At 39.4% G+C, this 119,174-nt stretch overlaps 4 protein-coding genes and 1 long non-coding RNA gene across 6 annotated transcripts; 2 read left to right on the top strand and 3 right to left on the bottom strand.

Moving 5' to 3' along the window:
- Positions 1-13,158: 13,158 nt before the first annotated feature.
- On the bottom strand, positions 13,159-22,888 carry IMPA1 (inositol monophosphatase 1). Its single transcript, XM_032696551.1, has 8 exons — positions 22,586-22,888; positions 21,141-21,274; positions 19,331-19,435; positions 18,078-18,123; positions 17,834-17,942; positions 17,002-17,110; positions 15,383-15,534; positions 13,159-14,954 (listed from the first exon to the last, which is right to left on the bottom strand). The coding sequence occupies exons 1-8, from the start codon at positions 22,646-22,648 to the stop codon at positions 14,836-14,838; spliced, it is 837 nt and encodes a 278-aa protein (XP_032552442.1). The 5' UTR covers positions 22,649-22,888; the 3' UTR covers positions 13,159-14,835.
- Positions 22,889-23,387: 499 nt separating this feature from the next.
- LOC116795407 lies at positions 23,388-37,887 on the top strand. Its single transcript, XR_004360045.1, has 4 exons — positions 23,388-23,421; positions 26,460-26,548; positions 29,132-29,321; positions 37,598-37,887. It is a non-coding gene; the product is annotated as an uncharacterized LOC116795407 (long non-coding RNA).
- Positions 28,195-38,333, bottom strand: ZFAND1 (zinc finger AN1-type containing 1). Its single transcript, XM_032705101.1, has 8 exons — positions 38,229-38,333; positions 37,137-37,179; positions 35,453-35,492; positions 35,009-35,136; positions 34,832-34,923; positions 33,909-34,033; positions 28,835-28,990; positions 28,195-28,692 (listed from the first exon to the last, which is right to left on the bottom strand). The coding sequence occupies exons 1-8, from the start codon at positions 38,281-38,283 to the stop codon at positions 28,522-28,524; spliced, it is 810 nt and encodes a 269-aa protein (XP_032560992.1). The 5' UTR covers positions 38,284-38,333; the 3' UTR covers positions 28,195-28,521.
- A 1,049-nt stretch (positions 38,334-39,382) lies between these two features.
- Positions 39,383-54,149, top strand: CHMP4C (charged multivesicular body protein 4C). The gene is made up of 5 exons (XM_032710656.1): positions 39,383-39,664; positions 46,762-46,939; positions 48,184-48,298; positions 51,685-51,793; positions 53,985-54,149. The coding sequence occupies exons 1-5, from the start codon at positions 39,469-39,471 to the stop codon at positions 54,047-54,049; spliced, it is 663 nt and encodes a 220-aa protein (XP_032566547.1). The 5' UTR covers positions 39,383-39,468; the 3' UTR covers positions 54,050-54,149.
- An 11,597-nt stretch (positions 54,150-65,746) lies between these two features.
- Positions 65,747-95,813, bottom strand: SNX16 (sorting nexin 16). Of its 2 annotated transcripts, XM_032696739.1 has the most exons (8): positions 95,757-95,813; positions 91,001-91,464; positions 86,690-86,776; positions 81,619-81,767; positions 76,030-76,099; positions 70,734-70,870; positions 67,512-67,628; positions 65,747-67,242 (listed from the first exon to the last, which is right to left on the bottom strand). In XM_032696739.1, the coding sequence occupies exons 2-8, from the start codon at positions 91,370-91,372 to the stop codon at positions 67,137-67,139; spliced, it is 1,038 nt and encodes a 345-aa protein (XP_032552630.1). In that variant the 5' UTR covers positions 91,373-91,464; positions 95,757-95,813; the 3' UTR covers positions 65,747-67,136. The 2 variants fall into 2 exon arrangements, with proteins under 2 accessions (XP_032552630.1, XP_032552634.1); XM_032696743.1 differs by lacking the exon at positions 67,512-67,628.
- Positions 95,814-119,174: the final 23,361 nt, after the last annotated feature.

Below are 119,174 nucleotides of genomic sequence, written 5' to 3'. Positions count from 1 at the left end.
TTCCTGGCAGATATTTGTCTTATGTCTTGGTAAAAGTCTCCCATGATAAAGCTTTTCACAGATTTCCTCAGGCAATTTATTCCAGTGTTTAACTACACTCACTCATTTTCCTAATGTGTAATTTAGACAGAACTTATCCTTAGAGAAGAAAGAAGTATGATCAGAGAAAGGTAATATTTTATTTATCTCTAGTACGACTGCCATAAGAGAGTGACACACACTTAAATGTCCTGAAAGTATGAACCCAAAGAGACCTGTGTATATACATTTGTGTATCTGAGCATGACAGCAGTAAACCTGACAGGGAGTTCTGCAAATTAGGTGGCTGTAAGTGCTGAGGTCTAACATTTTACTTAAGTTCCTCCCTCTCTGGGCCATTTATGTCCGAGCCAATGCTATGAAGTGATGTTTTCCTCCATGCAGGTTTCACAGCTCTGAGTCTTCACCTAGAGCCTCTCCTTTGGCATCAGATGCAGAGCTCATTCTCTTTCTTCAAAACAGATTGGCAGGAGGAACAAACTCTCTTTATAAATCACTGTAGTGGAGCACTCATGCAAGATGAGGAAAATTGGTTCAATGTCCTCTTTTGCCTAGTGAATGCAGGCTCATAATTTGCACTGAGGTACCTTGCCTCCAGATTGTTCACAGTTTTCCTCTTTTGCAATGCCCTAATTGATGTGAAAAAGAGTTTCATTGCACAGGAAAGCAAGACTGTGACTTTTAGTCTTGCAATTAGCTCCTTATGTCAAAGCTTGGAACAGTCGGTTTGGGTCTGACCACAAGGATTGCATAAATATTTTATGCAATATTTGTTTTATGCAAAATGCATACACAAACTTTGGCTGAAAGAGCAAGCATGACTCTCCATCCCTAACTGCTTTTCTCAGGAATCGTGCTTACTTTCTGTGACTCACTGAGCATTCAACTTTTCCACACAGTGAAACAAGTTCAGCAGGTGAAGCAGAGCCTTCCCTGCCCTCAGTTACACACCCTTTGGAAGGTGAGCAATGGTGGTTTGAATCTTTTCTCACAAAGAGAAGAGCAAACCCTGTAGCACAGTTCTTGATGGTTGCTGCAGAGCATTTAACATTTTGCCTCCATTTTGGAGGAGAGCAGCAGCTTCCATTGGGCTTTATGCAGATCCAAATTTGAGAGCTCAGCATGACCTTACCCACAAGGCAGGCAGGAGAGTGTCTGGAGGGATACAGACAAGGGAGACCAGGGGCTGAGCTACACATGGCCATCCCAGTGGGCCCAGAAATGGACTTGCAGAATGGAGGTCATGGCAGAAACCTGCCTCCCTTTATGGTGAAGTACTAATGAACAAAGATCTGAAGCATTAAACAACTGGAGTTAAATTTAAATTGTCCTCCCAAGAACATGCAAGAAAACTATCGATCTGGAAACTCCTTGTGTCCTGGTGCCATGAGCAATCTCCCAAATGAAACTCAGTCCTATTACACCAATAATGTGTTAAGGGATGTTGACTCCTTTTAAAGTTGTTAAATTGCATCTTAGAGAACAGGGCACCAATTAATTAACATAACCTTCTTACTACTGTTCATCAAAGAAATTTTATCTAATTATGATAGTTTACTACAAACTTTTCCCCAGGGAGTTTCAGACTGTTGTATTGCTAGGTGTGCTCCTGGTCGACAGCAAGTTAAATATGAGTCAGCAGTGCCCTGGCAGCCAGGGGGGTCAACCGTGTCCTGAGGGGCATCAGGCAAAGCATCACCAGCTGGTCGAGGGAGGGGATTGTACCACTGTGCTCTGCACTGCTGCGGCCTCACCTGGAATATTGTGTGCAGTTTTGGCCATCAGAATATAAGAAAGGTATTAAGCTCTTAGAGAGTGTCCAAAGGAGGGCAACAAAAATGGTGAAGGGCCTTGAGGGGAAGTTGTATGAGAAGTGGCTGAGGTCACTTGGTCTGTTCAGCCTGGAGAAGAGGAGACTGAGGGGAGACCTCATCACAGTCTACAATTTCCTTGTGAGGGGAAGAGGAGAAGCAGACACTGATCTCCTCTCTGTGGAGACAGGAACCAAGGGAATGGCCTGAAGTTTTGTCAGTGGAGGTTTAGGTTGGGTATTAGAAGAGATTCTTTATCCAGAGGGTGGCTGGATTCTGGAACAGGCTCCTTCAGGAAAGTGGTCACAGCACCAAGCCTGACGAAGTTCAAGAATTATTTGGACGATACTCTTGGGCAGCTGGTGAGACTCTTGGGAATGGTTGTGTGCAGGGCCAGGAGTTGCACGTGATGATCCTTGTGGGTCCCTTCCAACTCAGTATATTCTGTGACACTGTGAAAATAAGGATGCACATTTCTAATTCAGCCATTCAGGAGCATTGTAGTGCCTAATTCTCACAGGTTTTCTTATCTCTGTTGTTTTAATTTCAGTTGTCACTAAGTTAATTCTGTAAATTACTTAACAACCATTAGAGAGAATCTGATATTGACATCAGCTTGCATGAAAGTTGCCAAAATAAGGAGAATACACAGTTAAGAAGTGAAGACAAAGGCTGACTGGCAAAGCAAAACAATAGACCTTGGAAAAGGTAGATTTGACTAAATTCAGGTACTGCATCACTAAAATTTCATGGGAAGTTGATGAGAAGGAAGGTTAAGCTAAGGAGGATGGCTGTCACTCAAAAAGGAATGATAGGAAGGACAGATGCAGAAATATTCAGCCAGGACACAGGCAGCTTGCCTCTCTGTCATTTCACCTCTGTCCTCAAATGCAAAAGAAAAAAAAAATGGAAAGGAGGTCATATTCATAGTTGCAAGAAAAGAAGAATGAGCTTGAGCAATTAGGAACAGGATACAAAAGACCAAGGTATAAGAAAAATGGCAAATAACAAGGAATTTCGCTAAAAAAAGCCTTAGTAAGGGAAGAACCAGGCAAGAAGGTGGCCTCTGCTTCATTTGCAAAACAGCTTGATGTGGAGAAGGTCAAAACATTCAGTTCTGTTTTTGTTTAGCTTTCTGTAAAAAATTCAATGATAAGCATCTCTGTAATAATTAATACCAGTTAAAAAAGTGTAAAATTTCAACCCAGAGTAGATGAAGGATGGGATAGGGAGATCTTGGAAGGTAAAATTCTTAGATGTTTGATGTTTCAGCATGCCTGATAAATTGTCCAGTATAATATTTAAAGATAGGCTGAAGCAACCTCGGTGGAGAACATACAGGAGGGGAACAAGAGTTCAGGGAAAACACCTGCCTTAGGGGAGAGGGAAAGAATTGGAGAGGAGATAGGGAATAACGGGTTTACTAACAACAACTGGAAAACTAATTTTAAGTATCTGAGTGTTGAAAAAAATTCTGGCCAAGACAGATGTCAAGAGCAAATTATGTCATTTCAACTGTATATTCTTTTTCAAAAGGATAATTGGTCTTATGGTTAGGGAAGAAGTAATACACTATCTGTCCTGATTTTAATAGGGGCTTCTGACACTCCCTTTCAATGCTCTTATGGGGGTGTTAAGGAAGCACAGATTGGATGAAATCAGAAGAAAAGCACAAGAAAACTCTCTCTCCATGATTCATTGTCAAAATGGAAGGACTAGTTTTTCTATTCATCTGTATCTTTTATTTTCATTTCTAACAGCTGTAATAATAATTAAATTCCAGCATTGCTGTTGTGGTTCATGTTAAAGTTTCTTGCTTTGCAGTGGTATGGCTGAGACACCTAATAGTCTCTGGCGCTGTTAATTAAATGATGAACATTCATTGCAGGGAATATAAAAAAAGTGTTTGTTGTGGGAGAGTGAGTGTTAAACAGAAATACAAGCACTTATCAGGAGAAGCAGTAGCAACATGGAGAAAATAATTCCAACAAGTGAACATAACAAAAGAGCACTTCATCAGGTGCAGTTGTTGAAAAGAAATGCCAGTGTTGCCTCCTCAGCCTCAACATGTGCACTGGTGCCTGCTGGGATGGAGGGCTCTGCTCTAGGAACACCCTCCAGCCTTTGTATGTCCTGATGTGAACAGCCATAAAAGTGGCCTGCTTGAAAGGATGAAAATTACTTAGCAAAAGAAAATGTTTTGCTGAAAAATACTGTCAGAGAAAAGCCTGCCATCCTGAAACTGTGATGTGGAAGACTAGGTTGGGGAAAGAGAAACAATCTTGAGCAGTGCAGCTGACATCTTTGAAGTACAGCTGGGTACCTGGAAACCGGAGACATCCTGAGACATTATCGATAAGTCCCAAAATAAGAAACTGTAACAGCAACTTAGTGTCTGAAAAAGTGCACACAGTTTGGGAAAATAAAATGGTTCTAAAGGAACAGCAAACAGCATCATCTGTTGGCTGCTACATGTGAAGAAATGGAAATTAACTGTGTCTGTTGACTACTTGAGGTGATGATGTCTTAAAACCCTTATGCCTCTATGATCTAAGAGGTGCTTTTTTCCAAGATGAAGCCCTTCTCTCCAAGTACTTTCCATGCTTCACTTGCTTTTCCTTTCCTAAACAGAGGAAATCCCACAAAAACTTTCAATGAGAACTTGAATGCTCACCAGGGATACCTGGCTGACTCCAGGCTTGGTGACACAGATCATCTCCAAAGCAAAGCTCTGCTTAACTATCTTATTGAACTCCCTTTGAGCACAGTTTTGGGGGATTGTCCCACCACCTCTGGGATGGCTGAGTACCCCTCTGGGATCAGTTTGTCCTCTCATTTGAGGTGGTTTGCCCCTTCTGAAATCAGTGTAATTCACTTGATACTAGCCAGTTTATATACCCATATAAGTAATCTATTGTGAGTGTATCTGCTGCTGTACTGTTAATAAATTGCTTTACTAATTACGCTTGTAGTAACCTGTAATAGCATATACCCTTCTTGTTACTGCTACACAATTGGCTGCTGATATTATTATCTGCTATATTAATGATTGATACTGTGCTATTGATTGTTTATCATCATTTGTAATAGTTTGATATATATATATATATATTCATTAGTCATAGGTATACTTGCTATTGTTGATTTTTTTGTGCTATTTGTGCTAATCTGTAATAAGGTATAGAAATTTAGAGGATAAAAGCCTCTGTGCCTTTGTGTACTACAGAGTCCTACAAACCATGGTCATGATCCCCACCCTCCCACAAGCCAAGTAGCCTGTTAGGTTGTGACATATTCCCAGGCATGTGCTTAGTTTCCCTAAGTATACTGCATGGTGTCATTGGGACTACAAGTGAACCTGCAGGTAAGCACATGACAAAATGTTTTGCTGGATGTACATGAAGCTGTAAAAACCAATAACATCCCACCACAGACAGGATCATGTAGGAGGTTCAAGGAAAGGAAGATACACCTGCATTAATCAAATTATCATCCACCAAAGATGTTTGAGAACATGCTGCTCTCTTACTTCAGATCTGTGGTGTTGCAGGGTCAGGCTGCTGAGCACACAGCTACTGGCCAGCTGCTGCTGAAGAAGCAGATGGTGATCTGAACACTTGTCCTCTCAGAAGCTGGGGAAAAAGGGACTGTTCACCATTACCACCTGCTCCTCTCTGGCATTTTGTTGTTTTGTCACTGCTAAAAGTGACTGCTCAGGGGTGTAAAGTATTTCGGCGGTGACGAGCAGAAAATATTTGGCACCAGGTGTCCTAAGCTTAGCCATGGCAAAGCAAATTGATGAGTACAAGTTTAATTAGCATTTATCAAGTTAAAGTTGAAAAATTTAAACTTATCATACATGGGTTTAAACATGAGTTTATACAGGAATTTTAGCTTTTCCAAACCAGAGTTTTTTTAATGTATGTGGACACTGGCAAGGTAATAAATATGTATAATATAGATGTATGGATTTTGGCGGAATACCAAAACCATAACATTTTATCATGATTCTACCAGGAGTCATTTCTGTGGCTCCTAAATATGGCAGCATGAAATCAGTGGAGTTACACATAGACCTACTTTTCCCATCTAGGTTTCCTCATCTACATTCAGTCACCTAATTAGCTCAAATTGCATCAGCTACAATCTGGTTTAACATGACAAAGTACCTGCTGTATGTCTCTTCAGGCCCACCTACGTACCTGCTGTAAATGTTTCTGCTTTAAAAAGCCACTGAACTAAGAGCCAAAATTAAACTAACCCAAGCAATTTCTGTTGCATGCAGCTTCACTTTACCCAAACATCTTCCCTCTAGTGGAAAGCTATTGCAAAGTGTCCTCTCTACTATTAGCTTGTAAGATTTCTGTCACTGTAAGACAGACACCCCCTTAGACGCCCTTTTCAAAACTAAATGCATCGTCTGTAATGGTGTTGCAGTCTTGAGTTCATTAAGTTCATGCTGCCTCTGAAGAAGACATTGCAACAGGGAGGGTGGGAGTGAATTTACATTTGCTGCACTGTGTATGGAAGTGCTAGGGATAAATTTCACAGGCTGTAATGGAAGAGTCACACATCCCAGATGCTGCCTCTGTGTAACATCATGCAAATGTTGGAAGATATGAAGCAAGTGGGGGGAAAAAAAGCCTTCAAATGAAAGAAATTTTTAATGAGCATGCTCAGGTTAAGATGAATAGAGGAGAAAAATCTAACATTTTATTTTATTTGCTGTTTACACTATCTCACCGGCTGTAATTTGATTTGGGGGTTTTTATTGTAACTGATGCCACCCTTAGAAAATCATTAGTCTCTTTGTAGATTAAAACCATTAGTGAGTTTTTCCTTCTTACTTATCTTCTGTTCCATCTCTATGCAGATGGTGCCTTTTCTTGTAAAGGTTAAGCCAATGTAATATCTTTAAATATTTGTGGAAAAAACAACTGATTGCTTCTTTTCCTAGATGTTCTGCTGAAATAAAATGATTTTTTAAATAGATGCAAATATGCACTTTCCAGAGAGAGCACTCTAAGAGCTTTGTTATGGATTACATCAGGTCCGCAGGGCTCCGTGTAGGTCAGACCCTTCTGGAGCAGAGCCATGCATGGAGTTGGAAGTAGCTGAGGTTAGTGTTCATTTCAAATACATCAAGGGAGATACTTTTATGGTCCTATTTTTTTTTAAACTTCCAGAAGTTGTGTCACTCTGAAAAGGAAGAGAGGAGGGTATTCTAGCCTAAAGAAATCAGCACTCCAGTGAAGAACACGTGTACCTGAGAGAGGGAATGGGGTCATGAATTCTGTTTCTGCTTCCCAGCCTTTGTACATTTTGTCTGTCAATCTTTCATTTAAAATGAAAAAACCTAGACAATCAACTCTCTATTCTGGATTCCCAAGGAGACATAATCCACTTGACTTCAGTTGAAATGCAGTGAGGATTGCAATGAAAACTTTAGGAAGAAGAAATAAACACTAGTAACAGAGTCTGCTGAGCTGGAGGAACTAACTTGAGTATAGAGTTGGGTTGGCATTTCCTAAAATCTCAAGTATTAGGCTTAGTAGTTGGCAGGTACACAAGAGGCAGAAAGAAATGGTTTGACAGAGTCTACTAGTTATTAATTTCCCACGATATTTAAATAAGAGATAGGAGAAATAAGAGAACTGGAGTGCACACTAGTGGAAAACATTTTCTGTCTTAATTGATCCAGCTGACTGCACAGCAGTGTTTTTCAGTGTCAACTACACAAATGACTGTTGATGGGAATCATTATGTCTGGGTTTGCACTTCCTTTCAGTGGAAACTGCTATTAATACCTAAGTGGCTACAGAAGTAGAGCTTTTAACCTCTCCCTGCTATGACGGTTTGTCATTATGAATTCCATTTCAACATAGTGAGCTGAACAAGGTGCACAGATGAAGTGAGATATAATTTACTTTTACACAGCTAATACATGGCTAATTACAACTAAATAAATATTGAAACAGGAATTTCTAATAACATTAACCATTACTCTCTTTTAAATGTGTTTTGCTGGAGAACTGTTGAGAACTGTAACCACAATTTCAAGTATAATCAAGTAGAAATAAAGGGGGCTTTTATTATTTTTAGCTTTCGGTAGTGCGGTGAAAATAATGAGTATTTTTTATGTTTGCCTACAATAGGTCAATGCAAACATCCAGTAAAGTGGAGGTTTCTGCCATAATAAGAAAGGCATCCTGATGAACCTTTATACCTGAATTTATTTTTTTTATTCTGGAAGAACTATAGAAAATTGAAAATCCCTACAGAGGCTTTCTATATAACTGCATAGAGGAAAAGAATGACCTTTCTAAAACTAGAGGCATTCCCTGCAGGTACTAATATAAGCTGGTACCAAACTACAACCTACTCCCTGCTGCTGTTGTTCTACTCTGGCCAAGCCCCTCTCCTACCTTCCCGAAGTTCCCAGCATTCCCCAGGTCAACATATTTCATCTGGAACTCTCTTTCTGCAGCTATTTGTCCTTGGCCAAGGCCCCCACTGCCAGAAACAGCATTTGGAGCTTTTCTCTTGTCCAAAGGTGTCAGAGACTGAAATGGTTAATGATTTACGCATTCTAGGAGACTTTTGCAGGCTTTCGACCTCTGATGGGCAGTTGGGCCCATCCCTCCCTCCAGTGCTGAAGGTGTCAAGCCCTGAAAAGGCAGAAAGAACCGAGTTTATACCTCTGATGACCCATCAAAGCCCATCCCCCCCTCTGTCAATCTTGAAAGGTGGGAACCAGACCAGACACAGAAACTCTGCACAGGCCCAGGGAGAGTTTGGAGGCTCGAGGCATGGCCCGTGACACTAACCATGGGTATAATAACTCATAACTTCTTGGCGTATGGGGGCTTCCCTCCTTCACCCCCAGCAGATCAAGGCCACCACTTCAACTGACAGACATGGAAGCGGCAGCTACCAAGTGTCATCACTGGACCCCGTGGGCGGTGACTATATACGTTTTTTCCACTCTCATCTTTTCGTTTTCCTTACTCTCCCTTACTCTTATCCTGTCTTTCTCTCCCCTACGCATTTTCTCCCCCCCTCCAAAGGTTATCTCTATGTCACATTGTTATATGACAGCACCCAAAATGCTAGCATACCTGTTGATGCAAAATTGTTAAAATAAACCTTACCAATATATGTTTTCAGACACCGATTATTCAGTGTCGTTTCACTCTAATCCACCCCAAGGGAATTATTGTTAAGAACCTGGGTTACCCCCCTCCCCTTTCTCTGGGGTGGGTCGTAACAAAAGGGAATTTGAAACTGAGGACAGCAGAAGGAAGGAGAGTGTAGCTATCTTGCAACACCATAGAGAAGTCAAGTCAGTAGAAAAGAGTTGTATCATGCTGATCCATACTAGAGTAACTTGATCATTTTAAGTGACCCCAATCTGTATGGAAATGGCATTGCAGACAGTTCACAACATTTTGTTACTTGCTATTAGGAAGCAGAATACCTTGGGGCCTGCCCAACAGGCTGTGCAGATGTGCTCAGCAGTGTCCTTACACTGGAAATGTTTTGGATGTTGTGCTCTAGCAGGGCATCTCTAGACATATTGCAGGCAGGGCAGGAAAGTCTTTTCCTGAGAACAGTGTTGAGGCAAATCTTAACCAGTCACATTTTGATAAAGAATGATCCTTTTGTCAGTAATGAGTTCGTACTTAATCTTTAGGCTGCTACTTTCCTAGGCAAGGTCATAAATACGAAAAAACATTTTATAGGATGTAGCAGACACCCATATTGAAATAAGGGGATGAGTTACCTACCCATGCTTGAACAGATTCTGAAAAATATAGTCTCAATATGCTATACAGTCTAGGAACAGTGCAGACACAGCTGATAAAGTTCCTTCACATCATCACAACACATTTGGAGGCAAAATATTGAGCTTGCATTCTCTTTGGAAAATAAGACAGTTATGATCTCAAAGATCATAAAGACCTGTTCATTTGTGTCTGGTTTGTTGTCCCAGGGCTGTTGCACCTGTGTACAGATTAATACATCCTTGCCCAGAAGATTATCTGGTAGGCCTAAAAAAAGTCTTCTAAAAAGCCATGTCCTAATTAGCAAAAATCTAGGGGAAGTGACTAAAGCCTTAAATGTAGTATGGTCTGAAAACTTGTATATCTTTTAACTTATTTTAGAATTCAGATTTTTGTTCTTGTGATAGATACCACAATCTTCAACATACATTGAAAAGAAGGGAATGTTAATGCTGCTGGCACAAGTCCTTCTCAAGTCACAGAAACACAGAGCTGAAGTCCTCAAAAAATTGTGATATAATTATTCTGAATAGTTCTCAGCTCTCAGTTATTGTATCCAACAATAACTACAGGGAGCAGGAGGAGGATGGAAGGGAGGCGTGGAAAAGGGAATGTTCTCTAAAGAAAAGGAACCCCGAGTCCCCCGTTGTTTCCCTGGCTCCGGCTGCCATCTAGTGTTCTGCCGGGCACGGTGAGGGGCGCGGCTCTTCAGGAGTTTGTGCATCTTAGAGATCGACCTCCGCCTACGTCCATGGGAAGGATAAAATAGTGCGGAACCACCTCTCCGAGGGACAAACAGCAGCAGAGGAAGATGGAACCCAGTAAGCTGAGGAAGAGCTCCTATGAAATTAGTTTTCAAGTCTTTGTGGTAGAATCACTTCTGAATTAGTGTTTCACATGGTTTTAAACGTGGTCTCTGCTAAGGAGAGACAAAACCTAAACCTTAATCTTCCACTGCATAAAAAGGAGGGTTGGCTTCTCTTCTTCCTTGTTGCTGTGGCACAGCCATTGCTGTTGTATTTTGGGCTTCTTTTCCTTCCATTTATTTAAACGGGAGTACAGAAGGCCTGAGGCCCAATTAATGCAACTTTGGTACAGGGAGAGTCACCTCAGCATAAAAATCATAACTGTGACAAAGCAAGAGTATTGCACACAATGCATGAACTCAAGCTAATGTACCGGTCACCAACATAGGTTATAAGCTTCTCCAACAGGATGTACACTCACCCTTATATTTAGCGTTTTAATAGCTTGAATTGTGCTAGGAAATTAGTTCTGCTCTACTGTGGGAGATCTAATCTATTTTCCTTCTCAAACAGGCAAGAGTTTGTAGCTCTTTCATACAGTGCCATAATGTGCTCTCAGCTGAGCACAGTCCTCCAATTTGTTTGTTCTGGATGCTGCACATGGCTTTGAAGTGTGTCAGATTTTCTTTGCCCTGTTGTGGTAGCAGGCAGACAGCAGATAGTGGGCACTGAGGACATTTCAGAAGCTCCTGTTGACCTTTGAGAAGCTGCAGATCTTTGTGTGAGGATTGTCCAAATTGGAGAGTGATGTGACAGACTACATTCACTATCAGTTTTGGTACTGGACAAGTGATAATCCAGGTTGAATGGATTATGCCATTTGGGAGATCTGGCTGACACTCTTGAGATGTTACATCACTGATGACATCCTTCTGATGCTTGGAGTTTGTGCAAATAAAGGCAGTCATGTCAGCTGCTATAGATCCAAAAACAATGTGGTGCTGAGAGGTTGCCTGCCAGCACTTCAGCAATAGGATTAGACTTGTGAAGGAAGCAATTACCTCCCTCACAGGCAGCTGCTGAATTAACAGCTGGCTTTGAGAGGATGGGAAAAAGCTCAGGAAAAGAAAGATCTCCTGTACTGAAAATACTTCATACCAAGGCCACAGGACAATATTTTATATCTAGTCAGAATGTCTAGTTCACACCCAGACATCAGACTGTGCAAAATTAAACCACACCTTTGGGTCACAGGTATTATGAGGAATAGGGGGATGGGGGGGCAGAGAAGGGATTTTCTGCAGGGCTGCTTAAGAGGGCTCGACAAGAACCTGAAGCCTTTTATGACTTTGGCAATATTTCATGCTGGGAAAAGCTCTGAAGGATTGAATATACTGGAATAACCTGCTTTGCAGACAAAGCTCTGCAGGTCGTCATAGAAAACAATCACAAACTGTCATCAAATCAATAAATGGAGAGCATCAGTGATGGATGATAGCCAGGATGGTAGACTAAGGTTACCTCCCCTCTTTCATACCTCAAATATAGTTTATAATACAGGTTATATATAATATAGGTTTATAGTCAAATTCTCTAAGTAAAGGCCAAGGGACTGGTGAAATTTGCCCATATGGCCTTTAATTTCCAGTAGTATTTATTGGAGTTTTTCACTTGCTCCAGTTGCTGACTCTGTCCACTTGGTCTTCTTCTGGCACCTTTAAGTTTTGAGTGTTCTTCACTCAGAGTTGAGGTTCAGATCATGGTGGAATTCACCAGCTGAAGTCCCGAGCTGTCCACTGAAAAGCTATGCAAGAAAGCTTCCTGTACACTGGACTGTTATGTCTTCATGAGAAGTATTCTTGATCTTAATTTGACACTGTTCAATTTGTGGTAACTGGTTTTCCTTCCCAATTGTCTCATTGCCCAGCAAAAGCTATCTTGGAAATACATAATTTTATCTTAGATTTTTTTTTTAAAGAATTTAAGATGATTAACTCTGCCACTCCATATTTCAAAGCAACAAACCCACACATTTTGTTTTGAACATTCAGAGATTACTTCATTCATACTCTCAAAAGCATTTTGATTACACAGCAATCATGACTTCTGTTTTACTACAAAAACTTGTCAAAATTACAGGCTAGCACAGAAACAAAATGCCTTTGAAGTTAAATAATTACATTTCAACGTCCTTTCACATGATGAAAGAAGCATTCATATTAAATGAAGCGGTATCTGAGAAGATAATACTTAGCAAAGTGGCAAACTGGGATTTCTGATTCTCCTAAAAGGGTGGCTGAAATTAAAAAGAAAACAGTGATAAAAACTGCCATTTAGAGTAAAAAAAACCCAATCAGGCTGGTGTCCAACACAAATAGAATGAGAAGGCCAGGATAAGAAACTCATATAAATTTTTCCTCAAATAGCATTATTAGAAAAGCTAATAGTGAGAAAGCTACATGCTTCAACCAGCTGATGGACCTCCAAAACAAATAACTGGCAAGATAATCCATAAAGTTGGAGTCTGAAGTTGGAGATGATTAATGCACCATGATCTCCTCGGAAGGGGTCGAAATATTCACTCAAAACCCCAACTGCAGGTGCAAACACATAACCCCACATCCAAAGGCACAACGGTTTATGATCTATGCACATCAGAGGCCAAGAAGAAAAGAGTGTTCCTATCAGATGAAGTTTGAGGTCCCCAAATCCAGCTTTTTGGGACGTAGCATTGCAGTCTGATGAATGCTAAGAAAGGAAGCACACCAGAAGCCACTACTGCTAAAGTGTATTTATTTCTAACATGTTCTCCCATCTCAAGTATTTTTTAGACATGTCTCCATTTCACAGATAAAGTTATGCTGAATTTGTTATATAAAGGCCACAGAAACGTTACAGAAGACATAATTCTCAAAAATGATGATGATCCCACATTGTTTACAGCAACAAAGTTACAGTGAAATGCTCAAAAGATTTCTGTCCTTGTCAATGGGAATTTAAAAAGTAAAATTCATGTAAGTCTGGCTTTTTGACAAGACCTTTAAACAGCAGGCTGACCTCATTAACAATAATCATCTGGCATTAGATACAACTTAATATTAAGTACTTCTGCAAAATCTGTGAAAATCTGTGAAAATCAACTGATATAAAAGACTGAAATTTATAATAAGCAATCTGTTGAAACTTCAATAGAGTAAACCATTTTCCAAAATAAAAAGTGGGACAGCAGTACCAAAAGTCAGGTTTTCCAAAGCATTGCTGTGTCTTGACTAACCAACCAAAGAGACAACTTATTGACACAAAAAAAAGTCTAAAAATCGTTTTAAGTTACATCTTTAAATTAAAGTGCATTAATTATTTGAACAGTGCACTGATGCCTTTAACAATCTTAAATACAAAAATTCAAAGAACCAGTATAGTTTTCAAAGTTTGGAACAACTGAGACCAAGAATTAAATCACTAATATTTCTTAGACTTATAGAGTTTAGGTTTAGATATGTATATTCTTTTGTGTCTGTACACTCTACAACACAAGAGAAACCCAGTCCTGGTTGGTCATTGTTTTTGTAACTTACAGATAATTATGCAAAAAATATGGACTATAGGCTTATTTTTTTGCCATCTGAGTTATTGAAAACTCTCTTGGATTTAACTAGTCCTTAGACTTTGAAACACACTGATCCATGAAGAAACTCAAGCAAAATTAACAAAATGCAAATCATACTTCATCTTCATTTAGAGTAAGAATATTTGGTGATAGAAGGTGTGCTCAGAACTTCTGTGAGACACACGTATTTTCTGGCACAATATCTCTTACTTTTGCAACTGTAATAGATCTGCAAGTGTACTGGCCATGTACAAGGCTAAAGAAGAGATTGTGTTTATCTACCATAAGAAAGGGAGAATGATGCCTACAAAACCAATGACTGGTAAGTAATAAAGTCTTTAAACTGGAGCCAAAACAACAAGCAACTAACAAATTTGGAAATGTGTGGACCACCTCTAAAAAAACTGCAACAAAGTAAGGAAATGGATACACTGCAGATCAGATAAAGACTGGATAAACAGTAATGCCTTCATCTTTTGGGTTCAAGATCAGATGTGAGGTTGTGGTGTAAGGACAGTGATTTTTTGTTTTGTCACTCACAGAACTAGAGATCTTTATTTATCTATACATCAAAGAGTCTCTTGCTATGTCTTCCAGTGTAGTATAAAACTTGAAAATACTAGTTGCATATATTTGCTTCCTTCTTTTTCTTGATTTTTATCTAATTGTGATGTTACATAAAATAGTCAACAGTTAAAGCTTACTCAGAATGTTGTTCCAATCTCAAAGCTCTACTTAGCAGTCACACCAGTACTGAAAGACTACCATCTATTCAAGGTGTAGAACAAGCACCACGTGGGAATATGAGACAACATTATCTAATGACATTTCAGGTGTAGCTTTGGTATTCAATTAGCTGCATCATCTCTTCTCAGAGGAATTACTTGAAGTGCTTTGGCTATTCTCTCTCCTATAGCTCGACTACTTGCTGCAATTATTCTTCGAGACATCAAATCAAATGGTCCACCTAGAAACCAAAGCAAACAAAGAAACCAGCTTATATATGGAGAAAATTAAAAGTTGGTAAGAAAATAAGCATTGAAAAACAATCAAGTGTAAATTATACATTATTATTTAGGACCAAGTTTGACTCTAGATAAAAATGCATTCAACACAACAGGTGTCTTGTATGAGCTACATTTAAATTCTCTTCAGTGTATATTTACTGCCTTTTTTCACTCTTCCACATGTGCAGCCAAGGGATTAAAGGCTGTCTTGTAGCTTAAAACATACAATTGTCCCTCTCTTTGTCTATTAATGAGATGGGAACTCTGTTCAGTGGTAGCTTGAAAAGAGGATTGAAAAGAACTCTTTGCCTTCTAGTTTCAGCTATATTTTGCTCCCAATTAGCCATTTAAAAGGACAAGAGAGTATTGTGCAGGCTCGTGTATCTACCTGTTACATCCAGCAGTACTCCACCAGCTTCAGTAATGATGATTCCAGCTCCTGCCATATCCCAGCAGTGAATCCCCATTTCATAATAGGCATCAGCTCCACCCGTTGCCACAAGGCACATGTTCACAGCTGCTGTACCAACAGCTCTAATCCTAAAGGAGATGTAGTTGTTGTTTTAACTGAGAACAGTTTATAAAAAAGCTACAATGTCTGTGTACACTGCACAGAGAACACAAGAAGTGTCATGTGCAAAGCGAAATGATATAGAGAAAGTGTGACGGAATGCTGCAGTGAAACTTGTAAAGAAATGGGAATTTCTTCAAGTAGCTTGAAGAGTTCTCCAAACACAGCAAATTTCCAGAAACTGTATTTACAAATTCTGTTAGTCAATTTTGTTTTAAACATATATTAAACGATTTCTTAATCTCAAACATATTATGGAAGATAATCTACACATGAAACAGTAACAGATATTCTACTTTGCTCTTTGAATACAAGAATTCAAGTAGAGCATACGCTACTCAGAGCTGAAAAACCAGTTATTTCAGTTTCTCTGGTGATGCTCAGTAAACATCTCTGACTTATAAAACCCTATAACAGTTAACACAAAAAATAAATTAAACAGCATAAATTTTGTCTGGATAACTTCATCAAACTCTTGTGTCACACATTTCAGTTTCTTTTGGAAATGTGGATGCACTTACCAAGTGTGGTTTGTACAAATAACTGCTGTTATTTCAATTATCAGTAAAGCGTACATTAAATTGTAACTGGTAGTAGCTGAGTTACTGCAAGAACTGACTTTAATCAACTCCAATCTCAAATTACTGTTTACAAATAAAATGCCAAAGTAGAACTGACAACACGCCTAAAATGTGTTCCCTACTTACAACTTTGCATATATTCTTTAATGACATCGGAAGACTTCTGGAGGTAGAAGAAAATCTGCATGTTAAGTGAATCCTGACAATCTCAGCACAAAACTACAAACCCTTTTAGTTCAGAAACATGAATACAGTTGAGTAACAAAAAAACCTATCTGATGAAACCTCCTTTAACTGTCAAATGGTTTGTGGAAATGCAGGCTTTGGCTTATCTGGAGGAGAGGAAGCAGGGAATGTAGCCAAAATAAGAGCAGTATATAGACAATTCCAAGTGCTTGGACAAATAAAAAAAGTTTACAGCTTTGAAAGATGAAAGAGAGATGTACATCTGTCTCCTAATATATATAAAAAAACCCCAAAATTTTCATTACTGTGAGGAAAGGAAACTAAGAAATATAATAATGCTCCATCCAAGTTTTACTCTTTGCGTGTTTCTAGGGAGGAAAAATGGCACAAAATTATACTTCAATTTTTTAACTTGTAAATACAGTACTTTGTAGTCCTACAAACCCAAACATGCTTAGGGATTGTTAGGTTCTCTTACATATGTCCCAGCTTGAAAAAGTTAAACACAATTAGTTTCTCTGCAGATGCTACTAGACAGAAACATTAAAATTATGTTTCACATTTAAGGTGTCAAAGGTAATGCAACTAATCCTTCCTAAAAATGATCATATTTACAACATTAATCACTGTCAGTATATATAAATATATATAAAAATAGAAGTATCTTACCCATGAATAGGAATACTGAGAAGTCTTTCCATGTTAGAAAGAATTATTTTTATAGTCTCTGGGTCACGATTTGATCCCAATTCTGTTACTAAAAGGGATTTTGTAATGTCTGGAAAAGAAACAAAACCTCACTCTTCCAACAGCACAATTTAAACAATAACAGTAGCTAGCAGAGTTTACTTAATTGCTTTCTTGCAAGACTGAATAAAAGGTATCTTAATAAAATATTACATATATTAGAAATATAAAAATCTGTTCTTACTTGGAAAATGGCAGGAAAAAATAAAATACAAGGAACAAAGCATGATTTGGTGCATATACATTCAAATGTGCATATACAGTAATCAATGCTATTAGTAAATAAAATTCTATTGCTATAAAAATTAACACAATCCTGAGATCTTTAAAGGTCCCATTTGAAGTGTGGATTTTACTTTACATGGGGTGTAAGCATATAAGAGTGCTACTGACTTCAACCACTAGGTCGCACCTGGGAGAAGCTGAATTGTTTGGCAGATTTGTTACAGACTCTCATAGACAGATTACAGACAGGCAGGGAATTAAAAACAAAGAAACAAACTAACAAAGCCCCAACACAGACACCTGGGGAACAAAATCTTCAATTGTTGAGTCCTGATTTTGCACAGATCATGTTATATGTATCAAAGAGAACATAAGAGCTGTTTCTCAAAACTAAACAGCCCATGGGCAAAGAAAGTCTTGCAAAACAAAACTATGACCTAAGAAACAGCAACATATTCAGGTGTAAAACTGTTGCTGTCTTATTTGCCATCTGGCAATTACCTGAAACAAGCTACTCAGTTCAGCTTACCTTCTTGGCCTGATACTTGAAGTTTCTGACCATTGCAAAATGCACCTTTTCCTTTTCTGGCAGTATACATCTTGTCTTCTATACAACTGTACACAATTCCAAACTCCATCTGCAAGAAAAAATAAAAATACCTTGAGGTTTTTTTCCCCTCCTTCCTATTTACTGTGAAATCACAGAATTTAGTTGCAACTAGCAACAAGCAATTAATTTGGATTTGATTAGATATTAAGTAAAAAAAGTATACCTTTTTGTTTACAACAAAGCCAATTGAAACTGCCACAAATGGAAACCTACAAAACAAAACATTTCACTAATTTATAGTGAGATACTACACTTCTTCAATGACAACGTTTACTCTTAATATGTAAAAGTTAAATGTAATCTATACTTCAAAAAGAAACTTGGACTATAAAGAAAACAGTTTTCTGGAATTTGCACAATTTAGTTGAAAATAGACCCAACACCACTAATTACCATTTAAAGCACAAACTTTTCCACCCACTGAAACTACCCCCTGTCACAGCTGTTACAGGGACTGTTGTTTTACAACCCCAGAACACAAACAAGCCTCTGTGCTACTGACCCTTCTCAGAAGGAACAAGCAGGCCAAAATGGTTCCAAAAGCAGGTTACCTCTCCCCCCACCTCCCCTTTCTCCATCAAAAGTGAGATATCAGAGAATGCAGGAAGAGTACAGACAGTGGGAATATATAGGATATGGTGGGCTGCATCTCAGTCTAAGTTTCAAACATTTGCTTTTATTACTATCTGCAAATAATAGACTTTTAAGCCTGAATATCCAGCAGAATGGATTATTTTCTCAGTGCTTTTTGAATATGCTATTTAGCAGAAATCAGCAGCTGTTTGAAAGCCATGGGGCACATAACAGCAGTCATTTCAAAACTGTTATCAAGTAAACTCTGAAAAGCTCACTGGGGTCAAAATACATCTTGTTTCAAAGACTATTCCTATAAGGAACAGGCTGTCAGCATTACACTGAAAGTCCCCTCCTCATCCTAGTATAAAATACCACTGACAGTTACTGGTGGTATTCTGCTTTCTCTTACAGTAGAGGCTCCCAGATCTCAATGGATTTAAAATTTCTTAGAAATCATCACTTGGAGCTGTTATTGCCTCTCTGAAGACGCTGCAACTCCTAATTCTGAGTCCTGACCTTTACTTTTGAAATCTGCACACCTCTCTTTGGCATCTGTGGCAAGACTGCTGACCCCACTATATAGTATAGGCGTCTCATGGAACAACTGGTGTTGGTTACAGAGTGAGACTACTAAGACACTTACAGAAATACTAAAATGCTTATAAAAACTGCCCAAGGGCTCTCAATAAATGCAAACAGCAACCTGTAACTATTAACAAGTTCATAGTATCTCTTTAAAAGCAATTTAAAAGTTAAAAACAACCCTACTTTCATGGAACTGGAGAAAGAAAGAGAGTAATCAGTTGAGGTTGCTAACAGAAAAAAAAATGAAAGGTGGACCTGTGTACGAAGTTGGTAGTTCCATCAATAGGGTCTATAATCCATGTGGGGTTATCTGTCAGAATGCTGCCCGCTCCAGCTGCAACAGATTCTTCCCCAATAAAGCTAAAGTAGCAAACACATTTTAAAGACAGAAAGAAATTGATTAAAAAGTCTGAATTACAACACTGTCCTTAACACTAAAATTCTTAAAAGTGTGATGAAGCTTTTTGTACCACCAGTGATCATATGAAAAAAAAATGAGAAATACACTGTTTATCTGAAAAGCACCAACCACATCCAACCAAGCTTGCATCGATATTTGTGATGCCAAAGATAAGCACAACATGTGGGGAAAAGAATTTTGTGTTTCAATATACATTACTGGAATTTAGCATTAGTGACATTTAGTTTTACAAGCATTACAAAAGTAACATGGTGAAGGGAGAAAATCCAAACAAGAGCTGCTGAAGAGTCCATGTGGAGTCCATGTGGAGTCCATGGTCAAACATAGTACTAAACCCAAGGGACACACAGGCACAATGCCACAGGAAATGAAATTTCACACTTTTGCTGCTCACAAAAGCATTTGTTCTGAATTGCAAAATTATTAGGATGAAGTGGGTGGAATTCTCTTCTACACCTTTTCCATGTTGTTACAATTTATCATGTTACTCAACCCATGAGAAGCTTGCACCAAACATATGCTTTCCTCTACAAATACGTAAAACGAGAGGAAACAAATAAGGTCTCTTTAATATTGATTGGGAGTTTTATGATTAACTACAGAAGTGAAGATGACTAATCAGAAAGGAACAGCATGTTTCCAAAAAGCAGCAGATCTTCACAAAGAGATGAGAGACTGAGTAATTATTTAGGTGGATGAGTAATTCATTAGAAAGAGAAGTTTAACACCGTTATGACTAATGAGACACCAATTATCTAAAATAAAAAGCAGCTAAAATATTCTAAAATGCTTATCAAGGTCACAGAAACTGTTACTTCAAGGTCATTCCACAGGTCTGTACGCTTACAGTAATTTGGTTAGGTTACTGAACTTTTGCATAACTTCAGCTGTTCCAGTTCTACATATATTTCCTACATTCCATATATATAGCTACAATAACAAAATCTCCAAGAAAATGAAAGAAAAAAATAGCAAACCTACTTTAAGGAAACAGTACTAATCTTGAGCCATTATGTCAAAATAGGAAAGAAAGACCATGTAAGTGAAATACCTGTAATTCATCCTTCAAGAATAAATTTTTCAGGGGTGGGGAGGAAGGGTGGAAGAGAAGAGCAATGTAAAAAATCAGTATTTTATATGACAGACTTTCAGTTATGCAGAATCAGAAGATCCTGCCTTCTTTTAGAGACGTTTAATGCTCTCGAACTGTATGAGATTTGCCAAAGGCACACTCAGTTCCATGGGCCCCATCCAACACAGCAAAGGCACACTAGTTTCAACAGCAGACAAGAAATGTTGATTCTGGGTATCCTGGGGCCACCTTTGATTCTCCAACACAAATAACCAAGAACTTACTTACAGCTGCCTCAACTGGAAGTGACTTTCAGCATTAAGCCTGGAGCAAGACTGAGCTCATGTCAGTAGACCTGCAGACACCTTGTTTTGTTACTACAGCCCTGGGCAAAACCTCAACCTACTACTACTCTAAACCACTGAATTTTATTGAAGGTATTTACTGAATGGTACAACTTTAGAGCATGCCAATTGTAACGAAATTTTACCAGGCAAAATCATAAACTTTCAGTTTTCTTCTTCCAGTCACCTCTCCCCTTCTGTCAAAAGTGTACTCATAAGAAGCCGTACCTGTGAGATGGATACTTTTCTTTTATCAAAGAAATAATGAAGTTTTCTACTTTTTGATCAGTTTCTGTCACCAAATCTACTGGTGAACTTTTAGTCATAATAGATATTTCTTCTTTGAGTGCTCCACGGATTATCTGTTAAAAAAAAACCAAAATAAAAATCTTTCTCCACTATCAGTATGGAAAATATTAGTTTTCCCCAAAAATTTGAGCATAATTTTTACAGTTATTTTCTATACTGCACATACAAAACACAAAAGCAAGCAGTGACAAAATCTGGACTTAACTGCAGGAGCTAGGACTTAGCCTTGCATCTCCAGTCCCTATTCAGCACAAAGTTTTACATGATCTTAAATCTAAGATCCAGGAAGATCCACTGGTATATGAAACCAGGGTCTGTTCTGTTAGGACAAGTTTTAGATTTATAAATTTAAATACCAGAGTTGAATAAACACCTAATACTGAGCTCAAGTTTGCTATTTCTAGCCACACTCTGCATTTACGATCTTAAAACTATCAGAATCAGTTTAAGCAAGAATCCATACCTCACAGCCCCCAGATTTTTTTTACTATAACTCAGAAAGATTTTCTGAGGGAAGATTTTAATGAGGTCATTGCACAGACAATTTTCTGCAGATTCTGCAGCTCCAGGGGACAGAATTAGTACATGTACCATCTTGCCTGGCTGCCACAGCATTCAAATGTACCAAGCAGAATTACTAAGAACTGAACATTTGGTAACCACTCATGCTGAGGCTCTGCCAAGATGTACAAACTCTTTCTTGTTCCAGGACATCTTAGATCACAAATGGGCAAAGTACCATCACTACAAGGGATATATACTGCAAGCAAAGCAGTCTTCATGAAGAGAAACACAGAATCATAGAACGGCCTGCGTTGGAAGAGACTTTAAAGACCATTTAGTTCCAAGCCCCCTGCCACGGACAGGGGCACCTTCCACTAGACCAGATTGCTCACAGCTCCATCCAACCTGGCCTTGGACACTTCCAGGGATGGAGAGAACACAGTATGGTATTGTCTCCCAACAAGAGGCCACTGTATAAAGCTGATGGAGACATTCACAAGAAAGACTGTCATCAGCTTTCAAGTGGTAAAATAAGGTAGATAGGAGTGGTTTAAGGTGGAAAATTGACATGATCTTTGTTTACCACGATTCTGAATTTTATTTTTTTAAATCACATTTAAGGAACAAAAGTTACTCTTAAGTCTTTAATCAGAAAACTGCAAAGTTGTTTTCTTAAATTAAACAAGTTGCAAACATAAAAGACTCTAATTTTGAACTTGTACATCATGAATGATTCTGCTAATTTATGTTTTCGACAAAACACTCTTTAGAAGAAACTTCTACATTAACCTCCTTCAAAAACCTACATACATACTAGACTCAATACATAATGCTAATATTTATAAAGAGTTAATACATACCTCCCCAGCTTTCCTTGCTAAACCAACTGCATAATCCATACATTCTTGCCAGGGATCTGCCATCTTTTCTGAGGTAAACAGCCTAGCAAAAGGAAAGATTAACGCAAAAATTATTATGGCTATTTTTTTAAATTTTTTTTTTTCTTTACAAAATCCAAGTTTCTTGCTGAGATACAGCCTAGCAATCGAGGAAACACCGGGCGAGCGCGCCCCGCCACGCTCCGGGGCTGTGCGGTCCTGCGGGCTGCGCCCGTCCCGAGCGATGGCCGGACGGCGCAGCCCCCTCACGGCGCCCCGAAATGGCGGCCGCGGGCGGAGCCGGAGCCGGAGCCGCGAACGGAGCTGGAGCCGCAGCCGCAGCAGCAGCCGACACTCACCGCCCCCACCCGCCGTCTCCGCTGCCGCCGCGGCGCAGGCGCGGGACGAGCCCGCGGACCCGCCTCCTCCTCCCGCCGCCCGGCGCGGCCACCGCGCCTGCGTGTGAGGGTTCGGGCGCTGCTGCTTCGGTGGCTGAGCTGTCAAAATGCACGGTGAGGGTGTTGAAATTAGCCTTTGATGTCGACTTCTTGTTAATAATTGGACGCGGCGGCGTGGAGGTAACCGTAAATGCTCTCCCATGGAGCACGCGATTGGAGTTTATCATAGAATCACAGAGTCGTTTGGGTTGGAAGGGGCTCTAAAGATCATGAACAACCCCCCTGCCGCGGGCAGGAACATATTCCACTAGACCAGGTTGCTCAAAGCCCCATCCATCCTGGCCTTGGACACTTCCAGGGGTGGGACATCCACAACTTCTCTGGACAAACTGTTCCAGTGCCTCACCATCCTCACGGAGGGTGAGTTCACAGGGTTCAAAGATTTTTGAAAATAATTTACAGTTCAACTGGTGCATTTCTAAGATTAATTAAAATCATATAGAGGAAAAAAGCTTTCCAAGCCTGAAGCTTTCCTTTCCAAGCCTGACTGATACCACTTTCTTTTTTTTTTACTTGTGGTGTTTTGACCCTATTGTCTGTAATCAAAGCAAAACACTGAGGAGTTGTCTTGTCTTCACAAATTGCAAGTGATGTAACTTACTGTCATATGTAAACCAATGGTCTGCTGTAAACAGGACAAGGGTTGTAGTTTGCTTTATGCTTAAAATAATCGTAAAATATCTACATTGCCAAAAGACACAGTCTTACCCCATGTCCCTAATGGCAATCCAACCCACAGCCAGGTGCTTTCCACATCAGTGAAGATACAGTATCCACTGCCGGCAATGCTCTTGTGTCGGACAAGTCACTGTGCCATTTCACTTTTCCTCCTTCTCTTCTCATAAACAGGAATAGTGATATAAGCCTGCTTTTTAAAGGATGTGTAGTCACTGAAGAACTACGGAGATGATAAATTGTGTTTTTACTAATTATTTTGGAGGTCATTCTTTATGAGGTTGTATTAATAGCACACAGCCAGTTGAAAGAGGCACTTTGTTTCAGAGTTGGGTTTTATTGAGGGAAGCTGCCAAACATGCCTCAGTACGACCTATATAGGACTGCACAAGTATTATGGAAAATGGCTTCTTTGACATTGTTAATAGTATACTTAACATTACAGCAAGGGTTTTACAGGAGATTTCAAATTCTGCATTGATCCTAAAATCAGAAGTAAACAGGAATGCCTAATAAGTGAAAGAATTTCCCTAATCCAAACCACAGTTACCATTCCAGCCGAAACAAAATTTTGTATTTCATGTAAGAGGCTACTATGAGGAGAACTGAGCTGCAAGGAGATGTATTTTCAATTGACACCTGATAAACAAGATGAACAGAGGTGATCTATTGATAAAAAGTCTTCAGACTGATCACACTCCAGAGCACATACTTTTCTAAAGCAGACACAGAAATGGAAAACGCTAAAAATAAAAGAGAGATTACTTCCTGCTTTCTTAGTGTGATATATTGTTTCTCGTTTACTACAGCATTGCCCAGCTGATCTAATGGCTCTCATATCCAAGCAGAATTGAGCTCTTAGTATTAAATACAACCAAACTGTTGTTTCCGAACTATGTTCTGTATATTACAAATTTATGCCAGGCAACTTTGTAGCAGTGTTTGAACTGGAACAAGGCTGGGAGCTGCTACCAGAAGCAAGTTTGCAAAGCCTTGACCTTGTGCATTCTCTAAAATTATTATACAGACAGAACAACCAAAAAGCTTGATATTGACCTATTTTAGTAGTTTGGCTGAAATACTGTTTATTATAAAATCATTAAGTATTTCTTTTGACAAATTCCTCTTCTTGTTTAAGCAACTTTGCATACATTTTCTTTGTAACTACTAGAAGTGAGTTTAACATTTTATTTATTAACTTTGAAGTGAAACAATCCAGCACATTCTAAACACAGGCCTGTAAAATTAACAGCAGTTTCAAATGTCTCCTCCAAAGTGTTTTATAATTTTTTTCAAATACAGTTGTTGAACTTTCCCTATGAAAATGTGCTAAGATAATAAACTGTAGAAAAAACCCAAAAAATTATATATGCTAAATAAAGATATGCTAGAGTTTAAACAGGTAAAATGTGAGCAATCCTAGCCTAGGCAAGATACTGAAGCTCTGAGAAAGTTTCTGCTTTTGTTCCTAGTATAATTGTTTAGGGTAGAGTTTTCACCTCTCCTCAATTATTTACCTGTCAGACTAGCTTAATTTGGTTTTGCTTCTCAGTTTCTGAAAACTAAGTGGAATTAGCTTCTATGTACAATCCCAGACACATTCCTGGAATAAGATGAATGTCAAAACTTTTTGGAGTCTTATCAACTGTGACTTGCCCTGTTAGTATTGTCATTACAGGCTGCTAGCTCTTAGCAATTACTGGCGATTGATGAAAGCAACCATCCTGGTAAAACCTTTGAGGTCTCCCCAAAGATTTATTTGCTGTATCCCAAGTCTATCTTCCCTTTATCCAAAACAAATGTTATTTCAATTATTTTGCCTTCAACTGCTAAGGCAGAAAAATCAGGGGCAGGAGAAAGGGTGTAAGCAGAGAATGAAGATTTTTCTGCTGGAAAAAAAAATGGCCCTGTTGTGTAGCAGCATTTTCTACTTGCTTGTGTAACAACAGTGGGGGGAGCAAGTGCTGTTTAGGGCTCTTCCCAAATCACTAGTCCCACAATGATGGTTGGCCTCTTATTGCATTTTCCATACCACAGCAGCCTAAGATGCAAAGAAAGATGAATGGAAAATTGCAGAGGAAAGGGAGGAAAAGAAATAACAAGAGAGAAGGGAACTGTTCCTCTTGTACTGGAAAGGATGATAACAGCAGGAGAGACAGGCCAGAGAAATGCTCCTATAATTTCTGCTGCCGGGAAACAAACATTTAAGAAATATCCAGCCACTGAAAACCTTTCCTTGATGGAAACCAGAAACATCTTCCTTTTTGTGACATTCATACCACATCCAGTAAAATAATTTATCAATTCCCAAGTCATGTTAAAACTACAGTAAAGAGTACCATAAAGCAAAATGAGAAACAACTAACAGTGACATGCTTACTGAGATCTTTTTGGGTTTTTATGCAAGTCAAATCCATGCATAATAATCCTACAGATATTCCTAAATTGTTACAAAGGAACTATTACTTGGTGGTAATGAAAACCACAACACTTTACAGCCAATTGAATGTTCAAAGACCACATTACTGTTCTACCAATGGGGAGAGTAGCTTTGAAAAAGATGCCAGGGAGACTCCCCTTACATTGGGATTTTTTTTTTATTGCAGCTGTGCCTAGAATGGGTATGTCATACATGTCTGTTTGTCCTCAAACTGGTATAAATGAACCACAATCCAACATGGACATTGTTGGATTTTTGGACATTGTTGGACATTTCCCTTTAGGCAAACACATACTGGAGGAAAACCTGGACTCTTTTTCTCAGTCAGTGAATGTGGTAACTGAATGAGCCCAACAACCAAATCCAGATTTGGTGAATGCCCAAGTGACTGTGGTGAATTGTCCTTCTCCACTTGCATGTCTGCGTCGTACATCTCTCCGCCTCATGTGAGCCCTCTGAACTGAAACTCCATTTCTCACAGGACTACCAATATTCCTTAACCTTATGTCCTCTGCCCTCTTCATAGAATTTTTCCCCACTTCTGTGTACGTCCTGCAGTGGCAGGACAATGTCCTTGGGATGCATCATATTGACATTTTTGAACAATGTAGACATTCATCTCCCTGTGGCCCAGTTACACCTCCAGGTGTCACTGAGTACATTCAGTCATGGTGCACGTAGAATCTGGAACATCCTTACAAACATGAGAATAGCACACGAAGATAGTCGCCTGAAAGAAAGTGCCCCATTGTCTGAAAAAGAAAGGTAGCTCTTCCCTTTTCAAACCTATTTAAAAGTGAGTCACACTGATCTAGCAGTGAGTCAGGCTGTGAAGACAGAGATTTCTCCCCCTTGGTCTGAATACTGTGCTCTAATCACAAGCCACTAGGTCATTTCAGTAGCAATGGATCACACCTTCCATGCTGCAGCTGAAAATCTTGCTAAGCCTCTTTAGTATCCAATGAATAGGTTTGCTTCAGTAGTTCTTCCACTCTGCACAGCCCCACAGAGCAGCAGAAATACACTACAGCTTTGCAAATAAAGCTTAGGCTTGTGCTTTCCACTGCTCTGTTCACATCTGTTCATCCACTGTCATTTTCTTGGAGAATAGTGACAGAATAGTTGTAAACAGGTGAAAGCAAATTGGAAGGATTAGTCTTGAAAGGGTTCTAGTCCTCTAGCTTAAACAGAGATAGGTTCAAGGCCACTGGAGGACAAGTTTATGTTGTAACAGGTCTGTTCAGAAAGATAAAGCAAGGCTCCTTGGTTATATATCAGGAAGATGTATATACAGTTAGAAGAGCGCTGGCCCGACTATTTGTGTGCCACATTATGTGGTTTTGTGTTTCAGCAATTCAAAACAGCTGTGACTGTGATAAAAATGATCTCATGGTTCTTACTTCCTATGTTCACTTTGAATTTTCAATCCAGCTTTGAAAGAGATCCAAAATCTGGAGTACATCAACTACTGATATTATGAACTACCTTCTTAGTGACCAACAAACAGGACACCAACAACTGAGAAAGTCATTGTATAGGTCATTCTTATTCACCCAGAGGTGTAATTTCTTTATGTACAATCACTGTAAATAACCACTTTAAAACTTAGTAAATCACCTTGCTGACTGGTGAAGAGGATTTACCTACAGCTGGAAGTGCCCAGATATTCCAAAGTGTTAAATGCTACCCTTTTAGTTAAATTATATTTCTTCCTCTCTGACCATATTTATTGCTCTTTTACACAGGAATTAGAAAAGGATAATTTCAAGTTCTCTTTTTATCCCCCACCTAATCATACAATGAGATTTGCAAACACAAGGAAGACATCTGTGTGGATTTACTCTTGCTTCAGAACGCTTTCCTTCTAAACGTCTTTAAGCTATTAAGAGAAGAAAGTGTGGACCTGGGATATGGACAGTGCTGGTTTCCAAACTCAATGAAATCTGTTCTCGTAGACAGAAAAGATGCTGCAATAGTGTAATGTGTTTCTTTCCTTCAAAGAACTGGTACACTGCAAGTTTACATTTCCATTATTTATTAATACATACTGTCCCCACCATTTATAAAAAATAAATATAAAAATTAAGAAAACATTCTTGATATTTTACAGCTCAATAGAGGAAGAAGTTATTCTAGAATGTAAATATCTGTAATATTCGTTATTATAATAACTAGTTTTCCTTTCAGGACTTTGTTCTTCTGTCAGTCAAGCAACTTAGAAATTGATGGGAACTGTGTCTTTAAAACTGAGGAGAGATTCTGGCATACCAGTGATTTTAAAAGAAAACTGGACCTGCTCAAATACCATGCTTCTGAAAAATCTTATTTTTTTTGGTGATAATTTACTAACTAAAGTATGACTCTGTATCTTCTATAAATAGAACATCATTATCAAGATATTCCAGAATTATATTTCCTCCATTGTACAGTGGATAGTCTTTATCAGATAGCCATGTTTCCAGTGTATGTTCAAATGGCAAGGCTTCTCCAGAGACAGTATGGCATAATCTCAATTTCTGTAAGACAAATAGCACAGAAATTAACATCAAGATCTGCCTATCCAAGATGAAAGACGTGGGGTGGAGGAGGGACAAAAGGCTAAAGAAAACTAAAATCAAAATGCAATAACCTGGAAAATGTTAGTTATTACTGATTTACCTGGGATGTTGATTTGTTGTTGTCATTTTTAAGGCTTGCTAAGGAAGCTGCAAAATCTACTACTTTGCCAACACTCCACTTACTGCAAAAGAACATAGGTTTGCTTTTCTCTTTGTTCCCCTTTGGTAAAAATACTTGAAAGTAAATTCTTTCTGCCTAGAAAAACATGAAAAATAAAACAAAATTATTCGCAGAAGAAACAACGTAATTCCAGTCATACACATCTAATAGTTTTTCAGTAAAAACCTTAAACTTCAGCCCCAAAATTACCAACTGAAACTTGTTCTATTCCATCAGGACCATTTTACTGCAGAATATAAATGACTGAGAGACTGAGATCATCAAATCCAATCCTCTCCCGCTGCAGGCACATAGATGATGGACTGCAAGTCTAAATGGTGAAGAGAACATCTTTTGCCGTGAGTCCCACAGCTACACTGTTATATACAGACAGACAGGAAAAGGTGTCTGCCCTGGGGAGAAAAAGGTGAGCTTAAATCAGCAGTACTGGCTTTTGGCAGCAGTACAGTGTCTCAAATTGGAATGCAAATTCCCTGAACAAGAATCCGGTCATAGTCAGCTAATCCTTTACCTGGTTTTCCTCCTTTTATGTACTAAACACTCTTCCTCCTAGACTGAAATATTTGTATAAGAAATTTCAAGAGTAACCTATGAGAGAGAGATTTTGAACAGGACTGGGACAGTCTCTTCTTCAGGTTTATTTCAAGAGAAGACATAGAGCAAGCACGACTGCTACATTCATCAGGTAGGACTGCCCTTGCTGAAGCCAAGCCAGACACTATCAAACAAGACAGAAGGCTCTTTTTAAAGGTTTTATTTATGCCTTCCCTAGAAACATATGGAACTACCTCAGCTATGTTCATAAAGCTGAGTCTGAATTTCAACCTGTGCATTTTCCTCAAAATTTGAGTGTGCTTGAGAAAATCTTCAACATCCATTAATATTACAAAGAGGCAAAGGAAGCAGGACCTGAATCTTGCTCAAATGTAAATGACCAGAACTTGTAGAACAGCCAACACAACAGCCCTCCTATTATGGACACATGCTGACATCAATCAACTGCTACCTGTGCCTCAGCACATTCCTAGTTCGTCCTCCAGTTCTAAGGATGATAAAATAGTTTCCCACAGTTCACAGGAACTTAATTCCCAAAGCAGTTCATTCTACTGTTGCATCCCTGTAACTACAGGATATGCCTCCTGGAATTTCTCTGTCATATTCAAGAAAATACTGATTAATCAGGGACACAATGACTAACAGTTTTGCAGCATGGCCCTCCTGTTTTGAGCTGGTCAGTCTCCAGAGAGATAACGCTCATCAGGTCCGACATCAAAAGAAGCAATCACTGGCAAAAAGCTTATCTAAACAAAGAGGCTTGGAAATGATATTTCTAAGATAGGAGGATTTTCCTGAACATAGAATAAGAAAGGTCAGGAAGGATGCTCTGGTGTCACATGGTCCAAAATCATGCTTAAATCAGGGGGAAATTTAAAGCTGGACCTGACTAAAAAGGTTGGTAAGAGGTTGCTCCAAGTCAGATTCAATCAAGTTGTGAACATCCCAAAGATGTAGATTCCACAAATTTTCAGAACAGCTTGTTCTAAAGTCTGACCATCCTCACTGTGTGGTTTTTCTTCCTAATTCCTTAATTGGAATTTCACACACATTGCAGTTCTGTGCCCATTGCTCCTGTCCTTTTGCTGTGCACCTCTAAGAAAAATGTGTCAGTCCTCTCTACATAGTGATGAGAGAACTAATATGCCTAACAGGCATTCCAGAAACCTCATATTTAAAAAATCTGTCATCAAAATAGAACAATCTGAGCAGAAAAAGGCTAAAAGGAGTCTAGGAAGCAATGTAAATAGACAGGTGCTAAAGGTTAACATGCTTAATTTATCAGTGTTAGAATTATTGGTATTCTAGATGATTAAACAATTAATATCCAAATGAAAAAATTGCTGGTAAGAGAAATTATCATACAGTAATTTGTGGTACACTATTTAGTTTACTGGATTTAGAATTAAGAAGCAACTTTAAATTTTTTCTTATATAAATTGAGAGTGGTTTTTAAAATTATGTTTCACAATATTTGAAATTACTCGGTTTCCCTCTAGCCCATATTTATTACAGTGGTACTACTTGTGAAGAATGCTACCAGCAGGTCTTTGTATTATGACATCTTCCTAAACAGAGTTATGTGGTTTCTAAACAAGTATAAAGAAAGAAATTCATAAGAAGACTCAGCAATCAAATAGCTGTTGTTGCCTTTTTTTTTTTTTTGATAATTAAATTCCAGTGTATCTGGAATTCCAGAGTATCTGGAAGTGTTTAAGGCTGCATTGGATGGGGCCCTGGATGGTGACATGGTGGAAGGTGTCCCTGCCCATGGCAGTGGGCTGGAGCTAGATGATCTTTAAAGTCCCTTCCAACCCAAAGCATTCTATGATTCTCTGATGTTATGACATATACTCTACTAGGATAAACCCTAATAATACCATCATATAGAATGTTTTCAGTATTCTAAAAACCAGTATAAGAGGCTTAAACTTGGTGTGCTCCAACATAGCAATGTGGTGAAAAAGCAATTTAAATACAGTTGTTTTAAGAGGATGCATAAGTACAGATCTAAAGTGAAACCCTTGATGAAAGAACCAAGGTTTTTCTAAACCCAACATAATCTTTGCAAGTGAAAATACTTGAACACCAGGTGTGACTGACCTTGATAGTGAAAAGCAATAAGGAAATCTGTGAAAAACTACAAGAATCAAAGAAAGTAAAGGCTTCATGGTTTGCCTACCGAAAAACTACAGTTGCTAGTGAAGGAAGGAGAAAAGGAGGAAAAACTACGCACATCTCTACCTAGTACTCCTTCCATAAATGGAAACCCCTTTAAAACAAAGATATCCCGACTTATCTCTCCTATTAGAGATAAGTATTAGAGAGCAGTATCAGGAAAACTAGACAAAGGGATCAGACTGGTGGAGGTACAAGTGGCCCTACTCTCTGCCACTTGAGGACTGAGTCCCATCCTTTAGGCCATAGTAAACAATAAATTAAAGACTGATTTCTTCATGGATAGCAGAGCACAACTATTCATTATTAAAGCAGAATCCTGTCCTGGAGCTATCCCACTGAAACATCAGAAAATATTAGTAACTTGAATAAATGGAGCTTTTTATTCAATTGCTAAGGTAAAATTAGAACTTCCTTTTGTCTCCCTCTGTCCCCCAAAAATAGCAAATGCAACCAGGAAACCTAAATAAGTTTGGTATGGATATTCTGTGGGCTGGATTCAGAGCAACACCAACTGGGCTACTGAAACAACTGATGAAGAAACAATGCTAGGGCCCCAGATGGGAGGTCACCTTTTTGGGGGACCAAATGGATTGTGGGCAGTAAACAAGTCCTCTGGTCCACTTGGCAAATTGATTATGTTGGACTTCCCCCTGAACATCCAAGGGTGGTGTTATATCCTTAGTGGAGTTAAAATAATGAAGTTTTTCTTGCTGGAAAGCTGATGGTTTTACCACTCTGGCAGGATTTGATCTATGGTTTGCTGACACTCCCATGCCCTCTGTGCAGTCTAATAATGGCATTCATGAAAAAAAAATAAATTTAAAAAACAGGAATGGTGCGAATACCATGGAGTTGTCTGGGTCCAGTTCCACCTGTCATACAGACCTCAAAATAACGGTGCAGTTGAGAAGTGGAAAGGTATACTAGAATGAGCTCAAGGATAGAGTTTACATAGAAGAAAATGCAGTAAAGTCCTACTTAAATCTGTTTGATGCTTAAGTAAGCAGACACCCACCAGATGCCTGGTAGAACAAGCTCATTTTCTTGCTCTTTAACCCTGTCATCCCATTGTTTTTCTCAGGGTGACAATGTTCTTATTAACTACCCTATGATGGTTAAAATATCTGTCACTTTACTAACTCCTTGAGTAAACAGCACATGGAAAACTTTCTAAATGCAGACTCCCTTTAACTTTCACTGAGGTTTGGATAGTTCTCAAGAATGAGAAATTTCTTAATGTTTTAGGTAATGAACGATACTTGGTCAGATTCTTTAGCCTGAACAAACCTGGAGTGTGCCCAAGGAATCATGACTTCACCTTTGTAGAACCCTCAGCTGTAAAAAGATAACACAATACCCACTGTACTTTACTGACCTTATTTGTTCCTTCTTCCTCTCTCTTTCAAGAACGGGATGATAATCGTGTCATTCAGTTTATGAAGTTCATTTCTCAAATGGGTTTTTTACACATACAAATTGTATTGTTTACAACACCCTGAATCTTCAGATGCTAATTCTGGATGGGTAGCTGAACCTGGTCCTGAAACACCTTGGTACCAACCTAAGTTAAAGTACTCACTCCCCAGCCCTCCAAATTATCAAACTCAAACTTCTAAGGCACATTCTTATGATAAGAACGCATGGTGCACTGCAAATGCCCCAACATATAAATTCAGTCTGGGTGGGAAAACCAAGCAATTACATGTTTCCAGTCTAGATGATCACTCAAATATTAAAATAACAAGCCAAGTATTTGACCCAGTGACCCAATCTGCAGAGGGTCCAGGTGATTAGGAACCATAAGCAGCTAAGATGTGCTATACAATTCTGTGCTATGCCACCTACAAAATTGTGTTACAGTGATCCTAAAAATCATGTTCTACTCTAATAACAAAATTCTGATGATCATCAAATTCTGCTAAAATAATAAAGTTTTAATGCAACTTAGTGCTGTCATCATTCTGCCAAGGAAAAGAACCTGTCTGTCCCCACAGTGTTGGGTGACAGCCACGTAGCAGGACAATACATTTCTACTATAAAATAAAAAAATTTGACCCAAACTCCACACAGACATCTTATAACACACATGAGACTAGTGAGATTGCTTTTGGGGACCAGGCTGAAATATATATATGTGATTGTAGGATTTAAAAATTAAATCCAGAACCGAACTGAGGGAACTAGGTGAAGATCAATAAATTTAGAAAATTTTCCATTTCCTTTGAGAATTCAGTTATTGAAAACAAACATCACTGACCTGAGGCAAGGACTTGTCCCCACATGCATGCATTTTCAGTTTCATTAATGCCACTTTTGCTGCAGTCTCACTGTTTTTTGCTCCTCTGCGTTTTTTGCTTTTTGCTTCCTCACTTTTTTTAGAATCTGAGAACAATATTATTCCTGTTAGTGCGATGATTCAGACTGTTTCCTGAACATATCTTAGAATTAGCCTATTGGGCCTCATTGTATCTCCAAGGTTCCCATCCCTTTCATGTCCCTTCATGTCCTCCCAAGGTCATCTACCAGATACTTCTATTCAAGAATATTTGGAATTGTTACAGTTCTAGCAGAACTCCTTTACACTGAAAAGTAGATGAACATTATCATGACAGGCTGCAAAAGCCAAATAGATATAAATTAAAAAATTTCAACAACTGTGGCCAGCACAGCATTCATATGACAACAGTTTCAGGTCCTCCTTTCTACAAAATCTCACTGTCCAGTTGGGCAGTTTTGTTAATTCTCTTTCCCATCCTAGAACTTGTTTAAAATCTGCAAAATATAACATTATAGAGTGACTTTTTTTTTTTTGCCATTTTGGTTGTGTAGGTATAATCCTAACAGACTGGCATGCACACCCAACGCAATTGCATTATTTGCACATGAATCAACATGTAAATAATAATGACTAGGTACAGTTCATTACATTATAGTATTTATAGAATAAGATAATACTTCTGAAAGAAACTTGAGCCCTATTTAATCTTTAAAAGTTCTCTTCATACTGTTGCCTTGTCTCACCATAGATGAACAGTATTACATGTCACATGAGTTTAGGGCTATTTAACCAAGGAACCCCTATCTTTTTTTATTTGGTTGAACCTGACCCCTTCAAAGGAGGTCAGAAGTTCAAATAGTCTTCTGAAGAAAATTGCAGAATGCATATCCTGCTGTACTTGCCTATAATATGTTTAACTAGCTGCTGGGTAGCAGCCATTCGAGGTTTTGGCGTGTCCAGCTTCTCACATTCATGGTCTGATTGATGGCGATGTCTGTAAACAACAGCATAAAACTTTTAATACCTTTTCCGTACACTAATGAACGAGTATTCATGTTTAAACACCCCGTTCCACTCACCTTAGACAAAAATGTTTTCCACAGTAGGGACATAAAACTGGCAAAAGCTCCTTTCCATTGCAGTCCTTGTATGAGCACGGATAAGACCTGTGCTGATCAGGTTTCACAGAATTGTTTCTTATATTCACCTAGGCATTAGTACAAAATATTTTGTGTAAACAAACAGATACTACAGATACAAGTCACCACACACCTTTCCCAAAGAACTGCCCTAGCTCTCCATTCTATTTTCCTACTTTTGTCCTGGTTATGTTTAGCTCAGAGTTAGAAATAGAACCATCATTCTATTCAAACTCAATTTACTTCTGAGAGGCTGAAAAAGAGTAGATTCATTTTTTTTAAGCTTTTCACATTCACAGTTAAATAATGCATACTTATGTATATATTCATCTAGCCTGAAAACACACAGCTAATTTTAAGGCAGGTCATATATTATTAGATTACCTCAGAACATCCATGAGCATCTCGGCTCCTGTGCTGAAGGCTTTGTGGAAAAAGAAGAGACATTTCAGGAAAAGAAAACCATTTGTGAAAACATTCAACTATTTAAAGAGTGATCTGACTACTTTTATCTTGGCAACACTTTAATTAGATAATGAATCTTCTACAAAGTTTGTCCTAACCTATGCATTTCACGTCTTGGATGACTGACTAATCATACTCTTCCTCAGTTTGTAAAACATTTAGCTCTTGGAACTTTTGCCTCAAGAAAACAAACCACTTCAAGAGAATAAAGACATTAGTATGCTTAAGAATTCAGTTCAAAGCAACTCGAGTTTGTCCATTTCAATGGATTTTCAATCACCATCCACAACAGCAGAAATCCCTTGAGGGCTTACAATGTTTTAGAAGTTAAATCTGCCCTCAGCCTACCTGAGTTTAACTCAGTTGCCCTCTGCCTATCTGAAGTGTGTAAATCAAAGTGCAGGCCCCAATTTCAACCTTGGAAGAAACTTCAAATTTTTTTCTGGAACTAAAAATACCCAGCTACCTTCTTTTATGACAAGGCTACTCATTGATTTGACCTTGGGAAGCCCATAGATGTGGTGTTTTGCATTTCAGCAAAGCTTTTGACACTGTCTCTCACAGTGTCTTTCTGAACAAAACATCCTGTACACAGTTAGGCAAGTCCATAATACAATGGGTGGCTGATGGTTTGGGTTCAAAGCGTTATAATAAATGCAATTGCATCAGGCTGGTGGCCAGTCACCACCACAGTTCCCCAGAGCTCAATTTTAGGGCCAGTGCTCTTTAATATTTTAAAAATGATCTGGACACATGTTAAGTTTGCCAACAATACTAAACTAGGAGTAGCTGTGGAGCCCTGGAGGGTGAAGTCTTATAGACAGATTCTGGATAAACTAGAGTGCTGGGCAGTCACCAACTGTATGAAATTTAACAAGAGCAAGTTCAGGATTCTTCACCTGGGATGAGGTAATCCTGGTTATACATACAAACTGGGGGATGAGAGGCTGGAAAGCAGCCCTGCAGAAAGAGATCTCTGGGTTTGGGTCGATGGTAAGTTGAATATGAACCAACAATGTGCCCTGGCAGCCAAAAGGGCCAACCATGTTTGGGGAACACCAAGCACAGCATTGCTAGATGGCTGAGGGAGGCGACTATCCCAACTGTACAGTGCACTTGTGTGGCCTCACACAAGTACCGTGGGCACTTCTGGGTGCCACAATATAGGAAGGATGTCAGGCTATTAGAGTGTGTTTAGAGAGTGACCAAGAAGGTGAAAGGCCTCAAGGGCCAACTTAGGAGGAGAACTGAGGTCACTTGGTTTGTTCACCTTGGAAAAGACCAGACTGAGAGTGACCTCATCGCAGCCTACAGATTCCTCAAGAAGGGCAGCAGAAGGTGCTGAGCTCCTCTGTTGACCAGTACCGACATGGAAAGAAGCTGCATCATGGGAAGTTCAGGTTAAACATTAGGAAAAGGTTTTTCACCGAGAGGGTGGTTGGGCACTGGAACAGGCACCCCAGGGAAGTAGTGACAGCACCAAACCTGTCGGAGTTCAAGGAGTGTCTGAATGACACCGGTTTAGTTTTAGTCCTGTGTGGAGCAGGGAGTTAGACTTGTTGATTCTTATAGGTTCCTTACAATTTGAGGTACTCGAACTTACCAAAAGACACCTGAACAGCCATCACATATAAAGGGGAGAAAATCTGAAACAAAGAGATTTGTTTTCAGTTAGACAACACGGTTTTTGTTTTGCTAGTAGTTTCTAGCTTAATTTTCACATGATTAACTTTTGCTTACCTATATCATAGGGTAGGTATCTTTACAAGGATATTTAGCAAGTGGATCTACAGTTTACTTAAGTGTCTTTTGTGACAGTTACACTGTTAACTCCCATAATCAGTAGGACAGAAAAACATATGAGTAGGTAAATTATACTTACATACATTCTAGAAGGTGAAATTAGGTTTTAAATTAAAGTTTTTTAAAATATCAAACTATGACACTGGAACATCTGGCTAGCCACCAAACTTTCCAGTTAGTTATTCCAAAAATGTAATTTATTGTGAGACCACTTAGAATACTACTTTCTGACATAGGACAATTAACATTTTTATTTTACAGGTTGCCAACTGGTGGAGATGGCTCTTTGGAAGGGATAGGATCTTCTCCATTTGACAAGGCATGACGATTCTGCCCCTTCTTCTCTAGCCTTCATATTATATCATACATACCATCCTTGTAATTTAAATTGCACGTAGGTACAACCCCCCGCCTACTGCATCAGTTCTTAGAGATAAAATCACTTTGTTGTCCGCTGAATTCAACCACATCACCAATGGCAGCAAATGCCCTCTACTCTAGCCCATTACTCCGCGTCTCCATCCTTCAGATCTGATGTTAAGGGACCACCATGCAACTGGATTACAGAGCTCAGGTCACGACGATCTCAGTCACTTCATCCCTAAGACCGAGTGGTCCCATCAGAAAGCTTTCGGTACAGGGGGTTTTGCTGCCTCCTTCTGAGAGATTACATTTTCAGTGACACTTTCCGAGATCACCGAAGGCAAGCACGGAGGAGGACAGGGAAAGCAGGGGATTAACCACCCAGGGATACAGCCGAGACGACAGACCCTGGCACTGGGCCGCGCAGGGCTGCAGCAGCACGGAGGATTCCCCGAGCGGGGAGAAACCACCACACAACCCCCGCACCGCCCCGGCTCACCACCCCCGCCTCCGCCGTGTTGTCCCTTACCGAGCTGGTGGCAGTCAGGCACCCCGCAGTGCTGACCCAGCTCCAGCTCCGCCATGGCCGCGGGACGCAGGAGGCGGGCGGGGAGGTGGAGAAGCGGCGGCGACGGGCGGGGCCGCGCTGGGGAGGGGCCGGCGGGACCCGCCCCGGGGCGGGGGATGTTGAAAGTCTGCCCGCCCGCTCAGAGGGCTGGGCTGGTCTCGCAGACTTGGGAGGTGCTGGAGCGTCGGCAGGAGTGGCTGTTGCCGCCAGGCTCGGCGGAATGTGCGCTGACCAGGCCGTGTCGGCGCTTCAGACTTCAGTGAGCCCAGAGCCTCGGCTGGTGCTCCTCGGGCTGTTACAGGGGAAAACGTGTCTTGTGTCTTTCTTCTGTCGCTGTTTGCGTCGTCGCTCGGAGCAGGGCCTCTTCCCGAGGCGGATGGGAGGCAGCCCGGCATTCCGAGGCGCTTCTTGCATCCTGTGACCTGCGGTGTCCTTTAGCGGCGCACCCGCCACTTTTGTAATAAGCCACATTCCTTCAAAATTCATTGTTATTTTCCCAGCCTTGAGCGGCGTGCACGCCTGTACCTTAGTGCGTTGCTCTCCCAAAACACACCTTCCTGCGGCACGTGTCCAGTTCTGGGCCCCTCAGAAGAAGAGAGACATGGACCTCCTGGAGCCGATCCAGTGGAGAGTTACAAAGGTGATCAAGGGACTTGAGCACGTCTCTTACAAGTAAAGGCTGAGAGAGTTAGGCTGCGGAAGAACTCTGCTGTGCAGGTGACCGAGCACTGGAACAAGTTGCCCAGAGAGAATGTCTCGCTGGAGACATTCAAGAACCGTCTGGACACAATCCTGTGCTCTAAGATGACTCTGCTTGAGCAGGGAGGTTGGACCAGATGACCCACTGTGGTCCCTTCTAAATTTACCATTCCGTGATTCTGTGACACGGGGAAAAAATGGGGGGGAAACACAAACTCAGCAGCCGTCTCCGCAGCGGGGGCACCACCCGCCCGGCCCGGGTCCCCACGGCTGCCCCGCGGAGCTCCCCGGCTCCTCCTGCCCTGCCCGAAGGTGGCGGAGAGCAGCGGCAGCTCGGCCTCCTCGGGGCCGCCCCCGGGACCGCCCCGCCGCCAGGTGCGGTGCCGCCAGCCCTGGGCTCTGGAAGTGCCGTCACGGCTTGTGCCGGCCAGGGAGGTTTCTGCGGGCCGGGCCGGGCCGGCTAGACCTTTCCGTCGGCGGTCGCCGAACCGGGACCGCCGCCATGAGCAAGATCTCCAGGTTTTTCAAGGGGGGCGGCTCGGCCGCCTCCAAGGGCCGCGGAGGGCCTTCGCCGCAGGAGGCTCTGGCCCGGCTGCGTGAGACGGAGGAGATGCTCAGCAAGAAGCAGGAGTACCTGGAGACGCGGATCGAGCGGGAGCTGGCGGTAGCCCGGCAGCACGGCACCAAGAACAGGCGAGGTGAGTGCGGGCCGGACCCCACTACCCTCAACCCCCGCTGGGCTTGCGAGGCTTTAAATCCCAGGGCTGGAGCGCCTCTGGGTCCTGGGGTCTGTTCCGAAGGGGGGACTCGAGTCTCGCCGAGGCTGTGGCAGGGCCGGGTCAGCTGACTCCGCAGATGTGCACTGTGAGTCGGCTGTGGGCTCCCAGCAAGTATCAAAACACGCGAGGCGGGATGGTCTTTGGCATCTGTTAGTGTTTAGTGTGGATTCATTATGGTGGGGTGGTAATAGGATGCCTTATTCCTCACTAATTTACTGTCTGTGGCTCCCTATGCGATACACGTGCTTTGCACCACAGCGGATGCGTGTGTCGGCTGGATACGTGGAACGCAAAGTGCTGCTGTTCAGTGTGGGGAGGGGATCACAGCTTGGAGATTGAGTATGGGTTGGGCAGGTGGAAAAGAAGCTGAAGGATGTGAGGATCTCCTGTATTCATGAGTAAGTGCATATTATCCACACTGGTGGCAGCTGAGGAACAAAGTTATTCAGTGATTTACTTCAAATCACGTAGGATGTACATAATACAACCAAAAAATGAACGATAGTTTAGAGCATTAGTAACTACTGTTCTGGGCTGGTGTTAGCTGCAAAGGAGAGATACTAAGGGGTAATAAGGTCTAGCTCCTGCATATACTGATGTTGTCATCTCTGGGAAGTAAATGATGGTAGTCAGTGTCTTGGGGATATAAAGGGCTTTGAGAAACAAGTTAATTACTTCCTGAAGTCAAGTAGAGGCCTGTTTGTCTATTCTGAGATGTATTTTTCTTTAAATGCTTTGAAACAGAAGAAAAATTAGAATTAAAAGTTTCTGATGTAATGACAAGGTAGCTTTTTGTCTGCTCTTTCTGTTATTTAATAATTTAAAAAATAATGCCATGTAACAGAACTTGTGAGGAGCTGCATGTTAGAAGTGTTTTGGTTAGCCCTATAATGTATTTGTAATACTTTAGCATTTAATGACTATTAGCAAAAGGCCATTTAACTTAACTAACTTTTAGTTACAAAGGATTTAAAATCATGGGTCAAGATGGGACAGGTTTGAAGGTGCAGTCAGAGGGAGTAAAGCCAGTTGAGCAGCACATCTAAGCCAGGTACTCTGCAGCATGGGAGCTGTCAGGGTTGTCACAGCCCCACAGTTTTCTACTCCCCTGGCTTCAGCTGGAGTATCTCTGTGCTGTTGCAGTGAGTTAGTTCAGGAAGGTGATCCAACTGGAAACTAATTTGCTATGGGACAAGGTGACTGGGTTGGTCCTGAGGCTGAGTTCATTGTGCAAAAGCCCAAGCTGCAGATCTGATGCAAGAAAACAGGCTGGTCTTTTGACTGTAGAAATTCCTGGTTAAATCCAGACATCCTGCTCTGGAACTTCATCCCAAACCTGGACTATAAGCTGGCACATTTGCAGGAGGAAGAAGTGCATCCTGCCTTACTCTTGTTCCTGTGCTGCTCCCTTCCTTTCCCTTAGTAGAGCTCCCTGAAGGGTGTGTTTCAGAAAGCTGGATGCAGCTGTAAAATGTTGTGGGATTTTTGTCTGGATTATCTTTTTTACTCAGAGTAGTTTAAATCCTCATTATCCAGTTGCCCTGGAAGCTGCATGGAGTGCTCATGTACCTGTGAAGGAGAGGATGGTGCACAGGCAGGAATGAAAACTTGTTGGGAGAAGGTGGATCTGCTTCTCCTTTAACTCAGCTGGTTGATGCTGGTTTCAGGTGTTTGTTGGCCTTGTGCTTCAGGCGTGCAGTGTTTGATATCTGAAACTTTTCTTCCAAATTGTTTTTTGCACTTCTGTACTCAATATGCAATTCCTCTGGTTTTCAATCTATGAAATTGTTCATGGAGTGATCCTGCAAACTGGATTGTTGAGCTGATCATAGTTAAAAATAACTCCCTTTTATCTTGTCAATTGCTCAGGCACCAACAGTTAAGGACAGTAAAGAGGCAGGAGTAGGGCACGAAGTGCAGTGTGTGGCAATTTTATCCATGCAAAAAGTGGTTCTAAAGCCAAAATGAGATAGTGTAAGTACAGTCAGAGGAGAAACGAGATAAACTAACCTTGCTGTGCCAAAGTGCTTGAATTTAGCAGGATAATGAGTGAACTGAAATCTCCAATAATGTCTTCATTTGATATGTCAGTTGCTTTACAGTTTAATTGCTGTTGATTTACATATAACAGCATAATACATACGGTGTATTGTACTGTATAGTTCAGAGAAAATCTGTTCTAACCAGCATCCGTGTGTATATAACATTATGTAAACATACACACAAATGAGAGAATGAAGGTTTTAATCTACATTGCCTTGTTAATGTTTCAAAGGGACCTCACAGGTAATTTTTGATATGGCTGTGGTTTTTTTTCTTAATTTTTACTTTTAATTTTGGTTTTCATTTTTCTTAATTGCATCTGTGGAGAAGCCTGTGGAAACTAAAATGGGACTGTTCGAGACTGGAGTAAGATTTCTATCTAGAGATAGAAAATGTATCAAATTAGCATGATCTCATTTGATTTTTAGGTGCATGAGTCTGAGTCAGTAATACTAACACAAGAGAGAGCAGATTCAAGCACCAGCAATTTCTCATGAGTTCATATGACTCTTGAATGGGTTCATGTGACATCAGTAGGCTTTACTTGATGTAAAAGCTATGCAAATGGATGTGAAACATCACTTAAATACTTCTGGCTTTTCCTTTATGAAGTGAGTATCTCTGCAGTTCCTGTACCTAGTCTGAAATTGGCTATTAAATACATTTCCAGCATTCCCCATTAGTATCTTATTGTGGCTAGACAGCTTCAGGGTTTTTGAAACAACAGTGTTTGTTGGAATTTGTCCTGCAGAGGTTACGTGATGATAAGGAGTATTTTTTTCCACAGTTAACACTGCCTTTTAATCTCTTCCCATTTCACTCACACTTTTTGTGTGTGTTTTGTTTTGGTTTTTATCTCTTGCTGTACTTTTTGGGGTATCTCAGTTTCAGCCAGTACACAGCTGCCAACTCCATCGATGAACTGGCCTTTCTTCTCCATTATTTTGAAGGTCATACAGGAAAAATTAAAGGACAGAAAGTTATACTGAATATTTGAAAACTCTATTTAAAAGGAAACGTATTTTCTGAAGTGCACTAGTAACTGTGAAAATAACGTACTTATGAATGTGTGTTGTTTCAGCCTGGAGTCTTTCACAGATACCAAAAAAAAAAAAAAAATCTAAATGAAAGGAATAAAGTTAAGAGAAGCCATCCAGAATAGAATTAAATTTCAACTGTAAAGAACCACATAGTACTACTGAGGACAAAACCTTTGAAGAAAACTGAAATAGCAAGGAGGGGTTTACAGGTAGATGCTGTGTGTTATGTTTGTGTGTTATGTTCGTGCAGTGCTTATGTAGCCCTGTAGCATTCCTTTTCAGTGAGGTGGTTGTAACCAGGAGGCCACTGAAACCAAACAGCGGCGTGGCAGTTGTGTGTTATGGACAGGACAGTCATGCCTGTGGAAGGGTGTGGGACAGATTGGGAATGAGGGATTCTGGCGGGGAGGTAAGAGGAAGCCTTTAGTTGTGTCTTTGTTCTACGAGTTGCAGCAATTGTTCTCTGATCTTCGTGATCGTGTTTCCAGTGTCTCACCATGAACTGGAATACTTATAACTAGTTCAGTACATTATCGCTCTTGAATTCAGTTGTAACTGTGTGTGGCTTTCTCCACAAGGCTTTAAGGATTATGCATACTGGCAGTGAACTTAATTAGGGTCCTATGATTTTTATGGCCTCAGCAGCATTGCCTTTGGTTGTCCCTGGTGTAAGGGAGATCAGAAGTTGCAATCCATTGATCCCTTGCAGGACTGAAGTGGAGGTTTGTGAGCTATATCCAAGAATGAGATCCAGCATTTTCACAATGATGTTACGTCTTCTGAAGAAACACTTGTTTCCTTCTTCCTGGGAATTTTAAGGATTACTAGACAATCCATTTATTTCTACTTCAGAAGATGAGATTATTGGTGCTTCCTGTACTCATGAGTGTTGGTGATGGGCTTGACAGGTGAAGGCGTTGTTACCATTGTGCTCTCTTTTCGTTGTGATCTGTCATGAAACCATGAGAAGGGTACCACAACTCTTCCTGTTTCACTACTTTCCTTTTGAAACCTGGATACTCAGTGTGGCCAGGATTACTATTGCCCAGCTGGCCATTTCTTCTTCTTTAATAAAGTATCACCATACTAGTGATATTGGAAAAGTGCTCTTCTGTATGTTAATAATAGTAGTTCATTCAGATGCATACTTAAACTGACATAATAGTCTTCTGTTGTTCCAGGCACTTATCTTGACTATAAAATAGAAGCTCACATTAAAAACAGTTTTTCATAATCTATGAGCTGTATCCTGCTTGCTGGACTCAGAAGTACAGGAAATGTACTAAAGCCCAGCCAAGGGTTAACCATTATGAAATGCAGGAGTTGAATCAGCTTCTTTGGAGCACAACCGAAAAAGTATATGATACTGCTTTTTTTTTTTTTTTTCTTTTTTCCTGGAGACGACCTCCACCTCTTCCTGCATCAATTGCTATTAATTATACTTGCTTCCTCAGACCCTGCTCCTGCTAGACCTATCCTCCCTGGGCTGTCTTCCTTTTTGAGATCTTTGGAATGGCCAGCACCATTTTTCAGTGCCATTCTTAGATCTTCATCAAAGTATGTTTGTGTTCTGTGCTCAGTTCATTTTTTTTTGAGAGATATGTTCTTCTGCAGTTTGGTAATTATAATGCAGTAGCATTATAATGCAGAAGCATTTTAATCCTGCAAGAGTCACACAGAAAGTTTAAAATGCTTGTAATGTGCAGTAGAAAAGCACTAAAAGTTCATGATACTCTGTAAAACACAGAAAAATAGATTTCAAATAACAAGGAAATACTCATAAATGGTCTAGGAGCTACTATGACAAACCACTGTGTAATAAAGGGCATTCATTTAATACAAATCAGGAAAATCAGGTGTGGGGATTTATTATGCCTTGGTTGATAATGAAGAAGGACGAATTAATTTCCTCTGAAGTGATTTATTCTGTAAGTTACTGGTAAAACTAAAGAGAATGAAGATAATATGTTGCACTACAATAATGAGGAAAAGATGTTTATGAATAGGTGAAGTCAAGGACTTTAGCTTCTCCTGTGGTTTCTTAATTTGGGTGTGGTTTAATTAAATGATCTTCAGGATTTTAAAAACAACTGCTTTGTGTGTCACTGCGGAAATCCATTTTCTCTCTGAGCGGCCAATAAAAACAGCACCATTGCTGAGTCCCATTTCTGAATAATGCTGGCTGGAAATACTGCCCTGTGGTAGATGCTTATTCCAATTGAAGCCTTTCTGCATCAGCTGATTAGTGCTCCTCTGTCCACAGGGCTTTAGGGTCCTCTCTGGCACAGCTTGTGTTAGGTACAGTTTCAGACTTTTATATTTGTCTCTAGCTTCCTAGGAAGAATCCAGGATCAAATTTGATTTGAGGAAAGCTAAGGAAGGAAATGGCTAGTGTGCTAACACTACCAATAATAAGCATAAATAAATAGGAAAATAATAGGTACATAAAGATTGTTTGGGATTAAGTGAAAATGATTTATTTTGGAATTGCCAGTGAGAATTTTACAATTCTCACATTTGCCATCTGCAAGACATCATCTGGTGTTCAAGCGTCTTCCGTGGAACATGCATGATCTTTGGACCATCCTCCCAAACCTGGGAAAACCTTGAACCTGAATACTGTGATTAATGTGTTATGATTGTGTTTTGCTGTCCTGAAACATCTTACTGCATGTTCTAGAATCTTAGCCTGTGTGAATGCCTGTCCTTGCACAGCTCCTAGTGTGCAGTTCTGACCATGTTGATTCAAGCATTTGTCAACTAAGCGCTAATTTTTCTAGTGTGTTGTTACACATCAAAAATCTATGCCCCCTCTTTGGAGAGATCCTAACTTCATTTGAAAAGTTGTGTACCCCAGTGTCAAGGTTCAGTATCATTGTACATGAGCAATTATTTGAAAGGATGGCAACAATAGTTGCTGCTGTTGATTGAGTCTGAGGGGCTGCACGGCTGTTGCTTTCAGGCTCTGAACCTGATTAAAAAATTAAATGTAGAAGACAAGGGGAGGAATATGGGTGTAAATAGCATTGAAAAAACAATGGGTTAACTCAGTCTCCTGGTTTTGTTTGGTGGTTTTTTTTGCCTGGCACATCTGTAGTTTGCAAGGGACACTGGTCAGGAAATGCTTGTGGCAAGATTGTGTGTGTTCCACACCCTGAGGCCAAGAGAAAGTCCCAAGTTCTGGTAATGATTTACTCTGAGCAAAGTATGCTGCTCATAACTTAGCAAATATAAAAGACTAATCTCGATAATTTACAAAGATACTGGGGTGTAGCTGAGTTTGACTGTGCCTTTGTCTACAAAGTTCTATATGTTTTCAAATTCTAAGGTTTAAAGATCATCTTCCTAAGAAATTGTAAGAAATAGATGCAACTGAAAGCCAAAGAAATGTGAGTCCTCCTTTGATCCAACCCACGTGCCTGGTCGGGCCATTTGGGCTTTCCATTGCACTTCACAGTTACTGCTGTTGAGACAAAGTTCAGAAAGCAGCATTGCTGGAGGTGTGGTTATCATGATAGATCTTCTTATGCTGTCTTCTTTAGTTTTTGCTTATGTTTTGCAACTTCTTCTTTTCTCCTTTCCTGTGTTTTCTCCTTTCTCACTCTTCTCTCATGTTTTTCTCTTTCTTCCCCATTTTCTCTACTCTGCCTGTGTGCACAGGATGGAGTTCAAGATCTCCCGCAGTGGAGGAAGAAGCTGCTCTTCCCTGTGGTTCTAAAAGGAGTTAATCTAAAAGAGGCTTCCCAGCATGTTCATGCAACAGCATGTTGGTGATAAACAGGCTGCTGATGTGGTGTGGTCAAAGTTTGTCTCCCTGCTAGTAAGGTAGGAGGGTGAGAATTATCAATTCTGGAGGTCAGCTTGGTGCTGAACTACTTGGCCTTGCATTTTGCTATGAAAACACACAGTGCACTTTGCCTCTTCCTATTCCAGCTGCCTTACAAGCACTGAAGAGGAAAAAGAGATATGAGAAACAGTTGAGTCAAATTGATGGGACGCTTTCGACCATTGAGTTCCAGAGAGAGGCATTGGAAAATTCCCACACGAACACAGAAGTGCTCAAGAATATGGGTTATGCTGCACAAGCTATGAAAAAAGTACATGAAAATATGTAAGTGCTTTCTAATAGCTTTCAAGTTGAGCTTATTGACCACTTTCAAACTATTCCATCACTGCAGACTGTTGTATCAAGTTAGACAGTTTTTACTTCATTTTTGGTTCAGGCATCTAATGTAAGGAATGCTGTTGGTGCTGCAGTGTTATATTTGGCAAAAAAATATCTTTTCTTAACATCGAGTCTAAAAGGAAGTTCACTTAACTAGTGAGAGCTGTGTGTTACCTGTTTTTTTTTTGTCTATCTTGGCAGTGGAGACTGGCCTCTGCCCTTGGTTTGTCCAGAAGAAAATTTAGTTATAGAAACTAAGTGAACTCTTTTCCTCAGAATCCATAAGCTAGATTGTGGGATTCAAAGTACTGGTTAGACCCGAATAAAAAATATGACATGGACAAAAAAAATTACTCTCTTTTTTTTTCTTTTATATGTCCTGTGTTGTTTCAAGGGGTGTTTTCCTGCCTGAATAAACAGAGTTAAATCAAAAAGGTTTTTCTGGAAGAAGCAAACAGGAATTGAAACAATAATGAAGTTAATAATAAGGGGAAGTCTTTAAATGGGGTACAGTTCTCTTAAGTTGCCCTCGGTTCTGGTGAAAGCTTAACATCAAGAAAGATCCATGTAATCATAGAATAGATTGGGTTAGAAGTGACCTTCAAAGGTCATCTTGTCCAAACACCCTGCAGTGAACAGGGACATCCTCCACCAGATCATGTTGCTCAGAGTCTGTCCAGCCTGACTTCGAATGTTTCCAGTGTTTCACCACCCTCATTGTAAAACACTTCTTCCTTGTGTCAAGTCTAAATTGACCCTCTTTTAGTTAAAAGCCATTACCCTCTGGCCTATTGCAACAGGCCCTGCAAAAATGTTTATTGCTATCTTTCTTACAAGCTCCTTTTAAGTACTGAATGTAGAGTACTCCCATAAAGATACTGACCTTGGGGGATCTGCCCAGGGGTGTGAGTGTTGCTTGGCAGAGGTCTGAGAAGCCCCAAGGGGGAGAGAGACACACTGCTGCAGCTTAACTTTTGTTATAATCCCAAGTGAAAGAAGTTGGATTGGCCAAAACACACAGAAGCTTTTAGTGTAGGTGTTAAGGTCTGGGTGAGGAAATTATTCCCTGTGAGTTCTGCTGTTTATACAGCCATGGGCAGAAAAAGAAAATAGGGTCTGTTCCAGTGAGTCTCTTCTGTAGGATTTGAATGATATATCTTTAAAAATATGTTTCCATGTTATCTTTCCAGGGACTTGAACAAAATTGATGATTTGATGCAAGATATCACTGAACAGCAAGATGTTGCCCAGGAAATTTCAGATGCCATCTCAAACCGAGCCACCTTTGGTGATGAGTTTGATGAGGTTAGTACTTCAGGCCTGTGAGTTTTAGTTGTTAGATGACTCCACAGTTATTTGGTTATTGGTTGTGACTCCACAGTTATTGGTTGTGCAGTGGTTTGTTTCTTAAAAGGTGTGGATGTGAAATTCCTTGGTTCAAGGACAAGTGTATAATTTTTACATAAATATAAAAATTAAATATGTTAATATATAAAATATATACTAAAATACTACTAAAATATATACTAAAATATATATGTAAAATATAAAAAGTGCTTTTATTTATATACAAATTTTAAGAAAAGCATTTTTAACTACACTCCAGTACTTGTTTTTCTCGTTTGAACCATGGAAGGAGGAGATCACTAAAACATGTAATTTGTACTACTCTAAGTGGACACTGAAACATATAATTTTTTATGGTCCAAATAGACATCCGTTTGACTAAGTGCAGTTCCTGCGCTGTGAAGAGGCTGCTGTTCACAGTTCTGAATATTTGGACCATTTTTTTAAGGTCATTTTTGGTGCAGGTCCTTTCCTTTTTCTTCCAGATTTTCTACAGAAGTAGATGCATAACATAGAAGTAATACCCGTTGGAGGCAATAAGGTTTCTTCCTTGAGCTCTTTTCTTCTGAAATGTCCACAAGGCATTTAGGAGCTTCTGAAAATTTGTTGCAGTAACTTTCATCCAGTGCCCCTGGATTTGGTTTTGTGTATCTAAGCACGTTATTTCTGATCCAGCCGTGGCCGAGGACTCAAGGGTCAAGGGTACTCAAATTCTTGTGATCTGTGAAATGCAGAGCTGGGGATCAGGTTCAGTATCACAACAGTTTGGGTTGTTTTTTTTTTTTTTCAATTTTGTTGATTTGGGATCATCAGGGATCATTTGAAGAATGTCCTGAATAATCAGACAACTCACTCTATCCTGAACTAATTTGTTCCTGTATACCCAAATGGACAACAAAGAAAAATATAAGTGTGATATCGTACATATTTGCTTGACTAGGAGGAAGGGGAGGTTTCATTCAATAGTTATAATTTGTTGAAAATAGGAATAATTCTTTGTGTTTTGTTCCCATTATCTGCTTTCCTGTTTTTCCACTTCAAATGTAAATAGACTTTCCAAGAAACATGTGCATTACTGGCACAAGGAATGAGATTTGGCCTGTATAAAGTGGGCTTCAAACAATTGAAAAACATACTGCCATCCCAAGCAGCTGTACAGTGTCTTACTTTTCATCAGTGCTTAACTTTTGGGGGCCTAGCCTTAGTAAGTATGTTTTAGATTGATCTGAAAGTTCCTAAGAGGTACTAGTCTAAGTTGATGTGCATGGTTCCTGTTCTGGGACATAAGCCACTGGCACATGGGACATCTTTGTACCAGCACCTGCTTTTGCATAGGAGCCTAATACTTATAGCACTTGGGCAGTAAGTGGAAAATCTGGTTTGCAGGCCACTGCAGCTTGAGAGTGCTAGAATCAATGACTTAATTGCTCAGTTATGAGGTGATTTGTGTTGAAGGATGATATTTAATTTTATTTTTTTGGAGGACGTTTTGACCACACAATTGGATGCATTTTCTCTTCGCTCATGTGCCTTGGGTGTAAGGAGATCATGGAAGTGTGTGATTTCTCCTGCTCCAGACAGGCACAGAAACATAAGGGTTCTTTCTCCCTGGGTTGACACAGTGTTTGTCATGAAGAACGCAAAAAAGCTCTGTCCTGCCTGAGTAGAATGCTCTCTGGGAGGGGTGATCCTTGCCTGGAGTCCTGTTTCTGATAATCAAATGTGAAATACACACCATCCAGCGGACAAAGCCTGGAAACTGCAAGTTCACATAGTATCTTCCCTCTGCTCTTGCAGAGGCCTAGGTTCAAGAGGAGAAAGATTTGTTGTAGCTATTGCAATGCTCCACAGCCTACTTGTAGAACAATTTCTGAGTTGTGGGAAATTAGTAGCTAAGTCTATTCTCGAGAATGAATAGAACTTAAAACTAGAGTCTCCACTTTGACAGCAAATGTTCTAGCCTTTACATTATTGTGTTAAAGGTGTAGGCTCATGATCATTGTTTCGTTCACATCTTTTTTAAAGAATGCTTGTCATGACTGACACTTCCTCTTAATTGTTTTCCTGTTCAGTGGAGGTTGGAAAGGACTGATTTGGCATGGAAGGGGGTTAGATGACCGTCTAGAATTTTTCAGAAATACCTGTTGCCATTGACTTCACAACAGCTTGGACACTAACTTTTTAAGAAGCTTGTATTCACAGCACTGACTGAGGCACTTAAAGTACAAGCAGATTTGCACTTCAGCTAAATGCTTAAGTAAAACAGGGGGCTCCAACTTGCACATTTCCTTGAGAGATCAGCTGGGAATTGAACATCATCAGGTGTAGACCTGATGCTGAAATTTTTAGATCATATCCAAGGATTTGCACTGTAAACTAGGGCAGGTAGGCAAACTGTAGCCATTTTTTGGCCGTAAATTATAAAACCATGAGAAAGTAAATCTAGGTAGGAAAGCCAGTGTTGGCTATGTAACTATCATTTTAACTTCTGCATTGGTGATAAACGAAGTATAAATGTGTAGGCAAAGCCTGTTTCACTACCTTGTAGCTCTTTGCTACACAAACACATTTTCCTCAGCCACTTTGCCCATTGTTTCTTTTTAAACCATTTTATCAGTGTGGCAAAGGTCCATTTCTCTACAAATAATGTTAACGTTTAGCTTCCTTTCTTTAGGAAACTCCAGCCAAGGAGTAGGTTCTTTGCTTTTTTTAAGAAGTGTACAGCTTTTTTATTTTTAGCATTATACAAGTGGATTAGATCATCTGTCCAAATCAGCTTCTGCAGCTGAAACCCCAAGAGTGTTGTGTGCTTCAAGAGTGAATAGCAGGACCCAGAGGACAGTTCTGATTCCAGTGCTGCTTTGAAATTATATATAATCCTGGACTTGTGTTATGAGGCTGAAGCATAATGTTTAATGGCAGTCTACCTTATAACCAGTGGAAGCTGTTTGCTTTTTAAAATGGGAGAAATAGCATGTTAAAATTAGAATCCATTGAAGAGTACAGTGTCTAGATTTGGAACAAACCTAAGGACAGCAGAGAAGCTTTTTCCCCACTGTGTTTGCCTTTTTTACAAGTACTGTACTGCTGTCAGTTTTGTTTCTAATTTTGTTCTTTGTCCTGTTTCTAACTTCTGTGGTCCTTCTTTCAATGTTCAATTAAGGTTTATCGTTATTGCCCATATTTAGTAAAAATTATACTTTTAATGTGCTGAGTTTTGATACGTGTTTTCAGGTGTAAATTGTTTCTTCAATAGTGCTTTGCTACATGATATTTAAATGTGCCCTTGCCTCTGATCCCTGTCAGTACAATGAATTTGTAAGTAATGTTTTCCTTGAATTTAGGATGAGTTGATGGCAGAGTTAGAAGAACTGGAGCAAGAAGAGCTGAACAAGGGAATGAGAGATGTCAGGTTGCCAAGTGTTCCGTCCACATCGCTGCCTTCTCGCCCTGGTAAACTGCCTGCTTGCCATTTTACATTTCTCATTATTAAATCATACTGTGAGAAAGGGGAGAGGAAAAGAGAGTTTCAGATATGTATTTAACTCTGTTTTAACTTTTTAAGTGTTATAAATTCCTTTTCTTACCTTTGTATCTGTTTAACAGAAAAAGCAGTGTAAATCTGTTTTTCTCTATGAAAGCATGTAGGGTTAAATTCTCTGTAGATTTGGGGAGACAAACTCAGGGAACTTGACCTTGACCTTGCAGATATACTGATGAATCTCCAACTTAAATGTAGTGAGATTATTGAGGAATGGGAAGGCTTTTTTTTTTTTTTTGCAATTAAATCCTTAGTCTCTTTTAATTAGAGTCTGACCTAGATTCAAAATGTTAGCGTCATAAGGATCCAGCTTTGTGGGGTAGTGGTTTGATATTTGCCACTGGTGTTTTAAGTAGAAATGAAGGAAGCAGCAGGAAGCACACATTTAAAGAAATATTTTCATTCCTTTGCTTGCTTTCTACTGAACAGGCTTATTCCTGTAGTCTTAAGCTGTAGTCTTATTTTTCTGTAGTTCTGCCTTGTTCATTTTGAATTAAGCCAGAGTCAGACAACCCTTTACTCCACCTTTCACCATATCCCTGTTGTCTATCAGCTGAAAGATTTGCTGTGTACTGAGGCTAGTAAAAGAATATAAATATTTCATGGTAAGGCCAGCACGCATGTGACACAGGTTGTTTATGGTGTGTTCTGCTGCAGAACAGGTTACCTAGACCAGGCTGACTCATAGACTATTACATGTGTTTTGGCAGATGGCATTTAAATCCTGACATGTAGTTTCAAACATTCAGACTGAGATTGTGGCCTCATCTACAGAAGTCAACTGCAGAACAGCTAGTAAAAAAAAAAATTAAAAAATTTAGAAAAGCAGTGCAAATTGCACTCTGGTCAATTATGGCTGGTTCATGCATTGTCTTCCAGCTATGGCAGTTGACATTTTTATTAAATCCAGACTATCTCCATGTATTTCTCACTATCTTAATTTTCTACTTCATCTGTCTGTATGGTTACTTCAGGCAAAATTAGCTGGTTGCAGTTATATAGTTTAAGGCCTTGCAAAACTGGCTTATTTTTTCTGAAACTCGGTGCTTACAAAAGCACAAGCAAAATCAGTACAGTTAATGGATCTATAATGCTTCTAATTAGAGATGCATGTTACCCTCCTGATCTTGAAGATGGGGAAACTGTGAATGGAGCAAGTCAGTGACCTTCCCCAGTCACACAATGAGCCAGTGGCATTTCCAGAATAGGGACAGGACCTGTGGTCTTCTGCATCCTTTTCCTGAAGGTGGTAGCTGCAGTCCCACCCCCCCATCCCCCAACACGGTGGCTCCTGCAGGCAGGAGTCAGCTGGCTGCTGTAAACTTGCACAGGAGGGTGATGCACCCAGCAACAGTGTTCCACTGGTGTTGGGAGAGGTGCCAGTCCTGACACACAACCCACACACAGATGGAGACAGCTTGAGATTGAACCTGGGCTGTAGGGCATCTAGACAGCAAATGAAGACTACTTGGGCAAGGTTTTAGTTTGGTGAATGCAGATGTGTGATAGGACATTTGGGTGCAAAGGGAGAAAGTCTGTGTGGGAGCTGATACAGAGCTGGGGATTGCTGATGCTGTGAACACAGCAGTTAACTGATGTCACCTGAGCATAGTAAGTTCAGGAATTTCTTTGTCCCTTTTAACAAATGACACCTTCCTTTAAAATGAGATGAGTTCATCTGGAGACTGGACTTGCATACGCAGAACCTTTCAGCCCTATTTGGAAAGGCAGCAAGATGTGCAGCTGGCCGGGGTAGGTCACTCGTGCCTGTTTACATGGTGGTGAGAGAACTGGCAGCGTTCTTGTGGGCATTTTCTGTCTGTGACAGCTTTTAGAGATTAAATGTATTTTCTGCAGGAGTCTTTCAGTAGGAATTACATCAGACCTGTATTTGTAACCTCAGGGTTATGTGTGAGATAGTGGTAAGGCAAAATAGTCACATCTCTCATGAGCTTCATTCCTGTATTATCCATGTTCAACTTGCTACTCAGTAAATTGATCTGAGATCTTCAAACTGAAAAGCACTATGCAACTCCTCATGCTAACAGATAAAATGGTTCTGACTGTTACACTAGTTGATGATTATTGTCTCTTTCTCTGCAGCATCAACCAGAAGAAGAGCAGAGGATGAAGATGAAATGAAGAAGTTAGCTGCCTGGGCTTCATAAGAGCATGGTCTTTTTATAACACTGTGCATTATAGTGCAAGTGTAAAAAGCTGCAATTCTGTTTTATAACCTTACTGATTTAGTGTGGTTGCACTTCATACAGGCTGGGTTTTTTATGGCTGATCTAACTAACAATACTGTTACTGCCATATTACAAAACTAGTTTAAAAAACAGCAAACAAAAATTGCAATAGTTTCTAAAACCTCCAAGCATCAAATTTTTTTCAGCGTTGGTCAGAGATTTGTTTTGTTATTAGTAAGAGTTTTTATTATTTTTTATTTATATTTTACCATATCTTCTGGTTTGTAAAACCTATGTGCCTCACTTACGCGCAGATCTGGATTCACTGTTGAAATGAGAAAGTTAAGTAAGTCATCAGTGTCCTATACTAAAGGGTTATTTGGTTCAGACTATTTGAATATTAGCTGTTTTCAGCTTTATACATGCCCTGACTTGCAAGTTCCTTTGAGCCCAAGAGCTAACAGCTATTCCTTTGGGCATGAAGATTTAAACATCTGCCTGGAGCAACTTATGGTGTCCTAGATATTAAGAGGAGACTCTTCTGTAGGTTTTCTGAAGTGGGATAGGTTGTTTTGTTTTAACTTTGGCAAAAATATCCCATGTAGTTCTGTAGGTCAGCTTGAATTGCATTTTGAACTATTTCCAACTTGGTTGTAGAATTACAGTGATTGAAGAAAAGGAAATGTCCAAGTTCATATAGATCCCTGCCAAACAAAACTGATTTTCACTAACCCTGTCAAAAATCCAGAAGAAATTTCTGTCTATTTTTCCTCTACCTTGTCTTTCTAGGGTGAGTCTTTACTTTGTATGATAATACTCATCCTCAACGGAATTAGTAACACATTTTTAATGATATAATTTCGAAATAGTTCTAATTTCTGAGCATTCGGGTCTTTTCTTTTACTCAGTTTATGAATGGAAGTAATACTGGTGCATTGCACTTGAAATACCTTTTTAACCCTGGTTAAAAGTTCTGGATTACTTGTAAAGTTGATGAGTTATTGCCCAAGTGACAATTTTTTGCCTAAGGAACAAATGCCACTCCTGACTGCTAAACTACCGCATATATGGGAAATCACTGTTCAAATGCCAGCCAAAAATTAAATAGGCTGCTTTGTACTTAGAAAGTTTATTAAATAAGACTGAAGCTCTATGCTAGTAGCCTGCTGTCAATCACAATGAAATACTAAAACACTGGAGTTCCTAGGGGTGTAGGAAGCAGTCCTTGATCTAGGTTTCTTATTTTCAAATGAATTTAAATTTTACTGATGATTGAAGCACTTGGGGAATAGTGGGACACTTGGTTTCTGTAGATCTGTGGCAAAAGAACACTGACCCCTTCTCCTGTGGACTTTAGCCTGTGATTTGTTGGGTGTTTAGCTTTGACAGGCTACAAAAATCTTCAATGCAGTGGATTTTGGGTTAAGCATAAGGAAATGTGTGTTTCTGGACATGGCATACTCAGAACCTTTCAAGATGAGTTCCATGGATGAAACCCAAAATGTATAAACCCTGTGGAGAGATTTAGTTTGTCAGGACTTTCATTATCTGTGGTGGAATTGCTTTTGGTTTGTATCCATATGAAAGGTGAATCAAGCCTTGCCACTTTACTTCAGATAAATTTCCTACTGGAAAAAATTAAGTGTGTGAATTCTGTCCTAAATTTTGGAGGTACCAGGAAAATTGTCTGGGTTTTTTTGTGAGTAAAGAAGATCTGGAACTATTAAATTTTTGTTTTAAAAACAAAACCGAAAAAGAAGGAAAGAAAGAAAGAACTGCCGTAAATTTAAAAATACATTTTCAACTTTCAGCAGGAAACCAAACACTAATAAAATGTTACTGGTTTTAATGCTTGATGAAATTCAGGATGAGATGATTGTGAAAGCAGGATTGTTTTACAAAATAACAAATATTCTGAGTTATTTCAAATCCATTTGCTAATTTTTCTGGCTTGAATCCTGTTTTCAAGGTGTGCAGTGTATGCAAGTCTCTGAATTGGGTACAGAATGTATTAGCATGCACTGGTTGCGTCACTGTGCAAGGCTGGCTGTGTGCTTGTGGACACTTGTGCTTTTGCTAAATACGAGGCTGTGCCAACATAGTCCCATGGTTACTTGGAAAAACTGGCTTTTAGCATCTGTTCTTGATCAAATTAGTAGCTTACCAATACTTGGCACTTGTGTAGCACTTGGCATACTTGAAGTGCTCTGCAACCTAACCAAAATAGGTCTGTTAAGCCTCCAGTTTGATACTAAAGTGATTTTCAGTCTGCTTTGGAAAATGTGGACCTGCTGTTTTTGTGTAACCATTTTCCATGTGAACACCCTTCACGGGGGAGAAAAAGTCCTAGGGAAGGTCTTCTCCTTTACAAGCCAGTGTCTGACTGCTGATCTCCAACAATGTTTTGGCCAAGTGTTGATCCTGGGAAGCTTCAGATGTCTTCAGCTTATTGATCTCAGACCAAACACTTGGAGGAACAACATTTATGAAAGGTGAAGAAATGAAATTGGTCATTTGCGTGAGCTGCTCTGCAAGTCTGTGTGTAGGGGCTGGTGATTCTGGAGGACAGACTCATACCATACAGGCTAGGACACGTGTGGTTGGTAAATATACTCAGAAACACTGTGGTGATGTACACAAACCAATATTCACCAGGGACTGCCAGAACTAAAGTGCTTGTTGCTATATTTCTTTGGGAGGCTGGTTTTCTTCAAAGGCAAAGGGGTTCTAGGGATTTAATTCAGCTGAGGGAGTGGCTCTTTCCTGTGTAAATTGAGATAACACTGGGACAAATGGCCCTTTATTTTTTCAAACATATGTCTCACTTCACGTCAAGATGGTATTTGTTCAGTATGTAAGCAGTCAAGAGTGAATAGTGTCAACATGTTACTGTAAATGTATTCTCTATTAACTGGAACATATTTTACAAGAGGACTGTGGCAGCAGATGGTGTACTATAGCTGACTTCCTTTCTTGTTCCTTATTTATTTTGAAAATGTTTACTTCTTTTAACAGGCATGGACATTTTTAACCTGGATAGCTTTAAAAAGGTGAAAATATATTAATAAAAAGTGAAAATAATTAATATATACATGTAGCAAGTAAATATTTTAGTGTCATGTTTTTGTTACATGGTTGCATTAAATTTCTTTTCCTATCAGGCAAGAGTGTAAGTACCCTCCTTACACTGTCATTAGGATACAGTGCTCTTTATAGGATATGAGAATATTCAGAAACACTTTTTTGATGTATTGATCTTTCATTAGAATTCAAGAATTTTTCCAAGGTGATTTGGTTGATAAAAACAACCAACCAATAAAAAAACCCCACCCCAGTGTATGCTGTGGTGTTTGGGCTGCATTCCTTCACACTTAACAGTTGCGTTGTGAGAGATCCTTCTATTTTACTGTGCCCAAAATATCTCCTTCTCCCCACCTCTGACCCAAAGATCTCGTCATTTTTCAGAAATATGTGTTTTTCATTTTCCAGGGCTTAGTTGAAAGGAAGAATTATCAAGTCTTTTAAACATGAAAAAAGAAAAAAATACTATAGGCAAATATGAAGTGACACAAAAAATACATTTTTTCACGCATCTCATTAGAATCTCCTTAAAGTGTGTGTGCACAGTGTCTCCCATTTTATATACATTCATTTATATTTATACATATGTATAAAGTGCTGGAGCAGTGATTTGAGACCACTGTTCGTTGTCTGGTGTTGAAAGATTTCAATTGCTTGGGCAGCTTGTGTTTGACTGTAAATCCCTAAGGTGTCACAAAATGTCCAGTGACTGTTGCAGCATATACACATGCTGGCTGTGTATATGGCTGTAGGGGGTGGAAGAACGGGTTGGGCATGCATAGGGAATATTTGCAATGAGAAAATATCACAGTTTTTCATGATGTAGAGCTTATATTATTTTAATTATGTCATTTTTTTTTAGAAACATAAGGAGGAAGCTTTAGTCTCAGAAATGATTTAACAGCAGGGATTAGCTTGAACATCTTAAGCAATTACAAATACTGTAATTTCACATAGCTGCCCTATTTTCTCACATCTGTCCCCATTGCAGAGGCTGGCAAGACCCACGGTCATAGCACTGTTCAGTCAGGTGTACATTGTAGGAAAAATGTACCTGGTTGATGTGACTTTGATCGCAGTTTAAGTGGTTTATTGTTTTGTTATCAACATGTAATTACCTGGCCATTGCTGAACTATACACTTGGGATCAATATCTGCAATATCTGCAGATAAAGCTAGAAGGTATAGTTATGAAATGTTAATGTGTGACTAGAAATTCCTGAACAACCTTGTGTAGTTAGGATGGCCGTGTCTGGCAGGGTCACCCTGGCCCCTCTGCTGCCCTGCTCCCCTCCTCTCCTGCACACTACACATCCTTGCGTTTTTATATTTTGATTGGGTGTCTGCTTAGATGACTTTTCCTCCCTGCAACTACAGTCTTCTGGTAATTCCCCAGTTGCTGTGTGATACAGTTGATTGTTGTCTTCCTCTTTGCCAGAATCAGGTAAAGATCAGGCAAAAGCCGGTTTGGAGAGGCTGGGTGAGGGACAAGCCCAAACCCTTTACACCCGTGTGCTGCCTCACCAGCCGGTGCTACCCAGGCTGTTTTTAAGGCCAGCAGGGCAGTGTAGGTACCCCCTCAGCTAGTTTTCTCAAACAGCAGGCAGCTGGTTCTCCTAGGATTGAATGGCAAGGTGTATTAAGTCGAGGATCTGTGGTTTGTAAGCTAAATTTAATAAAATAAGTGGGAGGCCAATTGGTCTGAGCTGGTGGTCTGTTTCCATGGAGGCAATGAGTGTTGATACCGCCCACTGCTCCGACATCAGCATTCACAGATTTACTGTCTTAAGGGGCAAGGAGTGTTTTGTGGGTTCAAACAGGATTTACATGGACAACCCCCCCCTCCCCATCTTGAGTTTAGCACTCTTTCATCAAAAAATAAAACATGCACTTTAGGAGGAATGTGAGTCTTCAGATATATTTCATATCTAAATATATCCAGATGTCTTAGCTTTACTTTTGTGATTGGACTCAGCTTACCCAAGGGGCTGAACTAACTGGAGGCAGCTAGGACTGCCAACATATAGGCATATGTATGGTTGTTGTATTACCTACCTACTGTACATACCCTATATATATATCTGGGGTGTTGGAGTGCCTGGTGCGCTGCTGTCGCTGCCCAGCAGCGGTGAGCTCCATCAGCTGCGGGGCTGGGACTCTGTGGACCTCCAGGAGGAGCTCTGGGTTCAGTGTACAGCACAAAACTCCAGCAGGCTGGAGATCTTCATGCAGAAGTTCACCAGCCCCCTCTTTATGCACTCATGCCATGACAAACTGGAGCTAAGACAAAGTTCAAAGCTTTAAATCAGTCAAAAGTACCCATTTGCAAGGAACAGTTGAATACTGGTTCAGCAAATTGTGCCTTGTAGTGACTGGCTGCAGCTGAATGTCATTGCAGCAGGCTGAGGACACCGAACTGTGAACTTTCTCAGTCAAGTCTCAGCCCTTGTCAGGGTTCAGAGTACGTCTGTCCTGTGGTAATGTCTGCACTACCTTGGGTTAGGTGGGAACAGGTGGTACGTGCCTATAGGGAGGTACTGCAGCTGCTGGTTTTGAGGCTGTTGAGGAGTTGATGTTTAGAATTAATCGCATTGATTTACCAAGAAGTGGGCTTATTTGGCACAGGAAGCTCAGTGTGAACTGACAGCTTCCTATGGCTGGGTTCACAGCTTCAGAAGTTCATAGTGGAACGTGGCTAGCAGACACCACCTCCCCCTTTTCAGGTTAAAACCTTCAGCTCCCAATGCTTTGCCAGCTTGTCAGCAAAATGTGTCACTTCAGTTTACTGAGGTAGGGAAAAAAAAATCCTCCTGCATGAGCCAAGAAGTTCTGGAAAAGGTCTGTAACAGCACTAATCTGAGAACGGATCTTATCTGTGTTGTATCAGGCACTTGTGGGTGAACACAAAGGGGTTTATTTTATAAAGAAGACAATAGGAGAAAATAATGATGAGGGAAAGTGATAACTAGTTGAGACATTAATTTATGTAGCCTGAGAATCTGTCTAGAGCACATATTGTGTCTGAATAAACTGAAATCTGAGCCAACAGCTGCTTCACCAGAGCAGAACAGAGAAGCCTCTTTGTTGAGAGATCTTGTGCTCTGACCTTTGGACGATCATGAGTCTTGTGCAACTCACGTCAATTGAAAAGTGAAAGATGCTGGTCTTTCCGCGGTTTTCTAGATTCAGAACTGAAACGTGTCTCAGAGGATGCCAGTAGTGAACTGCAGCATGCTGACAGCAGAAATAGATAAAAGTTATTATTTGCACATGTTTTGTTCCTCAGGTTAACTCACAGCAAGGTTGAGTTTAATTTTTAATTGTTTAATGCTCTTTCATAACACATTACTTTGCACGTTAATTTTGCAACATTCTCAACTTATTTCTTAATTGCCCATTTAGGTAGGGACAACAAAGTCAGATCTGACTGGTGTTCTCCGCAGTTATCTCCACAAGAAACTCACTTTTCTGGTCTGCTTTTGTACACCTATGCAGGAGCAGTGCCTCTATAGGCACATCAGCAGCTTACTGAATGGCTGATTTTTTTCAAAAGATTACACGGAATGAGAGAGTTTTCTCATCTGCTTCTTCCAATGCAAGTTATTATCCCTTTGGCCATATATTGCACATACACACAAAAAATAAACTTCTCAGAGCAAGACTTTCTCTAAATGTACAAAGCAGCTGCCATAATAGGGTAGAGCTCTTTCCCCTTGCCTCTGCTCATCCGTGTAACAGGCATATTTATACTGCAAAATGAGGGGAAAAGGGAGACCCCCATCACATCACAAGAAATCCACCTCATAACCTGGTTATCAGAAATGCTAAGAATGTCTAGGAAAGGGCCACAGGAAATTTGGGAGGAGAGATGCTGTAGGTTTGCCACATGTGACAACTGCTTCGTAAGCTACCTCCTATCTATCTATCTATCTATCTGTCTATCTATCTATCTATCTATCTATTGAACATGCAAAGCAATAATGAGATCTGGAAAGGTCAGTGTGCAACCTTCTCCCAGTAGGCGCTTGTCAGATGAGCAATGCTTGACAAACCCACATTAACTGCCAAACAGCAAGCAGCATTTCATAGTCATTCTCAACATTTCCATAAAACAGCTGTGGCTTTGTCTAGATGAAAAGCATTAATCCACAGGGGGTTCAGAGAGCGGAGGCTTGTTTCTCCACTATATTAATGCAAACCTCCTAGTGTTTTCAGTTTGAACTCATAGAAGAAAGGAATATTATAAAATCTAGCAGCAGCTAGTAATGTATCAGCAAGGATATTCAGACCTACTTGAAACCCAGCTGAGATATCTCAAGACAAAGTTGCTTTATTATACAGGCAAGAGTCTCACCAGATCATCAAATCATCTAATTTAAACCTGCTGACAAGCTTATGGGATCAGCAGCAACACTAGGACTGTACCAACTGACTGTGCTATTAGAGTGAATCATGTAATTGCTTTCTTCCTCAGTTTCCTTATTTGCAGAGCAGAAGGAAATACAATACCTACCTCTCAGATACAACAGGGGGACAAATTCTGTATTTGGAGAGCACCTTTGTGATCCTCAAGTCAAAGAAGTACTGAGTATGAATCAGCAAGCCTTTAAGGTCTCCATGAAGAGCTTAAAAGGCGTAAAAAGGGGAAGGTCTCAATGAAGATTGTGTTGAAAACAAGAAAAACATAGGTTGGAGTACTGCTTGTGAAGGTTTAGCAAAATGTTAAGGTGCAGAACCTGCCAGCTTCCCTTAAGACAGATGAGACTCAGCCAGAGCTGGGAGCTGACCCCAGAATCCCATTTATTACACCAGTCACATGAGCCCCAGCACCCACTGGCAGGAACACCCAGACTGAAACCCAGGGTTTCTGCACTGTGGGGGTGGATCTCTTCTCTGATGTCCCTGTCTTCCAAAGCTGAAGGGTTCAGCTCTGACTAGCAGGGACAGCACTTCTGAGGACTGAAATTATTATTCAAGTTCAGCAGTCCCACTTCCAAGCCTCCTCCTCCTCCAGAGCCATGCTGTCCTGCTTGCAGTTTGGGATCTTTACAAGCAATACCAGAACTCCAGCCTAGGCTTGATGCTCTGATATCTGTTATAAGACACAAAAGGCACAAGTCACACAAACAGGGAGGGACAGGAAGACTGTAAGGATCTGAGTTATACACAAGACAAATGCATCACAGGCTACTTTTCTCCCTTTTGGTTGGAGGTTAAAGGTATAGAAAGAGAAGCTTTGCTAATTGAGTCAGAACATCATTAGACTTCCTGAATTGCAATTTCAGTGTCAGGCACTGTTCTGTTGCAGAAAGACTTCATGTTAAAAATTTTAATTCTCTCTCACATCAGGCTTTCTGATTTATCCAGCTGAAGAGAATGACATTTGAGGACTCAGTCATTTACAAAGCTCCTTCAGCTGTCCTGTTACTTCTACATGGGAGTGAAAAATGCTTGTCTCGGAAACATCCCGCCCGTGCACATCCTGCACTCTGGGCAGCCCGAGTGTAACTCTGCCCGACCCTTGTTAAACAGGATCCTTCAACACCAGTATCACTTCATTTTCATGATGCTGGTTAAAACTGCAGTTCAGGGCTTTAAAATGTGCCCACCAGAAGGATGCTTTGTATGTGACATGGGGTCATGCTTAGACATGTCTCATGACAGCCTTTTCCTGACTCTGGAACTACCACCAGAGTGGTTCAGAACTCATCAACTCAAGGAGAAATTTCAAGAGCAACATTTTGTACTCCAGCTTAAAGCTCAAGGTATCCAACTGGAGAATGATATGTAACAGCAGGATATATAAGGCCAACAGTCACTAGTACTCTGAGATGACAAAAAATTGTATCTATTACAAGATAAGAATATATTATTCTTTTAGAGTTTAGTGTAAAGGAATGCATTTTTCCTACCTCTCCACTTCTCCAGATCTGTGCAGTTGCATCAGAAACAAAAGGTAAGTCAAACTTTGGAAGGAGATCAAAAACACTGAACAAAAGCCCTCAGGTCAGTGTTTTTCTTGCAATGCAAAACCTGAGAAGGACCAAATACAAAAGGTTGCCCTTTGGAACAAGACTGGGATAAAGGTTAGTGCAGCAAGGGGTGGCAAAGAAACACCAGTGCTATGGGAGAACAAACCTTATAAAGAGGTTCCTGAATGGGTTATGATAACATAGAACCTACACCACTCACAACACAGAAACCAACATGTAGTGGAAATGCGATTCTGGTCAGCAAATGAGTGAATGAATTTTCACTTTCAAAGGGGAAAAATGCTCAAGTGTAAACTATGGACAAGAAAATCCCCTTTCTCCTCTGCCTTTTCCATTCTCTCTCATCTTTCCTCTAGGAGGTTAAGATCCTATACATTAAAAATCTGTTGAAGATAACAAAAATACAGAACAACAACTGCATTGGTCAGTACACTGACTGTTCAGCCAGAGTACAAACTGTTTAGAAGAGACATCTTTTGGAGATGGCTGCATTATCAGTTCTCCAGATTGAAATAAACATGGGTATGAGCATACAGTTCAGTTACCCTAAAGCACATCCTGTATTTTATAGGAAAATAGCTAGTTTTGAACGTTGGACCTGTATAGTAAACTGAATGTTCTGATCTCTGGCACAAAGACTTAACTGAAGTATAGAAAGGAATGATAGGAAGAAAGACTCCTAAGACCTGGTGTTCCATAAATGGAGTGTTTCCTACAGGATTCTTCCCTTCTTTGGTTATCTGTGACCTTGGAGTATTTATTTATCTGACATTTCTTGGAAAAATTGATTGCAGCAGCAACTTCAGAGCATAACTCCTCCAAATTCCTCCCCCAGTGTGTAACAGAACCTGCTATAACAGGAAAAAAACCTCTACAAACAAAATCACATAAGATTTCCTATAGAAATTTCTACTAGAAATGAGGGGTTTTTTTTCTGGCAGGACAATTGCTGCTGCTCCATAGCTACATTTCAACAAAGGAATAGGAACCACAGAGAGAAAAAAAATCAAATTATGTAGTGCTCTAATGAGATGCAGAGAGCAAAACCATTTTGGGACAGACATACCTAGAACAGGAGCTTTCCCTGTCCTTTTTCTCTGCAACTCTAACACCCCAACCCCCTCCCCCCACACAGACAGTTAACACATAGAGGTGAGCACAACAGCCCACTGAGAAGTGAACCACGTAGGCTGCCCTCTCCTACCACTGGCTGGTGCAGTTTCATTCCCTTCCTCAACCCGGTTCAATGGCACTGTTGTACTCATAGTAACTAATGGTCGTCACAGTGGGAAAAGTATGGAGTGAGAGTTTTATAAGGACTCATTCTTGATTCAGTACTAGTCAGCATCTTAACTGATTTAGGAGTATACAAATCAAAAGCAGGGAAGGGGTGTGGGCAGACTGCAAGGGCTTTGGAAGATAAAAAAATCCTTCAGGATTATTAAAAGATGTATTATTAAAGAAAATCAAACCCCCTGGAATATTAACTTGGGTACAATGTATTAAAATCTAAAACTAAGAGGAAAAAAACCCCATTGTAAATCTGTGGCTGAACTATTAAGGCAATCACCTACAACAGAAAAGAACAAGGTTACTAGTTGCAAATCTTGTATTAGTTCACTCTGCTACAATTCCAGTTGGAATGTTCCTCTGCACAACTTACAGAATACAGACTTTTACTGTCAAATTCTTATAAATGAAATAGTTGAAACTTGGCTTCTTCCGTACTAAAATTGCAGCAGTGAGTAAAAAGAGAAGGAAATGGGTGGGAAATAGTGCCAGAATAGAAGCAAGTGCACCAGAAAAAAATTCAGTATGGGACAGACTTGGAATCCACCTTGATCAAGATGTTCAAGGCCACCCTGAACAGGCACCTCAAATTCTCCATGTCCCTTAGGGAGGTAACCATTCATTAAACAGTAACATAGGTGAAGTGATACCACATGGCTACTGAACAAGTTCACATTTTCCAACTCTGTAACTAAAAATCAAGATCCCCTGAACAAAAATGTCTATTCATGTGATACTGAATATTTTGGGTTAGCAAAATAACAAACCTCGAAGTTTCCATTCCTTTGCTCTCTCATGACTAAACTGTAAATTATATTAATACTTTCTTTAGCTTCTAGATTTGCAGATGTACCTGCTGTACTTCACAAATCCTTAGCACGTATGACCCAAGTAGCTTTTCAAGATTTTAAAAACACTTATAATTGTAAACCTAACACTGTTTTAATGGGCAAGGTTCACTCTTTTCAAATATGTGATATCTGACACAAGATTTCATGTATTTTCAATAATGTTTCAAAACTTTATTGAGTTCACTCAACCTCTGTGAAGATTCATGTAGAATGTAAAAAAAAGATTAGTTCCTTTTTTATTTTAACCTCCAACAGAAGTATAGTAAATTTCCTGGTGTCTGTTACAGCATTCTCCTTCATTTTCATGCAGACAATTTTTGGTACAAAAAGGACTCAGACCAAAAGCCGAGTAACTTTATGAAATCACTGAGGTAAGAAACATCTAACAGTGTTTTATCCTTCTGCTAGACAAGGCATTAAATGTTTTGGTCTTTTCTGCAGTGGAAAAAAGAAGACAGGTGTTTTGTCCATAGTTTTATTTCACCATGAAGGTTGATACAGTTCTGCATAAAGGTCATTGTACGCACAGTCTGAAGTACAAAGCTCCCTTTGAAAACTCCAGCACAAAGACACTGCATATTGACAACATTAAACAACGATGTGGGTGGTATAGGGAAAAAAAATTAAAACAAACCAGCATTCTTCCTATTGGAAAAGCAGAATAAAACAAGGCACTTTCAGTAAATAAGTGAACAGAAACAAGCTGTATCAAAGACTCCACAGAACTGACCGAGAGCACTGTAACAAAATTCTGCAGTAATGAACAAGTAAAATACAAAAAGGCACTACATAATCCTCTCCCTGCAACTCCCCTTTCTCAACCAATTAGCCAACTGAACTTGGCACAATGGAATCTTAATTATAAAGTGCATCTCCTGTCTTAATACATTTTGAAAAATAGGCTATACAACATAGGTACCAACATTCCCATGTGTAAAATATGTTGAAACAAAAATACATTGCAACTAGATTCGATCTAGTTATGAACTGTGCAGGAAAAAAATATGGCTTCTTTACAAGTCTTTCAATAACCTCCATATAATCTTGAATATTTTTAAACAAACATAAATGCATAAGCAATGTGGTAAGAGGTAGTGTTCTGAGTAAAAGGCAAACTTACCGATTTTATTGTTACATGGGTATATAGCAAAGGTATCCCAGATTTTCAAAGCAGCATTACTGAACAAAAAGTATTACAGCATGCTATTTTGAGATGAAAATACACAGTGTTTTGGGGGTCTCATATTAGTTCCTTCAGCAAAAATGACCAGTTTTAAAATGTCCAACTATATCCCATTTAGTAAGTACTCCTCTCTTGGTACTGGAAGTTTTCCTATTGCATTGCATTAAAATTTCCAGGGAAACATTCTTCAACTTCAGAATTTAAAACCATCACATTCTCCATTCTTACACATAGATGAGTCCGTTTTTACTTCAACAAGCATTAATTTATGGCTATAAGAATATGAAAACACAAATACCAACAACATGAACACATCAAACATGTCACAACAGTGGCAACATATGACATGGGAGTTAGATGTGTTCAGTGATTTAGTGTGGAACTTGTCATTCCGCTAGGAAAGTGAGCCAAATTGTGTATGTACACTACCTAAACTTCACCTGATTTTAGCCCTTATTAGACTTCAATATATTAAATATATAAAGGCTAGATAAAAACTGAAATCAAAGCAGCACTGGGTATATTTCTTACATTAATAATTTGTAAGGATTTATGTAAACATTCAATTGTGCATTCTTGCTCTTTGCTGTAAATTCTTCACAGCTACTCTAAGCTGCTACCCACAGATACATCCCAAACATGAACCTGTAACAGCAGCTGCTGCTCATCTATTCTTCATCTGGAGTATATGCTACTTCAGCAACCTCAATTTCTGGGACAGGATTTCCAGCCAAAGAGCCACTCCAGCATGGCTCATGGTTCTCTTTGTCTGAGCTGCAATGACAGATCAATAAGCTTTGTCAAATGGGAACTAGTATGATTCTCCATAGTCATTTTATGCAGACAATCCACAAAACATTTACAACGCTTTTTCAGTTTATCATATTCCAGATCTAAAATTATCTATCCTGAGGGCCTTTATGCAGCACAGGTGTGCAATAAAATGCTGAATTCCTCAGCTGTGCAGAATTTATGCAAGACCAAACACTTTAAAAAATGCACTTTAAGAATAACTAAAATATAAGTAAAATAATAGTATTTACCAGCTGTCCTCACCCAGGGTACCCTGGTCTGCTTCTACTGCAGAAGACTCCACCTCACCACTGCACTCACTTTCTTCTCCTGACATTTGACGAGTCATTTTTCCTAAAGATAAATCCCTACAACAGATAAGAACAGAGTACCACCAATCCATAGAGCACACATTCATCACCGAAGAACTGTTTGTTTCATTTTAACCTTTGCAGTTTCCGGGAACCTCTCAATCTCACTCCTACATGCTCCATTTCTTTTATTAGTTCAAATAGGTAGGGTCTGCACTGGGTAGCTATTTAAACAGTTTATTTGCTCCAGCTGCTTATTCCTGAACTAAACTCAGTCCTCTGAATCTCTGGGCTACCAAGACAGTTAGAGGGATGGACCACCTCTCCTATGAGAAAAGGCTGAGAGAATTGGAATTGTTCAACCTAGAAAAGGCTTCAGGGTGACCTAATTGTAGCCTTTCAGTATCTGAAGGGAGCCTACAAGATGAAGAGAGACTATTTACAAAAGCATGTAGTGACAGTACAAGGGGGAATGGTTTAAACTGAAAGAGAGTAGGTTTAGATTAGATATTAGGAAGAAATTCTTTACTGTGAGGGTGGTGAGGCACTGGAACAGGTTGCCCACAGAAGTGGTGGATGCCCATTCCTGGAAACGTTCAAGGCCAGGCTGGATGGGGCTCTAAGCAACCTGGTCTAGTGAAAGGTGTCCCTGCCAATGGCTAGGGGGTTGGAACAAGATGATCTTTAAGGTCCTTTTCAACCCAGGCCATTCTGTGGTTCTCTGGTTGCATCACAGTTTCATAGCTTTACGAAATTCAAGTCGTAGAGGAGTGTGCATGACTTTAGGTAAAAAATTACAAGCAGAAGATCTAAGCCACACACATCTTGCCTAATGTCAGAAGGGGGTTATAACCAAAATGTAGACAGAAGGAAAACAGGCAGGATGATAAAAAGATTTCTTCAATAGTTTTCTAAGTTTCTCACTGTAACTTTACAAAGTTAGATATTACGTTTCAGAACAATACGTTTTCCCATTAATGATAAAAAGACAGGTAATAATTTTTTCTTAACGGCAACACAAGATAACAGTCCGACTAGCCTGTATATAAATGGGAATAAAGTCATGTAAATCGACCAAGGAAATCCTTTCTTCCAAAGCATTGCTCTGTGTGGAAAACATATACCAATTTAGAACTGAAAGCTGTGACTTGAATTGGAAGTAAAAGCTTGTGACCCATTTTGTGTTGAAAGTGATACTACTATATGTCATCCCCTTTTTAAATTACCTACTGTTTCTATTGTTTTATTTTAATGCATGCATTTTAAGTAATACCTCAGCAGTATTCTTTAACATTATTATTGGCCAAAGCCAGCAATATATAAAGCCCTACAAGTCTCATGTCTTGTCAGCTGTCCTCCCCTTCTACCTCACGCACATTTTAGGTACTTGGCCTTTAGAGTGTGTAGGCATAAGATGCTTTATTCTTGCTGGGCCATCAGATAGAAATTCCACTTCAACAAGGCCAAAGACAGACACATTTCACAGAATCACAGAATATTCTGAGTTGGAAGGGACCTACAAGGATCACTGAGTCTAAGTCTTAAATTAATGGCCCATATAGAGATCGAGCCCATAACCTTGGCATTATTAGCACCATGGTCTGACCAACTGAGCTGATCTCAGGGTCTTATTTCTTTTGGGTTCATTTCTCCATCAGACAGACAAGCTGAAGTTCTTTAACAAGATTGTGAGTTTTCTTGGTAATTTTTACAACTATAGATCACAGAAGTTATTTTCCATCAAGACTTCAGACACTACTTGGCTGATTTTCAATAATTTTATACATCTGGGAAACTGGCAGGGTGTTTGTGTATTTAAAAACCACAATCTACCTATCTATCTTCAGGGAAAGCACTACAAAATAAAATCCCTTTTTGCTATTTATGCCTTCTTATCTTTAGCCATACAGAATTTCTTATCATTACGTTTTAGCAAAATGCAAGTTATTTAATTTTTATTGACTATTTCTCTATTTAAGCCAGAAGCACACCATATCTCTCTCGTCAAACAGGAAAAGCATCTTTCAAATGTAATTACTTGCCTTCAGGAATAAGTGACAAACTGAATATGGTATTCTGATCAGAATTTTCAGTAAGCCACAACAATTCCACTTAAATCTTTTCCCATTATAGTTCACTTAAAACTTACAAGGTGTGGTTTGTCAGTCAATCTGGATATGCCAGACTCAACAACCCAGGTAGTAAGTAAAATAAAATTTATTTTGAAAATAATTTTTTTTTTTAGTTCTGTCAGTGTCTCTGGTCATACACAGACACCCAGGGGATGTTTTTTCACCCGATCTCATTATCAGGAAGAAATTCTCTACTATTAGGAGGAAATTATTTCCTGTGAGGGTAGTAAGGCACTAACTGGAAAAGGCTGCCCAGACCAGCTGTGGATGCTCCATCCCTGAAAGCATTCAAGGCCAGGTTGGATGGGGCTCTCAGCAACTTGGTCTAGTGGGTGGCATCTGTGTCCATGGCAGAGGGGTTGGAAGTAGATGATCTTTAGGGTACCTTCCAACCCAAATCATTCTGTGATTCTACAAAATTCTAGTGGGACCATGGGAATTTACTCTTTTGCTAAGAAAATGCTGCAGTGACTGACTCAGCAGCTCTAATGGGACACTGAATAGCATATCAACTCCCCTGCCACTGCTACAAAATTTAGCAGACGGGCACCATAAGACTCCACCATTTTTTCCTTGGGTTTAAATGGACAATCTCCAGTGTTATTTAAGTATCTTCAGCATCATTTCTGGCAATTCAGAACACAGTTAAAGACATTATTAGACATATAATTGCCTGATCACTATGTTCTGTCAAAGCTTTGAGTACAGGCAGATTTTTATAACTCAAAGCAATTTTTCCCCTCCTCTCATCTCTAGCAGGGCATTTCATGTTTCCAACATTTCAAAAGCAAATTTAAAGGATTAGGAAACAATCAAACTTACTTTAGAGAGAAAAGATGGGACATGTTTCTCAGTCATTTGTACTAAATAACTTTTAGCCAGTACATGAGAAAGAGCTTACTGAAAATATTGCTTTGTGTGGTTATGTATGGAAAATGTTTTCCAAGACTGTATCTAAAGCTGGTACTTGTGACTAGATAAGGTACTTTTATGGAGATAAACTCCTAAACCCCATAAAATTTCTACATACCTAATTCTTCTTTCAACAGCATCTATATGAAGTTGCTTTTCACTCAGCAATTTCTTCAGTGATTCAACTTCCCTTTGTTTTTCAAGTAGTTCTTTTTGTAGGCGGTAATTTGTTTCCTCTAGAGTTTCACAGAAAGCCTAAAACACAAATTTAAGAGCATCTTCAATTTAACTTCAGTGTACTGCCTTTATTGATTTTTCTTTTAGAAATATCAATCTGTAATAGAATTGTAGCTGCTTTTCTTCAGGCTGATTACATAAAAAGCTATGTAAATTTTAAAAAAAGTTCCGTCCTTAATAAAATAATGCTGCTTTGTTTTGAATAGTGAATTTATTATACTAAGCTGCAATGCAAATAGTTTATCACATCATTTGTTTGTCTCACAAAACTCTAAAGAGAAACTTTAGAAAAGTAGTGCCTGATTTTGAACCTTCTTGCCTATACAGAATATAAGCTGAACTCCCTGCTCCCTTTTCTCCTCACAAAGCTTTGCTTCCACATGACTTGGAAATCAATTTAAAAGTATCTAATTATTCCCACAATGCAAAGAATATTCGGATTGAGTACATGTTCGTTACCCAAGATAAAGACAAAGCCGTACAGTTCTGTACCAAACACCTGTTACAACTATGGAACCATGACAGAAGACCAATACAAAAACATTTTGAAGAAGTTTAATGGAATGCTGTGAACACCAACTACTCAGCCATGACAAGTATGCCATGCTCCTCTGCTTGGCATGACATGTATTTATAGTACACTCTGATGGATTTGACAATGAGCAATCTCAAAACTTAATGTGATGAGCCAGTGTCTCATGCAACATCCACTGAATGCAGGAAGTGACAGAAGCCTTGGCACAGAGCCTGCTCATCTATTACTGGAAAGCACAAGTCCCGCAGCAGTACCATGCAGAGTACAGGGGAATGAATGGCATCCTGGCCTGCATCAGGAACAGTGTGGCCAGCAGGAGCAGGGAAGTGATCCTTCCCCTGTACTCTGCATTGGTGAGGCCACACCTGGAGTATTGTGTTCAGCTCTGGGCCCCTCAGTTCAGGAAGGATACTGAGGTGCTGGAGCGGGTCCAGAGAAGAGCAACGAGGCTGGTGAAGAGACCTGAGCACAAATCCTATGAGGAGAGGCTGAGGGAGCTGGGGTTGTTTAGTCTGGAGAAGAGAAGGCTTAGAGGCGACCTCATCACTCTCTTCAACTACGTGAAGGGAGGTTATAGCCAGGAGGGGGTTGGTCTCTTCTCCCAGGCAACCAACAATAGGACAAGGGGACATGGGCTCAAGCTCTGCCAGGGGAGGTTTAGGTTAGATGTTAGGAAGAAATTCTTTACAGAGAGGGTTATCAGGCATTGGAACGACCTACCCAGAGAGGTGGTGGATTCACCATCCCTGGAGGTTTTTAAAAAGAGATTGGACATGGCCCTTAGCGCCATGATATAGTAATTGGAGTTGGATCAGGGGTTGGACTTGATGATCTTGGAGGTCTTTTCCAACCCAATCTATTCTATGATTCTATGATTCTGATTTAGTAATTTACATGTTCTCAATAAGTAAGAAACCCATGTGGGCTTTCTTGGGTTAACATTATCAGCAACTAACCACTAATTCAGAGTCCGACGACTGTAAATGTTTTATATGAGCTCAGTTAAGAACAATGCTGTTAAGACACTGTTTTTCTTAAGTTTTAAAACAGGCTACAAACATCAAGAAGATACTATCCTTGGCTTTAACTGAAGCAGATTCATCATCCTTAAAATGTTAAGTTTTCCTATAATTACACAATTCAAACAAATGCAGAGTTTTTCAATCCAATAATCATATTTTTTTCATTGAATTTTAATTTATTTTATTGACTCAGATAGGAAATTTATCTTTTTTGACAGACACTGAAGACCAGTCATCAGTTAAATTATAGTTTTATTCATGTCTAATAGAGCCAAGAACATGTGGCATGCAATTCACTCTTCACACAGCATTTGTAGTGATTGCTTTAGCTATAGCTCCAGTTAAGCAGTCATCCTTGTTTCATCCAAGCCAATCAAGTAAATTTGACTGTATTTTATAAAAATATTTGGTGTTGCTGGCCCCTAGCTCAAAACTGGCCATTATTTAAGAATATAATGAAGTTATATTATTTCTACCTTTATATTTACGTGCATGGAAATTTCCCTATTGACGAAATAGCTAAAAATATTGCATAAGTGTTGTAGACTGTTTCATTGCTCTGCATGAGAACTGACAAAGCCTTTTGGAAAAACTCATCTCTACTGCAGTCTGGATATCAGCTGCCCGAGGAAAGGAAGTCACTGTTCTCAATGAGTAAGAAAACATCAACATATTCTGAAGGAGGCTGTAATAGCAGAAAGGTGAACCAAAGCTGAGAAAGAGAATGGTGTGTAATGAGATATCTTGCTCTTTTAATAGCTGGAAACCTGGAGTCTGGGACAGTTCTAACACCCAGGTTGGACCAATTTTCCCTATAGCTCTGAAAGGGCAACAGAACTAAGCCAGCTGGAAGACAGCTTTGCTTCCTTCTTCAGTGGATCATGAAACACAGATGGCTGGGAAAGGATCTGTGCAAACAGCTACCAAGGACATGACAAAAAAGATTGCTTTAGTGAATATTTTGTCTGCTTTTCTGTGATTAAATTTCTGTAAGGTCTAGTTAGCTTGTAATGGAAGACGTACCTGTATCCCTCCCCCTAAAAAGATAAATATGTTTTGGCAAGTCCTTATGGAACTGGAATAGTAGAACAGACATAAACCAAATAGAAGACATCCATATTTCCATTATCAGGAAAACAGTAACAGAAGATTTTTTTTTTCCTGGTAATGCTTTGTATGAAAATAGTAAGACAAAACAGACATAATTTTTGAGCTACCTTTAAAAATGAACTCCAGGAATACATATGTGAAACTTAGTGCTTTTCCTGTAGTTAGGCAGTTTAGGAAAAGCAAAGCAACAACCTGCAAGGGATGGATATAAGTTACTTTTGGTATTTGGTAGGACTTCAGGCTCCTAACAGCCACAAGCCAAAAAGCATGACCATGACCATAGATTTTAGGTTGAACAGACTTCAATCTCTTCAGGAACCTGCTTGGAAGAAAGCATCCATGGAAAACTACCTTGGAGAGAAGAACACTCCAGGAGAGCTGGTTGATATTTAAGGATCACCACCTTCTGGGTCAGCAGGTAGAGCTCAACAAGTAGGAAATCAAGCAAAGGTTGCAGGAGGCCTGTATGGATGAGCAAGTAACTCCTAACTAAACTGACAGATAAAAAGCAAGTGTACTAGGGGTGAAAGCATGGAGAGGTGACCCAGGAAGAATATAAGGTTGCTGTCTGATCTTACAGGAACAGGGTTAAGAAAGTGAAGGACAACCTGGAGCTGAATCTAGTAAAGAAAACAAGAAAGAACTCAACAAGTACATAATCAACAAAAGGAAGACTAGGGAAACCATAGACCTGTTGTCTTGACTAGCAAAGACCAGCCTTCAGTAATTCCAGACCTCTGCAGCCAGAGGAAAAGACAAGGAAGGCCATGACAAATTTACCCTCAGTGGAGAAGGGACCAGGTCAGGGAGCACTTAAACAGCTTGTACATGGATGTAAGTCCATGGGGCCTGATAGATGCACCTGTGGGTGCTAAGGGAGCTGGTCTGTTGTCCACCAGAACCCCAGGTCTCATGATTCAAATATCACAATAAAAGATAATGGACTTGAGCATCTTTCATGTGATAAAAGGAAGAGAAAGCTGAGAGACTTTAGTCTGGAGAAGAGAAGGCTTGGAGTGATCTTATCGATGGGTATAAATACCTGATGAGAGGGACTGAACAAGAGGGAGACAGATACTTTTCAGTGGTGCCCACTGACAGGACAAGAGACAATGAGCACAAATTAAACCCCAGGAAATTCAATCTGAACACCTGAAAACACTTTTTTACTGTGATGGTGATCCAAAACTGGAATAGGTTACACAGAGAGGTTGTGAAGCCTCCTCTGTAGAATACTGAAAACCTGACTGGACATGGTCCTGGGCAACCTGCAGTAGCTGACCTTACTTGAGCAAGAGGGTTGGACTAGACAATCTCAAGAGGTCTCTTTCAACCTCAATCACTCCGTAATAAGGTGGAGTGTCCCTTGGAGAGCAGAATTTTAAGAGTTGTCTCTAACAACTTAACAGAATACAGCTATTTTAATGGTTTGATTAAATTTCTGTGGTGGGAGAATAACACTGAGACTTCACCACAGCAGGCACTATCGAAATTTCAATGAAGGCGGCACTTAGATTTTTTAATTATGTGAACAAATAATTATGGTAATTTTTAAAAATTTTCATCAGCTTGAATAGCAACAATGAAAACTGATTATACAGAAATCAAATGTGAGCTTGTAAAAAAAAAAAACCATGCACACAGTAATCTAGTAAGAGCCAAGGCACTCCTACTTACATGCAAAACAAACTGGTAAATATAAATTTAGTTGAAGGAGCATCAGTTAACATTCACAATTTCTACAAGACTAACAATGTATGTACAATTCTAAAACACAGTTATCCTATAAAGCAAGAAAACTAAATCATCTGTTCTGGGCAGACTCGATACAGCTCTGCATGCCAATGAAATTTACTTCTAATAAAATAGGCTGCAGCACACAGTATTATTTGTTCAGTGTGTTCATATATGCACGTGGCAAGGCTGCTGTTACTACACTACAAGTAGTGTAGTAACATGTCACTAATTAATTTTCTGCAAGAACACTATTTTTAGTGGTCAGAATTAATCTTTTCATTACATTCATTACATGAACGTGGGAAGGTGTCCCTTCCCACGACAGGTGTGTTGGAACTAGACGATCTTTAATTCCTTCCAACCCAAACTATTCTATGATTTTATAGCAAGAAACATTTCACTGCAAGACCTGAAGTCCAAGGCATAAGAATTATAATAATGTGCTGAATGTAAACTTATAAAATCTCTCCTTATATTCAGTAGTTCCTTTATATAAGCAGTTGCAGTTGCCTTAAAAAACAAACGCCATCCACGGCTCATAAAAGACAAAAAGGAAGATGATATATTTTGGGAGACAGGGATGAAGTACAGCAAATATGATCAGTGTGCACCAATAATCAGACTGGACCCGTTTTATAAAGACAACCTTTTGTGACTTTTGTGGAAGAACAGAAATAGAAGTGTTTCATTCCATACCATGCAACAGATCTTACAATATTCTAACAACAACTGCCTTTTGCGTTCTGATTTTATCCTATTACTTCAGCACTTACCCTGCTCTCTTCTAGACTGTCAAAAGGACCCGGAGGATCATCCAGACAAAGAAATTCTCTCACTGCAAGGCTTTACCAAATAAAAGAGAGTGAATTACTGAAGTACAAAACCAGCAACAACAAATATGATCATACAATGGAAGTATTTCTTTAAGGGACACAAACACCTGGCCTCAAATTTTACCCCCAAGTATGCAAAATAACGTTAACAAAGTATTAAGCCTCAGTTGTATGTGTTCACCAGGAAGAGTATTTAAAATCTAACTTATGAAGATGAGTAAGCAACTTTATAACATGATTTTTCATGTTCTTTTTTTTTAAATTTTAATACAGTTTGTCGCTACATGACAACTGACAAGTTTATCACTTTGGTATTGAAGATGTATGAAAAATTCCCCTGGTGAAAAATAAATATTATAAGATGGATGAAAAAGTTTGCTGTTAATATCCACATGCAGATCCCTTCAGGTAGTATCAGGGGAACTAAACATCAGTACTGAATCATGTCCACCTGTATCCATTTTGCTAAGATCATAATCCACTGACATATACACAGTATATAACTTTTATATATACAGTACATATTTTTATACATACAGTAAATAACTTTTATATGAAGAATAAGTTATAAATTAATAAGAGACAAAGTTAATGTGCCATGGATATACTACACAGCCATCTCTAAACATACATTTTAAACTAATGCATTCCACTTAGAATTGGGTAACAGCTGTCATCCCCCTCTGTGAATTGCTTTGCAAAAGTCAGAAGAAGGAAGTATGTGTAATCCTGTGGTTTACTACAGAGTATTTCATGCATCTTGCTCATTCTACCTTCCAAGTTTAGATTACTTCTCAGAGACCTCAAACATCTCCAAACACGTCCCTTCAGCTACCTTTTTTAAGATTTTCCTGCTTGGTTATATTCATTCTTCTACAAATAACCTCCAATCAGAACACTGTATTCACAATTAATTAGCAAGCAATAACATGAGCAATGCTGTGCTTGCACTCACTACTTTAAATCATCTCCTACTGCAATGAATACACAAAAATGGAAGATGTGAATCTAAATTTAATTTCCTGTCTCCTCCTCCCACCTCCTGAGTGGAAGGCAGAAAAGGCAGTAATTTTCTGCCTTCCACTCATTCTCTGCATTTGAGGTAGACATGAAGTACAAACACAAGAAAAGAAACTTTCACCCAGCTACCAATCTAATCAAACAGCTTCAGGTGTGGCAAGCAAAATGAGGAGAAATTTCTTCAAACACTAATCATTGATTATAGCATCACTTTTAGTTCTAAAAAGGCTCTTAAGAATATTTATCTAAACTACACTTAATGCTTATTTTGTTGTTCGATTTTTCTAAGTCTGCTTTCACATGCTTATTGCATATGTGTAGATACAGGTGGCCAGAGGTTGGCGAGAAATCTTGTCTTTGTATCTACTTTTACCTCATCAGCCTTTACACCAAACTGAATTTTTTTTTCTATAATCATTTATGTGAAAAATGTTTTACAACTATCTGTCCATGATCTGTGCAAGCCATAAGCCTAAATCTGTACTATTAAAAGAACTTCTCTCATGTACTCAAATAAATAATGAAAAATTCTGCCACCTAAACCAAGATTATCACTCCAGTTAGCACAAAAAATGATAGCTGGCAACAATTCATCAGGGAAATGAACAGAAAACATAACTTGAAACAAAATGAAAGTTATTCAAGTATATAAAGTACGTTTCAAGGTGAAGAGCAGGGTTGGTTTTTTTCCCTCCTCTCCAAATAGTTTAATATGTTTGAGATGACCCTTTTCTGACATGATGCTCAAGTCCATTTTTTTTAATGAAAAGAACAATTCAACCATTAAGATGCTGAAGTAACTCATATATGCCCAATACAGAAGAACTGATTATGTGGAAAAACTTCTGCTCACCATTTTTCTTCAGCATCTTAATCCTTATTCACATATGCAGCTCAAACATATTTTAAATGTATTCAGTTATTTTCTTGTGTTATTAAAGGGTAACATTAACATGGCATAACACACAGTAATGCTTGTGAGTGAAAATCAAAATATCCAGAAAAATAAATGTAAAAAAAATCTAATCCACATATATCTTCTACTTACATCAGGTCAAACTTTTTTGCTTTCCCTGTGGCTGCTGGCAGAAAACCGTGTCTTCTTCTACAGTTTTCAAAACTACTTGAAATTGAATTATTTTACATAAGGAGGTCAAGAAACCTAAAGCCACGGGTCAACAAAAACATTGTTTCTTTACCTAAAATATGCACCTGATGGCATAAACATTTATCTGCAGCCTAGCTTTACTCAGTCTGCTCTGAACCTGCTTCCCCCTCCATGTGTTACACCTTTTGCTTTCATTTAACAAATAGAAGATCCTGCCTTAAAAGTATCACAGAAATCTTTTGTATCACGTGGCAGTTTCCTGTACGTGGCTTCTTTATTCACTTGTGTAGTGGCCGACATCCCTCTCCAGGGAGGCAGCAATGCCAGCATAAGGGGCAGTGTGGCACATTGGATCCCTCACTCAAAGCTGACCAAGCCTCTTACACAGGGCGGAGGCAGGAGAGCTGTATCATCTCTATAAAGCCAGATGACATTTCTGTTTAGCAGAAACATCTTCTTCCTCCCACTTCATGAGGTATATGAAGAAACTTTCCTGAACACATTAAACTCTAGGAGAATTTCAGTTTGATCTTTCACTGAAACTTCAATACAATGCAAAATACAAGAAGAAATCCATGAAATAGGTGCTAAATTTAGTCCTCTTCACACCATCCTACATCTTATCTTTAAATTACTTTGTGAATCTAGTTTTATTAAAAAATAGGTATAACCAAATGAGGTCTCCTATCCCTGAAGGGCAAAATTCCCACTGTCAGTGTCTCAATGATGATAAAGTGCATAAAGCACGAAGAGAAATAAAGAGACTTCTCTACAAGGAGAAAAGGTTCATTTGGTTTTGGTGTGACCCAAGCACTTTGACCTATTTGCAAAACTGTAGAAGTAAATGGTGAACTTGTAATGGGAAAGCATGGTCAGATGCTCATCATTGCTCATGTGAGGTGCAAATATTAATTTCCATTAATAGTAACTTTTATTCTGTGATAAGTGGATAAAAATATTAAGGTGGATCGAACCTCACTAGTTATAATCAGTTCCTGAGGAATTCAGACCTTCCACAGGTTATATTAGAATATAACCTGTATCAATAGGTTATAAAGTTTCTTAAAAAACTTCATCTTTATGCAGAGTGTTACACAGCCAAGATCAGAATTCCAAAAATCACATTTCAGGTAACTATCTGTTCATCAGCCAAAATACAAAGTGATTCCAGAAACATTTTATTTCCTTTTTGTATCAGAGGAGCAATGCAGTCTAAAAGTTATGGTTTCAGTTTTTGCCTTAAATTTTGTCCAAAATGTTCCATTATTAAGATATATGCAAGCTAGTTGAAATACCAAACTAGCAGCAACAACATCAAGCACAAAGCCTTCAGATTATTTTAAGCAGACTAAAAGTCCATTCCGCCCACTAGTCTGTCTCCAGCAGCATAACAGAAGTGACATTTAGGGAATATTAGAGAATAATTCCTTTTTTTTGGCACACCTATCATTGTGTAATTTAACAATAAGGAAGTTCTTAAACTTCTTGGCTGCATACCTCACCCACATAATTACATTTAATAGCCACTGACACAGAAACTCACAGGTTGATCTCAATTTCTTTTTGAAACCATTTAAGCTTTGTCTTTGACATCTCATAACAAAGCTTCACCACTCGGTGTGACATACTGCAAGATGACTATGAATCATCCAAATATTAACATTCTTTACTCACCTTCCCTATCCCCTTTGATGATTTCATATGCCTTGTTTAGCCAGCTCTTACCCAAGACAACAGCCTAAAGAGAAAAGAACTCTTCTTGCAGGGAAATTTTTCTGTAGCTTCATCTGTTGTTGCTTGCTTTCTCTGTACCTCTAGCAGACACTTCTTTTGAAACTGAATGCTGTGTTTTACCACTGGACTAGGTGGAAGTACAATTCAGATTCCCATAGCAATAACTTTTTTCCCCTTTTAAGTTCTTTTAACAATTTTAATGAAACTTTTTGACTATTGCTGAATACTGAACTGATTCAGAAAACCAGTGATATCAGTACCAATAGTTATTTTCCAGGTTGTAAAAAACAAGAGTTTACAAATCTGCATGGGTGTACTTGCTGTCATTTTGTACTTCAAGACAAGAAAACTAGTATTAGTCACTCAGTGCCTCATGATCCTTCTACAATAGTTCATAACCTCAGACAATTTCAAGACGTTCCTGAACATCGGTGTCCATAACTGTGATCTAGCTTTCCACATGTAATACCCCTAAATTTCCATCAATCCTTTTCCCCTTGTCTTTTAACCATCTATACGAGCCTTGTCATAAGTACTTGCTTGTTAGATTTCCCTCTACAAAAGACATTATTGCTTTTTCAAGTATTATTTTTATTCACCTCCTAACCACTTTGGGTTTTTTTTTTATTAAAATCAGTACCAAAAGTCAGACTTATATATGAATCTCTAGTTTCCAGACACAGCAGTCAAACACCTCATAAAAATGTGCCAAAAGCAGTAACAGCCCTTCTACTAAAAAGTAAAGTAGATATAAGCATTATATGGTCTCACACACCAGCATGGCAATTTTACATTTTAGTTCCTTTAAAATTCTTGAGGTAATGCTGTTTAGCAAATTCCTTATTATTTGTTTTGAATGAAGTTTCAGATGATGATTCAGACTCATTCCTCAAAGAACCTCTGGTACAGTAACCTCAACTTTTTTTATTTCTGCTGCTGGAAAAAGTTTTTAGAACTAATTACTTTGCCTCTAGCAATCTGCTTACTCAAATTTCATTCTGTTCTGTATTAAAATAATTTTACACTTCATTTCCCAGAATTATGCTCTATTCATCTCCCAGCTTTGGAATAATCTTCCACTTTGTATGAAAGAAGATACTGTTCAAAGAGACTTACGCACTTTGTTGATTAAACACATTATGTTTTTTAAACTGTTAGGAAATTTTTTATTTGTCTTTTCAATTTACTTACATATAACAATCTACAGACGTACTCCTATTACCATCGCGCATCACGTAAGTTAAAAACCTGTAGTTTAATACACATTTTAAAAACTGATTCCAAACAGTGTAGGTACTTTCCACTGTGAAAGCATAACTTTTAATCCTAGTATAAATTAACAATATATCAATTCTGCATTAAGCACAGAGAAGTAATGTTTTAGGAGTAATATGGGATTAGTGTAACATTTTAAATATTACAACTGTTATTAGTTATCCATGTACAATTCAAAATACTGCAATTCTTCTCTTTTGTTTATGTTAAGATAGGATTAATTTGAAAGGACGTTAAATAATTCACATAATGACGAAATGCACAAAATGAATGCTCATAAATCCCTTACCACATTGCTCAAAGACACACTGCTAGAGTCTAGGAGTTGATAAGAGCAGTTTGGAAAAAAAAAAACCCAAACACAAATGCAAAAGCAAAGTTTAATCACATACCAGTTAGCAATATCTTTATGAGCTACTAGGTTCTGGAGAAATGCTTGCAGTCCCAACTGTCGATCTTCCAAGAAGTCAGGATTATAATTATCCTTGAACCAGCGCTTTGGTGGAAGTGCCAACCGAAAGCCCGGAAACATATCTTTTAGCTGAAATTGAAATGAAACCCAATTAAAAAAAAAAAAAACAAACAAGAAAAAAGCCTCATCAAAATACTCATTTTGACACAGGCACTGACTTCACTCAGAATTATGAGATCTTTCTGACTTCTGCTAAGTTCAAGCACAAGGTAAGTCTCAACCATAAGTAGTACAATTCAAATTACAGCATAAATTGCAGACATAGTTCTGTCACTTGCTGTGCTGCCTTATGCAATCCAATGACCTCTCAAACTTACCAGATAAAAATGAGAATGAAAACCTTTGCTTTGTTATTTAATGTCCAGTATCAGATGAGTAAGCACTTCAGTGGTGTTTCTTCTAAAGTACTCAGGGACAATAAGTACCATCTATCTATCTATAAAAATCCATTACAGATCTACAACTCTGCAACTTGTCTTTTTTGGGGGGCTAGCAGACTAAATTACAACACATGCCTGACAATACTTCTAGTGAAGAGTAGCTCTCTGTACACTCAGAATATTAAAATTTCAATATGCATGTATAGCTCAAACCCTAGTAGTAACATGTAAAATTGTACTGAGTTACTTAAGTAGCAAATGGGGTATAGTTGACATTAGAAATACCTAGATTTTTTTTTTAATTCAGAAATGAAATATGCAAGTGAATGGAAGCATAAAACTATATAACAATGAACCTATCCAAAGATGCCAATTATTTTTCTAATATGCTTAACTATCAACACTTGCATAAAAAACAGTTTTTTGAAGCCTTTTCTTAGAAGGGATGCTTGACACAGAAAAATCTTGGAAGAAGATTTACAACCAGCAGGAAAAATCAAACTAGTTTTACAAAATCTGATATCCCAACTGCCACAAGAATTGTTTAATCTTTTTTTCTGAATACAGGATCACGTCAACTTTTGTCAGAGATGTACTGCATACACCTAATATATTTACATGAATATTGCAGTGCCAGGGTTTTAGAATCTGCCTTGAAAACAGTTTAGCACTCAGTGTTTACAAAGCTGTAGTGTAATTCTTCAGTGGGTGTCCTGATCCTTGCTCAGCAAAATTTAACCCTTCTAACAATGTGTTATCTATTTAACTACTCTTTATGGACTCACAGAAAATGCTAACGGGTAGCTCTTTCAGCAGATTAAGTTTTTACAGATACTGCATTTCAGATAGAATCTCTCTACACAGTTTCAAGGAAGAATCACGTTAATGGATCACCTTTACTCAAATAAGTACCATTTCACAGTATGAGAAGGGTGCCATTTAAACATCACAAGTATCGTATACTGAAATATCCCACCATAAATACCAGTTTCTTATTTACAGAATAGTTTATTGTCAAAGCCTTGCTCTTTTTTTCCTGCATTTAATTATTTAAGTGCATATTTTCCTCTTTCTGAATTTCATCTTGATATTAGACTCCTCTTGATATTTTTAAGTTTATCTTTGGTCATCCACCGTTCCTTCATCTATTACCAAGTAATCATAAATACCACATACATAAGTATCCTCTATGCTCCATAACAGCTCATAAGTTGATAAAATACTGAATAGGACTGAACACAGAGATTATAACAAAATGAGTTCCTGTGTTAGTTGTACAGGAGACCGCAGATAACCATTTCTGGGAAAGCTTTTCAACCACACAGATTTCTGCATAATGGTTAATTTCACTTGTCTGGTCACATAGATCATGTAATTTATTTCTAAGGAAAGAGTATGCCTACCCACAGACTACTACTTTGTGGGTGAAGAGTATGAGAAAGCCAGCTGCTGTTAGCAGACTAATTTTCAGCAGCACACTCCTGGGGCATTCTTTCTTGAACACTCCTCAGACCCAGCAGGAGGGTCAGACAAGTTATTCTGGTCACCACTGTTTCCTTGTATCCAGCACCTTTTCTACTTGTCTCTCTCCTACATCATCATATGATACATTATGCACCTCACATGAGGCAATCTTGGGGAAAAATGGTTAACTTTTTGGTTCTTAAGACCGGTCATTTCATTATCTGTTCAACATCTCTACCAAAATAGTAACAAACTTTAGAAAGTTCTTTTCCCACAGTTCTTTGGGGTCGAAGTACTTCTCATACTTCTCTAGCCCAGTAGGTGCTATAAACAAACAAAGCCTAAGCATCTAGCCAAATGTCTGCATTTGTCTTTGCTCCTAACCTCTCCTTCCAGCATGTTCCAACACCCACTAAGATTAAATTTTTGTTGATATTATAGCAAAAGACATTATTTCAGTCTTTGTTGTAACATTCACTGTTTGCTTTCCATAGTTTGCTCTCAAGTAATGGATCTCTTATTTTACTGCCTCTTTCCCTTCCGTCTCTGATGATTTATAATACTTTTCCCATTGCTCTTAGCATCCCATGTTGGTCCACCTTGCATCTCAGCACTTTTGCCTTAGTCTTCAGAAGCCTGTACTACTCTCCTTCTACTAACCTGTATATGTATTTTTTTAATTACTTTTGACTTTGAGATCATTATGTGGCTTCTTGTGTACCCGTACTGGCAATATGTTATCTTTCCTTTACATTGGATTACTTTGCTGTCATCTTCTATTTGTCTTCTTTCAGTAGTTATGGAGTTTTCATAACCTTTTAAATTGCCTGGAAAGTAGACAGCTTTGACATTCAAAGAATTTGTTCCTCCCTTGAAATTTGTTCAGGTCTTAACCTGTTGCTGCACTTACTGATTTCATTCATAAAAGGGCAGTTAATGGTTTTGAGCTCTTTTACTTCCATTCATTTCTATTTTATTAGCTGTTCCCTACTAAAAATATTTCAGAAAATACTGGAAGTACAAAACACCTTCCAGGATCCTATAGCTATTTTGCCTCCTTTATGTTCTTTAAGAGATCAGGGCAAATAAAGAATGCTATTACTAAGTTCAGTAACTTCTTTTATTAGTTAGCTGAGCTGTATTTGTTCATCTGCTCCTGGTTTTATCTACATGTGCCCCCTTTGTGACACTGTTCCTACTCTCACATTTTCTACCTTTTTAGCCACCGTGGGAGTCCAACTCAGTTCAGTTTGGACTCAAGTATGTAAGTATGTGCACGACACACACAAACCCCCTTATTGCTCTTTACCTGCTTTTCCTGAGAGGCCATTCCTGCTATGTTAATATCTCAAACTGATTCACACAGCAGTCACAGTGATCGATTATTCAGTTCAACTGGCAATTAATGCCAAGTTCCTAGTACCATTTCAGGGAATTAATAACTTGCCACCAAACTTGAGAAGGGTGGTGAGGAAAAGGACTTACAAGATAGTGTATTTCTTTTGCCTACACTGGATTTCTAGGAGAAAGGGTATAGAAAATCCTGATAGTTTACATGCATGCAACTGCATGTCTATATTTACCATTAGAGAACAAAGAATTGCAAGTGTTGCTCTGCGCCTTTTAATGACTGATGCTTGCATACAACCATTTACTCTTTGGTCTGTAAGACACTATGCTTTTTATAATACAGAGATGCCAGCTCTGGGAACTGAAACATACCATCATTCTGGACATTCCAGGGAATTACAGAAAAGTAACATAATAAAACTTAAGATGTATACTGAAAGATGAAAAAGCTTCAGACAGTGACTCAAGGAAAAAATAGACATTTTCCTTTTAAACAGAAATCCTCATACCTAGAAATCATGCTAAAGCCAAACATTTTTGTCAAAGATTTGATGGCAAAGACTATGGACTTCACTTGTAAAATCTAAATATTTATTCTAAAATTAATACCTGTGGCATTTTTATTTTTCAAACCACTGATAACCACATTAAAATTCAATGCAGGTAAGCCAATTCTTGACCTATACTGGACATAGCTGATCAAGATACAAACTGCTGTATGATGTGATTTCCAAAATTTGAGTTGAAATACCAAGATCATCATCTCAAGAGAAGTCAGACTTTTGTGATTGCCAAGACATTCCTTCACTTAGGACTATCTTAAAAGACAGAAGTTTCTTCAAAAAGAAACCTGTAAACTAATTAACATTCAACAATTTTGTTTCAGACTGAACTGATATTTTAAAGGTAGCCTAGAAGATATACAAACATGTCAAACCAAGAACATGGAGAAATGTGTAAGCCAAAGTCTTTGTTCAAAACTTCAGCTCAATTAAATTCTTAGTTGATTAGGCACATCAATCCAAGCAGGTAAGGTTAAAAATTAAAAAAGGGAGTGTTATAAAGGCTACAAATTGAAACATGAAAGAACATAATAGCAGAAAATATGTTAAATTGGCAATGAAAGACTATTCTCAGGAGTGAAGAGTGGGCAAAGAAAACTGTAATTCTGTTTTTCTACTTTTGGTAGCTAAGTACAATTTACCAATAATAAAAACTTGTGGTTTTCAGACAAGAATTTTTTGCTTTCAAGTGTTCTAAAATCATTGAGTTCCAGACCGAGAATTCCTATTTATCTCCATCTTTAAAGTTCTGATATAGTATTTTGCAACTAGTTTTGAAGACATTGAAAGCAACTGAAGACTGACCAACATACAAAGAACTTCATGAAACTTCAGGTTTATCATGAAAAAAGCAGAGTTTGTTATACAGAAATGGACTGAATAATTACTGGATCGTTCCTGTAAGAGAACACAAGTCCCTAGTTCTATTTCCATGCGGGGGATAAATATTGAAGAGTTAATTTCCTTTACCACATAGACTAGGAATAAAGTCTGAAGCACACTAAGCTTCAGATGAAGCTGTTACACCTTCTTTATATTAGCTGTAGTGATTTCAAGCATCTTTGAAAAAATAAGGAATCATGATTTTCCAGGCATTAATATAGTATGTGTTTTATACGCAGTAAAAAAATCAAGAACAGAAAAGAAGCGACAAAAATGTGAGAGACAAAGAAAATGAGACATGAAAGAACAGTGAGGCAAGACAGCTGAGAATTTATCAGTGTATAATTCCCACCTTGTCATTAAGCCTGGAGAAGTCAGTGTAACGTCTGAAAACTACCCAATTTTCCTCTGGACTTCTTTTTACCAGTATTTTGTATACCTGTGTAGAAAGACAGGAATATCACACTGCATTGTCTGGCAGGCTGAAATTATCCTTTATCTCTTAAGGAAACAAACTGATGGATAAAAAAAATTCCTAATTAGATTAAAAGAAACCCAAATAACTTAATTATCAGTACAAACAGTATAAATTAATTTCAGAATTTAAGGAAGGAGCTACTGTAATTCCTAAATACATTTAACTATTTCTGTCTATAAGAAAGGGTCTGTGAAACTGTACCCACATTTATTCTCGAGCAAAACACAAGTGTCAGCTATCAAAGAGGTAAAGGAAGTATGTTTTAGTGATCTACTTTAACCTTTGCTAACTTCCGGTTTTATTCACTGATCCTTGAGGCCAATCTGTTTTTAAGATGACTGTTAATAATAAGGTGCTGTGATATTGTTTTCAAAGGTCTCATCTGACTTGCTTCACAAGGAAAAATGAAGCAGAACAAAATTACATCCTCCTTTGGTTGCATTTGTCTTGAAAATTAGCTTTTGCCTTTCCAGGCAAAATATGACTTCATTCTGATAACTGCATCAGAATGATTATACTAGCACCATATAACTGAAGTAATGGATCCTTTGAATCAGATTTAGCAAGACAATAGCACAGCACTACCATACTCCTATTTAAAAGAAAATGGATAAATAAACAAAACAATAATAATAAAAAAAAACAAACAAACAATTACTTTTTAGGAGGACTAATGCTCAAATGCCTGAACACAATGAATCTAACAACATAACTTCAACTAGAAAACATTAAACAGTGTCTAATGTCAAAACCTTATTTTCTCCAACGTAAGGAAAGAAAGGTTCTGCAATTGTACTGGGTTAGTGTTCTCAGTCTACGCGTCTCTAGTTAAAAAAAAAATAAAATACAACACAGAAAAAGATATTAGAGTAGTAAGGATAAAAAAATCCCTTACAGGCACTTAACCAAGTTCTATTTAAAACATTTTCTAATCTGTTACATAGTAAAATATTTTCCAGTATGTCACGCTTTCACAGTTGGTTTTCTTAGCTGATAAATGTATTTTTCTTGTTGCAGTCCCAACATACGATAACCCTTGTGCTTGCCAACCTCTGTACATGTGTAAGACTGGTTTTAGCAATTTTGTATTCTATAATATATTAAGTAGCAGACAGTTACAGAAACTACAGATAACTACTGTGCAAACTAAAAGCAATTTTTCAGCAAGTACTTATCTATGTTTTAAACACAGAACTTCACTTCTAAGTAACATCACCTCTGGAAGTCACGGATTGTGACTGAGGAGAAAGCTATTAGCTTTTAAAACTCAAACTGTATGACGTGCCTACAAAGACAGCATTAAAATGTAATTCTTCTGTCTTGCATTTTATGTATAAAAGCTTGTTCGAGTATTTTAGTTTTCCCATCATACTAAAACTATAAACAATTTTCATAAATAAAACAAATAAAAAAATGTAAAATTGTGAAGACTCTTTGTTAGTACACAGTAAAACACAGAACAAGAAACTTTGGAATATTCTTGCGGAAGCACTTGCTAATCAGTATTCTATTACATTCTTTTATTCTACAAAGGTTCTGCAAAGGCATTGCTTAAAAATGCACACATGAAAAAAAATTCATTTAGTCTCAGCTTCACTTTAAATGGTTTCCAAGTAAACATTAGACAAGTTGCTTTTTTTTTAAAGTCTTCACAAATTATGGTCAACTGAAGTGTGATAAGGAGTGCAATCAGTTTGTGATTAATGGTCTCCAAAAATATGTTTGGCTTTCCCCTATGAGCTGAAAATAAGATGGTTGCCTTTTTTTTAATTTATTTTAAAGATTACTAATTAATAAACAAGAACTGGAGTATTTAAAAACCCAACTCTCAATTCCTTCACATAAGATCCTGGAAGAAATTACAAATGAATTCAACAAATTCAATTAATTCCGGTCAATCACGAATTGCCTTATTCCACAAATACAAAATACTCAATGAAAATATGCCAATATTTAGTATCAATCTCTGGCCAATTCAGCATCTCATTATCATTTCTACTTGGCTCAAAAGAAAGAAAAAAAGTGTTAATTGAACATTCCAGGACTGGTAATTCACTTGAGACCAACTGCTTACAAGGAGATGTTTTTCAGCCTAGGTTTTCTCTCATATAACCTTTAGCAGCCACGTACTCCAACATGCACTAACATTTAGCTCTTGAAGTTAGGACATCATCCAGCTTAAGTAGTTCAGATTCATATTTTTGGAAACTATGAGATGCTACCAACAGTAAAAGAAACAAATTCAGCAATTAAGTCCTCTTTTACAGGTGATCTCAATTTAACTTCCACTGTCTTCCATCTTACTGATTTAGCACTGCAAAAGCAATCTAAATTTCTAGGACTAATTACTTGCTGGCCTTAATTCAAAATAGCAAGCTTATTTTCAACATCCAACTGAAAACAAACAGTTATTTATGTGCCTTCAGAAACAAACACAGTAGAAGTGAATTCAGGAAGAGCAAAAATGCATCCAAGCATTTTAACAATGGAAGAGTGTTTCACTTGTACCATTAACTGGCCTTCTACATAAAATAAGGAGTCAAAGTTGTCATTGTAACTACAGTTGAAGGACACCTTACATGCACACTGGAATATGCCTTGGTATATTTTTGACATATTCCTTCTTCAAGGAAGAGACAGAGGTGCTGGAGTGCATCCAGAGAAAGACAATGGAGCTGGTGAAGGGACTGGAGTACAAGTCCTGTAGGGAGCGGCTGAGGGAGCTGGGGGTGTTTAATCTGGAGAAAAGGAGACTCAGGGGAGACCTTATTGCTCTCTACTACTACCTGAAAGGAGGTGGTAGCCAGGTGGGATTTGGCCTCTTCTCCCAGGCAACGAGTGACAGGATAAGAGAATACAGCCTCAAGCTGCACCAGGGGAGGTTCCAGTTGGACATCAGGTTAAGAATTCCTTCATGGAAAAGGTTGTTAAACATTGGAATGGACTGCCCAGATAGTGGGAGTCACCATCCCTGGAGGTATTCAAGAAAATACTGGACAGGGCACTTAGGGCCATGCTCTAGTTGTCAAGGCAGTGATCAAAGGTTGGACTTGATCTTGGAGGTCTTTTCCAACCTAAATGATTCTGTGATATTTTCAGTCTAATCTTTGTCAATATAGCAATATTAATCATTGTTTTAGTTTTGAAGGTTATTTTTTAAAAGGAATTTTTTAATCTACATGTGAAAAAAAATTCTGCTCTTCTGTTATCCTACCATGCATAAACATATTAGAAACCAAAACTCTTAGGAAAAGACAGGCTATCATTCTCAAATACTTAAAAAGCAGCATTATTTAATATTTTGCAAAGAGAACTTGACTTCATTAGTATTTTAACTGTCATAAAGGCACCAGATTCCACACTAATATAAAAGAAAACAGGAAGGAAAAGAAATTTGTCTGCTATTTCCTTCTCCTTACCTATTTCTGATTAATGTTGGTCATCTGAAGTAATTAATAATCAGTAACAAACAGCTTCCATCAGTCCCACAAGCATTACTGAATTATCTCAAAGAAATGTTTCAACCACATCCACAAAAACAAATGTAGAAATGCATTTATGGTATGTAAAAAAAATGAATTGCCAGCTACAGTACACTTTGAGAAAAATCAATACAAACTAGTTAGGCTGGTGTTCTGGCATGAGATATGGCATAAGTGACTTCTCACTCTGATGTTTGCAGAACAGACTTCCCCTTACTAGAAACTAAACTCAGCAGGGCAAGAAGTTGAAACCTACATGTTTGCACTTCGATGCAAATATTTTAAGCTACTAATAACTGCAAAAGGCAAATATCAGGGTTTCTTATCATTAATGTCAAACAAAAACCTACATTTTATTTAACATGTTTAGCTACCTAGAACTCCTATAAGTTCAATTTAACAAGGAATTGTAACTCTGCAAGGAATTCCTGACTTTTCCTGCTGAAATTTACCTGAAGTAGAATGAATTTCTGCTATTCCACATACACAATTACAGGAAAGACTGCTTCCGAGTTCCAGTTTTCCACCTGTGTAACGGGATTGATATTTTCCTGTCAGGCAGTACTTTGAAGCTACGCTGTTAAACTAGTAAAGCACTCCAATATCCCTGAATTGCAGGATTAATTACTAAAGGAGAATGCAGAGCACATTTAATTGTTATCTTGGAGTTACAGGACGAACTACACCATACCCAAAAACTTACAGTGAATTTTGCCCTTTCCTCCATCACCTCATAGCCCAGTATAGTAGGCGTAGATGGTCGATCTTCCCAGCTCCTGGAATCCGTATTCTGCTCTATTTCTTCTACAGGCTGAGTACAATATTCTATGGATGGATCCAGACCTGTAAATTTAGTCCTAACAAGTGGACTGCTACACGCAGATGACGTAGAATCAATCTGGTCAGGCACGCTCATCTTTTTAAAACTACCAACTGTACAGTCCTCCAGCTGTCCTTTTGAGGAGCTCGAACTTGTCGAGATGCTCCCAAAAGAAGAACTTCTTTGGTTTCTGTTTGTAAAGTTGGATGATGAACTTCCAATAGGAATAGGAACAGGAACATATGGTGTTGCCATCCTTCATGAAGAAACCTCTCGGTTTTTGGTCCAGGAATTTAAGCTTCATTCAGTGTATAAGCCATGTTTCCTCTTCTTTTTAGGAACAGTACCTGCAGCGAAGGACAGAAAATACTGCTCTCATTTCTAAGTCAAAGCAACAGTAAGATACTGATTTGGAAAAAAAATCTGTATGAGCTTTGAGATGGTACATAGCAGTACTGATGGCTAAACATTTTCACAAGGAATTAGGCTTCATATAAAATGCTGCTTTTAGATCGTATTCTACCATTCGAGAGATAATTTTACAGCTCTTTCACAACTATTACAATTAAAATGACAAAAAATTAAAGCAAGATTACAAAGAGAAAAATATTTTTGTCCTTTATGATTTAAGTACTATTTTGTTTTACCCAAAGTGTCAGCAATTTTTGGGCATATAAGAAGCTGATGTAGCTTTAGAGACTTTAACAGCACGAGAGGTTTTCTCAGAATTGCTTCTGTAAGACATTCAGAGCAGACTACCTGAGCCAAACACACATGCAACAATATACATGACATGAATCAAGACATGACAGTAAACAAATTAGGTGAAAACCATATTTGCATATTACACATTCACTGAAGTATAATGGATCTGTTTTCAGTGTTTTTCAAAACAACTCTATTGCATATAATGCTGCAGGTATTTGTCACAATGTTAAATGGGCATACTTTCTGGAGTTTGAATTGGAGCAATTAAGTTTTACAAGTATGCACATCAGAAGCAGGATTTTAACAACAGCCAGTTTTCCATTCCAGCAGATTAAAATGGAAAAGCAAGTGTAGGCAAAAAAGATAAACATATTATTTAATATTTTTTTCTTCAACAAAACCATTTCAAACCAATCTTTTGTGTGCAGGTGTGTATATGTATAAAAAAAAGCAAAATAAAATTAAGACAGCAGTATCAAACTGCCAAAAAACTTCTCGTTTTAGCAAAGTACCCAAATAAGAACTCTTACAAGATGCAAATTAAATGCCACCTTTTAGGACTAACAGGGTTTGAGCTATCACCCATTTCACCCAGGAATATACCAATCAACCATGATGGTGCAGGAGGCTGTGAAATGGGAAATGGTCAGCCTGATTCACATCATATTATCAATCATGTACTGCAGCAAAAACCAAATGAGTTTGCTAACTGTGAGGGTAAAGTGATGCTTTCATTCTCTTGCTCTAAATAAATCTTAGAGAACATGAATAAGGAAATAAATTTTAAATGAACCAGCACCAGCAAGACTGAAAAATGCTCTTGAACAAACTCCTTGAGTGAAGGAAAAAACAAACTCAGTCATCTTCTTAGCTGTATCAGGAAGTCCTCACACACTCTGCTAGAAAGCTCAAGTAACTTCACCAGCAAGAACAATTTCAAACTGGCAGTTATTCCTCGGAACACCTCTACTTCACTGTGGATGACGCTGGACGCTCAGCAGCATCTCAGGGAGCTGAAACGTCACTATCATAAACCCCTGCTGATTGACTTTGCTGGTCAGGTACAGGCTTTGGACTATCCAGCAGCTTCTGTTGCAGCACAGTCCTGTGCTCGGCTGTGTGACTGAAGCCACGTGTCAGGCAGCTGACCTGCTTCAGCCTCCCTCAGTATGAGAGAAAACAAGTCACACCTGCTCCTGAGACAAGATGTTCTCCTGGAGCTACACCAAGATCTATATTCCTTTTTCCACCTGTATCTCAGTAAGCAAATCTATTTTCTGCCCTGAACAGTAAACTTTGCAATAATTTTTCTTTAATACAAATAGACACATCAAGGTATGAAGTATTGTCTGGTAAATTTTCTCTAGCAATATTCTCTAAATAAATAAATAAATATCTAAATGAAACACCGAAAAAGGTAATTCCTTTTTCACTTGCCACTTCAGTGACTCTTCCATGCTACCTGCGTAAGGAATTGAGAACATGCCTTAAAGAATGTCCGACACAGGTATGTTACTAGGATGTGTGATATTAAATCCCTACAAACAGAAGAACCCAGCCGAAACCAGACTGCAACAAATCGAAGAATCTGTAAGTAAAAAGTGATTATCTTGTGCTGCATGACTACAAACCAGGAGAGGAAAGTCAGCCCCCATCTCAGAGAATCTGCTGAAGTTCACTTAGGAGTCTGTAAAATTTTGAGAAGAAAAAAACACTTGTGCTTTTCAGCACTTTATGATAAGAAAAACAAACAAACAAACAAACAACCTTCAAAACCCTACACAGACATTTTCAACAGTTACAATACTTGTGAAAAGTGTGTTTCCTAAAACAACTTCTTTCTTTAAAGTGAAATGCCAATCAAAAACTCACTATCTTGAACTGATTTACTTACTATTCTTCAGTGCACATGCATTTCTGAACAGCTGCACATAACAGTGGTATGCAACATAACGAAGACCAACCTGAGAATAAAATACTTGGTGTTAAGAAGCCAACACCTACACTGAAGGTGCTTCAGCAGCTTTCATGTCAGACCAGCTGTAATTTGGTACCAGTGCCTGAATGCTTATTAGCAGCTGGACTGCACTAAGCCTGCTCCCAGGGTACGTTTTCTAGTTTAGTTTCTTTTGTACTCGGGAAGGCCACTCCAAATCACAGGCACATTACATGGTGATGATGACTCTATTTGCTTCTAAAGGACGTTCTCTACTCAATTTGAGCATTAGAAAAAAATACAGTGGTCAAACGAGGGTCACGATCTTAGGAATCAAGCCTTTTCTACGAATATAGTTTACTGCCAATTCATGCAATAAAAGAAACAGTAAATAATTTCATTTAAAAAAACCCTTTTACACAAACCACATCACTCCTTGTTTATGTTGGTGCAGCGAGAAGGGAAGATTTAGCTGTACACTGCTACTCCCCAAGCTTCACCGTGGACTGGTCTCACATGTCACTGCACAGAAGTAGTAGAATCATTGCACCACACCAACTTTCAGAGCACACAGATCGCTCACGACACGTATGAGACAACCCAGAGACTGCACTTTCTTGTCTGGATATTCGCTCTACTTTTTGCAGGAAATTTGCTTCTTTTTCAGAATCTGTGTTTGGTTTAGCTTTATTCCGAACTCTAAGTTAAGAACGAAACAGAAGGAAGAGAACATTTGCTGGAAGCACTGGACTGCTAGATCTGAAACAGGATAGGACAGTCCCGGCAACCACGCCGTCACATGCTACAGAGCAGCATGACACCAGCTTATCCCGGTGTTTACAGCAGCCACCTCCCTTTCTGCGGGTGAAGCAAAGAGGCTGTAATAAAACCACTTAAAAAGGGTTCGCCTCCAGCTTGCAGCTATCGCAATTCCAAACCCTCTTAAGCTAATGGTTTGTATGTTCAGAGAGAAACATGTAAGCCACATGATTCAAGGATAATAGACTGGAAACAAAGCAATCCTTACTTAACAGCTGTAATTGGATTTAAAAGACTTTTAGCTATGCAATACTATTTGTGATCTGGTTACAGATATTACGCCTGTTTGGACAACGCAGACGAGCTGACCTCTGATGTTTAGGATTTAAGTGCTACTGTGGAATGTCCACTGAAGAACAAGTGGAATATTCAGAGAAACAACTTGCTCAGTTAGGTTTAATGATTTTTTAAAATAACAATAATTTTGTGCCGCCTTCAGCCAAGTTACCTGACAACATTTTTCACCTGGTTATGAACTCGAAACTGGGGCATACACCTCGCGCATACGCACACACGGAGATGGGGAACTCCAGCTCCAAAGAGTCTGTGACAGAACTAGAAACCTCTGAATGTACCCTGCCTCCAAAACCTGCACATCAGGATGCTCCGCCTCCTCCGTGACGGGACGGTTCTGAAACGGGAGAACCGCCCCAGCCCCGCCGGTACAGCCCAGGATAGTCCAGTCCGGCCCCGCCGCGCTCGGGCAGTGCCGCCACCGCTTTACGTAACTCCCGGGGCGGCCGCCGATCCCGCGGCACCGGCGGGGCCCCGCGAACTCCTCCGTCCCTTCGCATGGGGGCTGCGGGGATCGGCGGGTCCCAGCGCGGCGCCGGAGGAACCACCCCGAGGTGCAGTTGGTGCGGCGCCGCTCCTCAACCCCCGCCCCGGGCAACGGAGGAGGCTGTCCTCGCCGTCCCGCCCGAGCGCATTCACACTCGGCGGTGCCACCGCCCGCGGCCGCCTCCGCACAGGTGCGCGAGAGCTGCGGGAGCTACGCCACCGGCGCGGCGCGGAGGCGGAGGCGGCGAGAGCCGTCCCTGCCTGGCGTGGGACAGGCGGCAGCGACGTTCATCTCCGCTCCTGCGGCCGCCCCCGGCCGGGCTCCCGCCCCCGCTCCCCTCATTCCCGGCGCCGGAGCCTCCCACCCCGCCGCTCCTGGCACGCGTCCCCGCTCACCTGCTCCCGCCGCCCCGCGCGCGCCCCGCGCGCGCCCCGCTCCGCCGCGCCGCCGTCAGCGCTGCCCCGCCCACCCCGCGGGGGCGGAGCTGCGGGGCGGGTGGGGCGGGGCCGCGCGCCGACTGCAGGAATGGCGTGTCCGGGCGCGCGGTGCATTGTGGGTGTTGTAGTGCCCCGGCTCGCGGTGTGGTTCCCGCGGGGCGGGGCCGCCCCCTGTGGGAGGCTGCGCCTCCGCGCGGGACAGCAAGGAACGGGAGGGAAGGGAGGTCTTCGCTTTCCCGGATCCCGGGTGCGGGAAAGCCCTCGACCGTTTCCAAGTGTGGGCTGTTAGCGTGGTTTTGCGTAGGACCGCTGTAAAGCCCCGCTATACCGTGGGGTGTGCGCGGGGCAGCGGAATGGGAGTAATAGTGGAGCGCCGTGAAATTACACGGGTAAAAGTGATCAGGGAATTTCCCGAGGGAATAGGGGGCGCTGTGTGTGGGTGTGGAGGCGGGGAGGAAATCACTGTTCTGAAATAGTGGTGGGAATAAAGCAGCATCTCGCTATCTCGTAGCGACCTAGGGTATGTAAACAAGAGTGTGGAACTCTGGAGAAAATGAACATAGCACAGTTTGTGTTACAAGTACATTATGTGTATTTTTTTTATACATCATGTATAAGGTACACAGTACCTAGAATTTCTGAGAAAGTCTGCCGAGTTTTCATCCGGAGGTTACCACGTGCTTGAGTTTTTCTGGGGTTGCCCTTTCCCCCTCTTTGGATCTATTTTCTGGTAGATACATGGGCATTTTAGGATTTCATGGTGCTGCTAGAGCAGTAACTGTGCCTGCTGCCCGACATCTCTCCTGTTTCATGGCTCTGGAAGATATGGCAGCTCTTGTTCCTTCTGTGCAGCTCATCTGCTTGTTTATAATAAACTCGATACCTTTTGCAGGGCACGGGCACCCAAATAGTGTAGTGATCTAGTCTGTGACTGCAAACAGATGTATAGGCCTGTGGCACTGCCCATGTCACTATGCTGCCCTGGGGGCTGCTGTTACCCTCAGAGTGAAATTCTTCTACAGGAATTATATTCTTAGAGTACTAGGGAGCTGCTGTGGTGGGGGTTTTTGTTTGTTTGTTTGGTTGGTTGGTTGTTTGGTTGGTTTTTTGTTTGGTTTTTTGTTTGTTTGTTTTTTCTTTTCCCCTGTGCCATATTGTTTCAGCATATGCTGGGTTGTCTGGAATTAATTTTGAACTTACTGGGTTTTATGGATGCTGGTCTTTTAAGCAATTTCCTCAGAGTTGGCAGGGTAGCTGGTATTTGTCATGAGTAGAATTAATAGTTTTGAAAAGCATTTATTTGTGAATGACTAGTTCAGAAGCCATGCCATGGGGATCTTTTTTGGATCTAATTCCCTCTTTAACTTCTCAATTCTGTTTTAAATATGTAGTACTCAGAAGAGAAAATGCACTGGATTTTAGAAATACATTTTAGTAATAAATATATTAAATCTGAGGAAATTTAATCAATTGCATTTTGAAAATTGCAGTGCCGAACCAGATATGCTGAGCATGTAACTATTATGAATTTAAACTTTATATCACTCAAGATGAAAATGTTGTTTAACATATAGCAGCAGAAAAGAAAAAAGAATGTTAGAAACAAGAGAATACTAATTTCCACTTGTTAAGAACACTTCTATAGTAGTTGATCATGTCTGACCATTACAATAATTTTGTTGTATATTCTGTTTGAATTTTTTTAACTGTAAGTAGTTATTTATAAAGTTCCCTACCTACACCAATCTAGTTTTTGAAAACAAATGAGAGGGGTTTTTTCCACATCTAGAAGCATTTGATAATTATGAATGCATGTTTTTCAGTTTGCTAGTCTGCTATCCTAAGAGATGAGACATGATTGTATTGTACAGGTTAACATAAAATTTTTAACAGCCTGCCCAATGATAGTGAAGTCAGTTTTCATTGTGCCACTGTCGATTGAAGAAGAGTCCTATCCCAAATGCTTTGAAGCAAACAAGATATATTTTGTCACAGTGAACAGGTATAGGAACAAGGTGTGAGGTTGCATTTTTTTGGTCATTTGGAAATTCCAAAGAAGTTTGTAGGATTTTTGGCTGCTGAAGAATGTGGGCTCAGTGCCCTCACAAGGCGCTATCCACCCACAAAATCATCAGGAAAGACTGTTGTTTCACTGGCAGGAGAGAAACTATGCAGGGTTAAGATGAATTAAAATTGTGTTTGTGCCCTTCCTGGTTTTCTCTTTGTAGTCGTTCTTCCCTTGTGTACTCCGGCTGTAGCAATCTGTAAGGCTTTGGGAAAGAACAGCCTCGCTTTGGCTACTTGTGTAAGCAGACAAGTCTGTTACTCCCATCGCAGGCGAGATGAGCCACCCTGTGGCAATACCCTGCAATTCACCTTCATGGAGGCAAAAGTTCAACAAAACTGGTTGCTAAATGTGTAAAACAGCGGAAAATATTTGCTGGGTTCTTTCTGCACGTATTGGTGCCAGATGTCATCCGTGTTCTGCCTTCATGTGCTAGTTATTTGATTTTCCAGAGGATTAGCGTATATATATTATAGGTCTGATCAAAATCTGTCTGGCCATTGTAATCCTTTGTGCCAAAGACATGATTTTTGCTAATGCTAGCTGGTTTGCTAGCTTAATTTAACCTTGTTTGGGGGCAAGGGCTTGCAGAATCAGAAAAGCCTATTAACGTAAAGGAACTTTATGCAACCTCTGTGAACTTCCCAACGCTTTCTCTGCTAGGAAGAAGAATGCAGAAACTGTTAATTGTGTAACACTAGTGGTTCAGCAATGCCTCCTTCTGTTTTAAAAAAATAACCCCCAAAAATAATCCTATAGGAGAGCACTCTGGCATAATGTTATTGAATTAAATGCAGCTTCTTTTGTGCTAGTTGAGGCATAATGTGATACGTTTTCAAAGTCCCACCTGCCCCCATGATCATGTGAAAAACTGAAGGTAGACTTTCAATCAGGTTATGGGACTTAGGTACTCAAATCTCATTGCATTTCAATTGGATGCAGGCACTCAAATTCCATTGTATTTTAGAATCCATGCATTCAATCCCATTACTTTCCAATGGGATTTGGGTCTTTCTCAGGGTACTGTGAAATCTATGACTTGGAGGATATTTGTTTTATGACAAAACGGCCAATTTTCTTTCTCAGCTGTATAGTCTTCAGTGTTAGAAGAGATGGAGTTTCTCCCAAAGGCAATTCTTTGTTTAATTCCTTCCAGGTGTAAAAACTACACAACTTTAAAGTACAGCTGGGTACTTTGGAAGTAGACATAAGCATTGGAACTGGGAATTTCATAAAATGGGGGCATCCAGATCTCGAGTTTTGATCATGTAATACTTTCACCAGTTGCTATATCATTCTAAAGTGTCCCCACTTCCTAGGTATTGTATCAGCGTGTGTCTATGTTGTGTCTTAATACTTCCTATGTCTGTGTGATAATATTTCTGCACATATTCAGGGGGACCTTGGCTTTTGAAAGGCTGAAAACCCATGACCTTTTTAACATATACCGTTTGAGAGCTCCTGTCCTTGAGAGGTTGTACTACTCCAGATATCCAGTGGTCAAAAAGGACTGAGGGAGAGGTAAGAGATGGGATTTAAATTCCATTGTGGGCTGGCTTGTTGCAGGTTTGGCCTGACTTTCTGTGATTCACTGCTCTGTGGCTGACTGCATTCAAGTTTCCTTAGAACACATCACGGGGCATCTCGCTTGTGCAGTACAGGCTCCTGGAAGCCTGCACTCCTTGTTCTGAGTTTGAAGTACCACACTGAGGACTAGGCTCTCCCAAAGTCTATTTCTTTCTTAGCTCTGGGTCTTCATGTTTTCTAGCTCAGGTTTTGAGTTTCAGACTTGACCCTTGACCAAGACTCTGAGGTGTGGGATACTGGTTGCCCCTTTGGCACCCAACTGATTACTCTCAGCCTGCTGACATCTGTATCTTCTGATGCCCTAACCTTACTCATAATATCATGTTACACCTAAGTTGGTTTCAAGGTGATATCCTGATAATAGTATTTTTATTGAATAAAAGTAGAAAAGATAGGCTTTTTGTGGAATATCAGGTTCACATGTGTAGTTCAGCTGTTGCATATTATTCTGGCGATTCACTGAGCTATGAATGGGACTTAACAGTTTTCTATTCAGTTATGCCTGTTGTGATTCTTTCTCAGATGGGAGTCCTCAAGTAGGAAAGCAGAAGCAGCAGCCTCTATCTAAGGAGTTAAGAAATTTCTGCCTTCCAGAGGCTAGGTCTACTTTGAGTTATAAAGAATATTTCTCTCAAGGATTGCTTCTGGATAGAGAACCTTATGGATGTTATGGCCACAATTTTCAGGTGAATAAACTGTAAGTGTGGGTTTTAAAATACTATGAGTTGCAACATTTACTTTTGTCCTGTAGCAGGATCCCTAGGAAATTGTGTCCTTCCTTCTTTCTTCCTTTTTATTCTCACCATCAGCATTTTCAGCCCGTGTCCGAGCTGGATATATTTTGCTTGAGCTTGGTCATAACAAGCAGTTATGATCACCATCTGCTAACAATGATGTATCATTAATAAATAAGAATTTTTGGAAGTATTCTGATAATTGATTGTATTGATGCTTGGGCAAAATTGACAACTGAAGGCTTGTTGACATCTGACTACCCTTCTGGAATAAGAACAAAACACTCAATTTTGACAATGGATAGATTTTGTGATATGCCACTGGGGTCCTGCTTTCCTTGCCTTCTTTGCCTTGGTCTTTACTGGTAAAATAAACTTTCTGGGACTCTTGACCCCCTGTAATCAGTGGGAACGTTTGGAGCAAGGCAGATTTACTTTGGTGGAATAGGATTATGCTGGGGAACATTTAAACAAACTGGACATGTGGAAGTGTGGTGACCTGGTGAGATGTGTCCATGACTGTTGAGGGGGCAGGCTGATGTCACTGCAAGGCCACTCTCAATCACCTTTGAAAGGTCATTGGGCTGTGGACCAGCAGGAAGAAAATGTCACATCCTGTTTCAAGGGGATGATGAGAAGGTGGATCTGGGGAGCTACAGGCCAGCATTTAATCCCTGAGAAGAGGATAGAGCAAATAATTTGGGAAACCATTTCTGAAAACAAAGAACAATAAAGTGATTAAGCATAGTCAGCATGGTTTTAGGAAGGAGGAAACATGTCTGACCAACCTGATAGTTCTTGTCATGAGATGACTGCCTTTGTGGGTGAAGGAAGAGGAGTGGAAGTTGTTTATCCTGACTTGATGAAGGCTTTTGACATGGTCTCACATAATATCCTCTTAGGCAAACTGAGGAAGTATTGTGGGGAAAAATTCCTCCTTCAATTTTAAAAAGACGGCAAAAAACCTGTGAGACAAAGCGTAATGGAAGGTTTTATTTCAGTGCACCAGGTGTCCAAAGCTGGTAGGGTCTGGAGGCACGCCACCCGTTTGAAATCCCCACCTTTTGAATTTTTTCGGTTATGTAAGTTGTTACATATTCAATTAATGCCGCTTTTTATCTTAAAAGGTAATTTCTCTGACCAGGGAAGGAGTGTTACCCTTCTTTTTGATTGATTGTGACCAACCCCCTGGATGCAACAGGCTGCCGCGAGGCAGAGAAGATACATCTTTATTTTTTGTGTTTTTCCCTGTTCCCGACCACACAAAGTTCCCTGGTGTCAGGTTCAGACAGAACCATTCACCTTACAACTCCGCACCACACCTATTTTAATTAAAAAAGAAAAAAACCCCCCTCTTTGGTTAATAAAAGCCCCTCCCTTCTGCTTTTCTACTCAGTTCATTTGCTTGTAATAAAACCAGGTTATTTATTTCTCATGGTATGGTCTAGGTAAGTGGACAATAAGGTGGACTGGAAACTGGCTGAACAGGTGGGTCCAGAGTGTTATGAACAGTGGTGCAAAGTCAAGTTGGAGTCCAGTTACTAATGGTATATCTGAGTCTGATCTTGTTTAACATCTTTGTTAATAATTTGATTCTGTCATAGAATACACACTCATCTGGTTGGTAGACAGTAAAAAACTGTGAGGAATGGTTGATATGCCAGGTAATTTTGATGCCATTTAGAGGCATCAGCAGGCTGAAAACATGGGCTGCTAAGAGTCTCATGAAATTCAACAATGGGAGATGCAAAGTCCTGCCCCTGGGAAGGCATAACTCCATGGAATAACAACTACGGTGTGGGAACTACCCAGCTGGAAAGCAGCTTTGCGGAAGAAGTCCTGGGGGTCCTGGGGGACCAAAGCTGAAGAGGAACCAGCAATGAGCCCTTGCAGCAAAGGCAGCTCATGGTATCCTGAGCTGCACTAAGAGGAGTGTTGCCAGCAGGTGTTGCCAGCAGGTTGAGAGAGGTGATCCATCCCTGCAGCTTAACACTGGTGAAGAACATCTGAGAACTGTGTCTGGTTCTGGCCTTCCCAGTACAGGAGAGATGGAGACACACTGAAGTAAGTACAGGAGAGGGCCATGATGATGATTATGAGCTAGGAGCATCTAACAGTGAGAAGCTAAGAGAGCTGGGATTATTCATCCTGGAGAACAGAAGCTTCAGTGGTGTTTTACCCATGTGCAGAAATACCTGATGGGAGTGTGCAAAGAAGTTGGAAGCAGGCTTTTCTCAGTGGTGCCCAGTAACAGGACAAGAGTCAGAGGGCACAAATGGAAATACAGAAGATTCCATCTAAACATAAGAAAGCACATTTTATTGTGAGGGTGATCAAACAATGGAACAGATTGCCCAGAGGGGTAGTTGCTTGATCATATTTAAAATCTGACTGGACACAGCCATGAGCAACTTGCTCTAGCTGACCCTGCTTTTAAGCAGAGGCTGAGCTAGATGTTTTTGAGTGGTCCCTTGCAACCACAATCCTTCTGTGATTTTATGAGCTCAGAGCCTGCTATCCTGCTGTTCTGGAGAACAAAAGGATACCAGGCACTGTTTCTATTTCTGTTTTCTTAAAAGTACCTAAAAGCATCTAGTCTTCAAAGAGTATGGGAGCAAAAATTGTTCTCCTCATTTGCTGTTTTGTGATGAAATAAAATTCAACTTGTGTCAAGTTGACACATAATCTTTGAATGTACTTTCTGATACTTTTTTTCCAAATAAGGGATTTTTTTATTGCCTGTAATGACTGTGAAAAGAACATTGTAAGGAAAACCCAGGGAGCAGAGAATAAGGAATTATTGTTAACTGAGTAGTAGACTACACGGTTTCTTTTCAATCTAAATAAAGTTGTTATGGCAGGGATTTCAGGCATTTTGATTGAGGAGTCATATTCATATACAATAATGAGTTCTTTACATGCCTGTGAAGTTTCAAGTTTAAAAATGGTTAGTTTGCTCTTAGCTAAAAGTAGTGATTTTAAATGGTCTTTGTTTTACATCATTGAAACATTCACTTGCTTTCCTTGCAGGAAAGAGGTGATTCTTTCCCAGTAATACTCTTTTGGACACAATGGTGCCGTAGGTTGTAATGTGATGTGACAGAGCTTCTGGTCCTTTGATATAGCCTTTGTTGAAGGTTTGGTTTTTCCCTCTTAATGCTCTACATCTTACTGTTTTGTATGGCACAATATATTTTATTCTTGGTTTGTGAGAGGTCTCAAAAGTATTTCTTTCTCTGTGGGGCAAAGAAGAAACTTGGTCTTATCAAAAGATGAGCAGACACACAAGTGGGATAGACTGTTTATTGTTTCACAGGTTTCTGTGTGACCTTGGTAAAATGACTTAAATTTCACTTTATTGCCGATTCCCAGGTTTTGCTATAGGCTCATTAAGCAAGGTAACAAAGTTGCAGTGAATATAATCTTCTAATCTGAAGGCATCACTATTACTGGTCAGCCCTGTGTTCTGAATTTAAAGTGATGCTTGTCTTTCCTGCACAACACAGCTCTGTTACAATGCATTCCTTCTGCCCACAATCACTAATACAGCCCTATAAAGGGCAGTGTTCATTAACTGTGTCCTGTGCACAAAGGATATGAAATTCATTGTTTTTTAACCATAACACAGAAACCTTTCCATTTATTTCCAAAGTTCAAATAGCTACAGTGGTGTGAAACAGCTTTGTCTTGGAGAAACATGTGTCGCATTGATATGGAAATGAGCACAGTAAGTGCCAAGGTGGCAATGTTCGGTACTGCCACACTTCAGTGAGCCTTTGCATTGTGCTTGGTTGTGTTGAGCTAGCCAAAATTCAAGTGGCTTTTCCTTCTCTGTTAGAAGTAGACTTTGAAGTACTGCTATACCTGACATCCATGCATGTAAAGTTGGATAGAATCATGCCTTGTGAAGTAGCAAAATGGAGTTTGTTTTAAATGAATATTATACAATAGTGGACTTCATTTATGGTAAAAAATGCTGCAGATAATACGGACTTTTGGCTTTGAAGAACAAAATCTCTGTCCTTCAGAAGGACTCTGTCCATTGCTTTCTGTTTATTTAGACTTTTTATTTAGTCTTTCTATTTCAACTTTACCTTGTGATTTCAATTCAAGGGTATGTTGCACACTGACATGTTAATTAGGCATTAACATTTGCAGGCTATTCTAAGGCTGGAGGCTACTGTTTAGTGATTATTATTATTGCTATCTTGCAGAGCCCAGAAGTGTGCTAAACATTTGCAGACACATAGAAAAGCATAATTATTTTTTGACTGGATTTGTAACTTTATATTGAACAGGATGAAACAAGTGATAAATAACATTTCAGACTGAAGTTGGTAAGAAAGAACAAGAGTTATCACAGGAAGATCAATCACTCATCTGAGGCCTTGACATAGAATTTATTATTAGGCAGTGTTTATCGTGATGGATGATTACATGGAACAAAGACTTTTTTTAGGAGAGATGAGCTCTAGTGGGAATTCCTTAGCAGATCTGAGCTCCATCAAGTTTTACTGAGAAAGCGTGGTAGGAAACCCCTAAATCACAGAAACTGAGAGGCAAGTCCGCTCCACAGTGTGTTCTGCACTACTTGTCTTGCTGTCATCTGGACATTGTTCCCGTGTTTGGAATGCCGATCCTTTTCTTCTGAACTGCCCACATGTCTTATTTCCCAGTGAATGTCAGAGTATGGGAGGGAAGCAGAAGGTAGGGTGATGCCAGCATGCTGGTAGGATACAGCCACATCTCACACCAGGTTTGGGAAAGAACTACAGGTACCACAGCTTAGAAGTAGTAGTGGTAATTTCACCTAGAAACAGACACAACTGATCACTAACATATTGCAGCATTCCGCAAAACCCAATAATTTTAAATGAATGGGAAAATTAGTTGTATGAGCGACTAATATCCTTCTATGTGCTCACAAGGAAGGCAATCTTTAGGATGCCTTTTGAATGAAAAGATTGCTGTGGCTGGATGTAATTGAAGGAGAAGGTGTTGCAAGTGTAGGGTGAGATGGCAAAAAAACCAAGGGTGATTGTAAGAAAGGTGAGTGATACTAGATGGAGGTTTGCTGTCAAAACTGTCATGCATATTTCAAAGGAGATACCATATGTGATGGAACAAAGTCAATATTAAAATGGTCAGGTCTCAATCAGAAATCACTATTACCTTTTACCACTACAGGCATTAATACCCACATCCCCACAAATCCATACTACCTGCATAATTTAAAAAAATCCCCCAAACCTTATTTTTAATGGTGTTACTTTCATAAGTGTTCCTAAATGGTCTCATCGGTTAGTCTGACTCACTGTATGATAGTAGGGACATGAAGTTTCAGCATGAAGACCTTGGTTTATTAAGTCTGCAGTTGACACTGGCAATTTTTTTAATCTTTTAATAAAGATACAGAAAAAAAGAAGAAAAGTAGTTATAGAATTTGAAGTGTAATTTATTAAGTGGGGTTTTTAAATATATATTTTAAAATAAAATCTGTAAAAATACATAATAAAAAGTAAGTTTTCATTTTATCAGCATCCTCTAATCGCTTTCCTTTGTGTATGAAAATGTTTTAGAAGGGAGTTCTTGTTAAACTGTATTATAGGTAGTATTAAAGACTTTATCAAATGTCTTTTTGGAAAAACATATTTGGAGTGGATTCAATTGTTTTTCTTAAGTTTATGCTCCTGTATCATTTGTTGGGAAACAAACAACACAAGTAGACATAAAAATGGAGAGAACAACAAAAACTAACATTGCACTTTTTATTTTTGATGTAGATTTTTAGCTTACAGTTTCACGAGTTAGAAGGACAGGCACAATATGCTATCTTAGCATCCAACCCAAGACTCAGGCAAACTTGCATCAGCCACCTTTCAGGGCATGGGTTGAAAATGAAATGAAAAGAGGTTCTGTCTTGGTTGGCTAAATCAGATTTCCACCAAAGAGGAAATGTGAAATAGGACAGAACAAAAATAAACCAGAGCAAGAAAAAGAGAAATAGAAGAAATGTTGCACGTAGGATCCAAATCCTATGTTCTGGATGATGTTACAGATTAGTCTAATGAGCAGTGAACAATTATGGGACAAAGGGAGCTGGACTTCTCTTACTCTATACAATGTAAAATACAGGATTTTACACCTCAAGGCTCAGTGTATGAATTCTCCTTGACTGGTATTAAATGAAGCTTCTTTGATGTGGTGTGCTATAATTTGAACGTAGCCATCTGACTATTGTGCAAGAGAGTGGGTTGAAAGGAAGCATAAATAATAACCTTCCTATTTCTTTTTGACATGTAGATTGTGCTGCACATTAGATGATGAAGATATTTTGTCCTTTGATATCCTGTGCTCCCACAACAAATTACGGTACATCGAAGAAATGAGCTCTGAGTCTAAATGATAGTAAAAGTGATGAGCTAGAAAATAATGTAAAGAGCTGGTACATATGAAATTATTGCAAATGTCTGAAGAAATAGGGTAAAGGAAATTGCTCACAAAGTTGTTCAAATGACTTAAGCTTCTGTCTGAAAAATAAGTAATCTGGGAGAGGACTATTAGAAATGAAATGTGATTAAAAGCTGAAGTTTTTGAAGCACTGTATCTGATACTGCATTACAAACCATCTTTCCATAACGTTCCTCCCTGATGAAAGTCTTAGAAAATTGAAGTGTGGGCAAGTAGAGGGCAAAAGGATTGCCAATGTCACAAAGCATCTAAGTTATAAGTCCTTTTCCAGCCATGTAAATAGTGGTTTGAAGTTGCCTTTGCAGGAGATGATTCAGTGGTCTATGTGATATGAATTGATTGTTTTGTTCTTATTCTTCCTAGATATTTACATGGCAAAAAAAGATTGCCAGGATTGATACCACCCAACTGATGCCAAACAATAAATAGTGGCTGAGGATTCATTGCAGAGAGAAAATTGTAGTTAACATGACAGACAGTCCTTTTAGGAAAGGGTCAAATGAGTGATGTAGAGTGGTTGGGAAACTTGTCTTCTTGTGCCATCTGGTCTAGTCTCACATCAGTAGAGCATCTTTCCCACCCATTTGAGGAAAAGGCTTTTTCTTGCCTATGTTTAGCTGTCTGAATTTATGTTTGAGGTGGTTGTCTAGAAACCTTATAGCCTATACTAAAAAAAAAAAGCATTTTTAGAGGCATCGGTTTCTCTGAGATAACCTTTCTTGAGATTTTCTTGGATCACTTGGCACAGGTCATCTCTGTACAGAAATGTTGAACTCCAGGTCCTCCCTTCCTGGAGACATGACTGGGTCTTGGTTTTATTCATATGGCCAAGAGATTCAGAGAGGAAATTCATGCACAGTCTTAAGTAAAATGATATGTGGGTTAAACTTTTCCATGAGAGCTACAAGATTAAGAGCAGAGATGAACAGAAGATATAATATGTATGCTGGGATACTCTTCCTATAAAACAAGAAAAAACAAAAGAGGAGAATGTGACATTTTTGTGAGTGTTAAATATTCATGTGGAAAATGTTGGTGATGAAACTTACTCTGAAGGCAGAAAGCAGTGTTTCCTGTTACTTAAGAGCATGAACTTTTCATGACTTCCTACAGTGTAAGCTTGTCTTTGATAACTTTTCTTTCTGGGGCCTCAAATTGGTTACTGAGCTGTCTATTTCAGGTTTGGAGTCAATAAAATGTACTTTCTACCTCCCTTGAAAGAATTACTCAAGAATTCTTTGTTGAATTACAGGTGAACAGTGGAAGGTAGGTATGTGCTGTATGTGCTCAAAGGCCCACACTAGCCTCAAGATCTCTTGAAGTGGATGTTACAAACTGAACTTACATATCTAACTATCACATTTCTATCAGCTAACAGATGTCAGTTAGAAATCTTCAAGCCTTCCCTGGTGCTTCCTTTTTGACCTTTTTTATTTTTTTTTTCTTTGTCAGAGGGAAAATACAGAGCAGAAGGATTATTCTAAGCTGTGCTCCTGGTTATATATTTGGATGTTACAGAAAATTGAAAAACAAATTATTGCCATGTTTTATTAAAGATCCATGTGTCTGGACCAGATGTTTGCTCTACAGCCAGTGCTGCTAATGAGGAAAGAGGTAACTAACCATAACATGATTGATTTCTGGGTGAAGGTCCATTTTTGCCTCTATTCCTAGCAGGTAGTGCTTTACTGCAGAGAATTCACATTTTCTGTATTGCAAAGAATATTATATAGCCTGTCTAGTATCAGAACTTATGGAAGAAAATGTGTCAACAGACCAACAGATCAGCACTCTTACTTTAGGATGACATCCTTCCTTATTTATTAAAAGTATCTAGACAAGTGACAAGTGAATTTCTTTCATTATACTTATTTTATTGCTTTTCTTGCCTTGAAGTGTGAATTGTGATTGCTTAGACAAATGCACTGAAAGACTTCTCTCTTTGGCTTCCTGAAATACCTCATTATGTTTTTCAGTGAGGTACTGTTTTGTAATTTGCAACATCAGTCTCATTGTGCGAATCTCTACATATATCTTAGCAACCTTTTCAGGAGTAATACCGTGTGAGTACTGTTTCCATTGGCTTTCCAACAGTGAAAGAATAATGTTTTCATAAATCTGTGTGAAATTAGAAGACTAGCTTTTCTCTCTGCTAACTCACAGCCAGCACGGCTTCATGAGAGTAAAGTCCTGCTCATCAAACCTGATTTCCCTTTATGACAAGGTAACCCACCTGGCTGATCAAGGGAAGCCAGTTGATGCAATCTTTTGGGATTTCAGTAAAGCTTTCAATACTGTCTCTCACAGGATCCTTCTGGACAAAATGTCCAGCACACAGATGGATAAACACATCATGTGGGGGAGCACAGAGGTTGACTTGGGTGACATGAGACCGGTGACCTGTCGCTAGTGGGGTTCCACAGGGCTTCATCTTGGACCCTGTGCTCTTCAACATCTACATGAATTACTTGGGTGCAGGACTGGAAGGGATACTTTGCAGATGACACAAAACTGGGAGGAGCTGTTGACTCCCTCAAAGGCAGGGAGGCCCCACAGAGAGACCACAATAAATTAGAGGACTGGGCAGTCACCAACCACGTGAAATTCAACAAGGGGAAGTGCTGGATTCTGCACCTGGGACAGGGCAACCCCTGAGGTACATACAGCCTGGGCAATGAGATGCTGAAAAACAGTGCCATGGAAAGGGACTTGGGGGTCCTGGTCGATGGCAAGTTAAATATGAGTCAGCAGTGCCCTGGCAGCCAGGAGGGCCAACTGTGTCCTAAGGGGCATCAGGCAAAGCATCACCAGCCATTTGAGGGAGTGGATTGTCCTGCTCTGCTCTGCACTGGTGCAGCCTCACCTGGAATATTGTGGCAATTTTGGGTACCACAATCTAAGAAAAATATTAAGCTATTAGGGAGTGTCCAAAGCAGGGCAATGAGAATGCTGAAGAGGCTTGAGAGGAAGCTGTATGAGGAGGAGCAGCTGAGGTCACTTGGTGTGTTCAGCCTGGAGAAGTCTGAGGGGAGACCTCACTGCAGTTACAACTTTCTGGTGAGGGGAAGATGAGGGGCAGGCACTGATCTCTTCTGTGTGGTAACCAGTGACAGGACCCAAGGGAATGGCCTGAAGTTGTGTCAGGGGAGGTTTAGGATGGATATTGGAAAGGGGTTCTTCACCCTTTCCAATGGCTGGGTGTTGGAACAGGTTCCCCAGGGAAGTGGTCACAGCACCAAGCCTGCCAGAGTTGAAGAAGCATTTGGACAATGCTCTTAGGCACATGATGTGACTCTTGGAGATGGCCCTGTGCAGGGCTAAGAGTTGGACTCAATGATCCTTTTAGGTCCCTTCCAACTTAGCATATTCTGTGACTATGTGATTCTGTTGTTATGTACAGTTTTGGTCAGTATGGTTAAAGAAAAGGATTGAAGCATCCCATCTTTCTGGATGGTCTAAAACTTCTGTCTTCTCCCGTCAGGCTTTCCACAAATGTACTTGAGCTTTTCTTTATGTCTTATGTCTGAATTTGAGAATCCCCATAAAGGAATGGAAGATTCAAGCAATCTCTGAATGCAAATTCTTTAAGTTGGAAATAGGACTACTGGAATCTTAGTGCATGCCCCTAAAAGATAATGCAGTGGCAGGTACTGAATAGAGCATGCTGTATGATTTGCTGATGAATCTGGGGAGATTTACTTAGACACAGGATCAACCACTTTGAGAGCAGGACAATAATTCAAGCACTTCTGCTCGGTGACAAGATTTCTGTCTTTCTATAGTTGAGTTAGTGCGTAAAGGTGCAACAAGCTAACTCATATATTTTCAATTTTAATTTTTTAGCAAAAGACAATAAATATAAAGCACTCAACTGTTCTATAAAGTCATCATAAAAAAAGGGACATTGTATAATAAATTACCCATCATTTATTTTAAAAAAGGATTTCTAATGAAAGATTAGCAGTAACTGGATTTAATCACACTGGGGAAAAATGGCAACTTTCCAAGACATTTAAATCTTGTTCATAGGTATTCTACTTTAAGACTTTCTGGATTTCTATCTCATCTGTGGAATTTCCACTGTTTTTCAAAATTACTTTTTCCCTAAAGACCTGAAACAACTGCTTTCAGTATGAATTATAAGTGTATATAGGCAAGATTTTGAATCTTGACTAACCAGTCCGATATACAGAGCAAACTCTTCCTCTTTATGATAAAACCTATGTCATATTAGCAGTTAGCAATGTATGTTGCTCTCCTTAATCTCTTTCTCCATATTCTCATAGCTTAGCATTATTTTCTTGTTCAACAGAAAAAGTTTTGAGGTGTTGAAGGTTTTTTTTTTTTGCTGCTAGTCTCATTCTAAATTTATCCCCATTTAACTGCATATGCTGTCGTTTTGCTTGGGGATTTAGCTTAAAACTCTTCTGTTCTTGACTGCGTTTGCTACCTTCATTGGCTGTGCTTTCAATTAAGTGTCACCTGAAAAATCGTTCATTTCTGTTTTTGCTTACTTTCTTTTCTGTTTCTTCTTTAACCCTTAAAACTAAAGCAAATCAAAATTTACCTGATCTTTAGTTAGAGTAACATCCCAGAAAGGAAAGAGATATTGTTAAGTACGTGGGTCCATGTTAGTTCTGACAAAACTGTCTTCTGTTTCTACTTAACTTCAATATATTTGAGTCCATTAAACTATCCTGTTGGAGACCATAAAAAAATACGTATTTTAATGCAGATTAAGTACATTGATACATATAAATTTGGATTTCATGCAAGTAAATACCCTCTACTTTTTTTTCCCAAGGATGTTTTCAAGGACAGTGACAGTAAAAACTTGGCTCCAGTCAAATACATGAAAATCAACTGGTTTACTTTTCACAAGTCTTTAAAGATTTCTTTAGACACTTCTGTTCATGTTGTCTGCAGGCTGAAAAAATTTCTACTCTCTGAAACTTTCTGTAATGAGCTTAGACATCAGTGCTTTTTAGCACTGATAAAATAACACCCTGTCAAATACTTGATGGTGGAGGGATGGTTAGCTGATCACTCATCTAACTGGCCAAGTCACAGTCTTAAGGTTTCAAGGTAGAGAGAAAAATACTGCTTTTGTTAATGCTTTCTCTCACCTCCAGGTGCCAAGAAGTCAAATGAAGTCGATGTTTTTAGGAGAGGATTTTACCTAAAGTCACTTTTACATTTCTACGTTATACTTGGTTCATGTTTAATTCTTCTAACTTGATCTAAATAAAGTGCATATCGTGTAGAAAATTAGTTAATTTTCTTTGGAGCTAGTCTTCTTAAGTGATGCTTCTTTTTTTAATGACACCTTTCTCTTACTAAGTTTTGAGCCATGGTTCTTTGGGCCCCAGTCACGTGTCAACATTTATGATAGACCAATATGACTTTTTAGAAAGTTTGTAATAGAAAGCATTAGGAAAGCTCATATGGTCTCAGTGACTTCCATTGGTGGTCTAAGGGCTGAAGTCACTGCTGTTGTAGGGCATTTTACTTCCCCCCTTTCTATGCAAGGATCTAGTCTGGCCATTTGAACATCTGATAAAGGAGTGGAGTGCTGACTGTTGTGATACTTTTATTCTTGACATTTGACCATGCACACCCATGAGTCATTCATTGTCTGTCTGCTGTGCACAGGAACACCACTTGTGTGTCCATCATTCACACTCTGTATGTTGCTAATGACTTTGCAGTATGCATGCACAGCAGTGATTTTGATTTAACATTCATATTTGCACTCATTTCAAGGTCCTTTTACAGTGCCAAAGCAGTGCGAAGTGCTAGTAGTGGCCTAGTTGTACCTAAGGATAAAGCACTATTTAAACAGGAAGGGTTCAGTTCTGTCACCCTGACTCTATTTTGTGTATAAGTACTTGCCGTTTTAGTGCATCTGTTTATGTGATAAAGTGCTGTTTTTGTGAGAAAGGGCAGCAAAATCAGGCCCTTGAGCCCAGTGGGAAATAGGATACTAAATGACTCTGTTACAGAAGAAAAGCTCTCATAAAAGAAATGTTTGATACTGAGGAGGAAAGAACAGGTCAGCAGGATAACGCACCTTGAAGAACACAAGTGGTAATTATGTGTCATTATTTGTCAGTATTCTGTTTCTGTAATCTAGAACTGCCTTGGCAAAGTTAGCTACAGAGCTCAGGATTAACTCTAGTGGATTGTGGGCATACCTGAATGGCTTCAGTACTGCAAACTGAGTGTGATCTGTCTTTATTGGTAGCAGACAAACAGAAGGCAATTTGGTCAGAATTCCTTCTATTATATTTTCAAGGATATTCCCTGTAGAATAAAACGTTGCTTTGAAATGTATTTGTTTTGAAGCATTTGCATCCATAGGGCTCATATTACCTCTGAGAACTCAGAAATAAAATTTTGAGAAGAATGTCTGTGCATAACAGACTCTATACTTATAAGCTACATTTTGCCAGCATGCATAATTCTAAATATTGAATGATGGCAATTACTAAGGGCATTTGAAGAGTGAGACATTGAGGAGTGTTGTCATATTATATTAGTTATGGGTAATAGCTGCTGACTTTGGAACAGTGAAGTGAAAATCAGACCACTTCAGAAGCTCAATTCGGAAACTGGGAGAGTCATACAAGGTGACAGATCTGCACCAATCTAGGAAGTGTCTTGGAGGCAGATAACTGCTGTTTCATACATAAGTATTCAGAGTCTCAATATTTTTTCTATGCAAATCAGTGTCAAAATTCAGGTTAACCTGATTAGGATCGTTTCCTTGCAGAAAAGGCTTTTCTGTTGCTACATCACAGATATGATTTATAATTACATTTTAGATGGAGAAAAGTTGTGAATTCCATCATTTACATAATATGTTGAATCTAGCAGCCCTAGAAAAGCTCTTAATATCAGTTATTATCTGTATAGAGTAATTCTTGTTCAGGGAAACAAATGAGGAAGGTGCTTTTCTGTGAATTTAGGAAGGCAATTTGCATTGAAGTGCATTGTATGCATTTGTGCTGATCCTGCAATATGCATTTTTCATAGATGTATCCCTAACTCACATTTGCTGAGAATACATCCCAGCAGACTGCTTGCTCATCTTTGGTACTTTGCCTAAAAGTGATCTCCATAGCTAATGATGCTTAAGGCTTTTTGTTGCATCTCATCCCTCATCTACATGGGGTCACCTTTGCCATTTTTGGAGAAAGACTCCCACAAAAGAAGGGTGTTCAGGAGACATTGACAGAGATCTGCAATACATCTCAGGGAGGAAGGAAGATTCTCTCTAATCTGCGCTATAAGTAATAAAATGTGGCCAGGCAAATCATTTTTCTTCTCTGGAAAAGTTCAAATAAACCATAAGGGAGATATTATGAACTCATCCAGCGTATAAAAAACCTCATGTTCTCATTCATTTATAAGGCGACAATAAAGAATTTATTTTGTGTCTTGCATATTTATCATTTTTGGATGTCAGAAGCATTGCATTCTGTCATCACTTTAAAAGATTTTCTGATAAACCCTTCACATCTTCCAAAGAAGATGTGTCTTATACCAGGAAAAGAGTTCTTTTGCTATCATACTATAATCTGTATTTTAGAATGGAATTAAATGTATTCAAAAAGAACTGTTTTTGATATCTGAGTGTCTTCATTAGGAGTGTTACCTTTGTAAACAAAACTTCCATACAGGAAAATTTTATAGATATGGAATTATCTTCGACTATGCAGGCTTCCTGAATGGAATAAAGTATGTCCTTGTTAAGATTTTTGCAAGTTATGCCAAGTTAGGAAGAAGTATATGTTGCAGTGAAGTTGGTTTAGTAGGTTGTTTTGCTCAAATACAGAACACTCAATGCTCTTGGCAAATATGTAATTTCAAAGTTAGTTCCCCTGACTTGTCTCAGTTTGTTACCTCAGTCCCCCTCTCCAAACAGTGAGACTCCTATTTCTAGAATGTGGCCAGTTCATCACCAACATTAGTCCTTAGCTGATAAATCCAAACATAAATGCAATTTTTTTTACCATTGAAAATTATAAAAGTGTTTTTCTGTGCTCTTTCTTTGCTTCTTTGTTCCAGTGCTACTTTTTGCTTGTGTACAATCTAATTTTCTTTAAATTGTCTGCAGAAAAATACATGTGCTGCTGTTTAGATTATTGTTCACATTATTTTAGCATTAAAAATCAGAGTGTTGTGCTGTGGTGTGTTATTGAGTACTTACAATGATATACATCCTTGATTATTAGGGTAAGAAGCATTTTTTAAAGACTGTAAAAGGAAGGAGAAGCAGAAAAATGCACAAACTTCGAATATATGAATTCCTATTGTTATATCTTGGATATAGTTCCATTCTCTAAGTAACAATGTTCACACTAAGTGCATAAGAACTGTCTAATTTTTAGTGCTTAAAGTAAGGTTTGGTTTTATGTCTTTTGACAGCTCTGGCCCCTGTTTCTTTACATTTCAAGCAAAGAATAATATAAGTATACCTAAAACTCAGAAATAAAAATGGAGCATAACATGCACTGAGGCTGAATCCATTATCTGATGGTAGGTATTGCTTAGGATAGGACTGACTGTATTATGACCTGACATATATTTTGTATAATTTCTGATTTTCATAATCTTTCCCTTTCTAAATATTCTTCTAAAACTAGAAGGGGTTTTAGAGATGAAATAGTGGGGGGAATCTTTTCAAAGCAAACACTTGGCTTTGCTCCTAGGAAGTGCTACTGGTATATTTATCTTTCTTTTTTGATAACTCTGGGGAAGAGAGGTTGAACTACAGTAAATCTTAGTGTATACTGTGAATTGTATATTTAATTATATCTGTTCCCTGATAGACATGTAAGAATCTTAATGTTCCAGTTCTGCAGTCTAAAGTTATTTATTGTATATTTTCTTTTCATAAGCGAATGCAATGATTGTACAATGAAGCTTCTTTTCTGGGAGCAGGATGTTGATATTTGCTACCATTCAGCAAATTTCCAAACAATAGGAAACTCCTGAATTTGGTGCATTTGCTTATACTTGGAAAAAGTCTACTTTTAAATAGGACAGCACTGTGTCGTTTTAAAGCACTGAAGAGTAAGTAATAGAAAATCAACCAAGAGGATAATCTCTGACATTTACAAACATTTATAATGGCATTAGTTCCAAGTAAGTTAGTTGAGGCAATTTGAACCTGTAGACCCAAACAAATAAATAAGCATGGCTTGCCATCAGCTATTTCAGAAATGTACCAGTATTGTGGAGTTTTGTGCATCTGAATAAGCAGGGAGATTTCTCTGGGGTTTCCTTCAGTGAAGACATTGTCTGCTTTACTACGAAGCATTTCACAAACAGGTAAAAATGTTGTCACAGAAATTACTGAGCTCTCTGGAATTTCTGCTGCAGTGTTTTAGAGCAGGTCTAAAAATAATCGGTTTACTCAGTTACAGGGCTTAAAGGTGAAATTAGTTTTGATGAAATATCCCTGATTAGCAAGTTTGGGAAGAGTTTCCCTTGCTTACCTGTGAGATGACTTCATTCTTTATGCATCTGGTTAGAATATATTGTCACTGTGGGCCAGAGCTTGCACTTGTTCCCAAACTGACTTATGCCACATTCTCTGAACCCAAGCCAGTGCCAAAGCAGCTTTCCGCAAGCTCTGAAAAGTGCAGGGGAATAATAACTGTGCCTGTGCAAAGTTTTAGCATGAGCAAAGTGTGTGCTCAGCATCAGGAAGGAGAGCTAAGCATGGGTGTGCTGCTTTTGCTTGCTGTCTGCCTCTTGCCAGAAGGGCCACAGTGACATTCAGTCATGAACTATGACCATATGTAGATCAGAAAGACCGATACCGTGATCAGCATGTCCTTATGGGAAATAGGTCACTGTGGCACAAGTGACTGGGGCACTATGAGTGTGCAGAGCGTGGCGCAGGGAATGTGCTGTGCTTTAGTCTGCCCTTTAATTCTGCAGGAACTTAGCAGGGCAGGCATGGCTGCAGGGCTTTGCTACACTGCCTCACAGCCAGTATGCTTTGCTGTATGAGGGCAGAAGCACTGGTACTTATCTCTGGACTAAAAAGATATTCAATTGCAACCTGTCTTCAGGGAAAATCTTATTTACTGAGGATATCAGCCACATTATTCCTCAGGGAAAAAAAGGTGAAGAAGAGTTGTTCGAGTCAGCAGTCTGAGGGCCAAAGGAATTCAAAGAATAATAAGCAGACATGGCAACCGCTTGTGTTCAGAGACTCAAGCAAGTGTGCAGAGTGGGGCTGACCAGTAGCAGAGACCCTTGGTAGGACAATACCACAGAGTCACAGAATATGCTGAGTTGGAAGGGACCCAAAAGGATCACTGAGTCCAACTCTTAGCCCTGCACAGGGCCATCTCCAAGAGTCACATCATGTGCCTAAGAGTATTGTCCAAATGCTTCTTCAACTCTGGCAGGCTTGGTGCTGTGACCACTTCCCTGGGGAACCTGTTCCAGTGCCGAACCACCCTCTGGGTGAAGAACCTCTTTCCAATATCCAACCTAAACCTCCCCTGACACAACTTCAGGCCATTCCCTTGGGTCCTGTCACTGGTTACCACACAGAAGAGATCAGTGCCTGCCCCTCGTCTTCCCCTCACGAGAAAGTTGTAACTGCAATGAGGTCTCCCCTCAGACTTCTCCAGGCTGAACACACCAAGTGACCTCAGCCACTCCCCCTCATATGGCTCTCCTCTAGACCCTTCAGCATTCTCATTGCCCTGCTTTGGACACTCCCTAATAGCTTAATATTTTTCTTAGATTGTGGTGCCGAAAACTGCCACAATATTCCAGGTGAGGCTGCACCAGTGCAGAGCAGAGCAGGACAATCCACTCCCTCAACCGACTGGTGATGCTTTGCCTGATGCCCCCTAGGGCACGGTTGGCCCTCCTGGCTGCCTGGGCACTGCTGACTCATATTCAACTTGCCATCGACCAGGACCCCCAAGTCCCTTTCCATGGCACTGCTTTCCAGCATCTCATTGCCCAGGCTGTATGTACCTCAGGGGTTGCCCTGTCCCAGGTGCAGAATCCAGCACTTCCCCTTGTTGAATTTCACGTGGTTGGTGACTGCCCAGTCCTCTAATTTATTGTGGTCTCTCTGTGGGGCCTCCCTGCCTTTGAGGGAGTCAACAGCTCCTCCCAGTTTTGTGTCATCTGCAAACTTGCTTAGTATCCCTTCCAGTCTTGCACCCAAGTCATTCATTTGAAGAGCACAGGGCCTAAGATGGGGCCTGCAGAACCTCACTAGTGACAAGTTGCCAGTCTGATGTTGCCCCATTCACTATTACCCTCTGTGCTTGACCCATGAGCCAATTGCTCACCCACCACGTGATGTGTTTATCCATCTGTGTGCTGGACATTTTGTCCAGAAGGATCCTGTGAGAGACAGTATTGAAAGCTTTACTGAAATCCCAAAAGATTACATCAACTGGCTTCCCTTGATCAGTCAGGTGGGTTACCTTGTCATAAAGGGAAATCAGGTTTGATGAGCAGGACTTTCCTCTCACGAAGCCGTGCTGGCTGTGACCAATGACTGTGTTGTCCTTCAGGTGTTTTTCAATATCTCCCCAAATAATCTTCTCCATAACTCTACCAGGCAGTGAAGTGAGACTGACAGGCCTGTCGTTTCTGGGGTCCTCCTTTTTTCCCTTCTTGAAACTTGGGACAATGTTCGTCAGCTTCCAGCCAGCTGGGACTTCTCTGAATTCCCAAGACTGCTCAAAAATCGTTGAGAGGGGTTGTGCAATGACATCAGATAGCTATTTGAGGATTCTGGGATGAATCCCATCAGGCCCCATAGATTTTTGAGGTCCAGCTGGAGCAACAGATCCCACGCAATTTCAGGGTCTACTGGGAGTTGATCTTTCTCACAGTCATGGTCATCAAGCTCAGGGCACTGAGACCCCCTCAGTTCATCATCCATGTTGAAGACAGAGGCAAAGAAAGCGTTAAGCACCTCTGCCTTGTCTCTGTCCCTGTTTGTGAGGTGACCATCCTCATCCTGGAATAGGACGAAGATATTTCTGCTCTGCCTATTGCCATTAATGTATTTGAAAAAATATTGTTATTGTCCCACACATTTCTGGCAACTTAAACTCCAGTTGAGCTTTGCACAAATTTTCTCCCTACAGTGGCAAGCAGCATCTCTGAATACTTCCCATGTCACTTGACCTTGCTTCCACTGGGCGTACACCTTCCTTTTTTGCCTTATTTCCAAGAGAAGATCCTTGATCAGCCAAATCGGCCTTCTGCCTTCCCTGCTTGACATCCAGCATTTGGGAATTGCCTGCTCCTGTGACCTTAGGAGGTGATACTTGAAATGTGACCAGGGTCCCAAGTCTCTGCATCAGCAGTGCTCTGATAAACCTCTAGCCCTCCAAAACGCAACTCCAAAAACTTTAAATATTTGCCCTGTAAACCATTTAAGACAATTAACCTGATGTGGTGTTCAAACGTAAAAGCTTGATTTAAAAGTAGGGAATTTACAGAAGCACAACTGAGAGTTAA

Source organism: Chiroxiphia lanceolata, chromosome 1, assembly GCF_009829145.1.
Source record: "Chiroxiphia lanceolata isolate bChiLan1 chromosome 1, bChiLan1.pri, whole genome shotgun sequence".
In the NCBI taxonomy this organism is placed as follows: domain Eukaryota; kingdom Metazoa; phylum Chordata; class Aves; order Passeriformes; family Pipridae; genus Chiroxiphia; species Chiroxiphia lanceolata.
Note: the sequence above shows the minus strand (reverse complement) of the source record. Positions and strands in the feature narration are given on the sequence as shown.

Coding starts and splice junctions, on each gene's coding strand:
- ZFAND1 (XM_032705101.1), bottom strand. CDS start 38,283: ATGGCGGAGCTGGAGCTGGGTCAGCACTGCGGGGTGCCTGACTGCCAC. Junction 35,493..37,136: donor GGCTGTTCAGGTGTCTTTTG/GTAAGTTCGAGT, acceptor TTTTCCACAAAG/CCTTCAGCACAGGAGCCGAG. Junction 35,137..35,452: donor ATGCTCATGGATGTTCTGAG/GTAATCTAATAA, acceptor ACTAATGCCTAG/GTGAATATAAGAAACAATTC.
- SNX16 (XM_032696739.1), bottom strand. CDS start 91,372: ATGGCAACACCATATGTTCCTGTTCCTATTCCTATTGGAAGTTCATCA. Junction 81,768..86,689: donor TCTCCAGGCTTAATGACAAG/GTGGGAATTATA, acceptor TTTCAATTTCAG/CTAAAAGATATGTTTCCGGG. Junction 67,243..67,511: donor ACCCTGGGTGAGGACAGCTG/GTAAATACTATT, acceptor CTGTCATTGCAG/CTCAGACAAAGAGAACCATG.
- CHMP4C (XM_032710656.1), top strand. CDS start 39,469: ATGAGCAAGATCTCCAGGTTTTTCAAGGGGGGCGGCTCGGCCGCCTCC. Junction 46,940..48,183: donor AAAAAAGTACATGAAAATAT/GTAAGTGCTTTC, acceptor TTATCTTTCCAG/GGACTTGAACAAAATTGATG. Junction 48,299..51,684: donor TTGGTGATGAGTTTGATGAG/GTTAGTACTTCA, acceptor CCTTGAATTTAG/GATGAGTTGATGGCAGAGTT.
- IMPA1 (XM_032696551.1), bottom strand. CDS start 22,648: ATGGCAGATCCCTGGCAAGAATGTATGGATTATGCAGTTGGTTTAGCA. Junction 17,111..17,833: donor TCAAGTATCAGGCCAAGAAG/GTAAGCTGAACT, acceptor TTTCTTTTCCAG/ACATTACAAAATCCCTTTTA. Junction 14,955..15,382: donor AGTACTGCTGGATGTAACAG/GTAGATACACGA, acceptor TTTGGTTTCTAG/GTGGACCATTTGATTTGATG.